Genomic DNA, 137729 nt, shown 5'->3' with positions numbered 1-137729 from the left:
ATTTCTGCAGCAACACATTTGGATATAAACTGTGCCATAAAGCATACATTTTGCTCAAAATTTATATTCTTTCTTTCTCTCTCTTCCCCCCCTCTAGAGTGGTAGGTTGTGAACAGTTAGGCCCTAATGGTATAGCTGAGAACAAGTAGGTTCCTGTAACTCTTATTTATGTGACTAGTTCACTGATTTTGATATTCTTCCTCCTCTTGTAAGTGCTGCACAAATCTCAGTAGGTTAGGAAATGGTACAGAAAAGAAAGCTGTGTTAGGACCTGTGAAACACAAAGACAGATGGTAGAAGGGGAACGGCATTTTATCTTGGCATAACTCTGCGACAGACAAAAAGGTGGTTTATTAATAGGGGTTTGGCAGACATACTATACCAACACTTAATGACTGCAAGAAGAAGACCAAAGCAGGTGTCTAGTTTCCTGCTGGTAGTATGTGCCTAATGGGTGACAGGTTAGTGCAGCAGGAGAGGCAATGGTCAAGTTTCCTGACTGCTTTCTTGGCGGTTCTGGGCAGCTGGGTAGGAGAGGGAGGTTTCTTCGATGGTTGAAGCACTATGAAAATGTTCTGGACTAAGTATTAACCCAGTGCTTACTGCACGACCCAGATATTTAGCTTTTGTATGGGCTGGAAACTTTTCCTGTAGCCTATAAGTGGGAAAGGACTATTAGTGGGACAGCCTGCGGGGATGGAGCTGGGTTTGGAAGAAAGGCTGGGCAGAGTTGGGAGGTTAAAGGCGAGAGTGAATCGGAGTCAGGGGGTGAGGGAGGACAGATCCAAAGGGATGGGGGCACTGGCTGGTGGGGAAAAGGTTTCTATTCCACAGAGCACCCATATCAGATGTATGCAAGAGCTGGGCTGCATCCAGCCCAGCAATGCTCTTCCTTAGCTTCTGGCAGGAGCTGGAGGGAGCCTTCAGCCTCCACTGAGGAGGGCCGCCGAAGGCCAGAGGCATCAGCCTTTAACCCTTCCTCACATGGCATCTGGGGAAGGAGCCTCAATCCCAGCCACTCCTGGAATTCCCACAGGTTCCCTGGGGCTTCCCCCTCCTGCTTTCCCATGGACTCATTTCATCTCCACCCACATCAGAGGGAACAAAATAGGATGCTCCAGGTTTTTTTGCCGCATTTGTGTTCAGTGGAAGGAGAGGGATGTCCCTACAGAAGGGCTCGTTTCCCCAACTAAAAACAACAATCGTGTTGGAGTAAATCAATCTGTGAAATCGTCTCTACCTCTCCACTGCCTACAGAGGGAACTGTAAGCTTGGTTAGGCTTCGGCTAAGGATAGGGAAGATGCTACTCACCGGGGATATGCACGACATTTCCACATGGGAGAGGCAGTTCCTCACTTAAACTGGCTTCTGCCAGTTTACAGCTATTGAAGAAAGGTGGCCTTATTTGCTTCGTAATGCCCGTGGTTTATTTTCTGCTTTGTAAAAGGCCTTTATAAATCCCCAGACAGGCATCCCTGAAACCAGGACATTGGGAGGGATGGAGCAGACGTACCTCCTGACTGCTCGCCGGCCTCGCAGCGGCCGGGCAGCACATTCCTCACCCTGCCATACACATCAGCTCATCCTATTCTGCCCACATCAATGATATCTTGCTCCTTATTATAATAATAAAGCTGGTGACAAGCAGCAGCCAGTGAACGACTGACCAGACTTTTGAATGTTAACATTTGGAAATCCTTCACTTTCTTAAATTAGGGAGGATTGAACGAAAGAGAGATCCTGGCACAACCTTTTTGTTTTGTCCCTGTACAGTGTGTGGCAAAGCGGGCCACAATTAAAGCTTCTAAGCACTGCTAGAGGCCAGCAAACAGGAGTATAATATGTGAGTCAGTGCACATTCTCTTCCTCTGTAAACCCTGGGATAATTTAATACTGATAAAAATGAAGCTCTTTTGACTGCTGTACTGATTTTCAGAATGTATTTGCATTTTTTTCACTTTTCCACTGCCCACGAGAGCTTTGCTGAAGAAAAGTTGACTATGTTTCATGGAACTGCAACCCCTGATGGAATGGTATGCTTTAGGCAAGGTACAAAAGCAGATCTATCCTGTGGGGAAAAGCGTGAAAAATGTAAAGGAAAAAGAATAGCGGGCTGTTACAGAAATGGTCTTCCCCAGACAGGCCAGAGGTCCGTTTACAGAAAACAGGCTATATTTGAGTGGTCCGTGTTGTGCCATCTTAAGGCAAGTCAGATGGATCATGCTCTAGCAATGCTACACTTCCTGTTGATTAGGAAGGGAATCCGGACGTAACCATCTTCATTATGGATGCCTAAGGTAAGAGGGGCAGCCCCAGGATCTGATCCCACTTAAGAAAGGTGGCCTTGAAGTCAGGGGGACTATTCTCAGTCCTTAAAGTCAGATAGGTGCATCTGGGCTGAATATAGGAGGGTTCTTACGTTAAAAATCTTTGCATTGTATACCATGGGGACTCCAAATCTAATGCTATCTGACTAAAACTAACTGACTAAAACCAACCCAGAGGCAGGAAATCTTTCTACTCAACTGATGCCACATAATGAAAACTGTGGCCTGGGTAAGAAAGGCTCTGAAAAGGCAGAGTCATGTGTTGCCACCTCAAGCAAAACAAGAACGGCTGGACCTGTGTGCTTGCTGTCTGCAGGAATCCCTTCACATAGGAATAATTACATTATGGGCATTGCATAATGAAGAGAAAACAAGTAAATATGCTGGAACCTGCTACAGTGAACAGATTCTCTCTTGTTGTCACTATCTCAGTTTTTGCTGACTTCCTAATCTGTGAAGTCAATTTAAAAATGGAGACTGCTAGCCTGGAGTATCAGGAGGTATTCAACTTTCACAGAGCAGTTAATAATCCTTCATCCATCTGAATGCAGGAGTACCTTTAAAATCCAACATACTCCATAAAAATGATTCTCAAAATGGAGCTTTGAATTCCTTGATTTCACTTCTGGGGAAAACCAGCCCTGTGTAGGTAACAGAAATACGGGTCAGGATCCTCCACTGACAGAGGTGGATCTCTGATTTCCTCGGCCATGTCACTGGACTCTGGGAGAGGTTTGTGGCACAGGCCTTGAGACCTGTCTGTCCGTATTGTTCTTAAGCTACAAATCCAGAAAACAGAGAGCTCCAAGGCATTCCTGAGGGCAGCTGGTTGTTGCTGCATCAATCCAGCACTGCTTCATCACCAGCCTAGCAGCAATGGCATCTTCAGGAGCGTAAAATAGACACTTGTAGTTAATGTTAGGACCTGTTGCTCTATTCTGGGGTCAGCCAGCCCCGTGTGGAGCATCTGCTGGTGATGTAAACTGCATTCTCTACAGCCAGGGATCTGTAAAGCTTCACCCATAGCATTGCACTGCCTGGAGAAAAACTATACAACATTTAACAAAAGAGAGTGATAGATGCCAGGCCACTGAGCCTGGTTTAGGCAAAATACTGAGGGAAGTAGGAGGAGAGGCAGGGAACCTCTAAAAGTGTGATATTGTTACATGGTGGAACAATTTCAAAGCCAATCCAATTATTTTAGTATTAATTAAAGCCCAGTTAAGCCCAAGGGATTATTAACTTGTTCTAAAATATTTCTAAAGACTTTTAAAGCTTTTTATATGAACAAATACTAAACTTGCTCCGCAGGAATAATATGCTCCTCCACACTGAGGAGATGTTTCTCCCCAAGAATTTGAGTTAAAAACTTCCTCTTGTTCTGCACGTGCTGTTTATCTACTAGTCAGCAAAGTTGTAGCGTATTTCGATTGTTTTTTATGACCACCTCCTTCTTCCTAGAAATAGTCCTGAACAGCGTGTAGCGTTAGTGAGAAAAATAAATCACATGCAACGAAAGGCACACTTAGGTTTCCCCTCCTCCTTATTTTCTGATGTCCTGGATAAAATCCAGCAGGGAACTGCTTCCAAAGTCTATTTATGAACTGGTGTTTACTTTTACGTATACGCAGTCTTTACTACATGTGAACCCTATGTACTGACCCAAGGAACTCAGAACCTTTGTGAACATTGAGAAATTCAGTTTCATAACAGTAGTCTGAGGTTGATACTGTTTTTTTCTAGCTTATATTTAAAAAACCGAAGCTGGGTTGTGCAGCAGAGCACAGAAAGCCTGCGATAGTGCCAGCCGCAATGCAAGTTTCCAAACTTCCTGACCCACCCCTCAGATGTAGGATTGTTTTTCCTCTCCTGTTGTTTCCACTTCAGAAATATGATCTTGGGACAGAAGTTCTGTCCTCTCCATATTACAAACATACCCATGTTCCACAAAATGACCTAAACTTACTCCCTAAAAGGCTGTAGCTAGCAAATCCCTTTAAAAAAAAAAGAAGACTACATGTAAGACAATGATACATTTTTCTGCGGTTAATAATGTGCATGTGAGGCTTTAAGATTTGACTGCATGAAAGGTTTGAAAGAATCATAGCAAACCTATCTGTATTTTTTTTCCCAGACAGACAGAGAAAAGTGAAAAAACCCCCATGTATATTTTAATTCACTTGCACTTTAATGCAGGCTTGTTATCACTCTTTCAAACCTGTCATGAAGCCTTATCTTGAAATCTGATGTGCACATTACTCTGTTAGTGCACTTGCTGACTCTGGATGCTAACTTATACATAAGTACTTAGATATCAGTACTGACTTGAAGCAACTTCAGTCTGTGGCAAAATTTAATCTGCTCTGAATAAATTGCATTCTGATGGGAGGCTTACCACAAATCAATGGGCAGGGGGATGGGAAGCATCACCTGCAGTCTAAAATAGCTATGATACCCACAGGGGAGACCTCTGAGTAAAAGTCTACAAGCAAACAAAGCGAGTAAACAGAGAGAATAAAAAGCCCAGCTGATTTTTAAAGGTCAGCCCCAGATGTGGCCATCACCTCCCACTTGCTGCCGTGACATTTATGCCACGCTAAAGAGGCAGCTGCCTTAGACAAATGGAAAAGGGTTCAATTCACAACATGAAAGGCTCGTACAGCTTTTCAGCGTGCAGCACCCAGTTTTGTGCCTGTCATCTTCCTAACCCCAACCCCACTCCCAAAACTCATGCCCAGACTTACACAGAAAACAAATGGGATCAGAGAAATGCTCCTTTCCGAAAGCTCCCCACAAGCTTCTATAAGGTATTTGTATGTGACCTATGGCAAAATTTACTAGGAAGTGAAAACACACACAAACTGTGCCCAGTGTTATTTAAAGAGCAGGCAGCAGCCCAGCAGTTATAGCTGGTTTTATTCCTGCGTACTGCTGGGTGCTGCAGAGCCCGGGGATCCAGCGTGTGTCACAAACCCAGCTTCTCAAGCTTGTAAACAGGACTGCTCCGGGTTTAGCTCCGCTGCCATACCTGTTTGACCGGAATATGTCTGAACTAAGCCAAGAGCTTCTTAATAGCTCCTGCCTTTTTTCATTCCTGAGGGTCCTCTGTGCCCATGACTAAGCATGTATCTGGTGTCTGAGTATGAAAACCAATGGGGCAGGCATCAGCTTGGTCTGTTCTCTATTTATCACGCAAAACTCAAAGTTTCCAGATTCTTCATGGGTGCAAATCCGATATTCTGCCAGATCTATCTCTGAACTCCTCTGCCTTGTACTTAATAGAGAGGGTCCGGACGACCCAAAGCTTGCCACAAGTCTAAGCCCAACATGCAAGGGCATGTGTGGTGCAGATACCACAGCCGTGCAGCTCCACTACCCACCAGCTTTCTGCCCCTAACTGTGAGGAGGGGACAGTCATTTTAACCCTTCTCTGGCGAAAGGCGCGTATGGCCTTCCTCGGTGGTCCGGTGGAGAGCTGCAGCCAGCAGCCCCCATTTCCAGGTGTGAAGGTGAGGCTGCCCTGTAAAGGAGAGGGCTGGGAGGCCCCCGGGTCTGGAAAGGCCAAAGCCACGAGGGAGGGTGTGATGATCGGGTGATGCGGAAACATCACCTCATGAAACACCTTTTGGTAGCCCGGGGTAGTTCCTAAGAGGAACACTCCCAGGTGCCGTGTTAACTGCAGTCATTAAAACATCCGCCAAAAGCAAGCAGCAGGCGTGGTGGTGGGGCCACCGCGGCAGCCAATGGAGGCGGCGGTCAAACACGCTCCTCGAGCTGAATGGTTTGGTGGAGATGAGGAAACGGCCTTTATCAGCCGTCAATAGATGTGTCATAAGATTTTAGATAAACAGCTGATAATTTTCACCGTGACTAACATGGGGTTAAGAAATGGGAGGAGCTCAGCAGAAAGAATTCAGACCTGGCCTAAGGCACCTGGACGGGTGTATTTCAAAGACCTATGCTGGAGTCTCATGCGTTAACCCAGTGCTGAGACGTACTCAGCGAGGTGCCTAGCTAAATAATTTAACTGCTGTGTAGTGTTCCTCCTACCTTTGCTCACTTTCAAATGTGGTTAGCAAACCACCATGCCTGGGCTCTGCTGCAGATTGCAGCAGTCCAACAGTTCCTCTTCTCCCACTGAAGCTTAGCAAGAAGATTGGAGCTCCAGGACAGAAATGCTATGGATGCTGGATTATTAAAAAGCATTCATCATAGGTCTAGATTTTAAAATGATTTAGGAACTTGAGGTACTGCAAAATGCAGCTTTCCGTATTTTCAGCAGTGACGGGGCAGGGAGAACATCGTGCTTGTGCTGCAGGAGCTGCCCTGGCTCCCATGCTGTCCCTGGAGCAATGCAGGCTGTGAAGGCTGGGCAAGTAAGGAGGCTCCAAGCTGCTTGGGATCTTCCCACCCTGTACCTGTGCCTCTCTCTCCATGTGATGCCTTGGGACCCTGGAGCTACCAAAATGCTTGAGCATAATGGCTCCTTTGACTTGAAAGCAATGATGCAGGCCAAGTTTGCGTGAGGTGATAAAGCAGAACTGGTTTCTTGTTGGGCCTCCTCCACTTCATATGGTAAAGCTTGGCTATGGTTTTCATGTTGCAAAGTACTTAAACCGTGCTGTGCTGATCTCCATGTGCTTTAGCCTCCCATGTGGCCTCCTACAGACCAGCAGCTATATTTTGGTAGCTTTCTGGTAGAAGGTAAATGTAGACAGCAATTCTTTGGCTTGGTGGGCTGAGACGTCAAGCCATTTGACTAGGAACTCACTACTGCAGTTTTGGACAGAGCTGTCTGTAGTTACATTTCTTTGACATTATTCTCTGATGTCCCAAGCTTCACCTGACTCTAGCTACACCTCTCCAGGAAAATTTAATGTTGTCAGTCAAACCTGACTATTCTAGATACTAGGAAATGGTTTTCTTTCTTTAGGTCATTTAGAAAGGTAATTTGGTCATGTGCTGAATCTAGGATTGTCATCTTATCTTAAAAGAAGGTGGCCCTCCTTCCTCTTTGTTGCTTAAAAGATGGTCTGTAGTAGAGATAGCATCCTCTCATCAAAGGAACTGGCTCTGGGTCTCTGTGAAAGAACAGATCAGCTGCTCTGCACTAGGCACCCACACTCCAGAGAAAATGTAAGTCACCTCTGGGCATCAGAGGTGGGTCTTATAATTCTTTTTAAAAATCAGATGCTCCTCAAGGGAAAAAATAGGATGTTTCTATCTGGTATTAGCAGCAACGAAGCACATATACATTAAGAGGCATGATTACTGTAGGAACCAGATTTAAATTACCTGAGTAATTCACAAATGAGTAACTTTGTTTACAACATCTGTTGCATCAGTGTGATGAGTTAAACACCAGTCAGGTGATGTTGTGAGACTGAGTTGGAAGTTTGAGACAGAAGAGGTCACCCAGCCCATCCCTTGGCTACTCTGCTATGCTTCCCTGCAGCTTGTTTCTGCACTATTTTCTTAGTCAGATTCAAAACATTTTCATATAACAGGGTTTTCACCACCAGTTTCTGGATTTTTTCCACTGTGAGATTTCATTGCTAGGAAAGAGCTCATGAAAACGCAGCCTCATCCTGCCATGTCACTTTATCACAGAATAATAGAATACAAGGCTGGAAGAGACTCAGAGATCATCTGGTCCATTTCTATGCCTACAAGCGAATTCAACTACAATTAAAATATTTCTGACAAATGCATGTTCAGCCTGCTCTGAAAGATCGCAGCCTCTTCCGGCAAGCCATACCAGAGCTTGCCTACTCCTGGTATTATAAAGTTTTCCTAATGCCTAAACATTTCCTGTTGCATTTTGAGCTCACTGCATTTCCATATCTCTCCCAAGGAGACATGGATTACAGTAACCACCTTTTCATTTTTTCCTTGCAATATTTTTATATAGGACATATTTTTCACTCTAGTGAGAGTATGAAGCATAGACTAATCTGTTCTCCTGCAGATATCATGCCATAATATCTGTTATCTCTGAATCTTTTCTTGTTTTACTCCATCTTCTATCAGCTATAAGAAATCTCTTATTCTTAAATGCTTCATATTTAGCTGGGAAAAGCTTGGTTTAATGCTGCCAGACTGGGTCATAGGGTCATAAAGCCTCTCTTTAGGGGCTAAAAGGCAAATTGTGCTTTGCACGACAAGTTACGGTTGTCTTACGAATATTAATGAATTTACCCTGACAACTTAGGAGGATATTATTCCTGTTAGACATCAGGAGAACGGAGCAACAGGGCTTGTGATATGTTCACAGTCCTGGAAGGAAGAAAGCTCAGGTAGCTCCAGAGGAGATCTGGATCTCTTGGCTACACTGGTGCTAGTGAACTAAACAGTGACAGTGCCCATCCTCCGGCTTTGATGCTACCTGGCGTGATCTAGTCACCTCCATGCTATTAAGTTCCTTCAACCCTCAAAACCAGTTGGCCCCATTCTGATGCCTGTTGGAAATGCTCTGTGCTCATTCCCAAGCTGGGAGTTGCTATCTGGCCGGGGCTGCAGCTGTGCCAAGCGCTGTTCTTCCAGCGTCAGGGCACAGACTAGAGTGTCCCAGTGCTTCCGCCAGTGCCTTGACTCTGTTTAGTTTTCTTGTACAGGAATAGCCCTTGTGTCTTATTTCACCAGGTTAAGTGCAAGGTCATCGTTTCCCTACGTTAGCTTTGTTCTCTAAGGTCAGCAGGGTGACTACGGAGACTGGCACAGCTGAAGAAAAGATTTCACGCATTGTGTCTGCTTTAAAATCATTTTTACTCATGCCAGTTTGCATTTTCAAGCCTACTAAATAGGAAAGGCAGACAGTTGATTTAAAACAGTCACTCTAAGCAATGGACAAAATATCATTCAATAAATACTAAATTTTTCCATTAATTGCAGGACTGAATGAAAGCTCCTTAGGGTTGTTTTTCAGATGCGAGCAGGAGCAGAGATTAGACAACTCTAAAGATCAAATACTTAACTGCAACATTAACTGTACTTTTAAACTGCTGGCAGAGATCCTGGAGAGTCGCGTGGTTGTTACACCAGTACACAAAGAATGTTTTACAGGACTGTCTCTGATCACTGTTTTTCAGAGGAACTGAATGCACAGGCAGCATCACTATTGTACAATTACCAACTCTTTTGCAACACACTGTTGACTTTTCTGCTAATGAAACGTACTGTTTTCCTGTGGCAGTTCCTATTATTGTGTTTCTGAGATTTATTTATTTAATCACGGATGTGATTTATCAGGAACTTTGATTGTTTTTAAGAAAGAAAGAAAAGGAAAGAGAAAGGGAGAGAAAGAGGGAACAAAAGTGAGGGAAAGAGAGAGAGAGGAAGAAGGAGGAAGAAAGAGAATGAAAAAGAAAGAATGAGAGGGTCAGTCTAATCCTTTCATGACTACAGATATTTGAAAATAAATCTACTCGTATGAGCTGTTTTCTAGCTGGATGGGCTCCGGAACAGACTGCAAAGGTTGGGGAAAGAGGAAGAAGGGATTAATTAATACAGAAAATCCTTGATCCACTCTGCCAACATGTCCCTGATGTTTGGAGTAAGAAGGTGGCACGTCCTAGTGTACTGCCTGCCTTCACAGCCGCTCCTTCCAGCCCATCCCCAAAGCAGCTATTCTGGACCCAGCTGTGTGCATGGGTGGCAGATTGGTACCCTAACTGGTTCTTGTTTTGCACAGATGATTTTCTTTCCGGAGGCTACAGCCAAACTGTGGGGTGGGCATTTTCTGGGGAATTAACCCAGTTGTTCCCCAAACACTGCATCCAGCCAGCACATCTGGGTTTCCTTCTTACATGGTCAAGACATGGAGGGGGCTGGCACCTCTCCCTGGGAGGTGAAAGTGCTCTTAGAATTCAAAAAGTGACAAAGGCTAAAGATATACACTGAGACCCACACCTCATTCTGTGTAAAATGGGATGAAACTTGCCCTAGCAAAATACAGAACACATATACAATATGTATTTTATATGCACCAGAAATACAAACATCAAGTATATAAACACTTACTGTGAATTTGATCTGAAATTTCGTGTTCTAAATATTTAATGTTATCCTTGAGCAGTCAACTGCTATGATATCTTCAAGCCACCATCTTGGTCAGCAAAGCAGCAAGATGCATCTTAAACCCAAACAGGCACATACAACAGGAAAATGTAATTATAAACCCAGCATTTGCATACAACACACATCTATATTTCAATTAATAACTTATCCTGCAAGAGTATTTCTGTTCATCTAATTAGCAGTGCAATAATGCCAGTATTTTTGTCCTCCTTCTGAGAATAGAAAGAGTAGACTTGTTAAAACAATGGGCCATACGGAAAGAGATCTGTTTCTAATTCTGATGCCACACTTCCTTTGTAACACAGAGTAAGTCATTTAATCAGGGTGTATCTCAGTTTCTTCATTTGGAAAATTGAATTAATAATACCTCCTGGCCCATAAGGTTATTGAGAGACTTGGTAAATTGTGTTTGAATAGTGTGGTGCAATCCCTAATGGAATGCTCAAGTGCAAGGTATTATCATGAACAGAGAAGGGCTACGTGCCAGACCTCTACTGTCTCCTCCTGATGGTGCCACCCCAAACTTACTTTTCACGTCACCCACACAAAATGTTATCCTAATTACATATATAACAGAGTGTGTGAGTGAATGTAATGAACATTAATTGAACTCTTAAGAACTGCACCTACCAGAACTGCGTGAATTTATTTCTGTAATGCTTGTTTTTCTATTTCTGATTCCTCCTCATTTGTTTCATTAGCTGTATTTAAATGAGAGAGGGTTCAGAAAAGGGATCATTTCATGCTTTTTCTATTTGCTCAGTAAGATTCCACAGAGTATTCTGGGTGTCATACAACTTGAGAATGATAAAGAGCAGAATGAGTTTGTTGTTTTCTGGTGAGCATTTGTGCTTGAAAAATTTTGAGATTTGAATATGAGGGAATATGAATGTTTTCAGAACACACACCACCAGCAAACCTGGCCATATCTGAATATTAATTTTTCTACACACCAAAGGGAAATCTTTCAAACGATTTGTTCATATAATCATATTCATCAGTCCTGTGGAATTAGTCCTTTCAGTGTAAAATTTCACTATGGAATAAAAATTAGTATAAAATGCAGTACAGAATTTCTCTTCAATAATTTTCCTTTTATTTTAAACATGAATCCCATCATCTCCAGCAACACTGGAAGCTTACCCTTTTTACTAGGTATTAATTTATTTCAACGTGTCTTGCAACTGTGGTTTCTTTAAAAATGAAGTCACCATTCACTCCTACTTCTACGTATTCAGAAAGAGGTTGTCACTGTAACTGTGTGCCGGTTGTCACTGTAACTGTGTGCCACCTCAGCTTTGGGGCTCTGACTCTGAAAGTACAGCCACTCTCTTGAGGCTCCTGTGCCGCTTGTCAGGAGGGGACTACTCAGGGAATAAAGTCCTGGGTCGGCTATGCAACCCGTGCACTCCAGGTTGCTTCAAAGGGGCTGAAATATGCTCTTCTTGACCTACAGAATTCCTTTTCCTGTCCTACTGGGTATTAGAGGTCTTCCTGTACCACAAACAGATCTAGGGATGCTGCCATATAAAAAGATCTTTTCCCTAGGCAGCAGGGTGGGATTACAGCTCTGCCCTTTGCATTGGGCATCCCCACCCTGCAAAAGAATAAACAGAGCTCATTGTGGTCCGTGCTTCTTCAGAGCTCACAGGGATCCCCTGCTTCCCAGCTCTCTCTGGCTGATGGTACAGATCCTACTAGCAGAGGATTAAATCCTTCTGCAAAAACTCTGAAAACTGAGATGGCAGAAAGAGAGAATCAAGCACATCTCTCAGTACAGATAAAAAGTGAGGATGACACAAGGGCAATGTGGCTTACAAAGGAATCACAGGAGAGGTATTCATTAGAGCAGCTGGGCTTCGAGGACCATAACTGAGACCTGGATACATTAACTTCTGTGCATCGTTAATTAACTGTATTATTCCTCATTATTCTTTGTTTCTTTCAGATTCCATTGATGAAAGATCCTGGTTGGATTCGAAACGTCTGGACTCGCAATCTAAATGTAGGAATTTAATTGTTCATTTGCTTTTTAACTCCAGTGCCTTAGGGCAGGCCTAGCTTGAAGCCTGGTGGGTCTTTGGAAAAACAGGATAAGGCAGTGGTTAACTCTTGTCCACCTTCGGATACACAGTGCAGCATGTCCAAGTGTCACTCTTTGGACACTGTGTTACTATATGTCCACTGTGGTATTATTATTGCTGTGAAAGGTTGGGTGGCTCTGTAGAACTGGTGGCCCTCAGATGTGGCTGATACTAGCAGGATAAGGATGGAAACAGCAGAAAAACTTGGAAATTTGGACTTGACCTGGGCAATAAGCACAGAATCAGCAAACCTGTGGCAAATGTGAGATGCAAGACACGTCCCAAGCCAAGGAAAACATGCCCAGACACCGCTGCTGCTGCTCTTCTGGAAGGCAGGGAGCACATCTGTGAGGTGGTGCTCTTGGGACACAGCCATGAACTGGACAGAAGAACCCCTCAGGAGAAGTAATGAAAGAGGGAGAACGGCACTTCCCACCCCAGTTATAGAACTGCCACTGCTGAATGCTTGGTGAAGGAGGGAAAAGAGGCAGATCCAGGAAACAACCTGCTGATTTCCTAAGTGACTCTGGACTGTATTCCTCAGAGTGACCTACTTTTATGGTGATGGTGGGGCAGATTATTTAGAGGCTGACGTGTTTGAAATCACAGGTAGGACCACAGCATTTCTACCCAGCACCAAGCAGCGCCATGTAGACACATCTGCTTAGCTGAACTATTGGAGTCACTGTACAGCTCTGCGTAGGTTTCACAGGAGACGTATTAGCCTGGGTGGAGTTAATGTTAGCATAGATATACTGCTATCTCACATAGATCCCACTCAGATGTTTCCATACAACCTACACAGTGCAGTGTAGGATATACTCTATGGTTTATGGAGGAACCTTCCTGATCCAGGAGTCTATGGCGACTTGCATGTAGCTCCTCAGTGTGCTAGCTGGTTGGTAGAGCCTGGCAGCTTTTCAGTTTGGGTCTGGCAGATGTAGGTCAAGATTTCCATGAAGGTATGTCTACTTTTACAAACTGAGAATCTAACCTTTACGATGAGTTTGATATTAGCAATGTCATGTAAACTGGACAGGTGGATAAGTTGAACAGGCAGTCTGAAATGAGGCTGAGGTTGGTTGCTGTTGGCAGGGGTTGGGTTTGGACATCCAATCCAGTAGCTGAGCTATGCAGACAGAAAGATACCTGGGAATTCAAAATGCCAGTAAAATAAACAGAGAAGGAGCTTCAATTAGTAAAGGACAGCATAAAATCTCAAAATTAAATGCGTATAAAGCAATACTACGGATGTGATCTTTCCTTTCCAAACTTAGGGAACATCTGGATCTGCATTCAGGTGAGATTCTGAACTTTACAAAAACATCTCCTGGGTAACCAAAATATGTCATGTGAACTTGTACTGTAACTTTGAAAGAACTGAGGATAATGCATTCTTGCAGTAAGATTATACTTTAAGAAGAATTACTCATAGATTACTCATAACATAGTACAGAAATACATGAAGAGGAGGAGGAAGAATTTTGTAACGTGGATGTGTTATATTTAAAACGTGCTACACAGAAGGGAGGTCATGGGAAATTAGCAAACCACTAACAATAAAAGTCCCAAAGATTTTACAGACAAAAGACGTGTTTGTACTAAGCTGTGCCTATGTCTGTACAGACACGTTAGCAGTATGAAACAGAAAGTGAGAAAACTGTATCAAACTGAATCTGCCACAGGAAGCAGAATTACACAGGATAAATTACATCTGACCTGGACAAGGTAGATGAGCAATAAGCATGATCCCAACCCCATGCAAGCCACAAGCACAACATGCAGGGTGAAAGAGCTGGGCTGTCACCTAGGGCTGCAGGGGAGGGGCATCTGATATCACTGGGATGACTGCACAGGGAGGCTTTTTTGTTTGTGCCCAGATTGCAGTGTGGGGGTGGGCATGGGTTAAAACAGGGTGTCTGAAGAGTTCAGATCAGAAGCAGACATGTACCTTGACATGACTCTGAGCTACCTGTGGGTATGACTTTGGTTTTTATTCTATTAAATAGAATTATTTTCTGTATTTTCTGAGCAGACCTTTGTCTCTTCTTGTACTATGGCAGAGCTTGATACAAAGCACTATCTGCTTGCCTGTTCCTAGTCTTGCTTTTTAAAAAAAAGTTTCCACCTGTTTGAAACAATGAGCAAGACCCTTTGCTTGTGTAATACAAAGTTCACTGGCTTGAATGGGATTATGTTGCTTTGTGTGAACTGAGCATCAGGCCTGATACTTTTCAGGCTCTAAACTCACTGGGATGGGAATTCTTTTTGCGCATGATATGCTGAACACAATGTTGCTGACATGCAAATAATAGTAAAACAAGCTTATGTTGCTTTTGTGGGCAGAAGCTGCTAGGTTTGTAGCTGCTCATGGTATGTAGATTTGTCTGCAGTAGATAAACTGTACAGTAAACTGTGACAAGGGTAGCAGGAATGGGGCAAAGTCTCTGATGAATTCTCAGATTTGCATAACGGAATATGTAAAGCATACAGCCTGCCAGAACAAAGGCTTTCTACCCCAGAACATGCTAGATCTAACTAAATGGATTCCACTAATTTCACTGAAGTAAATGATTTCCATAGACTTATGCAAAATGCTTGTTTTAAGAAACACCTCCGCCAAATTTATGGAACAAGGATAAATGATTTTCACAGCATGATAATTCTTGAGTGCCGCCATTTTCTTGAAATAACTCAAATATAATTTTAAAAAAAAGTTCTTGTATGTATGTGCAAGTGCTTGTAAGCTTTTTTCAAATTGTGAACAGAAATACATGGACACAGAGTTGACCCTCATCGGCTTTTATGTAAGGGTAGGATCTAGACAATGATAAGTAGAGCAGGCAGAGTTAATTACACATTCATTTACAGTATTTTAATACTGGACTAACTAAAATTGTTTCAACTTTCTCAGTTCAACATTGAATTAGATTTCCTTATAATGGATTATTGCCTCCTGAGAGCCATTCAAATACATCATACTTTCTGGGCAGATTACATATCCGTAATAGCCCCCCTTTAAAACAGGTGTTTCACTTGCAAAAACATTTGTGCATTTTATACTTCAAGACTTCTTTCTATTTCAGAGTCTTTGTTCAAATATTAATATCCAAATACTGAAATTTCCCATTTGGGTAAAATTCCAATTTTTGCTCCACTTTCAACACAACAGCAAAAATCAGAAAAAGGAAATACTTCCTTTCAACTCACAGGGATGTATTTCCTCCATTAAATAGTTCATTTTCCAAATCTGAATTGGCTGATATATTCTTTATCACAACAAACCTAAGTTTAGTTTTCCAAATAATTATTTTTAAACTGATGGAGATGAAATGCTGTTTAATGGCAGTTCTAAAAAACCCATTCATTACCATGTTCAGGGATTGTAGCGCTGTAACACTTCTGGAGAGACTACACTCATTTCACATCAAGAGTATTTTGAAGGAAGGATTTACTACTGGGACACTTCTCTAACTCATAGAAATTTGAACATGAAACTGAAATTAAAAAAACAATGTACTATTTTCATGATTTTGCAAAGCCAATCACATCTATTAACTATATAAGTATTCAGATGCAGAAATCATAAAAATGAAGCCAGTTCCTCAAATAAGGTCACATAGATAGGCATGTTCTTACAGAAGACATAAAGAAAGATAGCAGGTGCAAAACTGAAATAAATGACAATGTTCCTGCTTTGACATACCTGACTTAGAGGCACCAGTGAGAGTTTTATATAAGTCCTCAGCATAAACCAGGAGACTGAACTGCTTAGGTAAGAGAAAGACTGCAGTAAACAATGTTATTTACTGAGAAATTCCTCAGACTTGATGCAAGTAACTACAGAGAATTTATTGTCCTGCGACTGCATGCACAGGATTTAATTCTGTGCCTCAACTTGTTTCTAGGATTTCAGTACAATCTTGATCATTATATCTTTATCAGTAACAATATATTTATGAGAACAAATCATCCTGGAAGCAGTAAGATTAAGACAGCTCTGACAGCAAGCAAGACTGAAAACATCATTCATTTAAGCCAAATATATTTTTAAACATTATCATTGTTCCACGCAGCTCAAATTTTGCCTGAAGAAATTACTATCACAAGCATTCAAAGGATGACTGTACTTTAAATCCAGAACAAGCACAGTCCTTGGCATAAACCGTAATCACTGCAATCCCCAAGAATGGAATTGCAAAGAAAATGCCTCTAAGACAGGTTATCCCAAAACAGAATCTCACCTCTCCCCTCGAATCACCTGATACTGAGTCTAAGAGGTTAAAGATCAGAGAGATCTGAAATCTGTGGTGCCAGGTTAAGGTGCCCTCACAGCTCAGCACACGAGAAGGAATGAGAAGACAGTGTGGAAAGACCTCAGAGCCAAAGCTCTTGAACAGACTTGCACCCTCGCGCCAGCCTCGCTCTTACAGAAAGCCTTGCAGAAGGAAAGCGGGTGCCCTTCAGCTGGAGGCACAGGATCCACACCAGCTGCACAGGCTAAGTTGGAAAAAGTGGAGAAAAGTGCCCTTTTAAATGATATACACAGTCGTTTAAAAAAATACCCTAATCTGGTTACATTCTACCGCTTCAAATATTCAAGAAAGTTGAGTCTTAGTGAGACCAAAAAAAAAAAAAAAATAGTAGCAAGGGGTTGGATTATCTCACTTGTTTTCAGCAAAATTCATAAGATAGGGCTGAAGAGGGGAACTTTTGGGCAAAGCTTGCAGAGGCCTCTCCCATCAGTTCACTGACACGGGAGAAAGCAGCCAGGGTCTGCCTCTCCTCCTGACAGCCTGCTCACCATCCTCCATCTGCCTCTGCTTGAGGGGAGATTAAAGCCCTTTTCATCCAGTTTATATGACAGCCTGAACTAATGACAGTACCTGAGATGATAGTGCAGAATTTTCTGACTTCAAAGCCAAGTAAACCTGCTTCTCGTAGCTACAAGCAAGGGACAGAGTGCCCCTTCATTCACCAGGAGCCACACACAGAACAACCACTTTTAGACCCTAGTCTGCACAGAAGTGAATTTTTCTGTCACAGTGAGAAGCACCAAACTTTGTTCCTTTTATTATAAACCTGATTTTGGACACTTTACTCTCTCAGTGGAGTTACAGAATGAACTTCAAGCTGAGCTCTATTAGCACTTAATGCTTAGCGTACCATAAGAAAAAGCTTTATACAAAATATCTCTTTATCTTCCTATTATCTTAAGTCAGCTATAGCTGTTACCTCTTCGCTAGCTACAGGAAAGAGGGACTAGTTTGCATACTAAGGAGGTAATGATACAGTGAACTTATCAAGATGTGCTACCTTACAACCCCTGAGCAGTAACTTTCAGAACCTGTTTGTGAGGATAATTCAATATTGGTAGGCAGTCTGATGTAGAAATTGCAGACATGAGGCTGAGAGGAAAGCAACAATCTTCTCAACAGAAGGAGCTGGTTTCCAAATATCTTTTTCTCTTCAGGATTAAGTTGCTATTTTAGTTTGCAAGAGATGCAGGAACATAAAGGAAGAAAAGATTATACCCTGGGAAGTAAAGCAGCTTTGTTTGAAGTTCTCAAAGCGTGTTTTGTACTATTTTGTTCTAAACAAATAATACTGATCATCTTGCTCTTGATTTGCTGTGCTTTGAAAACAGTATTCTGGGCAAAAGCTTTGCTAGTCATGCATAGATTTACTGGACTGATGAAAAGCTAGCTTTTGGGCTGGAAAGCATTTCAGTCCAAAACAGGACGGAGCAGTTTTCCATGGAGTTGTGTATGATCTCTCCTTCCTTGTATGTGTGTGCGTTTAAACATCAGAATGTATTTTGCCTGAGCAGAGTACAGGTCTGTGTTTGAACACGCCTATGCAGGAATTCTGGGCTTTGGCTGAAGAAAGAACATGTTGATGATTTCACTGTTATATCCTTAATCTCACACACTGTGATTGCTTTGCTTTATCAGGACTGAAGATTTTCTAGGCTTTCTAAGAGTATATTTAGAGAGCTCAAGCTTGGTTATTTACCGATTTGGAGCTAAATTACTTTCTGATGAGATTGGACTGGTACAAGTGGACCTCCAGCAAGGGTTGATATAGTTAGCCTCTCTTGTTCCTAATTGAAATATTCCTACACTCTTTTGCTTTGGCCATGGTTGGATCACAGGAGTCAATAGATGCCTCTGTTTCTCAGTAGCCAAGTATTTTGTAGCAGAGAACTAAGTTTTGACTGTGGAAAGAGCTCCTAGGATATAAAGGAAGCATTGAGGTTTTCATGGTTTTGCAAGGCTGGATGTCGATCTAGAGGAAAAAGAAAGGCTCTTTTGAGAACTTTTATCATCAAGAGTTATTATATTCTGAGAAGGAGAAAAAAGCTTGTCTGGCAGTTCGTCAGCTACAGATCCGCTTTTTGGGACTATATTTTCAGTGAGGGGGAAAAAACAGTGTACCTGACACAAAACTAAGTCTGAAAGTACTTGGTTCAAAATCAAGTTTGGTTATGCAACGCAAGCCCTGATGGCATGAGAGCTGATAAGCGTGTTATCGTTACAGATGAGCATTTTGGTACGTGACCAGTGCCTCCTGCCCTGCCTCTAATTTCAGCTGCAACAGTTCCTGGAAAATTACAGTCCCTCATTTGAACATTTGACAAAATAATCCTCAATTTCCCTTTTCACCTATCACCCCCCTGCCTCATTAATGACTTAAAATTTAGTGTTTCCAATGACATCACAGTCCTCCTGAGGATGATGTCATCTCCTCACCTCTTAACAGTGAGGCTGAAGCAGGAAGATAAGAAACGATGTCAGAAGTGTATTGGCGAGCATGTGTGACTGTCAGCAGACAATCACAATACTCGGGAACTGTGACCATACGGAAAGCAAAATCCAGAAGCTAAAGTTGGCAAAGCACAAGGAGCTCAGGCGGGGCAGCCTTGATGGCTGGTGCAGGCCAGAAGCATCTGCCTAAATGTGACACGTTGAACAGACTGCCAAAAGCAAGATGGTTTCACATGGAATACAGGATAAAGTCTGTCCTGTATGGCTTTATGTTGAGCAAGGATGGCATTCTTTCTATTTTCAAAGTTGTTTACTACTCAGATCTTCAAGCACCTGATACTGGAACAGCGGGAACACTCAATCCCAGGAACAGAGACAAAGCAAAACCAGCAGGACAGACAAAACTGGCAATAAATTGAAGTCAAGGGGGCCAAACGTTTTAGAAATCTCTGCAACTAAATAACCTCTACTTACTCTTTTAAAAAAAAGTTCTCAAATAAATCAAGCACTAAGAGGCAGATTAAATGCCAGGATTTACACACTACAATAACCAGCACTACTGTGCTTTCAAATGAAGGACAAAATGAAGTACTAGATAATTGGACTTGAAGGGAAAAGAAGAAGAAAGGGAAAAAATAATGCGAACCAGACATTCAGTAGATTATCACAGGTAACTGTAGGTACTGTATAAAAATACCTGCTTATGTTAGGAGAACTATTCCTTTGTCAAGATGGTGGGACGTTTAATTAGGTTATTACAGAATCAGAGTCCAACTACTTCCTGATGTTTACATTGGAATAAAACTAGATCAACTCTTAATTTATATTGCCTGAGCTACTCTGAGTTTAATACTAATACAGAGAGCGTCAGCACCAGACTCGAGCCATCTTTGCTTATGAGTTCATTATAAACTAAAAGGTAAAAGCTCAACTTTTCTATTTACTGAATAATTTTTACATGTACAGTGTGCATGCATTAACAGTGGCAGTCATTCATAACCCAGGTACTCTGTGCCTGAATATGAACTCCAGTTTTGGTGGAGGAAATGCCAGACATTACTGATAATGCATTAAATAATTAAATTTTTGGGTTTGAGTGGTTATTTTGCTCACTGGCAACATACTTGCCAGGAAAATCTAGTGTCCCAAGCTAGAATTGAAGGCCTTTTCTTTTTTCCCCTGCATGAACTTAGGTAATGCTCTCTAGGAATCTGTTCTTGAGTTTTATTAAACTCTTCTGTGCTTGTAGACTTTTTTTTTTAATCCAGTTTTATTAATTTACAGAAGACTACACAGCTCAACTTTCTTCTTACTTGTATTTTCGTAGTGACTATGAGCCCAAATCATAGGCTAGAACTCCACTGTGCCAGAACTGTACAAACACAGTGAATAAGTAAACTATAAGCTCTTTGGCACAGGAGTCAAGAGTTAGGTAATAATGGATGGATATAAAGAGACCAGCAAAGGAGTGGAAAGAAAAACTTTAATGAGCAGGTCCTTTGAAAGTTTGTGGAAAGTTTTAACTCAAACCTTGGGAAACAAAGTTGTGTTGCCCAACACAACGCCTCCAGAAAGAAACCTGTCAAGGGGGAAATGTTACAGGAAGAAAACGGTAATAGTTCAGGACTTCATCATTCCTGAGTGTGTTTTGGAAATGACACCGCCAGGGACTGTTCTCTTGCAAGGGCAGAGCATGCCTCCTGACCGTACTCCCTCAGCCATCTAGTTTTGTGGGTTACTCCAGATTACTTTTTAGGAACCGTCCCTGGCCCTACTGTCCTCCAAACTCTGCACTGGGCTGAGCCAAAACCACAGACATGACCATGCTAAGGCTTGGATGGTATGGAAGATTATGTACCAGTGCTTGGTCCTCTATATAGATGTAACAGGTGAGAAGAGTTACGAGCTGAAGTGCAGCCCAAGACAAGTAAGGATTTCAGAATCAGTTGGCAGAGGTTGTTCCAGAGAAGTAATCTGAGGAACACCACCCTGCACTGCGGTCACACCGGCAGTAAGAACAGAGTAAAAAAGCACAGAAGGATGAAGATGGTGCCCTGCTGTTAACGGAAGCTTACTGTAGCTGTGCAAGCATTTGGCACTTTCCACAGCATCTTATGTGTATCGTGGCTATATTTACACTGCTCCGTAGGAAGAGAAAACATGACCTCACACATGGAACCATTAAAAATGTACAGCATTATTCTGTGGGTTATTTTACGTCAAGCAGCAGATGGCTGGACATGATAAATAACTAAACACAATACAGTACTTCCAAAGCTGAGGCTCTAGCTTCTGGATTTCTGAAAGAAGCAGAGAGGGGTGGGTGTTGTTGCGGCTGTGGAAAAACAATGGGTTTGATTCAGTGTGTTACGATCATGTTTTTATTTTAGTATAGTAGTGAAAGACCATAGTGGAACAATATGTTAGAGCAGTCCTGGACAGTGATGGCTGGAGGATACCACCCCCTCGGAGGGAACACAATACGGGATGGTATTCCACACGAATGTGGTGGGCAGAGCACTGGTCAGGATCCACAGCCGGCACAGACACAGCTTCTTCTGTTTACATCAGGGACGGAATTATTTACCAGCACATCTCACTGCCTACTGACTGCCCACTGACAAGGGATTAGATACGATATGCCTGGGAAACGAACTGCAGGTATTTCTGGGCTCAGCTGCATATTGTTTTCTCTTTGGAATCAAACAAACACCCTTGTTTGTTGTGCCTGGGCAGAAATTGTCTCCACTGACTTTTTTGTTCCAAAACCAAGATGAACTCATTAGTGTAGCTGTGTCACTGGGAACGGAGAACAAGAAGCAGGGATTCGAGTCTGTGAGCGTGCACCAGGCCCCGTCACCCAGCAGTTCTGTCGTAGTTGTGCACTGTACAAAGACTAGCCAACGTGGAGACGGAGCTAACAGAACTACAGGAGGAAGACGTGCCGGAGAAAAACAGTTTGAAGGATTACAATCGGATGATGACCTAGAGGAGATTGCACTGAGATTGTTTTACAGTATAACTGGAAAGTTAACAGAAAACGGAAAGCTTAAGCGCCAATTACTCGACAAGGAACTCTTCCCAGGCTTCAGCTGCGTGTACATTTTGGGGATAGAACATGAAATCCAGCTCCGAAAAACTTGTTTTCAAGCCTCAAATTAGCAGGCTCTTCTTCAACTAATGAACTTTGATCCTTTTTTTGTGCATATTCTTTGTCCTCTTTTTTCCATTCCGCTGTCTTCTGCTCATTTGTTTTGTGCTTAGCACTGCCCTCTTCTGCCTTCTGTGCACAGACTTGAAAAAGCCTGGAAGATTCCTCTATCGGTTAATTTTTATCACAGACATCCACTTCCCCTTTTAGTTGCGTAAGGCACTCAGTGTAAAAGGAGGTTACAACACGATTTTAGTGGAAGTGAACCACTATCTGGTGGAAAAACTTTATTTCATCGCATTTATTTACAACGATAAAGCATATGATACTGAAAGAAGTGCTTCCTGGGGCCGTGAGTGTTGTGCTCTGGGAACCCTACCTTCAACCGGTGCCTTTCAAGGACCTGCCCATCCAGTCTGGGCTGAACGATTCCCTTTTCCACTCTCTGGTTTTCCCATCTACAAACCTGAACAAAGACGCCTTCTTTTTCAAACATTTTTGACATTGACTGAAACGAGCTGGTAAAATAAGAGGGTATTTCTGTGATTATCATTTCAAGCTTGAAGTAGGGGTTTAAGTCAACCAACACCACTACCCCGAGCTGCCGAAGCTCGCCGCCGGCCAAGGCACAGCAGCGGGCGGCGAAATGCTCCCGCGGGTCTCCGGGGGGACCCGTGAGAGGCTCGGCGGCCCCGCGGGGCCGAGGGGGAGGGCGCCCGCCCGCCCCGGCCGCGGGATCACCTCAGCGCGCCGCCTCCCCGCGCTGACTCAGCGCCGCCCCGCCGCAAGGCCGCGGCGCCCAACCGCCGCCGCGCCAGGGCCCCAACCGCCGCTCCGCCGCCGGGGCCCGGCCCGGCGGCCGTTACGCGATCACCCGGCAGTCGGCCCCGGTGATGCGGGGGGCGGCGGCGCTGCCCGGCCCCGCCGGCGGTCGGTAGGCGGGGGCTGGCCTGCCCGCGGGCAGCTCCAGCGCCCCGCTCTGCCCGCGCTGCGGTTCGCCGCCGCCGTGACCCGGCGGGAGGCGGGCCAGGCAGGGCCGGCTCCAGCGGCTGCCCCGGCCGCCCTCTCCGCCCGCCCTCTGCCCCAGCCCCAGTTCCAGTCCCACTGCGCCTTCCCCGGGCGCTGCGGTCCCTCCCTCGGGGGCGGGACCCGTCCCCGTCCCTGTCCCCGTCTCCGCGGTGGGCGGCGCGCACAAAGGCGGCGGCGACGGCGAGCGGAGCCTGCGGCGGGCGGCGGGCAGCAGAGGTGGGTGCCGGGGCTTGGGGCGGCCGGTGCGCGGCGAGGAGGAGGAAGGGGAGCGCTGCTCCCCGGCGCTGAGCTGGGCGGGGAAGGCCGGGCTTGCCCCGCCGAGCGTTAGAGCTGCTGGAGGCAGCCGGTCCCTCCGGTCTGGGCATCCCGGCGGTCCTGGCGGGGCTCCGGGCGGCTGCCCACAGCACCTGCTTTTTCCTTGCCGGGGAGTCTGGCTTTTGTGAGCGACAGCAAGCAGTGGAGCTGTGGGGTTCATCTGGGGTTGACAGTACTTTGTGCATGGGGTTGGAGGGAGAGGGGACATCTGATGCTTTCCTGGTTTATCTTCAGAGGGAGGTACCCAGCGCTGGGCAGCTGCGGGGAGGTGTCGGTTTGGGGTCCCTGCTCCTGCCGAGCTGTGTGAGCTTGTGAAGTCCAGTGCCCCTCTACGCACTACTTCTCCTTTGACGTTAGAGATGATATTTTGCCTCCCTTTGGCTGGCAACTGCTGATGCAAATTGCTGCGTTAGTACCACTGCTTCACTAATACTTTTCCTGAGATGGAATAATGAAAGCAGTAACAGGCCAGAGGGATTTAATGGCATAGCAAAGCCTGGCTGGCAGTAATGCAATTGCTACATATGAAACTAAACTTTTAGATATTTTGGGTTTCTTTTATGTGATCCCCCCCGCCCCCAACAGCTGTTAGCTTTTCTATTGATTAGTGTATCTCCTCTACCTTCTAGAAGAGAAAGTAAAAGAGAATGTATCTTGTGGGGAGTGGAGAGGGAGACAAAACTGTACAATATTTTTGTTATCTCCCTCAAAAAGAGGAATTGTGTAGAGGCCTGTACTAATAACAGGATCTCAGCATTGATGTTGCAGACTAACTAGCAGATCGTTTTTCCTTTCACAAGTAAAGTCATTGACCTCGATAAATCTGTTGACCTCTGATTTGGTTTGTAGTCTGGAGGGTGTTTTGGCATGGTTTGTTTGTTTTATTTTCTGGGTGGCTTTATCTGTGTCTCTGCTGTCTTAGGAAACAAACACCGGAAAATGTTTAGTGCACATAGATAAGGTTTTGCTGTCATCAGTGTACCCAGTTAGAAGTCAGATGGATGTGCTCCTATTACAGTAAAATGAGCCTAATTCCATGAAGAGAACTGGAGAAAAAGTGGGGAGACAGGGTAGGAGATAGGGTGAGAAAGACTCAATTATGTTATGATTTTAGGCATAAAGCCATGAAAATAGCTTCTAATGGTTTTAGATACTTTCTGCTTTTCTGCTCCATTTCGCTAATTTGGAGTATAGACCACTTGATAATATCTACGTACCTGACTCAGCATGGTCTGTTTGTAAGGGAGTTGGGCAAGTTTTAGTCTTTGGCCTTTTTCCATACCTGTGGATGTGCAGGTGCACGCATTTGTTTATCTATGAACACACATACACTCAGCAATCATCAAAACTAGTTGAAATACAGTAAGAGCTTACTTTAAGCTCTGAAAATGCAGAAAATGTAGTTACAGCCTAATGAACAATTTTTTTTCAGTCCCGCTGAAAGAAAGGACACCAAGTCACATGAGGTATCAGCATAGAGGGGGGTACTGCTGTGCTTCCACTCTGATTTATGTTCCTCCTCTGACATCGGAACAGTAGCACAGGGCAGCACAGTACATGACCTACCATATATTCTCCAGTTATTTCAAAAGTTCTCGGTTTCAGGCATCAGTTTGTACTTTTCAATTTGTTGTAAAGTTTGATCCTATTTACGCAGCATCAGTCCAAAGGAGTGTCAGCTCTTGTGCGCGTTCCCTCAAAGTGTTTCTGTGTGGAGGGAAGCACTGTACAGTTGGGAGGCTGAAACAGAGAGATCAAGGGAAATGTGGAAGGTCTCCCAGGAGACCTCTGGGAAAGGAGGAAACAAGTCTTGAGGTATGATTTCAAGATTGCCTGAAATGCCAAAAGAGGTGTCCCTGGTACTACCCACAATTGACTCTTTCTCAGCTTCTCTGTTTAGTTGATACTAGCAATTGTATGGGTATGCGGTGAGTCAGATCACCCCCTTGATCCAACTGAAAATTATTTTTGTATGGTTTCAGTGGTGTTAGTTTTCAGTGCTGACACAAGGAGAAGATTTGGGAGAGTTGGGAATGTACGGTTGGGAGGTTGGTGTGGGGAGCATGGTTGTACACTTAAGCTGACCGTGAGATAGTTCTCTTGGACTCCTGAGTATCAGTCCGATACCCTGACTGTGGGACTATAGGCCAGTCCTTCCTTCGCTTCAACATGAGGATTCATTACAGGCAAATTTTGAGTCTTCAATTTGAATTTTTGATTTCAGCTACTCTCAAGAAAATATTCCGTCATTTACGGGAACTTTATCAAGTATTGGACCAAGTAATGTTTCAGATATTTCAAAGGTAGTGCAATACCAGAACCAAGTGAATAGTCATCTCGTAGTCAAAGTCTGTATCTGTGAGTGAGTGTGAGTGAGTGAGTGGGTTCTGGGAGGGACTGGCAGCTTGGAAGATAAAGTTTGACATTTGATCTATTTGGCTCTCTGGCCATTATAAGAAGTCACAGTTTTTGGCACTGGCCTTGGCTAACTTGGAATAGGAGTCAAATAGTTCCTAATAGAATTAAGCCCAGAATAATCCCAACTCTAAAATATTTCTGGAGATTTGGCTGGCAGGAAGCAAAATGCTCTTGCTCTGGTATAGAGCCAGCCACATGCTGCATGTTGCTTTCGGATTTGGGACGTACAAGTGAATTGCACCTGTCTCCCGACTGACCAGAAGTATTGTCAAATCACCTGCAGGAATGTGGTCTGTCCCATGCTGCTGTGACTAGGGGGAGGTCTGGAAAAAATGTGCACATAATCAGGTTTGGACAGAGTTTGCCCTCGTATTTACAGAACAAGCAGAGTCAGGCTGCTCAGCAGAGTACTCTGGAGTTCTCCCCCAACAACTTGTCCAAATTAGGGTCATGGCTGCTTATGGCTCCCTTTCAGCTCATGTGTCCAGGCTTCCTTTCCCAGGAAAAAAAAATATGCAAGGAGAGTGCTTGTCTCTGTCTCACTCTGACAAGCTTGGCATGGTGCAGTTGAGATACAGCCACAGTGATAGACCCTGCTTGAAACCAATGGGAGTTAAACACCCTCTAAGATCTAAGCCATAGTAACTTGTCCAAGACTGTGTGGGAATCTTGTAGGAAAGTAGGGACCTAAACTGAGGTCTCCTAAAGTAAATCCAGGCTCTGATTTTGCTCTGAGAAATGCACAACTTTGGGGTTCTGCTGGGAATTTACTCAAAAAAGTGGGGTGGGAATTCATGACAGTGACCCTGGGTTGGACTGATGTAGGAGCTAACAAATAGTTAAGAAAAAGGCTTTCAAAAATTCTTAATGATTTTCAGTTTCCAACCTGAAATGGGTGAAAATATTAAGAGGTTTGAACATGATGGTCACACAGCATTAGTGACTTTACAATGTGTTGACCATTTACTAATGAACAGAAGTATCTCTTTTAAAAACAATAGAATGATAGTTATTATGAGCTTTTGTAGTTAACAAGTCATTGTTACTGTGGTTGTGGTACAGACATGAAGGGCTAAGCTTAATTTTTAAAAAATCCATCTAGGGAATCTTCATCCAAAATATTTCCTTCTCTGCCCTACATTTTTATCATAAATCTTTTTAAAAATGTAACCTCTGATATTGTTTTTCATGGTAAAGAATATGCCAATAGCAGAATTCCATTAATTGCTGTGGAGGGAGTTGGTGTTCAATACTGCAAACAAAACTGAATTGCTTCAGAGTCAAGAAAACAAATGTTTGATACGTAATAAGAGTGGCAGTAAGCACTTACCTAGAAGTCTTTGAAATATTGTCGTTTACTTTTTTGTAATGAAGAATAATTCTCTTGAAGGGGCCACAGTCTGATTCCCAAATTTAGTCCGGTCTTTCTCAAGCTTTACACCTTCAAAACAGAAGCCAAGGGCAGATCAGGGGACCAAACGGATCAGGTTTGTAGAATAGTCATCGTTTCAGTGTCAGCAGCAGAGCTGCAGTGATTCATTTTAACTGAACACTGGCCCATCAATTTTTGGCTCCCTTTCACCATCTTGCAAGTTGTATGGAGGAGTTCTTAGGAAAGTTGATATGTTTTGTGCTTATGCCCATCACTTCAGCCGTGGAGCAGGGTCTCATTATGACATCAGGTATTAGAAGCGTAACCAAAAGATGTGTCTGTATGTGTTGTTTTTCTTTGTGCTAAGCATTTGGTTTGTGTTATGTTTACCATTGCTGCAAATCTTCCTCTCATGGCCTACATGACTAGTGCATGGTCATAACTGTAGAACCTGAGAAAAGGGGCTGAAAGGGACCTAAATGTTACATCCCTGCTAGTGGACGAAACGGTGCCATCTGTTCTTGATGGCCAGACCAGCTAGCACCATCTGTTCACATCTATTCTATAAAGCTCTCTTTACCTTTAAAAGAAGGTGACTGCATCTAAGCTGGCCATGGCAATAGTCCCCAGTCCATCTCACCACATTAGCTGTGCCTGGGAATTGTTGGGAGAGTGCTTGTGCCTGTGCCTAAAATGTACCAGAAGCAGATTTCCTAATTTAAATAGATTCAGTATAGATGACCAAACTGTAATGGTTGGGTCTGTGATGTGGTATGGTTTGGTTTACTGCTTTGGACACAGGCACAGTGACAATCTCTGTCCCAAAGATTACAATTGCTTGTTCCTAAACCAGTCCCAACAGATGTTAGTCCTGCTCTTCAAAATTTTCTGGTCTGGAGATTTCATATCGCCCAGAGGAAGTGTGTTCCAGTTTTTAATTACCCTTACAGCATGCTACCTGTATCATGGCTTTGGTTTTTTTTTGTTTGTTTTGTTTTTCTTTCAAAAACTGTCAGTCTTTAGAGCATGTTGAACAGCACTTATATCCCTAAGTAATTTGGACATGTGTGGATATCTAAGCTGTTATTCATTGTGTTGTGGCACCTGAGGAGACACTGGGTCTTGCAAAAGGAAAAGAGGCCTTTAGTTCCTGTATCTTTCAGTATTTTGTTTTATGAAATATGGTAAAGAAAGATGAAATGGTATGGGGAAGAGGTGGGCTGTAAAAAACAGGCCACGAAGGGTACAGTTACCAGCTTTTCCAGTGGAATTAGGACATAGTCTGGTGTACCTGTATGAAAGAAGGGAATTAGCTGGATGACAGTGCATTTGATCTTACTGTGGCATCCAGTAGAGCGGGACTTTAAAGAATTAACTTTGTTGGGTCAATCTTTGCTAAGTTAATAAATCAGTTAAGTAATAAGGTAACACCTAGCTATTTATTTTTCACTTATTTTTACACAAGATGATCAATTCTGAAAAATGCTGTGTTTAACAATCAAGAGTTGGGAATTTTCTGAGCCACCTGGCAGGTGATGCTAGTTAAATTGACATTAAAAATGATACTAGAAAATACTTTTAATTTCATAATAGATGCATAATGTAGGGCTGTGGGGTGTCTCCTGGCAAAGAACAAAACTCAAGCCATTTGAAAATCCTGACAGAAGCAGTACAGACTGTTCTCATTTGCTGTAAGCTTAGATCAAAAGGATTCTCAGTTTTCCCAGAGGCAAAAAATATTCTATGCAATGTCCACTAGCATGGTATGAGAACAAGAATTTTACTAAATTCAGTATAATTAACAGGCAGGCACTGGGGGTTTAACCCATGACGCAAACTCATGTTTACTGCTGAAGTTGCTGCTCTCTGGTTAGTAAGTGAAAGACTTCTTGGAGTGGCCAGAGTAAAATGTTGCTCCAAAACCACATGCAGTCTCTCTGGGGTTTGAGGAATGTTGGTTTCCTGGAGTACTGACATAGTATGGACTGACTTTAGTTTCAGAGTATAAGCTTACATACCTCTGACTCCAAACAATCTCAGCTTTGCTTGGCATGTATAAAAGTTAGGATAGAGGGCCTACATCCATCAGAGTCCAATTTCTGAACTCTCCCCCATTTTAACTACAGCATCTTTTGTTCCCTACATTTGAAATATAAACCCATTTTTGTCCGGTTTCCTGAGGAAGTGGGGTTTATGTGATTAGTCTGCCAGTCTGTCTTTTAATTCTGCAGTGATTTCGTTCCACAGGCCAGGTTCAGCTCAGCTTGAAAGGAGTGTCCATCACCAGCTGACAGTTTGAATGTGGCACTTTCTTTTTAGGGGATAAGAGATTTTCACTGTATGGAAGCAAGCTGTGCTGTCCCAGTTGGTCTCAGAGCTTGAGGATGGTGTCCAGCTTTTTTAATTCACGAGTATAAAAATAATCTCTGTGTCCTAAGACATGGCAGGCAGTGCGGCTAAGATTTGTTGTGAACAAGAATAGTTGCAAAATTCTCTGTTTAGGAGTTTAGGAGACCTGCTGGTGTAACTTGTTAAGAGGATGTGTGAGTCCTCACATATTTGGATTGTTTGCCCATAACTCTCCCAAACAGTGGGGTGTATATACTGTCCCAGCAACTCCTTCCTCACCAAGGAAGTTGTGGCTGTTTTGCACGTAGAAATTTTGTTGCTTAAGCAGACCAAGCATTAACTGTGGTGAACTACACCGTATAATTTGGAGTCTAATTGTAACCATCTTTAAATTTAATCTTAGCTCAATAAGAAATGTGTTTCTTATTGGGCTTTAGGTTAGAAAAACCCCAATAGAAACTGAAGTATTTTTCCAAAGCAAAGGGATAATTTTAAGAGTTTGCTTACATCTGTCACCCTGGAGGCTCACTTCTGAACTTAGGTCTTTGCCTGTGTGCCAGTTTTTTGAAGAGCTCAGCTGAAGATATTTAGGGGGCTAAGAGCTTATGGCTTAAAAGGAGAGGCTGGGAGAGCTAGTTTTGGTCAGTCTTCAGGGTATTCAGTTACCTGTTGGGAGGTATAGAGGAAACAGCGCCAGAATCGTAGAGGTGCACAGTGATAGGACAAGAGGCAATGGGCACAAGTTGCAACAAGGGAAATTCTGATTAGATATGGAGAAGAAAATTTTTGCTGTGAGGACAGTCAAACATGGGAACAGGAGCCCAGGGAGGCTAAGAAATCTCCATCCCTGAAGACACTGAGAACTCGACGGGACCAAGGTCATGGGCAACCTGGTTCAAGTTGGCCCTCCTTTGGGCAGACTTTTGGACCAGGTGGCCTCTAGAGGTCTGTTCCAACCTGTTGTTCTGCGACACAGCATAGGGTACAGCATGAGCTTAAAGTGCAGTTCCCTATGAAACAGTTTACCACTAGATTTGCATGCAGGAAGGCATGTTTCTAGTGTGTGATAGGAGCCCAGAAGTACTAATAGCAGTTGAATGCTGGAGAACTGAATATAGTTGCCCTTTCTGCCATGAAGTTTTCATGTGTTGTCTTTTCAGCAGGTGGCACTTTCTAGATGCCTGAATTAAGGGCTGTGCAGAAATGCTTCTCCAAACAGCATGTGGGGTTTGTTCTTTCATTAGTTAACATCTTGTATACTAATACTTCAAAAAGTCTGTTTGGTTTCCAAAGTTCATGCCTGGTTTAATCTTAATCTTTTTGTGATTCAGCTCCCCAGTTGTCAGATGGGGAGAGCATCGTTGCTTTTCAGGAGCAATGTAGTGATGACTATCATAAAGCCCAAAAGAACATAAATAATTCTTCCTTCAGAATATGGTCTGTGTCCTGATACCCATGTATTGCAATAGAAGCAGAGAAGAAAGCAAAGCTTCAGTCCATCCTATGTGGAGGGACTTTTGGAAAAAAACATAGGTGACCATTCGTTAATTAGAACAGCTATGCATGAAGAGACCAGCCTTAATTATAGCATGTCCTAACTTTCCTATTTTTTACTGTAATGCTTTCACTGTATTCTTTTAATAGTTTTTTGTTTCTAAGTATAAATCACAGTTAAAATTTGGAGCTATTTTTACAGCATTTCACACTTGCATCTTTTTGTTGTTTATGAAAGCACACAGCTGAAAGAGAGTCTCTGTTGTAGCAGATGATGCTGGTTAACACATGCTGCGCAGCTCAGCGCAGTGGCTGTCAGACTCAGCTCAGTTCTGTTCTCGTCACCATCAATGGGAGATTTACCGTTGTCTACCCTGCAAGTGTCTCTCTTATTGATGTCCAGGTGATGTAGTCCAGCCTAGCAAAGAACTTGTATGTGAGGCATATGCTTTATACTGAGTGCACAAAGACTTTCCTGAAATCAGTATCTTTGAATCTGTAAGAGGTGTCGGAAAAATAATGAAAACAATAGATATTGGAAGTCCTTAAAATCTCTACTGTTTGGGAAAGTGTCTGCTTAAATTCATTCATACTTTGAGAGCCCTTAAAAGACTTTTTGAATTTTTGACTATGTCTAAGTATGCATGCTGTCTTGTCTAGGGGACTGAATGTATTAATGGAGCATAAACAGAATGTGCATTATGAGAGTAGAAGCAGGAAACTAAATGCTAAATACTAAATAAATCCAGGAGCAGGGGAAATAAAGCCAAACACTTCAACCATCAACACATGCCAAATTTTTAATAAACCTGGTGATACTAAAAGGCTGTTTTAAAACAAGAATGGTAAAGTTGCATTAGGAAGCACTCTAAAGTTCAGACGCTATGGATTGAAGGTTGCTTGTCAAACATTAATGCATACCTATTGTGCATATGCATTATAATAACCTTTTAACAGGAGAAATCCCTGTAAAATGGGAAAATAGTCTTTGACTTCAGTATAGTGGAAAATTAAAACGATTAAACCATTAACCATTAAACCATTAAACCTGCTTAAAACCATTCACTTGCCCTGCCCTTAAAAGCCTGTAGAAATACATGAGAAAAGTATATTTGGTGTTGAGGGCACAATAAATGATAGGAGGAGATGTTATTTTGGAAGTAATGCTTTTCTCTTCAGAGATGATTGGAGGCATTTATGAGCTGCAGAGTCTAAAAGTCTGACAGTGGTTTTGAATGCAACTGATTTTACGAACTTTTGAAAGTTGTTACAATTCTTTGACTTAGAAGGTGTCTTTTGCTTTTGTCTTTTAATAGCTCTCTACAAACACACGTCAGCTGTAAATAAATTAGGTGGGAAATCGTGATTCTATGTGAAGTTGTGAATTTGTGAAACAGGAGAATACCCCACTGCTGGAATCCCAGTCTCAAATGTCTGTAAAATATAAAGCAGAGATCAAAATCTTATTTGTTCTATCTTTTGTCTTTCAGGTCCAAACCATGAATTACGTTGGACAGTTAGCAGGGCAAGTGTTTGTAACAGTGAAGGAGCTCTATAAAGGACTAAACCCAGCCACATTGTCAGGATGTATAGATATAATTGTTGTACGTCAGCCAGATGGAAATCTTCAGTGTTCTCCTTTCCATGTACGCTTTGGGAAAATGGGAGTCCTACGTTCTAGGGAGAAAGTGGTAAGAGAATTGATAATTTTGATATGTTTTGTCTGTGGCGTAATTCTAATGGCATGAAAGTTGCTGAATGTTCTGTGGTATGCTAGTTAAGGTTTTCTTTAGACACCCTTTACAAAGTGCCCAAATTGAGGCCAGTTTCAATTAAAATGGTTGTTACTGATTCTTGCATTTCAAAGCATAATTTGTAAGACATTGACTATAATAAAAACAAAACAAACTGTGAAATTTGTAACATTTTTTTTTCAATAGAGCAAAATTTTGAATGTGCTGATTTGGGCTTAGAATAGATTTCATTAGTGACTGTGTATTAAGACCCCTTTGTATAACATATTAATTGATAGTTACAAAAAGAGAGTTAATTATGAAGTAATATTTTCAGATAACAGAATGTTGAGGTTAATTGAAGCTAGAAAAAGCAGTGAGGACCTTTAGATTTATGTAACCAAGCTGAATGACCTGGCAATATGATATCAGATGCGAAGCTGCCAGTGAGTAATGCACTACGGAGTATTTTAGGAAATAATTTGTAACTACATATAGTCTAGGTTCTAATGTAGCTATAATTGTTCAGCAGAAAGATCCTAATGGCACCATGGACATAGTTCAATTCTTACATGAATCAGAAAAGAATACCAATATTTAGGATGGGTAAAAGTTGAAAATGTTACTGTGCTGATAGTGTACTGTGTCCTGACATATAACATAAATGTAGACTTGTCCAAGTCTCAAAAAAAACCCCAAAACCCCACCAGTGAAAATGGAGTTGGTGGTTATAGGCAGAGAAAGATCCTCCTGAAAAGAAATACAAGTAGTTGGGGCTGTATAGTGGTGAGATAAATGTGCGGAAGAAACAGAAGATTTTTCTTATTTGTGCTTCTCATAGTGTAAAGAGAAGTCTGTTTAATGAATTTGAAAGACAGTATATTAAGAATTTGCATTTGGAAGTACTTCTTGCACAATGAAGAATTAGTCTGTGAATTAAAAGAGCAAAAAATTTGTGTGGTGGCATTTAGAATTACATTTAAAAGATTCAGGACTTTATATAATGGCTATAAACCTTCTTGAGTAGAGGAGCAAGACAGCAATGAGCTGAATGAGTTAGAGAAACATTCTGACAATTGATGGCGTTGTGAAGGGCTGGGGAGAGAAACAGAGAAGTTCACAATTTTATGTTTATTACAGGGTTTCCTACACTTCCCTGAGAAGCATTTGCCCAGTGACAGTGGTAGGATAGCTGAACAGGAACTGTGTACCTGAAATAACTTTATTTTAATTTGAGAATATATTTAATTTCTTCCAGGTTGACATAGAAATTAATGGAGAGGCTGTAGATTTGCACATGAAACTAGGAGACAATGGAGAGGCCTTTTTTGTGCAGGAGATGGATAATGATCAGGTAAGAGTCAAAACTAATTTTAATTTATTAAAAATGCAATGCCTGCTCTTCAGAGTCAGTTTTGAGTTTAGGAATTTTGTTGAAACACACACCTTTACCCATTTTGTAGTTTTGAAAGTTTCTGGAAAATTTTCTGCTATGGAAATGTAATACTATGCAGTTACTTCATTTCTTGAGTTGCTGAGGTTGAAAAAATCTAAAGAAGGTAATCGCATAACTAAAAATAAATTAGAGTTTATGTGCACGCCAGTGTGTGAACAGAAATAACATGTACACAGTTCACGTGCTCCGAGGATGTGTACAACAGAGGTTAATATGTCCATGGGCCTGTTTTTTGCAGAAGTCTTTACTTTGAACACATGCACTCAGCAGACTGCCAGTAAAAGTGCACATGCCCTGTAAACATCTGTGCACACAGTAATTCTGGTACTTAGCAAAGATGTGATCTTGCAAGTATTATTCATGTGGAATTATATTTAAATGAGAATGCCTGCTGTTAAGCTGTGTGATTAAATACTAGTCTATGTCAGTTATGGTCACACTTGTTTTGAGTAGTCCACACGTCATGTAACATAAGAAGAGCTTTTTACAGGCACTTCTCGTCAGATATCCCCAATAATTTTTGTCACTGTCCAGAGTGGGATGAGTTTTCAAATTCTTCTATTGGGTACGATACTGCTAGTTTCAGGTGAGAGCTCTGTGCATGTGCAGTATTCATGTCAATATCTTTATATTTAAATCTTCTGATCTATATTAAAATCTTCTGTGTGGTAACAGTTATTTGGTGACAGAAAATTGCTAGAAATACTTCTGTGAATGTCTAGAGATGTAGATATATATGATTGAATAAGAGGGTGTTTGTGTGACCTAGTTATAAACCACTGACCTATCTGACTACTACCTGTCATCTGAGCTGTAGAGGAGAATTGGATTTTACAAAATGTTCAGGTTATAAACTAGTATTTTGTTTCTGCTCTGTATCTAGCATCAGGTGCATAGAGACTCATGCCATAACCTGGCCAATATTAGATGGTCAGAGGATCCTCTTTATTAAGAGTATTGTTCCTGGCTTGTCTAGGGAGATGGCAGCTATGGAACAATTTCCGTATGTTAGAGGATCATACTGAGCACCCAGATGTCTAATCTTGGTTACTTTTCTGGGGAATAAATGACTTAGATTTTGGCAATTGTGCATAGATTTTAGAACCAGATTTATGACTGGCAGAGGAACTAATATGTTGCATGGTTTGAATTTTTTCTTTCTCAGGAGGTAATTCCTTATCATCTCTCCACATCTCCCATTCTGTCTGAGGGAACTGCTTTAATGGAAGCTCAGCTGAAGAGGAACTCCACAGACAGGATAAGAAACCTGGACACCAGTGCATCCTCACAAGTACCACCCCAAGCTCATGGATCCCAGCCTTCCACTGAAACATCTCCAGTCTGTAACTCTGTGAAAAAAAGGAGGAAAAAGAGGAGGAAGTCCACCCATAAAATAGACAGCTTAAAAAGAGAAGACAATGGAGACACGTCAGAAGATGAAGACATGTTTCCTATAGAGATTAGCTCAGAGGAAGAAAAAGAACCACTGGACAATTCAAGGTATCACAGTGGAATTGAGATATATAATGGAAACCTAATGGTGGGTTAATGTTCCATTCCATACCTTCTAACAGTGATTTCTATCTAAGTCAGTACATATGTTGATGAACATGTTTCTTTAAGAAAACCCTTTAGGCTAGAAAGCTATTACTAACAAAAATAATGAAAATGACATTGAAAACATAAGAACAATCCTCCATCATGCTGTGAACTAAAAGGTGTGAATCAGATAACATTTCTCTATCTCTTTTTAGTTCAGGTTATACTAATTCTTCTCTACAGTAGGGGTTTTTCATTATCTGGAGTATATGACTGTTCCGTAATCAAGTATGGTCTTTAAATGTCACGTCTTTCCCTATACCTAGGATCCCTGTTCCAGATGTGTTTGTTGATGAAGTATCTGACATAAAGGCTCCTGCAGTTTCTATGTTTTCTCAGTCTGCATCTTACCCTCATTCAGATGGAGAATGGTCACCTCTTCAAAGGTACTTTTTCTGATAGTACAGTTCTAAATAACCTTCCTTTAATTTCTTATATAGTGCTATATGAAGTCTTACTAAAGATTTTGGTATCAAACATGGTCACTGTCAACTCCTAGATTAACGCTTTCTATATTTGAAATCATGTAGTGTACAAAAACTTTAGGTTAGCTTTTTCCTTGATTCAACAAATGCATGCATACAAATACAGGTCCACAAACTCTGAAGAATATTTATATCTGTTAATGTCATTGTTTGCATATAAATACTGTAGAGAGGATGAACATTTTGTGAAATCTGAATCTTTGCCTGATGCACACACCTTGTAAAGACTTCAGTGAATGCAGGTATATAAATCTTTAGTACTTTGGGTGTAATCCTTTTAAGAACTTGCAAGATTGAAGCTGATGTATAAAAATAAGTTTGGTGTTTTTTTTTTTTTTTTAATGAATAAGAATATGAGCTTTTTGTGTCCCTTTCAAAGCTAATCTGTTGAATTGCCCAGGTAGATAGACATGAAATATTTATTGTGTGAAAAGAACACATACAGTACTTCGCTTACTTTTTCCTGTATGTGTATTTGTGTGCATGTGTATACCTTTGATGTCAAAACAGATTAGTTTGGACCTCATTTCTTGTGTCTGTGGAACACTGTCAAAAAGGGACTTTTTTTGCTTGATGTGCATTGCATTATAATTCCAATGAAGTCTCTGTGTGTGTGTGTCTGTGCACAGGTGCTCCACATCCTCCATGCAGACTATTGGAGTGGGGCAGTATTCACAAGACCTTATCCTAAGAAGTCTAATCTCAATAGACTGCCTCAATAGACTCCCTCTCTGTAGTTGAGGGACAGAGGAAGGGAGGGCAAGGAGATGATTTCAGAGAAAGGGCTTAATTTGAACTGCATTCTGGAAGAAACTTTCTCCACTGACTGTAGAGCTTAATGCGGTTAGCTTCACCAGTCTGATGATAGCATGTGTCAATACCCTGCCCCTTCGGTGGCTTTTCAAATTGTATGTTCTGTTTGTTTCTTGATTGCCGTATTCTGGATTTTGAAAATTCTAGATGTAAATTCAGCATTCATGTAGCTAATGCACAAAGAGCTTGTGTTAATCAGCACTTGTGAATAATGACACCCTGTTTTTCTTTCTACCAACATGCTGTGCTGTCCAGTAAGCCTATAGATTGCACAGGGCAATCCTCTCTTCTCACTGTTCCAGCAGACGGAGGCCTATCTAACTCTTGTCCTCAACAATCTTCTCACTTTTCTCCTCCAGACAGGTAGAACAGTTGTCCTCCCTCTTTTCTGGGCTGCTCTTTAATCCCTTTAACACATTAATACACTTTTAACACATTAAAAGTATGTGAACTTTGTTGAACTTATAACTGCACTTACTGCTAACTCAGACACTTTGAAAGAAAGTGACATTGAAAACCACTTCCTCTGCTTACTTCTTTGTGGGCATTGACTGGAGGTAAGTTGCCTTGATGAATCATCTGTTGAATGAGGGTGGCTAGTATAAAATCAGGCCAATGAAAACCTGGGTTAAAACTGAAGTTGATTAAGGTGATAACAAAAAAAAGGAAGAACTTAGCTAGTGAAAACTTACATTCCTCTGAAGACTGACATTTCCATGTGGCTTTTTACAGTCAGTGTATATTTTAATGACATTTTTATCCCATCATTTTCCTGAGTTGTTTGCTTGTGCGTAGGTTGCAAAAGTAAAAGCAAAACAGAGGCCTCAGAGATTAAGTGAGCAATAAGGAGTGCAAAACTTGTAATGGGAGGAGCCCAGTACCAAAAGAGAACTTCTCTTCCCTTGCTCCCTGGTTTGGGGGAGGGAAAGACTTTCTGTATGTTGGATTGCAGTGGGTGAGCATCTTATAAAGATGACACAACAGATAAGGCATCTTGCCTAAGGTTTAGGAGACCCAGACTTAAGCCTTTGCTGTAGCGTAGGATTCCTCTGACTGTGGACTCTTTTCTACAGAGACGAAAGTGGATAGGGACACTTTTTATGATGTCTTAAATTCAAGACATCTCAAGATTCTGCAGCCAGGCCCTTTCTCTCCATTAAGTCAGTGGAGAGAAGTCACAGCAGCTCAGTTAAAAAACTTAAAGTAGATGTCTGAATATGACCTCTACAATTCTCTATAAATACTGGGGAAGCTTTGAGTAATAAATCAGGCTAAATTGCTCTTTGCCTATCTCAACATAGATGCCAAACTGTGCCTAAGGCACTAAGTGCCTAAGGCCTTATTGAAACTGATAATCCTGAGGCTTTCCCAGCTTCTAGGTCTACTCTCTTTAACCTGACCATGTTGCAGCACCAAGTCAAGGTGAGATCCTGGGACATTCAAGGCTGTTCTCTTCAGTGTTTTTCATGGGAAGGAAGGGCAGGCACACAGGTTGGGATGGAGCAGTGATGTGCTCTGGGTGGCTCCATGAACTTTGCTCTGGAGTTCACCTGTCCTGCAGTCTAGATATGCAGCTAAAGTGCTGTAGTATCTTGTCTGAGTAAGGCCGTCTCTGTGTCTGCAACTGTTTTCCTCTATGTGAAATAAGAAACTATTATGGCCACCTCAAAGGAGGTTCAGAGGCTCTCAGCTGTTGCTGTGACATGTACATGAGGTAGGTGTCTTTCCTTCTGACAATCTCTTCCCGGTTTATTTGGCCTCAGTTGAGGCAGGACTTCTCAGGTCACACTGCTGCTTTCTCAGGACTGTCTTTGCTTTCAGTGGGAAACACTGCGAAGATCAGCGTGGTTTGCTGTTGCAGAACTGCCAGCTACAGGCCAAGTTCCTTATTCTTTGACATTGGATTACTTAAGTGCAGTCATAGCTGTTAGGGAATACATCGGTCTGTGACACATAATTCAGCATTTATGGGATTCAGCATTTATGGGATGTTAATCAGATATGCTGATCTAGATGACTGAACTGAAGTTTCCCTTCCTTTTTGTACAGTGTTGACAGGATGGGTGGCTCTAGTTTGATCTGCAATATCTGCAGCAATCTGTGTGAGGCAAGTGAATTTCAGCTGGGCTGGGTCAGTGCCTAAATTAAGGACAGGGGAATTGCAAGGCATAGTTCAGCCCAAGACAAACAGCTTGGTGGTGTAAGGAATAAAGAACCCATTTTGAGTCTGATCCATGGATGCGCTTGCAGTGTACTATCGCTGGGTTACAAATCCTATGCAGTCTTGTTATTACGCCTTATTGACCCCTAGTGCAAGTGTAACATTAATCCAGGATTTAATTTGACCTAACTGAGCTAAAAAAATTTAAAGGAATGTGATTGTGAGCTTTATTAGTCTTCAGTCTCATTTTACTTTGGTAGCAATAGTATGAAGTGAATAGCAGCCAAAAGAGTCCTAGTGTGAGTAAAGGAGACGACATCTGGCATTACATATGGAAGCAGAACTATACAAACAGGAAGTATAAACAGGACTGTAGTAGGCATAATTGCCATCTGCATCCATAAACTACAGAGATTATTGTTGCTGTTCCAGAATGATATTAGTTGGAGAGAGTAGCTATTGAGTGCTAAACAGCAATATGGCATATGAAGAAAAAATGAAGGTATTTCTCTGTAATGGAAAACCAGGTCTCATCGGGAGGCCACCAACCCTATATTAATGTTTGTGGGTAGCACAGAAAATTCCAGCTTATGTTCCAGATGATATAAGGTACGAGAATGCTTTAGTATCCTTTTACACAAACAAAATAATTTACCAAACAAAATAATTTACCTCTTTGCCTTGTGGATGCATGTTTGCAGTCTGATTTTGTCTTGGGCCTTTTAAATTAAGATGGCATTGCAATGATAATACTGGTCTACCCTGAGCTTGTATTAGTATTTATACACTAATCTACAAGGATAAATCAACTGAAAAAGAATTCTGAAGATCTAACATTTTGTTACGACTAAATCCTTATACTTTATAGAAAAGTAGGTGTTTATAGAATGAGAACTAAGGTGTCTCCATTGTGCTTGTGTCAAAAGTTCAGTAGATAGTGTGTATTTTGTGTACTTTGTTTAGGGCGAGCGGGTAACATTTTGAGGGTTAGTTGCTCACCCTGTTCCTAACTTACCGTGGTTATACTTGTAGCTATATCTACTCTGAACCAATAACCCAGACACATGGATGGATCATCAGGCAGCCTTTCACAGCAAGAGCCTTCTCAGAGCCTTCTCAGCAAGAGTCAGAGCCTTCAAAGCAAGAGCCTTCTCAGCAAGAGCCTGTTTTAACATACACACATACGCAAGTGCCATATTTCTGGCACTTGCATGTGTGTGTCTAGGAATATACATCATGGTTCTCGGTGCTGAGTAACAGCCTGGGATTCTTCCCCACTCAGTTATGTGTACAAGGGAACTGTATTTTCAGGGAAAATTATGGAAAAGGCAAGGTCATCCCACCCTGTCCCCTGCCCGATCAGTGTTCTCACTGCAAAATGAGGAGGTTCTAGCCCAACCTGAAGCAATGCCTCTATTCTCTCAGGTTGTCTGGCTGGGTAAGTGAACCTGGGCTGAACATACCCCAAAGCCCAGACTGGAGATTTTTCTAAGTAAACAAGTAGGTATTTTGAAGGTTAGAATGTGTGTAGTGCACAGATTAACTCATGCAGTGACAACACTTCCTTAAATCTAGATGTTTTGGGCTTAAAGCAGCAGTAGAAGCATTATTGCCTGCTGAGATTTTCTGAAGTGCCCAGGCTCCTGATTTCCAAGGTTTCAATGGGCCCTAGATGCATGGAAAATACTGCAAATTCTACAAACTTGTCAGTGGGAGATGTAGAAGTTGCTGAAAATCCCACCATCCATTTCTTAAATCCTTAGAACTTGAAAATACTTTTTAATCACATTGTATTGATTCCTTCATCTGTCAAATGGTAGGTTATACCCTAAGGTCTGTAGCTAAAAAGTCATAGTGTTTGTCCATATTCAAAGTATATCCTACTGCAACATAGATGAAAACAAGGAATAATGTAGATAATTAGGTTGTTATTTTTTCAGATGTGAAATTCACAGATTTTTAAAATCTGCTTTGTGTTAGTGTGAAGTAATTATTTGCCTGTGACCAATGATTTCCCTGCCAGCTAGCTCTACAAAACTGCCTTACATTGAAAGAGCAAAACTGGTTTGGATATTCAGTTTATCCAGAAGAAGGTAAAGAATAAATCAAACATGAAGAAGTAATACTAAACGTAGGAAGCCTTTTGGTTTTGGGAGTGAAGGTAACTCAGTTTGGACCTTTGATTTAGGAATGTTGTGCATTCTTTTGTTGCTTGTAGTTTTAAAATCAGGATTGTGTGAGTATACCAAAGACATGCTGTGGCTCAGACAAAAAATAATGGGCTTTGTTCAGGTGGTTCTGGGTAAAATTCTATGACTTGCATTATGCAGAAAGGTGGAGTAGATAATCAGAATTTTCCCTTTTGTCCTTGAAATCAGTGAACCATTATTTATTAATGGCTGACTTGACATCACATTAGTGCCTTCACCACATTAAAAATATGCTACAAACTGATAATTTACTAATTAATTATTAAATATTTTATATTGAGTAGTCAGCAAAGCAAACAGTTAAATATTTTTGCAGTGGAAGGGCTCAAATTCTTTGTATGGTTCTCCTGCTGGTTTTCCTGTGAACATACATCCAAGGGTAGAACCGAACAAGTTAGTAGAAGGAAGTAATCAACTGGATTCCTTAGACTAATTTATTACTTACTAAGTATAAAGTGTCTTGTTGATGCGAGTGAGTCATTTCTGCACTTCATATCCATTATAACAATACTAACATCTATTCATCTACTGCTGCTGCTACCATCCCTGTTCTTTTTTCCACACAGAAACCCAAAAATCTTCCTGAAATGTTCAGGTCCAGTGCTCTTGTTCCATCTCTTTCAGCTTCTCAAATACTACTTCTTTGATGGCACTTATTAAAAAATGGATGAGACCTCTGAATGCCATTCTAAGAGGATCCCGAACTGTTTAAACTGTTTTTCCATGCTTTCAGACTTTCAATTGGCTGATAATTATTTAGATTTTCAATGTTTTTGGTTGGTGGATATCAGTTTGGAAAGTGTGTAGTGCATTGTGGTTACTTTTGTTTTTGTAATATTTTTGTAATAAGTAGTGTTTCTGTTTGTTTGTTTGTTTTTCTTCAGCCCGTCAGGTTCACGCCCTCCGACTCCTATAAGTGACTCAGAATTAGTCAGTAAACCTATGGACAGAAGTGGACTGAAGAATAATCCCCACATGCACTGGGCCTGGGGAGAGCTACCCCAGGCTGCAAAGGTATCCAAAGTAATTAGTTTAATTCCTGCTAGCATCTATTATGCTTTAATGGGCCAAATGTGCTTATTCTGTTGCATACTGCTGAAGAGGGAATGGATCCTGTTTTTACATAAAATTGCAATGTTTTATGTAAGAGAATTGCATCTTGCTCCTTAGGAGGTACAGGAAGGTGCCTTGTGCCGTGGATGTTCTCAACACTGATGATATACAGTTGAAAATAAGGAAGTACCCGAGACCTAGTCTTGTGAAAGTTAGAAGCTTAAATAACATGTAAAATCAAACCCAATGTCCTTTGGTAAATCACTGAAATTCATAAATGGCGTTAGATGGAAATTAGGTGCTTGGTGTTAACAGTGTGATTCACAAAAATTAAAATTGGTTGCTTGAGTACATAAGCATCCAGAAACACCTGCAGTTCCATATCTCTGCATGCCCAGACATGCTGTTCTCTTGGCTGAGCTGACTGGCTTGGTGCCTGTCTCTCGCCTGAAGCCATTTGGCCCAGGTAGATGGCACGATCTGTAGTGTGCCAGCAGCATTGTCTCCCATGCTGCGCAGTAGCCATGTGCAGCTGAGTACACTGCAGGTCGGTCAGGTGCTGGCCGGCTCCTTATGACAGCTGTGGAGTCAAGGCATTCGTACAGGAAGGGGGAGACTTAGGGCTTACACCTGCCTCAGGGTGAGAAGTAAAGGCCAGGTTCCAGTGGCATACTGCAACTATGGGGCAGGGACGGTGCAGGGTTTGGCCCCTTCTGCAGAAGGTTGGCTTCTCTGCTGAAAGGATTGCAGGAGTGATGGGGTCAGGAACAGTATAAAGAAACAAAATTCCTGCTTTGCAGGCCAGGGCAGTGGTTATCCTCCTCAGAAAGAAGCCTTCTGTGTTCTGGTGGTGGCACCAGAGTTATAATGGCGCTATTGTAATTTATCTTTAATTCACTGTTGGTAGCTAGTGACAAAAGCAGGGATGGGAATCCAGAATTCTTACTTCCTTCAGAAGAGCTCTGGGTTCTTCTTTAGTAGGCCAAAGATGAGCTGTCCCACCACCTCTGCATTATTTTCCTCCTCATGATTATTACAAGAAAATTGGGAGCTATTTTCTGTACATAGAGAACTGATTTAAGTGCACGGGTCCAGACAGGAGTCTCAAATTGGCATTTCCAGTCTAGAATTTAGAGTTTCCTGTTAGTAGATTTGGGTGTTTCATCTTTATCCCAGTCACACAGCCTGGTGCGTATTGCAAATCTTATTCCTGGAGGCTTTTCCCTCTGCAGTCTCTGTCTATGTCCCTAGCCAAGCTATTCAGAGTTGATCTGGCCATACCTGAACTGGAAGTTATGCTTTGGATACTGTTGATCTTTGGGTAAATTTGTTTGCTATGATGTGAAGGTTATAGCAGCTATACAGCTCCTGCTGCAGGAGTTCAGCTCCCCTCTGTAAGAACACTTCCTGTCCCACACTCAGAAAAGATCTAGAACTGTTCCTATAAAGTGATTTAAAATCTAAATCTGGGGTATAGATGAATGACAGTGTACCCCTGTCCTGGTCCCTGAGAGCATCCTGATTGTGTAAGGACTCCCGTGTGCACTCCCTTCTCATGTTTGTCGGGGTTACCTTCTGAAGAAAAGCTAGGATTTGCGCAGGAAGGGAGGAGGGCAGAGTGGGAGCTGTGATGTGCTCCAGGCAGGTGAGTGGGAAATGAAGACTGTAGAGCACATTGCAGAACAAATCTTTCCTGGCCCCAAGATACAGATGAATTTTGTGCAAGCAAACGCACAGCAGAGAGGTCTTTTGTACAAGCAAATGCACAGCAGAGAGGAGGGTGTACTCTTTGCTGGGTAAAAAACTGGCTGGATGGCCGAGCCCAGAGAGTTGTGGTGAATGGAGTTAAGTCCAGTTGGTGGCTGGTCACAAGTGGTGTTCCTCAGGGCTCAGTTTTGGGGCCGGTCTTGTTTAATATCTTTATCAATGATCTGGATGAAGGGATTGAGTGCACCCTCAGTAAGTTTGCAGATGACACCAAATTGGGCAGGAGTGTTGATCTGCTTGAGGGTAGGAAGGCTCTGCAGAGGGATCTGGACAGGCTGGATCAATGGGTCGAGGCCAATTGTGTGAGGTTCAACAAGGCCAAGTGCTGGGTCCTGCCCTTGGGTCACAACAACCCCGTGCAACACTACAGGCTTGGGGAAGAGTGGCTGGAAAGCTGCCTGGTGGAAAAGGACCTGGGGCTGTTGGTTGACAGCTGGTTGAATATGAGCCAGCAGTGTGCCCAGGTGGCCAGGAAAGCCAACAGCATCCTGGCTTGTATCAGGAATAGTGTGGCCAGCAGGACTAGGGAAGTGATTGTGCCCCTGTACTCGGCACTAGTGAGGCCGCACCTCGAATACTGTGTTCAGTCTTGGGCCCCTCACTGTAAGAAGGACATTGAGGTGCTGGAGCATGTCCAGAGAAGGGCAACGAAGCTGGTGAAGGGTCTGGAGAACAAGTCTTACGAGGAGCGGCTGAGGGAACTGGGGTTGTTTAGTCTGGAGAAGAGGAGGCTGAGGGGAGACCTTATTGCTTTCTACAACTACCTGAAAGGAGGTTGTATTGAGGTGAGTGTTGGTCTCTTCTCCCAAGTAACAAGTGATAGGGTGAGAGGAAATGGCCTCAAGTTGCACCAGGAGAGGTTTAGATTGGATATTAGGAAACATTTCTTTACTGAAAGGGTGATCAAGCATTGGAACAGGATGCCCAGAGACATGGTGGAGTCACCATCCCTGGAGGAGTTCAAAAAACGTGTAGATGTTGCACTTCAGGACATGGTTTAGTAGGCATGGAGATGTTGGGTTGAGGGTTGGACTCGATGATCTTAAAGGTCTTTTCTAACCTTACTGATTCTATGATTTGTACACTGTAGTCTCTACCTCAGTCAGTGGTGGCTTTCTGCTGTAGTTGGTTACCTTGAGAATCTGATCTCACTGGAGTGAACAGAACAGGTTAAACTCTGGCTGTTGCATTTTTTAAGAGCTTTTCTTTATAGCAATCTGTTTGTTTTTTCTCGCAGGCCAGTTCTCTGCTCAAAGCAAAGGAACCCAGCATAGTGGATGTAAATCCTTCTGAAAGCACTCACTTTCGGGTCATCCAAAGTTCTCCTATAGAGGAATTTAACACTGTGTCTCCTCTACCTGCCCTTGGACAAGCAGATGCAGCAACTGCTGATGAAAGTGAACCCTTACCAGCTGAGGCAAATAAGCCAGAGATAGAGTCTCCAGGAGCAGCTGTACCAACCTTGCCTGCCAATGAAGAAATAAAACAAGCCGCAGCTTGCTTAGCCCAACCAGCTGGCAAGACAGATTCCCCTTCCAGAAAGAAAGGTAAAGCTGTTGATTCTGCACTTTTATATGTATGATTTTGTCTCTGAATTTCATGGTGATAAAGCACCCCGTTGTCATATAAATTAATCTGTGCCCTGAAGGCACTTTCAAATCTGGAAAGGATAAGCTTTGGAAAGAACCTTCAAAATCTGAGCTGTGCAGCAGGCTTTTTGCAGGAGCCAAGTAGTAAGATAGAAGATTCTCCTTGCTCTGGGATTTTTGGCAGCTCTGTGTGTATAAGCAAGACTGCAAAACTTGCTCCAAATTCATCCATATTTGACAGATTCAGAGATTGCACTTTTTGGTACAAGCACACTGTAGATCTGCTGGTTCACCTGCTCTGACTACATTCTGAGTTGTTATGTGTCGCTGGTAATTGTGGAACCTCTCTGCTCTAGTACAAAGTTGTAGTGTGTCTTCTGCACAACCAACAGATTTGCTGTAAAATAAGGTGCTTTTGTTTCACACAAGCAATTTCAGTTCTGTGTGGTATGCGTCCTGTCCTGAATTTGTGAAATATAACTCTGTCTGCTTTTCTACTTCTTAAGTTCTGGGCTCTGTATCCATGGTATTTTATAATAAGTGTTACAATCTTCTCATGAAATTTATTTGCTTACCAATGTTATGTTTTAGAGCTCTGATTATTCTATAATTACGTAAGCCCTATATAAGCCTAGTTTGTGCAGCTGCTTTAATCAGTAAACATACAAGTTTCTTAGCCACTTCCCCATGCATTCCACTGTCTTTGAAGACAAAAATGACAGTGTTACTCTGCTTACAATTCAGTCTTTACATAACTTTTTTTTTCTGATTGTTTTTCTGATGTTTGATGTTGGAAATTGGGACAGTGAGAAGTCCATGGGTTTTAGAATGAATTCCAAATTAGATTTTGGCCTTACAGTGGTTACTTGTCTGGACGTACCAGAAACAACAGGACAGCGGTGACTCTGTGTGTTGGTACTAGTGCAAGACCTAGGAGGGTTGTCTTGTCCCCTGCAATGCATGTGCATACGCAACACATCAGTTGTATGTGCTAAACAGTGACTTATCTCCCTAACAAGCCGGTTACAGTGTATTAGTGACTATAGTGTAGTCTGTTGTGTTTTTGCAAGGGGGGATTGAAGATTAGTTCTCAGAGATTAAATGCTCCGATTGCCTTACTGTGATAATAGGCCTATGCAAATACTCAGAAAGTTTTCCTTTTACTGTTTTCCTACAGTGACCACTGACTTCTAATTCCCAGTGGTTTTGTCTGGGATAGGGAGGCTTTAGCATATCTCAAAACTGGTCCTCTGCTGTCCTATTTTGTGTATTTAAAGTCTGAAAAATGTATATGAGCAACTTGTTTTGAAATTTTTGGCAGTACCATTTTATACAAATACAGTTCACAGACTGTTGTAACTTGTCTGGTTTCTCAATCTTAAAATGAATAGTTGAACGCTAATAACAGTTCTGGCTTGTCATTCAGAAAATGCTCATTAATAGGCTTATTTGTGCCGTCCCTTACAGACAAACGAAGCCGGCATCTTGGTGCTGATGGTGTCTATTTAGATGACCTCACTGACATGGATCCAGAAGTTGCTGCACTTTATTTCCCCAAGAAGTATAAGTTCTTTGCTTATATTTTTACTATTTAAAGAGCTCTTGTCACCTTCCAGATTTAGATCAAACTCTTCATTGCCAACCAGATAAGACCTCTTTTTCAGAGTCCAAGCAGAGCTGAAGGCAGAAGGAAAATAAAACTCTGTAGAGAGGAATATTAGAGCTTTTGGAAGGCTCTGCATTTGGGCCTGAGAAGTGTGCTTTAAACTGATTTTCTATTTTGGTCAATTAAGCATCATACATTGATTGTGGGTTGTTATGTAATGTACACTGATGCTTGTGAGTGTTACTCACATGCCCTGGGAGAGCAATTGGCTTTGGGATATATTTATCCCCATGTCCTTGCTTATTACCGTGAGGAACATATCTTACTGTTAACAGTATTAGCACAAAATTATTGCTCTAATGTTGTTCTACTGTGGGTGATCACCTATAAATATGAATGTTAGAAAATAATTTTTGGAAGACACATGACAGATTTATTTATGAAAATATTCCACCCTGAACATACAATTTCCAGCTTGTTCCAATCTTAATTAGAGCCTCTTATAACATTTATAGTCCTCTTTCCACAGCATACTCTAGTTGTTGCTCAATGACTTTAGTCAAATGACTAACGTAGCTTGCATATTTTATTTTTCTTTCTTTCTTTCTTAAACTCAGCTGTTGTAATATTAGCATTTCAATAAAACTGAGAAAGATTAGTAATATCGAAAAAAAAAGTTGGATTGAAATTTCCTTTCTCAAATGCATTCATATATATCTGGAATAGAAAGCAGGGTTTGATGAGCCTGCACTTTGTAAAAATTATCTCATCTATACACAGATTTTAAGTGGGTATAATGATTTATTGTTTCTTAAAATTTTAATCCTAGTAGTTTATATGTAACATATTTTATTTGTATATACGTGACATATAAATATACAAACATACACATCCTTTATTTTGGGTTTAGCTATCAGTTTATATAATTAATATAAATTAAATAATAAACTAATATGTATATTCTTGTTCCTGTGTGGGAATAATTCTACTCGTATAAACTCTGCTTATAGTAGCATTATTTTGTCTGCTAAGATAGTACCATTTATTGTCTTATATTTCCTATCTCTTTTAAATAAGTAAAGCTATAATTATACATGCCTAGTTTAGGCAAGTAAGTAGAAGCAATCTAATATTTAAGGGTACATGAGGCCTATACTACTTTGTTTAAATTTTATGGCAAAACCAAGCAAATTTCTCTTTTCTCTTTCTCTCTCTTCCTTTCTCTCTCTTCCTTTCTCTCTCTTCCTTTCTCTCTCTTCCTTTCTCTCTCTCCCTTTCTCTCTCTCCCTTTCTCTCTCTCCCTTTCTCTCTCTCCCTTTCTCTTCTCCTAAGTGTGTGTCAGACGTAAACAATGCTTGTTGAAGGGAGCAAATTTGGGAATGAATATATGAAGACTGAATTCCTGATTTTTCTTTTCCAGCGGGGATAATGTCCAAAGCAAGAACACGAACGACACAGGGCTGCGGTCTGCCAGCCAGTCTCCGCAGTCTGTTGGGAGCTCAGGTGTTGACAGTGGAGTTGAAAGCACCTTGGATGGTATTCGAGATTTGCCCTCCATTGCCATTTCTCTCTGTGGAGGCCTTACCGACAACAAAGAAATAACCAAAGGTACAGAATGACTTTCTGAATTACAGATATGTGCTGTCAGCCAAGTTTTAGCATCCTAGACCGAGGAAGCAGTGCCCTCCTGTGGCTGTACTCAATAATGTGTTGAGAGGATAAATACTGTCCCTGTAATGATGTTTCCTAGAATTTTTCATACTTAGAATAGTAAACTTACATAGGACTTACGATTTTTAACATATTTTAATAATCCACTATATAATAAATTTTTTGAAAGTATCTTATTGGTATTTTTGTTTCCTGATAGTACTACATTTTCTATCACAATAGTGTTAATAGTACTTTTGCCCCTTGGTACAGTATATAGCTAGGAGGTGTCAGGAATGAAGAAGGTGGTCTGTAAATGGGGACGCTAGGAGGGGGAGTTAGAAACTTTAACCTGAGTTCCTGCTCTACCTCCAGTTTCTTGTGTGACTTTTGGATAAATTACTTACAATGCTCTGTGCCTTAAACTTCCAGCTGTGTAATGTGAAGATAAATGCGCTAAGACTTGCACTTTCTGGAGTAATGTGGCATCATAAAATCATATGAGCCTGATGCTACACTGATTGCTGTTCAGAAGCTAGTTATTAAAACATTTCAAACATACTGTGATTTACTGGAGTTGTATTGTTATCTGAATCACTTGTAAATTACATAGATTTTGTGAAAGGAGTCACAACTGGTGACTCCTTTCACAACCGGACTCACAACCGGAAAGGGTATTTATTCATAGACATTTTCACTTTGCTGTAGGCCTTACAAGTGATCATTAAGTTTCTGGCTCTGGGTTTACATATACGTTAAGCCTATCAGTTCCTGTTCCTAACTTGGACAGAGGATCAGTGAAAAGCATGACAAAGTACTTCCTTGCCTTGTTTAGAAGCCTGATTTTCGTCCCTCACAGTTCCATCCCTGAGCTTTCATTTAGCTTGTATTTTGAACAGGAAAGACACCCACCAGCTAACAAAGAAGCCCTCAGCATCTTCTGAGATTAGGAGTCTGTGAACACCTTGCTTCTGTATTACTGCTAATCTCAGCACCCTAGTAATGAAGGGCTGACCCTGAATGTGAAATCTATGTGTTTGAGAGATGCTAAGAGGTTTAGGTTGGCCCATCCCAGGCATCTAGAAATGCATGCTTTACATGTGTAATTTTTTCCCCCCACAGAAGAATTCTTAGAACATGCTGTAACGTATCAGCAGTTTGTGGACAATCCTGCTATCATTGATGACCCTAACCTTGTGGTTAAGATTGGAAATAAGTAAGTATATTTCAGGAAAAAAGTATTTTACTGTTGTAACAAAAACACTTCTGTGGCACTTCAGTGCATTAGATCGGTTTAACCATAGCTGAAAAATAGGTTTTGAATGTTCATAGCTTAGTTTCATCCAGAAAGAGTAAACTCTCTAGTGAATTCAGGCTCTTCTAGTTACCTTTCCTCCTTTAAATTGAAAGTAAAGAGCAGTTTCAGATGACCTGTTACAGCTAACTGACACAATTTGAATTTCAAGAAGCTAGTGTTAAATGCTAATAGTGTTCACACTCAATTGGCAGAGTAAAAATGGAATAGGATGTGAACTTGCTAAGGCTTGCCCTGAGCCAGTTTGAATAATTAATATTTACAGGGATATGGCAGTCTGCTTGCAAGTACTCTGTACCCAGAAGTTTGTCTGTATATACTGAATATTTTGCTAATATGTCTCTATGGAGGCATTGCTTTTCAAGACTTGTTAAATTTCACCCACCAAGTATGAGACTTGTATTTCTGCAAGAATAAGACCTTATTTCATATGTTTACATTGCTGGCAGCAGCGCAGCACTATGGTCTATGCCAGATGCAGCTTTTTGGAGGATGTTTTAACTTGAGAGCTCCTTGCACCTGGCATACAATGTTACAGAGTAGAGGAGAGATCACAGCATTGTACTGCACTTAGAGGTTAGGCTGCCCTTAGTCATAGACATCACTCATACAAATCTGGCATGCCTGGTGCATACTTATGTGATAGTTTGTATCGTGTATGTTACGGCCTCATACCTGACCCTCTCTGTGGTCTGAGGTGAATCACTTACTGCTTCCCTGCCATAGTTCTCTGAATTTGATGGTAACGTTTACCTGCCTACTGATATGTTGGGAAGAGAGGAGTACTTAGTGAGGATCTTACTGTCGTATTCTCTGGATGTCATGTGAGCTTCAGCTTCCCTAGACAGATGGATGATAACACTGTATTTGTCTTACTGGGTAACAAGAGTTGACCCATGTTCAGCACATAATAGCAAAAGCTTGACATCCTACAGACTATGGCCCCTAACTTTTATGACGCTCCTTGATGGAAAAACAGTGAAAACAGCTTGTAAAAAATGTAGCTTATGCTGTGATAATGAAGTATAGTAAGGACATGAGGAATGTACGACAAATACACTTTCTTCTTAAGGACCTAGCTTCCCTTGCATACCTTGAAAAGTATATGCTGTAAATACCTGTGAACATACTGTGGAATAAGGTGGGTCTGCTGTTACTGGTGCAGGCTAGAGTTTGACTTGTGCTAAAGAGGCTTCAGGGCTTTAACCTGCCAGATGATAAATACTAGGTAGATTGTGAATTGGAACCTCGGGATTACAAAATGCACTAATCGTCTCTCTTGCATGCCCAGGTACTACAACTGGACAACAGCTGGTCCCCTTCTGCTGGCAATGCAGGCATTCCAGAAACCTTTGCCAAAGGTGAGATTGAATATGAAGGTTGATCAGAGGAGGAGTTGTGACATTCTGCTGTTTATTAAGGCAGGGAAGAAGGTTGTTACAAGAGAATACTGCACGTCAGTAATATCTATCCACACATAACCATTCATCCAGCTTACACTAAGGGCTAAATAAGCAGGACTATATTTGATCTGTCAATAGCGTTTATTTGCTAAGCTAAGATCTTTACAAATATTTTGAAAAAGGAAAACTTCCTGTTTTCCTTCATTAATATGGATTGTAAACATAAATTATGTTGACCCATGTTAGAGTTTGCTGTAGCTGAATACTTGGTGACTGCTTTCTATTTTATATGTATACAGCATATATTATCAAATAAAAATAGAGACCAGGAATTTTAGCCTCAGTGAGTAAGCTTTAACTACTAGATAATGAAGACCTGTAGCTTGCTAGTTTTCTATTTCTCGGTTGGTTGTTCATAACCAACCCAGGTAGGTAGTAGCAGATAGCTACGACTATGTGACAGCTATATATGTTGGCTTATATTAAATGTATTGATGAATTTAGTCTAATTCCACGTGACCTGGTGCCACATAGATGCTCAGGAGAGAAATACACACTACTGTAAATGTATATAAAGAAGTAGTATCACCATTGGCACTATTTTGTATCCTGGTTAGCCATGGATTTAATACATTTTGGAACCTAAACTTTCCTTCTGCCATTTGCAGCACTTCACATGTCTTTGGGTTTAATCTATGTGAATTCAAATGCTATCTCTATTGCCATGAATGTGGAATAAAAATTTCTTCAAAGCCCAGAATACTCTCTACCACTGTGTTCTTTCTTAGTGCCACATTACCTATGTATGCAGTCATGCATAACTGCCTTGGTAGCATCCCAGTATAAAGTAAATTGATCCTAAAATTCCCAAACATCTGGTAAACCTGGCTTGAATTTCAAGGATGTCCCAGAGCCGGATGCTTTGTGCTTTACCGCAAATATTCTAGTAATCATCAAAGGTGGGATTCGTCCCATGGAACTCAAATGCCTACAGAAGTTGTATAGTTATCCTACTCTGTATTTGTTGGGCAATTCCACAGAGTGATTCAGACCTTGATAGGTGCCTATTGGGTCTTCAGTGGCAATAAAGATAATGCAAGGTAACTGCATTTTTAATTAAACACTTTGATACCTGAGCCAGATGTTTTGGGTTTTGCCTAGGATGGGTAAATGGAAAGAATTGGTATGAAATATTTTTGCTGTTAAGTTAAGGGAAATGGCAATTCTTTCAACAGTGTTATGGTTACGCCATTATTCATATAGGGTATCAGTTAAGAAAAGTCTTCTATGAGTGTGAAATTCAGTGTGTTCATTTTTTTTAATAGTTAACTTATATTCTGAACGCTGATAACTTTCTAGACAGTGCAATTAATTTAGTGGAGAAGCCAGTATATATAGTTGGAACAGTCTGTATGACTGGGAAGGTTTACTTGGCTGAACTGTACCTCTGAAACTAAAATTTCTCACTTATTCTACCAGTCATCCTACTGGTTTTCTTAATTAGCTATTAATTAGAGTTTTGATTTGCTGTAATAATGGAACTAAGGAATTGAAATACTAAGATACTTTAGCAAAACAGGCTTTATGAAGTGATTGAAAATTTGACTTTTTGCAAAAAGATCACTCATGCTCTGCAAAATACACTTAACCACGTCTAATTGTAAGCATGTGAATTATCTCACTAAAAGTCAATAGGACTTCTGCTCGATGTCCGTATGTTTGAGAACCTCCTTAAATTGTAGCCGTTGTTCTCAACAGTGGCATTCCATTCTCAGTAGCTCCATCTGCTCCTTGTTTTTCTTATTTTTGTTTAAAAAGTTCTCAGCTTATTTGCTCAACTTTATTCCTCTGTCATTTCTTTCTTTTCTTATATACTTTAGATAGTATAGTGAAGAGAACCTATGGAAAACTGAGAAAAGGGATGCATTGTCCCATACATTAGCTGAACTCAACCCTCTCTCTTAACTGCTAAGAGTTCTTGGAATCATTGATTATTTTTTTAAAAATCACTAATCAGCGTCACAGTTTTATTTTGGTGACTTTGCTTACAGTGGAGGCTATCATCTCAGAAGGCCAGTGGCTAAGCTATTCTAGGGCGTACCAAACATTGCGGCCACCTTTACTGTAATATTTTCCCCTTTCGTCTTTTGCTTGCTCTCTGAGTGAAAGAATTCAGCTCTCCTTGTTACAATGCATAAGGCTCCCGTCATTACGGGTATTGAAAGAAACTTTTCTCTACTGAGGTCTAGTATATATAACCAATGAAAAGTAGCCAGGGTTTAAAAAAACCAGTTCTAACATTGTCAGTCAAATTCATAGCATCATACTAAGCTCATAAAAACTAGTAACTTCTTTGCTTTTTTCCAAACTGGTGATTAAATATGAACTTTTAAAATGAGAATAACCATCTTGCATGTGGGTTTGTTACTGTTCTGCATGAGAGCTCCTTCAGGAAGTGATTTATTATTTTTTTTTAAATATAATTTGCACTAAGCAACTTAAAAACAGTAGGTCCTCCATTCTAGACATTATACTAATATCTATGCTTTTTTTTCTTCTTTGATTTTATGTCTTTTTCATTTTCCTTTTAAAAATACCATAAGTATTCATGCTTAAGTTACTTCAGAGCAGCTCTGGATACCATTAGATTTTGCTTTAGTAGAATTTATGGTCCACAGACAGTATGTTTACTTTTATTCTATTTATTATCAGTTAAAATTGTGTGTTTGGTACTTTCTTTCATTTACATATATCAGGTTGTCCTTTGTTTTGGGTTTTTTTTATGTTACCATCCATTTATCACAGGCTACTGTGGAATCTATAATGAGGGACAAGATGCCCAAAAAAGGCGGAAGGTGGTGGTTTTCATGGCGAGGGAGGAACAGCACTATTAAAGAGGTAAGTTTAAGAAGCAAGCAGAGTTTCCTTCTGGTTGCAGTGGGAAGGCTGGATACCTCCATATTCATCCCTCAGACCTTTGCTTCTAAGAGTAACTCAATATTCGGTTGACTGAGGGTATACATGTTAAAAGATGTTTAAACAGGGTCTAAAGTCTGACTTCTTTTGACTTCAGAAAGCTTTGGATCAAACCCTACCTGAAACATTTGCCTGCAGTGTTTTGGTTCTGCATTTATTTTCATTACACAAACCTGAGGCAGTATTATCTAATGGATTAAATTTGTGTTTGGGAACCTAGAATCGAAGAGCTGTGCCACTAATTCAGTGTTTTTGTGCAGATTACCTACCTTTCTGCAGCTTTCTTTTGATAGTTGAAGAACAGGCATATTTATGAGTAGTGTGAGCTGTAAAATTTAGCAAAACCTAAGATGGAAAACTGACTATATATTAGTTTTGAAGTCTTTTTTGAATTTACTTTCTGAGCATTAAAAGTTTGTGGTAACAGTCTTAAAGCCATGGATGAACATTAAAGAACAGTGAAAAAAGCAAAACTTTATATGAAATGTATTGATCTCCTGTCTAGACATATTTAATCTTCAAAGCTGGCTAATAAAACCTCTTCATATTAATTTATACTACTGAAGCATTAGCACTTGAGGGGAGAAAATGACTTCTAATACATTTTTATGGTTGTGCCTCAGTCGATGAACTTTTTAAGCCTTGTATGAAATAACCATTGTACTGATCTGTGGGTATGGCCTTCAGAGCACAAGATTTTAATTTTTACAGTTTGCTGAAGTTTTTAGAATTTCTCTCTGAGTGGAAGTATTTAGTTATCTCTTGAGCTGTGGTAGCTATAAATGGATAAGGGGAAGTGTTGTTGTTTGGGTGTCTCATAAAATTATTCACTATTTAAAAATCTTGTGGCATGAAATTGATGGAGCTTAGCATCTACTCAAGGTAAAAGCAGTTTAGAAAGTTTTATTGGATTAAAGATTTTAATGATTCTGTGAAAGTTAATTGTATTTTTTTTTCTTCTCTGAGTCATACTTTGCTTTTTCAGGTGAAATCTAGCTATTTGAGGTGCATGAACTGAGTAGTTATGGGATTGATCCCAGAACTTCAGCAGTACTAGATGTGAAATCTGGCATTTCTGTGCCTCTTCCATGCAAAACGAAATCTTAATTCTTCTTCTGAGTTTTATATTTGCAATTTTTAGTTCTTTGTTTAGCCTTTATTCTTTAAGAAAACCATGAAGTTTTACTTTGCCTACAAGCAAAGGAAACAAACATGCTGTTGACTTTTGCCAAGTCTGTACAAGATAGAATGTGGTTTTCAAATATTTTTCTAAAAACTTTTGCTCTCTGCCCAACAGATGCACAGCTTCTCATACTTGTATTTTTACAGGAAACAAAGCCAGAGCAAGGTATGAGTGGGAGTGGACTTACAGGAGAAGACTCCTCACAGATGAGCATGGCAAACAGGTACCCCAAAAATTATGTGTACCTGAAATGAGCAGGAGCTACCATTTAAAAATGAAAGCAAGCTACCTCTTATATTTGAACAAAGAAATACTGTATCAGTGAAATATGTTTAATTTGTTATTCATTGCACCAAATAAGTGCAGATAGAAAGGCCCTACCCATGGTAGGGTTGCAGACCTTGTGAGTGCACTGTGGCATTTCTGTGGTTTGGCTGACAGCTCCGTGACACACATTCTAGCTCCTTGAAAACAAACAATAATTGGAGCGGTTATACAAAGCTATACGTACCTCTCTAGAATTTTCAAGGGAACATTAGAGATGACCCTATGCTGTTGTCAGATCCCGTTTGCTAAAATTTCTGATTTACTTATATTTATGGCCTGACAACTTAATTTGTTCTTGTATATTTTGGGAAGTTCGAGGGCCTAAGACTTTCCAGAATTTTTTTCACAGTCAATAGTCATGGTTTTCTATTACTTCTTTCAAGAATTGCAGAAGTCTCTTCCTTCTTGTGCTCCAAACTAATCATACTGTGTGTCCGGAATCTCTCCTTCAGGAGGGTTCCGTATGATGAGCTTTAAGATGCTTTGCAGGGATGAGTTAGCCAGAGGCAGGTCTCCTACCCTGCCCCTGTGCTGTACATACAGATCTTAACGTAAAGACAGCCCGTCTGTGTGCTGTCTGCACTTAGAGCTGAAAAGGGCCAGATTCAAATATGCTTTATGCTCATTAAGTTCAAGGATCACATTTATGAAACAAAAAGGCATTAACTGTCATTCTTTCTGGAAGTCAGCAGTTGCAGTCCAGGAGAATGTGCTGGAAGGAGGAGTCCTCATTCTGTAGGAAACTAGCTGTTATCTCAGGTGCCTCTCTGAGAGTACCACAGAATAAATCGGAAAGGCTGATTTTTCCTTTTAAGGATGAGAAGTGACATTTAGGTCTGTTGTTTCTTACACGGTTGTTTAAAGATAAGCTTTAAAGTGCTAGTGCAGACTAGATTGGTGTTCTTTGTTTAAATTTTAACTGACCTTAGAAATCTGTCATTAAGAATTTATTGCTCGCAAGCAGAATGCGACAAGTGGGATGTTGAGTAAAGCTTTTGAGATCCGATGTTACAAAGGATAAGATAGGCTTTTAAATGTTGCTAGTCATGACATGCAGTATCTTGATATTGGGTCAAGACTTCCTAACATCAAACAACATCCAGGTGTGATTGACATAAGAGCTGCAATTCTGATGAGATTTGTAGGATCTGAAAGGATATTTTACCTTCCACCTAAGGTGACAGATTTGTTTACTGTTAGGAAAACTTTCTCTCTGAAGAAAAATATCCTTAACAAATTTCTGAAAAAATGGTTGTAGCAGAAAAAAAAATTACACTCGTGTATTTAAACAGAACTGTGTAAAGGAGCTCAGGTTTTATGACTTTTCATCATCATATCCTGAATGGGGTAATCCTGCAAATCCTGGAAAAGAATAATCCACTGATCTAAAGTTGCTCATTGAAAGAGAAGGAGGAGTTACTTTCTATAATACAATTTCCATCACCTGTATTTTTTCTATTAATTGATAAATTATTTGGGGGAGGGGGCAAAGGGGCAAAAAGAAAGCCAGTATAACAAACTGCTCTTCCTTCATCTGAGAACTAAGCAATTTTTGTAGTTACAGTATCTAATGGGTTGGTTTTTTTTTTTACCACTATGAGATTTTTGAGTCAACATGGCACATTAATTTACATCCATTAAATTTAAGTAATGAAAACTAGCTTATAGACAAGTGAATGGCTAGAACAATCCAAGTATGAATAATGGGGAACATGCGTGAATGAAAATTCAGCACTTCATTGATATATTTAAAGCCATGATGTGAGTGACCTCCTGTGAGACAGTACTTAGGAGCAGAGAATCAATGACTTCTTTGGTGACTCACTGTTAATGCATTTTTAATGGATACTGAGATGCATTTACTGACATGATAGCATCATTTTCGGTGTGTGCAATGTTCCAGAATAAAAGATGAATCTTCTTCAAGTGATGAAGACCCTAGAGCTGCCAAACAAAACCTCGGGTCATTACAAGCCAACTCAAGTCATCTCTCATTATTGTCTGGAATCAGTTACAAAAAAACACTTCGGCTCACTTCTGACCAGCTTGTGAGTTAATTTTACATCCTTGTCCTGAAATGTCATTTCTAATACAACATGAACAATACTGTTATTCAGGCTTGCAAAGCTTAATTATCTCCTACATCTTGCATTTAATTCTCTCTTTTACTATATTTTAAAAAAAAATCTTTTCCCTTATCTTTTCGGTATTAAGCATGAATGTTGTACCTTGCAGCAAGTGCTGGGGTTTAGAGATTGGGAGACATGGGATGCCATTTAGAAAAATATAAAAATTAAATTCCAAAGTATGTATTTGTAACCTGAATAAGTATACTGGAACCACGTCCTTTTTGTAATATGTATAATGTGTATATGTCAACCCACAGGCTCTCTCTTGTTTTGTTTTGTGGTGGGTTTGTGTTTTTTTTTTAATTCTCTCCTTTCCTTTCCCCTCATTCATAGGCAGACAGTCACACTTTACATAAATACAGTTTCCTGTTAGTAACTTCTGAAAGAGCTGCTTGTGAATTTACTGTGAGGCCAGGCTATTAATTTGTTGGGAGCCAGTTCTCTTCCTCTGTGACAGAGGTGTTTTGACTAATGGTGACAAAACTTTTACAGTTTTGTGTTCTCCATATTCCAATTTGATCTGGAAAAATGGACTACTCTAGGGAAATACTTTTTGTCATCTTATCTACAGCCAATTAGTTTTCTGAAGGAAACCCACGCAAGGCGTAAAGCATTAAACAGCCCATCACTCACTGCCTGAATAGTTTGTAAGAAATGTAGAATTTTTCCCAAGAGACAGGTGGGATGTGTTGGTAATTTTGTATAGCAAACAGAAAGTAAGGGTTACACTAATATACTGTTACTTTTCAGATTCAGAAACCTTGCAGAAATTAGCTGAAGCTAAAACTACTTTTAGATTGGTTTCTTGATGAAACAGTGGGTGAGGCTCATCAGTTGTTCTGCATTCCCACCTCCTTTTTGCTTTTTAACTAATTGAAAAATTGCAGTGAAATATAACTAAGAAAAAGAGACACTTAAAGTATTAAACTCCTGCAGATTTTGTGAAAATGAATGGTTAGGTCCACAAACAAAATCAAACCAGTAGTCTCTTGCCCAGCGTGTCGCTAAGTGACACAGGAGACAGTGGGAGGGAAGTGGAAGAGTTAAGGAAATTTGGTGGAGACTGAAGAGTAAGAGGTCATATGGTATGAGAGGTGAGTTATTATAGGAAAGATGTGTAATACCACGGAACACAAATCCCCGTATAAACACTCTTAAGGAATTCCATGAACTCTAGTTACCCACATTTCTCTCTGCATATGTATCTATATCTCAGAATGGAAAACCACCATAGAATAGTCCTTATTCTATAATTTGCTATTGTTTATGTGAACTTTTGGGGATTTTTTTTTTTTGTTTATATCCCTGACTGTGAAACATGAATTTGTTTGTTTGTTTTGTTCTGCTCTGTAAATCAATGCCTAATGTACACCACACAGGGCAAACCTCCGCTATCATTGTTTAGACAATAGCTCTGCTGAAAGCAGTAAGATTCAGTGTGACCAACACCGTGATCATCTGTGGCTTTGTTTGCACTGTGTCCATTTCCCATGCTCAGTTAGTTGATTATCTTGCTGATAATGTCTTGCAGAAAAGCTTAAAGCTCAAGAATGGCCCCAATGATGTGACCTTTAGTGTAACAACACAGTATCAAGGCACTTGCCGCTGTGAAGGCACCATTTACCTATGGAATTGGGATGATAAAGTTGTTATTTCTGACATTGATGGAACAATCACACGGTGAGTTCATGAACAGGGAGAGGCTTTATCTGCAAGGACAAGTTGTCCTTTAGACTAAAGGGAAAAAGTAATTAACAGGGAATTTTGAATCACAGAATCGTCATATTGTAGTGTTTGGGGGGGTGTGTGGGGGGTGTTTTTTCTAGTGTGTGGGTTTTTTTTTTTAATTTGGCTTTCAAACAATGCAAGAAGCATTAGCTGAATTCTTAATTTCATAAAGACACATGCCGTATGTTCCCATTATTTGTCACCTATTGGTGTTTCATGATAGCATGTACAATAATATTGGAGGACCTTCTGCAAAATCATAACCTTTTTGCTGCATCACACTTATGAAGTACACTGGCTACATTAAAAAGAAGAAACACATGAATTCTGTTCTAAAAGGCATTACTGAGGCATTCCAGTGAGAGGCATTATTATTTAGAAGACAAGACCCCAAAATCAATGTCAGAATTAGAATTTGATGGAAAGTTTCAGATTAGTACTTTGGGTAAAATCCACAATTTTGGAGTGACCAAAACGATTTGGTCACTGATTTTTATTCATTTATTTAACACTGGGGAAAACAATTGTATGTGGAACAGGGAAACAAATAATAAAAATATGAGCATTTTCTTTTGACCTTTTAAAATGGAATGCTTAGATTTGTTTCAAAATCAATTTCCTTCAAAATAAAACTTAGCTATATCTAATTAGAAAAAAGAACAAGGAAAAATAATTTCCAAGAGCAATTTGAGGTGAATTAAAATACTTAAACTGAAACTCTTTTCTTCCTTGTGATTTATCCATTGTAGGGCAAACTTTCTTTTTGCTGCCAACATACATTAATATTCCCCCGCTTTGTTTTTTCAAGCTTCAATAAAGTGAATGGGATCTACTCTTCTCTCTGCTGTTGAGCTGACCAGAGAGTTACTGAATCACTTCACCTTATAATACCACTGCAAATCCATCCTAAGCCACTGCCCAATGTTTTCTCTCTAAGATGCAAGATATTCAGGGTGTGGATTTCTTGCTGTGTATCTGTATAATGCTTAGTCAAGTGAGGTGCTCATTTGTTTGAATTTCTAGATGTTATTATGGTGTAAATAATTTTCTCTCATGTAAAGCGGGAAATACATTGAAAGCAGTGTAACTATTTCATAATACTTTATATGTGGCCAACTGCTGGCTTTATGTGGAGAAAGTATTTTGAAGTAAGCTAGAATGTCACTTCTCATGCTTGTAATTTCCCATAAACTTCCCTTATGGGTCGATTTGGTTTATTTAGAAAACACTCAATGTAAACCTCAAAGTATGCTTAGTACTGGCTGGCCTACTACACGGGTCTGATTGATAGCCTATATGCTGTAACTTCCATGTTACCTTATGGGTCACGAGCTTATCCATGAAGACAAGTGCTGGGGCACAAGAGTAATTAAAACAACGTGGCCAAGGATGGGCATGTCAGCCTATCTCAAAAGAAAGGGGAATAAAATCATCCTCTTCTGATCACAATCAGTACCTTACAGAAAACCTTATTTTCATTTGCCGCTAGCCAAATAAGTTAGTGGGGTTTGTATTAGCCTCATCTGTTTAAGTATTGGGGTTTTTTTCAGTTCAATTGTATTGTTTTTCCTTTATTCAGGTCAGATACTTTAGGTCATATTTTGCCAACTCTTGGCAAAGACTGGACACACCAAGGGATTGCAAAGTTGTACCATAAAGTGAGCCAGTGAGTATTCAGTAATTCTGTTCATGCATCTGTGGCTTGTTTGTGTTTATTCATTTGCACATAAAAATTAAAATTTCTCTAGGCTTCTCTTAACCTATAAGGGTGACAATTTTATCACTATCTTGCCACTTCAGTGATGCTTACACAGTGTAAACATCTGCTGTATGATATCCAGAGCAAAATCTGCTTTGTGATATCAAAAGCAAAAGCCCCCTGTCAGCTACCAGTTGTAGGGGTAGTGAGTTGTAGGAGTAGTGATTGCTCTTCCAACCATCCCAAACAGATAGCTACAGTTAATTCCAAAAACTGTAGTAATTTGAATGAGTTGTGCAGTTGCAGCAAGTGGAACTTTTTGCAGACTGGGAGTTGGAGCAGCATGAATTCATAAGATGCTGATACACTTTCCTTTCTCTCCTTGTTGAGGAGACTGTGAAATGCATAAGGACTGTTTAGCTTAGGGTGTTCGCTGTAGGTGGAGTTCTTCTTTGCCAAACTTGACTCACCTGGAGTCAGGCAGGGATGAAATCTAAAACACATGGCATGAAGCTGTTTGGGGGAGTTCCTTCTCTTTCCAGTGAGTAGAAAGGGAGTTTAGTGAAACAGCTTAGACTTGAGCTGTCTAAACATTAGGCTTCTAGTCAAGCAAGATAAATATCTCCCTTAAAGCACAGCATGATGTCTTATCTTGAGTAGAAACTGACCCATTTCAGATACTCACTGCTAATATTCTTGTTGCTTTATTTGTTCTATAAGTAATGATGACCTTCAAAGACATTGATGATCTTTACTACTGATTATTATACAATTAATTTTGTTATTTCTGTATATATTTGTTATTCCATTATTAAATTGCAAAGGAAGGATCAATCTTAAAATATTTTTGTGTCATTGGGTAATTTTGAGAGTAGATGATAAGTAAACATTGCTTAAAGTGCTATTTAAAGGCATTGAAAGTCAGTAAGACATATGCTGTGAAGAACCTGAGGAACTGGCTTTTACCTGTCAACGCCAGTGTGAGCTGCTATATTATAGCTCAGTAGTTGATCTACACTAGTGCCTGTTGGTCCACAGTAATAAGTATCTCCTGTGCCACTGTGGGGGGAAGGACCTGGTTTTGTCATGTTTACTTGTGGCTTGTACTCTGTGTAATCCATGGAGAAAGACAAGCGTCTTCAAAACGTAGCTCAGTATACCTGAGATCTAATGATGTTTTGAAAAAACTATTTTTTTTTCCTTTAGCTATTGAAGAAATATTGGACAACAGTAGATCAGCTGTGCTTTAGGTCAGTTAATGTCATTAACAGGGAGAGTATCCTGGTATGACCTAGAACAATATATTCCAAAGAACTGGGGATATTTCCTCTGATGAGTATGAACAGGAGAAAAACAATCAGACCGTACCAGCTCACATGGGGTGATGTCCGGGAATGCTTCTAGGTGAGCAAGGCTAGTGCAAGAGTACAGGTGTACTGTTGGTTCCCTGGATACATTCTGCAATGTAGTCAAGCCATTGTGTACCCCGAAGAATCAAAGGCTGAGAGTATGGTGAGTTTTGTGATTAGCAATTGAGAGAAAAAAGGAAATGAGGAGAAAAATTAATTGATGTCTGAATGGGATCAGATGAAGTATCTGATATATTCTGATGTTATGCATTCAGATTTTAAGTCTTACAAGGAGGATTACTGATTGCTATCTGTTCAGGTTGACATTTCTGCTTTACGCAGAAAATAAAATTGGTTTTCTTTTATTACATTAAATTCAACTGTTCTTATATATTCAAATTACTGTAAATGTTTGAAGAGCCTCTAGTACACATCACAACTGTCCTCTTGGTTAATATGATTTGTTCTGTGTACTAGGGTTATGCTAAGGTTCATTTATTGCTTTTTGTTTTACACGGATGATGAATTATAAATTATGGATGATAGAATCTAAATTATGCCAGACACACTTGTCTGTGCTTTTCTTCTGTATAGACATACGTGATCACAGAAAAGACAGGACAGCCTGGGAATTCACATGCTGAGCAGAATTTAGTTCTGTGTATAACCTTGGCATTACATTTGGTGAAAACCTTAATTAATTTTTTTAATTGCAGTTGTTATTTCTATGCCTGCCAGCATTGTCAATTGTTAGGGCTTTGGTGGTCATAAACATAGAGGAAAAAATAGATTTGAGTCATGTTGTTTTTCAAATTACCAAGTTAATTATGTAGGGGCTAGATATTACAGCTGAACACCATATAAATGTTCAATAGTTAGATTTAATGACCATGCGTGCAATGAATACAGTTTTCTTTATTTTATGAACAATAATTTCTTTATAGGACTTGCAAAGTAAATTTCTGTTAAGTGGAACTAACATCATTGGACTCTGTTCTATCATGAACAGGACCAAGAGTAACCTGTGACTTCTGTCGAAATTTTTATTTCAGTGTCAAGTCAAAGATTACTCCTCATACTGTGTTTTGAAGTTCAAATTTGCTCCGACTTGAAGGAATATGTTACTGCTGCACATAGACTGGTCTTTTTTTGCAGAGGCCAAGAGGCAGGAGTACAACACTGTTAATAACACTACTGTCTGCTTTATGCCAAGTGTTTTCCTCTTAGCAGATGTCATTTCAGTTAATTCTAGGGAGTATGGTTCCACTGTGCAGGGGCGGATAGAAAACCATAAGAAGTCATAAGCCATGAGAAGACCAGAGATAAATGAGCCCTCTTTACGTGTAAATCACTAACTGCAGTGGAGCTAGATGGACTGTAATTATCCAAGTTTCTGGCATAAATGTTTTTATTCCTTTTAAATAAGTCTAGGTTAAACATAAGTCTGTTTAACAGTCATGATTTGATTAATGTAAGAATAAACCCACAAAAATTTTTAATGTCAAAATACCTGCTTTATTTTTACAGTAATTTCTTCTTTTATTTCTGTTCACAGAAATGGATATAAATTTTTGTATTGCTCAGCACGTGCTATTGGAATGGCAGACATGACCAGAGGATACTTGCATTGGGTCAACGAACGAGGAACTGTGCTGCCTCAAGGGCCAGTATTGCTGAGTCCAAGCAGCTTATTCTCAGCTTTTCACAGGTACTGCAGTGTCACTTTTATGCAGAAAGAAACTCAGAGGTTGGTGGAGGCTGAATTCTCGCCTTTTTTATGGGAGTGCTTGAAATCATTCATAATGTCTTTTCTTACATATTGGTGCAAAATTTAATTAAGAAGAAATTTTGTTAGAGAAAGGCCAAAATGCGATAGTCACACTGCTTAGTTGATCTCTTAGACATGCCTTAATATTCATCTGTGTTCACTGTTTACCGATAGGTACTGCCTGTTGACTTCATGTGTTTAACATGGTGTGTTAATATTTAGCTATGGGAAAAATGTTCACGTATTAATAACAGTCAGTCTTGTCTTGTCTTATAAGGTGTTCCAATTGCATAAATATTTATTTGTGGAAGAATATTACTTGGTGGGTTTTGAAGAAATTCATATGAAAATGAAATGAACTTTTTATACTCCTGACTGCACTGTGGTATTCTGTGTGGACAATTTTGTTCCTTCTAGGTGTTGAACTGTAATAAGTGAATAATAATAGCACAGATTATGAATATTGTACCTTCTTCCTAATTCAGTGAAGCATGTCAAGTGATTACTGAAAATATTTTAAGCTGTTAAAAGCTGCTGTGACAGGATATATTTCATTAGAATTTTTAATGGAAGGTTGTTCAGATGTTCTCCTGATTGAGTGACATGCTACAGGCTGTCTTACCAGTAATGTTCTAAATATAAGAGACCATGGAGGTATTACAATGCACTTCTTAGCCTGATTAAATAATAAAAGCAGTGAAAGGGTAGTTACTGTTATGTTCCTCATGTCTAGAAATATATTTAAAGTGGTATTCTTTTTGGTATCTTGTTTAGACTAAAGAATGCCTATCTTTCAGTGTACGCTATTGTAACTGCTGTGATGTGTGGGTAATAAATTACTTCATTGTCATCCATAGATGTAATTATTGTGGTTTTGAGGCCTCTGAGATCAGGTGTGTGCAAGACTGAGGAAAGATGGTTTTATTCCTCTTTTGCACATTCTCAAACTTTGATTTATACATGGAGCTGCTGTTTCAAAGGGCTGTGTTACTCCTATGAAGCTTCTGTACTATTCACATCTTCCTTGACATATGTGTTGGTGCTAGGATGTGGAATTCTGAGCTTCTTAAGCGTTTTTGTGTCATGCTGGCGTCTTCCTATGTTATGGGAACTCCAGACTCTGCCACCTGTTCAGCCTCCTTGCCAAGAGAAGCTGTTGTGAAAGGGCTTTTGCCCAGAGATGAGAGAACTCCTCTGTTCATTAATGAATTCTATATTCTGTAAGGAGCAACTGAAGAGAAATAGATGATTCCTTTATTCCTTAACTTCTACTAATTAGCAGTGATGGAGGACCCTGACTGCAGAAGTATCTTAACAGGCTGAGGTGCTTCTAGCACATATGGTGATTGCAATCCTTTAAAAAAAAAAAAAAAAGCTGTACACAGTGAAGGCTAATACAATCTATGAATCATTCTGCAGTTCTCAGGAAGCAGTTTACTTGATGACAATTTATGTCTCATAAGTCTTTATTTAGCAGCTACTCCCTGTAATCAACCATCCTTGCTCAGTACCATCTTTATAACATAGGTTTCAATAGAAGCTCCCTTGTTTCAGAGGATTTATTTACTGTGCCCATTATGTAAGCTTGGGAATGCTATTTTGTCTTCATGGGCACTGTGATTTCCAAATGAAGATTTATTGGAGAAGGATGGGGGCTCTGTAGGAGTATCCAGCCAGGTGAAAATGTTGAATAAAGAAAATAAAATGGTTTGTGCTGTATTTCATATGTACTTATTCAGCTTCCCTTTTCTATCATTTTAGGGAGGTGATAGAAAAGAAGCCGGAAAAATTTAAAGTTCAATGTTTGACAGACATCAAAAATTTGTTTTATCCTAACACAGAACCCTTTTATGCTGCATTTGGAAACAGACCTGCTGTAAGTAACAGCTGAATTTATTTCTACTTCAGAGAACAGAAACATTGCTGTTATTTCATGGTTCTGTTACATTAGAACCTCGAACCTTTAAATGGGAGTTAAGAATATTTTATTAGGCCCTGTACAAAGGAAAATACAAAGGTTCTTCCTCAAAGTTCTCACAATGTAGGATGCAAACAGAGATGGAAGAGCAGCAAAGTAACTATGTTGTATCTGCATAAGTTAGCATAACAGTAAATACTGGTTGAAATCCTAACTGAAAAATCCTTAAGCTTGTGTGAAAACACTGATCTCATTTTACTCCACACTGATACAGTGTCAGTGAGATACCTGTGGACAGACAGAAAATTTTTCAGATGAATATTGGTGGGACTTACTCTTCAAGCTCGAAGTACATTCAGAAGAACTTGGATGTCCCACTGAAATCAGAAGGTTCTACTTTGCATGGAAAGTGATATGTTGTTTGACACAGAGAGGGGAAGACAGATCTCTGTCACCCATTTGAAGGCTGTATAATTGGGCTATAGGCTTTTCTTACTCCTGTCCTAGCCCAAAGAATACTTTTATGCATCCAGAAAAGGAAACACTCTCAGGGGCTAGGGCAGAGGCAGGGACCCTGGCATGTGATTATCCCTTCTTTTAAACTGTTAATGTGATCCAAGAGATGGTTTTGGCACAGGCAGCTAGTAGTCTTCCAGGTAATTTTTGGATATGATTGCTGTGTTAGCTTGGGGCATGGGCTCTTCCCAGTGGGAATCTGATATAGCCATATTGAGGAGTGTGTCTATGTGGGGATGTGGAGAGGTTGGGTGTTTTTTGTGGTTGGTTGGTTGGTTTGGTTTTTTTGAGGGGAAGGGGTATAGAGAGTTTAATAATTCTGACACAATGTCAAGAGACTTCCAAGTCTGAGAATGGGCACTCACACTCTTTGGTTTACTAGTGTAGATAACATTATAGGTGCCTTTGAAATCTTTGAAAGCATCCTGCTCTCAGAAGGGTACATATAGAAGACCTACTTTAGATGTTTATACTTTCACTGGGTACATAAATTTAAATGCTAACTAAAATAGGCAGATGGGCCCCTTGTTTGTGCCCAGGAGCCCCACGGAGCATTTGGTACTTCCTCCAGCTCTGTATTGTCAGGTAGTAGTTGCTGTAGAAACTAATGTGTAGTATAGTAATGTGTAACAAGTAACCTGGTGACACCAGTGGGGGGTTTATGGCTAAGGACCGTTGGCATGCAGGTTGGGTGTGTCCACCCTGTTTTGGAAGCTGAACCCACTTAATTGTATGCCTGTATCCTGGCCATGCCATTTGGTCTTAAGAGAATGGTCCTTGACCCTTCATATTTCCTAGGATGATTAGCAAGAGAACACTTCAGTTGGTTACCTCTTTCTTTAGTTGGTAGAGAGAAATGGGACATGTGTGGAAGTAAGTAATTCAGGTGCTATCTTTTTCTACTGACTCCACGAGAGCTAAAGGCTTCTCACTGAAGCGCCTGAGGACCATGGATTCCAGCCCTAGCTGCTCAGCGCTGTAAGAGCTGAGATACATTCATTAGCAGAAACATTGATAGCTTCGAGAAATTATCGGTATAAATGTGGACACTGGCCATTGCCAGTGTGAATATGAACATTCAGAGACTGGGCAGTTTAGTTGCCCAAATGTTGGGCAGAGGTGCCTGGCAAGATATTTCGGCACTAAAACCATGGATGTTGTAGCTACATTTGAGAGGATTCAGCATGCCTTTCTGATGGGACTTTGTTTCTACATTTGTCTCATATTTTTGTTAGGGTTGCTGACATTTATTAGCAGCAACTTTTTCAGCTTAATCTTCTAGCAAATTACATTTTTTAAAAGCATTATGTCAGGAAGTACAAGAGATCCTTACTGTCCAGTTGCTATATTAAGCTGTGTATGATATAACAACTTAATTTCCATTGTCAAGGTACCTTTAGACATATGGTTCTGAAATAACTTTTTAGACACTTTTGTGGTTTTGTATTATGGATGTTGTCTACCTCTAGTTCCATTTTTTTTGAACCTCAGGGAAATAAAATCATTATTTTCATGCATTCTTCAATCAAATTTCAAGTAAAGCAGTAAGTTAGTGTTTCTAAAGGAATTACTGGTAGCTCACTCCTCTGATTGCTGTTGGAGTGCAGTCTTCATGAGATGTGCCACTGGCTTTGTGAAGATCAGGATCATTGCTTTCTCAATTTTCTGCCCTGCTTGTTTTGTTTTGGTTTGTTGTTTTGTTTTGGTTTTTCCCCTGGAATAAACTCAGTGAAATTTCAGTACTCATGGATGTTACAGGTGTAGATAGTGCAGGGACTACCAGGATGCTGAATTATTGCAGTGACTGCTGTTCACTTTTGTTCAGTTACTTAATTTTTTTGAAACAGTCTTTACAATATAGAGATAAAAATAATCTCTATATCTTCATTAACATTCCAGTCTTTCACCACCTTGGCTTTTAAAACCATATCTAATGATTTACATTAGCAAAATGGAAGCTTGTTTTTGCTCTGATCTTCTGGGAGTTATTTTCATCTTTGCCTTTGTCAAGCTTTTCTTCAGAACAGATCAAAACTTATTAATTGCTTTCCTTAACAATTTGAATTTTTTAGAAGACATTCTTAATTCTTACTTCTAATTGTACTTCCCACAGTTGCATCTGCATTACCTGCTGGGACTCTCTGCTGCTATTTTGGCATATATTCCTTTCTTTCCCTTCTTTGTCCCTTGCTCTGACATGGAGTCAATATATGGGTACGGCACAAATCTGAACTTGGGAGCTAAGAGATGTTTCCAGGGGTTTTGATGTAGACACAGTTGTTATGACTTCCTTTTGTGACCTTGTCCTTGCAAGATAATCACTATTTTATGTGTCAGTTATGTTTTAACCTCTGTACACTGTTGCAAGATGCTCAGTACAAGACACTCAGGAAATGAAATGTTCTCTGAAAGAAAAATGAAAGTGCAAATGCTTTTACACCAAATATAATTAGTTTTTTATTAAATGTATTTCTGTGTCAAGGGAAATTGCTGAAAAAACCGAACATGATTTTGATCAATAGTTTAACCTGAAGTTAAACTCCTTACCTAGCTGTAAATTGTCTGCTTCAGGAGCATTTTGTTAGCCTCACCTCATTTGTAACGTACTAGAGAATTTCAGATACACAATAACTAGGTAAATTTAGTACCAATACTGTGCAAATATGTTCTTCTGTGTAATATATTCCAGCAAGAATAAACATTATTGTGCAAAGGCACAATCATGATTTTTTTTCCTTACTTTTTTTCTCTCTTCTGTTTAGGATGTTTATTCATACAAACAGGTGGGAGTTTCTTTAAACAGAATATTTACAGTTAACCCCAAAGGAGAACTTATACAAGAGCATGCAAAGACAAACATCTCATCGTAAGTAGTCTCTTATCCCTAACACCTTACAGACTAAATTTAATTTGCTGTTCTAATTTGTGACTCAAGTTGCCCAAAGATGCATTTGATTCCTTAAAGTATTTCAAACAAAACGTAAAAAATTTAGAATAAAATATGGACTTTCCACTTCAGTTCAACTGACAGAAAGGAATTGTTTAGTATTTAGTTTAATATATTACCTGATTAAAGTAGACAGAAAGGAATTATCAGTGTACTATTTAGTCAGCATAAAAATGAGATTAGCTAGTTTCCTGAAGCCATCTGCCTTTTCATGGCCTTTTCAAAATTTCCCTTTCCTGGAGCTCCTATCTAGAAGAGCCAGAAAACAAAATCAGAAGACAGAGCTGAGGGCTTCCAGCAAGATACTTAGGCACTGTAGCACCTAACACTGAATGGACATGGCCTTTAGTAATGTTAAGAGTGCCATGAATAATCAATTGAGCAAGGAGCTGCTTGAGCCAAGCTGGACAGAAATGGAGAAGCAAAGTAGGGGGCTTGAATATTTTAGCAGGTAATCTGGGTGGAAAATGACATCTGTTTCTTGCTAGGTAAGTATCGTTGCTTAGAATGAATTGATTTCTTATCTAAACTGTGAATCTGGAAGCTAAGCACCAAAATTGAGTTTAGTTTTATTCATTTAAGGAGGATGATTGTCTGTGTAAAAGTAGCCATGCCTTAGTGGTTCGGGACTTATAAAAATTCAAGGTAAGAAGATCTGAAATGGTTCAGCATTCTTTTTTTGTTTATTTTCCAGCTATGTCAGACTATGTGAAGTGGTAGATCACATTTTCCCTTTGCTGAAAAGAAGCCATTCTTCAGACTTCCCTTGTTCTGATACCTACAGCCAGTTCACCTACTGGAGAGAACCTCTACCGCCTTTCGAAACTCAGGATGTACATCCAGCCTCATCTTAACTGCATCTCCAAACTGTTGGCCTCAGCTCAAAGAATGAGTTAGCTTGTATTGAAAGAACAGCACTTGGCTTTTGCTGTTGACAGTTCAGCTGGAATCTGTGATGTTGTGAGCATTGTATTCTTTTGCTGTGAGCAAATTTAAAATGCTTTTTCATACTTAGTCACGTTTCCAGATGACAAGGAGTCTTACTAGGAATAGGAGTTGTGTTTCTAGCTCTTCACCCAGCTCCTCAAATTGGGCCATACAGTTTCATTATTTAAGGTCAAATAAAAGTGATGTTGGAGTTGCAGTTAAACATGCCATAAGGTTGTAAAGTGGTACTGTATCTTTTCTGCATCACTGAAGTCATCTTTCATCTCATCAGAACCCCCTGCAAGTAAGGGAGCTGAAGGTGCTCACCAGTCCTGACACCATCTGGTGACACGGACAGGGGTTGCAATTCATATGTCAAAATTCCTTTCTCTGAAGGAGCAAAGGATTCTTCCTCTTTCCCCTTGCTTGACCAATGACTTGTTTGTTTAAGTGTTAATTACTGGTCTAGCTGCTGTAAATCAGTGTAGCTATCAAAGCCAATTGAACGGTGTTGATTTATTCCAGCCTGTTGTTTTGACATGGTAACGCTTTTCTGAGGAAACAAATGATGTGTAATCTAAATAGAAAGCAAATTAAATAAGATGGCCAGATTCTGGTCGTCTTTCTCAATCTGAGAAGTACCATGCTTCGAGAATAGCTATTCGGATTAAGGTAAGTGTGCAAGTGGAACATACAGGCCACTGTGCATAGTGCCCATCTTACTGAAGTCAGTGACTTTCAGTAAAGATGTCTTATCCACTGAATGTGCTGAGTTGCAAGATTGCTACTGAGCCAAGAACACTAAGGATTTTGTCAAAATGTAGTAGTTTTATTTGAAACATTATTTTGGCTAAAATGTGAACTTTGATGCTGGTGAATGATGCATCTCAGGTTTTTAGCGTATGGAATTTTTTTTTGGTTTTGTATCCTAAAGAATGGATGCTTTTAGTGCAATTTACCCTCCTCCAAGATAATGAAATCTCCTCTTTCATCTTTTTTTCCCGTATTTGTCCAGACACAAGCTGTAGATACTGTTTTTGCTACCTGCTTTTGACTGCCTTAAGACTTAACTGTGCGTGCTAAAAGCAATACTGCAGATCAGTTGATAATGTTTTCCAAATGGTCTGCCTTTACACAACGTGGTACTTTACTTAAAATGTAGGCATCAAGTGACCATATGCCAAATGATCCTCAAATGTGCTTGTAGCTAGGAACGAAACTTTTTTTTTTCCTTTTAAAATGTATTTAAAAGTCTAGTTGTTCTCTGAAACACAGGAAATGGCATAATGGGATTCCATGTATATTATGTTTCAATATGGCTAAAACAGTGGTTTACAAGCTGTGGTCTCTGCCAGCTTGTGATCTGTGAGGCTATGATACATGTTTTGCAGCTGCTTTGTAGTGTTTTCAGTTAAGAGTTTAATAATAGGAAGGCAGAGTGGTCCAGGAGAAATTTTAATATGTGATTGTGGTCAGTTAGCACCCAGAAGTTTGGGAACAGCTGCTCTGTCTCACATTTGTTCTGTTTCAACAAATTCTGGTTTTGCGTATCACTGATAGCAACGTAGGTAGGATGGTAACCCTGTGGTAGGGGTTTTCTAACTTTTAGTGCTGCAGACTTTGTGGGATGTCAGGGGGCCAATTTATGATTTCCCTGTGCCTTCAATGGTAATGAATATAAGTGCAATCCTTTATACAGCTGCACTGTGCTGTGGTGAGCCCTCCCTAAGTCTTCCTTTTCACATGAACATTGGCTGCTTTGGGCAAGGTGCATGCCCATTTTGGAGATACCAGGATTAGACAAACACAAAGAGGAAGAAATGCATGTTTAACAACCCAGACAGATTATGCTCTCTAAAAGTTTAAACAAAATGCAAATATCTTTTTACTTATAGATGGAAGCAATTCTGGTATGGATTTTTGGAAAGACAATCAGTGGGGATTGCAGGCTGCCAAACTGAGATGCTTGCATCTCTAAATATAGCCACACTTTCCTTTAAGTATCTATTAATACTTGTCATTAGTGATTGAATTAATGGATGAATATACTAACTGCATCCTATTTTAATTCAGTTTTGGTAAAAGCCTATTTCAATCCATTTATTATGCAAAATAAAACCAAACCGACCTTTCCCTGCAGTAAGAGGCTGTCAGTTTTGTGGTTTTTATCCTTCCTGGTAGTTAAGATCTATTTTCCTAAGGTACCGCACAAAGTAGCTTCCACCAGAAAAGATGTTCCCTGAAAGTTCTCCACAATTAAAGCCTGTGATGTATTTATTTATAACTTAATAAATAGTTAATCCAGGGTTGTTTGTTGCCATTAGTATTTCAAACCAAATGATAGTGTGAATGAGTGGTCATTTTAATTCTGTCAGATTTTTAGGCGTAGTCCAGCACTGGTACAGGTAACCCAGAGATGCTGCGGAATCTCTCCTGGAGTTTTTCAAGACAGTTAAACAGAGTTATGGCTGACTTGAAGCAGATGATTGCCAACACTAGATCAAGCGTGAAGTTGGACTAGATGACCTCCAGGGGTCCCTTCTGACCAACATTTCTGTATTCTGTGAAGTTAAACGCCTTACTTCTGACATACTCTATACCCCTTTGTATCTGAAAGTTCAAGTGTAGCCGAACAGTGAAATGAATGTGTGTTTATATAACTAATGTTTATCAAATTTGCTCACAGAAAAGACACTTATGAAAATCAAAGTTTTGACCTGCTAGAAATATCACCATACTTTTTCAGAGAGTATAAGACATTTTGATTTGGTAGCTGAGCAATTTTGTGCATAATATTTAAACTGCTTTGTTAATTCATGTAGAAGAAAAAGGGATGGCTTAACAAATTCCTACTCTTTCTGTGAAAGAAAAAAATTCAACCTTGCTTGCAGTGTAATGCTGGTTTCTGTTAACAGAAAGAATATTTGGCTAACATAAATATGCAGACACATTAAATCACAGTATATTCTATTTATACAATACACATAAACTAGAACATGCAGCAGTGAGGAGTGACTAATGTTTATTTTCTTGAAGCTGATGACCATACTGCTCCAGCTGTGTCATGTGAGGGAAAGAATACCATACTTGTTGCATTAGTTATGTTGAAGATAAAATGTTACTGCTGTAATTTGGGGAGGGAGGAGAAAGAGGGTATTGGGCATTTTTTATTTGTAGATATGGATTATTGTTTCAAAGCCTATTTATATACAGTATTTACTCTGTATATGTATGTGCTACTGCAATGATGAATATCATTTTAACACCTCATTTTGATCTGCTGAATGCAACAAGGGTAGAAATATATATTGTAATAAAGGCAAATAAACATTTTTTTTTTCCCTGACTTTTCTGTTTTTGTGTATGCTTTGGTAGTGGCAGAGTGCTTTTGCAGAACTGCTGAAACTGTAAAGCTTGACTTTTGTAGCTCCAGTCTCAATTGCCTGTCTCTTATCAGGGCTGTCTGGTGTAACTTCCAGCACTTGCAAAATTTTTGCTGTTCAGCTACAACGTTTGACCCCAGAGCCTTTTCAAATGGAAAGAGTTCATTGAGGCAGACGGGGCTCTGGCCATTTTAGGGTATGGGAACAGCACCTTGGAGCCAAGGGCAACCAGATGGGAACTGGAGCAAACTGGACCAGTCAGGAATCCTACCCCACCCCAGAATTGTTTTTGAATCTTCCTTTTCTCTTAATTCATAGTGTGACCTAAGGAAAAACTAGCCATCTCTTTTGAATGGAAGTGTTGTCATTCATGGCAATGAGACCAGATAGCCTTTTTTTTTTTTTTCCCTTTTTTTTCCCTCTCTCCTCTTCTTTGACATTGGCCGTTCTGCTAGTGAGAAGCATGCAGCCTTTCCTCCTGTCCGTGAGAACACAGCGCTGCCTTTTGCTCTCTGTTGGGTTTGCTGAGCAAACTAACTGCAGCCGTAGTGATACTGCCAGGCTTGTGTTAGTTGGTATGAAAACAAAAATGTTTGGGGTTGATAAGGCTCTGCAACAGCTCGAGTTCTCTGTTAAAAATACAAGAGCAGCCGTATTTGGGCAGCCTGCAGTCACTGCTGCTTCAATCTTCTCTATTTTCTCTATGTCTCTGGCTTGTATAAACATTTACACTGGAGCTCTGGAGACAGGCTTTGAAATGAAGGTGCCTTTTTAATTAAAAGTCAGAGAAACGGTGCTTTTGCATCAGCAAACCAAACTTTATAAGGACATATTCATTGCTCCTGGAATATCCTGTTAACACTAGAGGCAGAAAAGTCTGAGGGAGCAAACCTTCTGAGAAGCAAAGACCATAAAGCTGGGGGTTTTTCTTCATGCCATGGGGAAGGTAGGGAATATTCCCAGACTACTACATTATTTTTTTCCCTATAAATAAATAGTCTTAATTCAATATGTGTTGCAGATGCCATCAAGTACCTCAGGATAGATCATTGCAAGAGGCAGAAGACTGTTGGTATTAAGAGCTAGTGCCTAAAAATGTAACTAATATAACTTTCAACTCTTCCATGAATATATAAAAAGGTGAAGCCTGGAGGTTGTTCTTGGTGTGGCTTTTTTTTGGGTTGGTGTTTTTTTTTTTTTTCTTTTCATAAAAGTCCAGCAAAATATGGTGGTGAAGGGAGTACGCTCACAGTGCCACAACCTCGGGTAGTCCTAGCTCTTTTGCTTGCAGTAAAATCCAGCCCCTGATTTTGTTCTGTAGCATGTTGGAGATATGCAAGGAATGGGCTAGTTGTAAATGAGAGACGAGAGACTGGCTCTGAAGAAAACCCAGCAGTGGTGCAGAGGAATTACAGTTGCTGGATGCTTTGGGGAAGAGATCCTCATCAAGACCTTTCCAGATATTGGGATGTGAGGGAGAAAAATGAAGGCAAAATGAGAAATGAGTCTTCTTCTAGGAGGAACTAAAGAAAGGGAACAAAAACAGAGCAAGTGGCCAAAAAGCAGCTTCTTGTTTCCATCCCTGTGCTGAACTGAGGTGGTACCAAGTCCAGCGCTGAGCTCTGCCTTTTGCCTCTTAAGCGGTCTTGCCTGAAATCCTGCCTGTCTGCATTGCACAGAAGAGGTGAGAAGGCCATTTTGGCTTCATTTGCCAAATGGGAGAGAATAACTGACCAAAAGGAAATCTATACTTAAGTGTCCAAGGGGTACTGCTAACAGCAAAACAAAGTTGCAATTACAGCTAAATTTTAAGCTTAGGTAAGGACTAGGGCTTTATTTTTTCATGAACTTGGGAAACAAAGCTTTCGCCTGCAGTATATACACTGCTGTAGTATCATGCGTGCATCCTTTTAATAAGGCTTGCTTTGGAAAATACATACAGACGTAATTTATCAGCCTATTTAAGCATGTGCTTAAATAGTTAGCCCTCCCTGCACTGAAATTTATGCGTATTCTTAAGCACTTTGCTGGATTAAGCCAACTAATGCCAAGAAAACTGTGTACTGGGGAGATACAGTTTCCAAGCTGAAGAATTGATCTGGCTTTTCTAAAGGCTACTCTTGGACCGGTTTGTAGCCTCCAGCACTGTCAGGTGTTCTGCCTGCTGCCAGCAATCTATTTATTGATACAGGAAATCCATTTTGCCTTGCCTTGCTTTTAATGAGTTTTGCAAGCAAGTGGCCCCTTCCTGTGACTCATTCTGTGTTTTCTGAGCGAGAGATTGTGGTTTTAAGTTTCACGTTGGAAAGTAACTGCTGTGTCTGCTTTCCTTGTCTGCTGGAATCTCAACAAGAGGAATACATTTTGGAACAAAGAAATGTAAATGGAGTAGAACAGTTCATGTTTCTTTGCAAAATTTTATAAACATCCTTCTTTTTCAGGACAGTTAAAAAGACTAGTGCAAAGTGAAAAGAGGTCATGTTTTAAAATAACAGCTTTATCTTAGAACATTGCTGTTAACACAGGCAAAAAAGACATTTTCCCTGATATCTCAATACATGTTGGCCCTTTGATTTACAGCCAATAAACATCCAAAAATGAAACAGTGGAGGCCTTTCTCTGATCTTACTGACACAGGAGCAGCTCCATTAGCATCTGGATGGCTGCTCAGATACACAGGCTACGACTGCAATCTGAAGTGTGAATAGCGAGTGCCACAGATTTCCATCCAATTCCCAATCTCTCTCATCCCTTTAGGATACTGGAGGCAAAGAGGTAGGAGATGTGGATGGATCTGTTTCTGACTTTTGCCAAAAATATGGTGGCGGAAGGAGAGAATCCTCTGCAAGCTTGGACCGTTAGCACTGAAAACTTAGATTTACGTTAAAAGCAGCCATAAATACATCAAAACCAATGACCGGGACAGTTTCCATTCCCCATTGCTAGATAAAACTATTTATATTTCAGGCTCAGTGGCTATGTCTGTACAGATAAATCGCTGCCCAGCACAGGACAGGGACCGTTCTTTGGCCCCCGTGCCAACTGGCACTCTTTGGCGAGTGTCCAGCTGCCTGCCTGCCAAGTCGGGGTAATCGCTGGCCTCTGCTGACCCCCAGACTGTGCCCAGGCGTTGCTTGGAGGAGCATGGGCATGCCTGGCTGAGGTCATGCTGGAGACCATGCTGGCAGCACACTGGGTAGGCGATTGCGTGCCAGAGCCTGGGCTTGCGCCCTGCCTGTTTGCTGACACGTCCCCGCTGTGCCTGGGAAGAGCCGGGTCTGGGTCCCAGGTCTGGGCTGTAGCTCCTTTCCCCATGTGCGCTCCAGCTGGCCGGATAATGAGATATTGGGACCTCTCCTTCCAGAGGGTCTGGGATGAGCTGGGCTCTTCCTATGGGCTTGAGGAGGTGCTTTGGTTCTTCTGTAGTTCAGTTTGGTCTCAAGAGGAGGCACTATCTGGTCCTGAACTGCTTTCACCTCTGTCTAAGTGCAAGCCTGGGCAATATTAAAGCATGTCAGGGAGGCTGAGATCATCCCTGCAGTTCTGAAAAAGGCCAGAAAAATCTAAAAGCTCTGCTAGCACAGGCTTCTCAGAGACAAAGTGTGGATGGGGATGTACATAAAATCATACTTGAGAGCAAATAAACACGTTGGGAAAGCAGGAATTCAACAGATCATGTTAAAAATGTGACCTTTCAGTTACCCATCTCAACTGTCAAGTTCAAGCTGTCAGAGACAACAAATGGAAGGAAAAATTGTGAGGCTCAGAAACTGAAGCAGCTTTATTGGGAAAGTACTGAGAGGAAAGAAAGAGGGAGACCCAATATTGTCATACTCACTTTCCTGTAGGCATCCAGGCATCATGTAGAAATGCAATGCCCTGTATCGTGGACTTCATTTCTGATCCATGTACTGTGTGAATGGAAATAACATGAGAAATGTCTTTATTTCTCAAAGTATGATGGGGTGGGGTGGTTTTTGGGGGGAGTTGTTTGTATGTTTTGTGTCAGATTGTATTGAGATATGGTGACATAGGGAGCGGTTCAGCTGTTCACACCCACGTTGCTTTCTAATGCACTCTCTGTACAACCTGAGAGCCCGCATAAGTATTACACCTCCCTGCAAGGCTCGTTTCTTCTCTCGCTCTGAACTGCTCCTCTGCACATATCATTGAGGCGGAATCACTTCCATTTTCTTTTGACCTAGTAAATTCTTGTAAACCAAGGCTGTGGTTTCATGGGCGGCTGATCTGATCTACCGATCTGTTACTGCCTACAGGAAAAAGTCACTCTCCCTGTCTCCTCCTTTGCTCCTCCTTATTCTCCACCCCACTCCCTTGCTGTACTCCCGGGATAGTTTTGTTTTGCGTTAGTGAGTTAAATGGACTCAGGGGAAAGCAGGACCTTATGCTTCTGCCTATGTCCCATGAAACTGCAACCTAAACGGTCCATCTCCATCCTACACCTGACCTCTTCATTCTTACAGTAATCGTCATATAATTGCGGGCAGACCTTATAAAGTGACATGCCTGGTGTCTATCAGTGAACTTGAGTGAACCACGTCCAGATGAGACCATGAGTGGTGACATACCACAATTAAAGAAATTGCAGGATCAAAACCATCTGCCCAGGACAGAAGGACTGATTGGGAAGCAAAACCCTGGTCCCAAGTCAGGAACAGGATCCAGCCTGTGCCCTGACACAGACATCTTGTGTTGGCTGAAGTGAATCCTTCAATGCGCTTTGTGTCTCAGTTACCCGTGCACAAGATGGGGATGATGGCAGTTCCTCTGTCCCAGGCATGCTCTGAGGACAAGCCATTAACGCCTATGAGATGCTGTGATATGAAACTGAGGTGTTAAGCAAGGAAGATATTTGAACCACCATCAGTGGCTCAGCTTCTGAACACCCAGCAGTCAAGTTTTGTCCTCACTGACCTATGGGAGGGGGAAAAATACTGTGTCCATTTAACAACAGGAAACAAAAGGTCTTGGTAGCCTCAGTAACTTCAACTTCAGTTTCCTGAGTCTGATGTCAGGGTCCCAGGTACTGTGTCAGCCTTTGGTCTGTTCAGAAGAAGGATTGAGAAGAAGCAGGGAGCTCAGGGCAGACCCTAATTTGTCAAGTAAAAAGCTTCTGGTCTTCAAACTTTCAAAGTGGCACTGCTTTGCTAATGGCCTCTAGTACTGTGGTGGCCTCTAGGATGTCTCATCATGGTCCCTGCAGTAAAAGACCCAGAGAGGACCACCTACCAGAAGAATGCAGAAAATTGAAATTCATGGAATCATAGAATGCTTTGGGTTGGAAGGGACCTTAAAGATCGTCTAGTTCCAACCCCCCTGCCACAGGCAGGGACACCTTCCACTAGACCACATTGCTAAAAGCCTCATCCAATCTGGCCTTGAACACTTCCAGGGATGGAGCATCCACAGCTTCTCTGGGCAACCTGTTCCAGTGCCTCACCACCCTCATAGTGAAGAATTTCTTCCTTATAGCTAATCTAAATCTACCCTCTTTCAGTTTAAAGCCATTACCCCTTGTCCTATCACTACGTGCCCTTGTAAAAAGTCCCTCTCCAGCTTTATTGTAGGCTCCCTTCAGGTACTGAAAGGCTGCTATAAGGTCTCCTCACAGCCTTCTCTTCTCCAGGCTGAACAACCCCAGCTCTCTCAGCCTGTCTTCATAGGAGAGGTGCTCCAGCCCTCTGACCATTTTTGTGGCCCTCCTCTGGACCCACTCCAACAGGTCCATGTCTTTCCTGTGCTGAGGACTCCAGAGCTGGACGCAGTACTCCAGGTGGGGTCTCACCAGAGCAGAGCAGAGGGGCAGAATCACCTCCCTCGACCTGCTGGCCACGCTGCTTTTGATGCAGCCCAGGATATGGCTGGCTTTCTGGGCTGTGAGCGCACATTGCCGGCTCATGTTGAGCTTCTCATCAACCAACACCCCCAAGTCCTTCTCCTCAGGGCTGCTCTCAATCCATTCTCTGCCCAGCCTGTATTTGTGCTTGGGATTTCCCCGACCCATGTGCAGGACCTTGCACTTGGCCTTGTTGAATTTCATGAGGTTCGCACAGGCCCACCTCTTAAGCCTATCAAGGTCCCTCTGGATGGCATCCCTTCCCTCCAGCGTGTCGACTGCACCACACAGTTTGGTGGTGTTGGCAAACTTGCTGAGGGTGCACTCAATCCCACTGTCCATGTCGCTGACAAAGATGTTAAACAGCGCCTGTCCCAATACCGACACCTGAGGAATGCCACTCGTCACTGGTCTCCACTTGGACATCGAGCCGTCGACCACAACTCTTTGAGTGTGATCATCCAGCCAATTCCTTATCCACTGGGTGGTCCATCCATCAAATCCATGTGTCTCCAATTTAAAGACCAGGATGTCGTGTGGGACAGTGTCAAATGCTTTGCACAAGTCCAGGTACATGATGTCAGTTGCTCTTCCCTTATCCACCAATGTTGTAACCCCGTCATAGAAGGCCACCAAATTTGTCAGGCAGAATTTGCCCTTAGCGAAGCCATGTTGGCTGTGACCGATCACCTCCTTATTTTCCATGTGCCTTAGCATAGCTTCCAGGAGGATCTGCTCCATAGTCTTGCTGGGCACAGAGGTGAGGCTGACTGGCCTGTAGTTCCCCTGGTCTTCCTTTTTTCCCTTTTTAAAAATGGGGGTTATGTTTCCCCTTTTCCAGTCAGTGAGAACTTCACCAGACTGCCATGACTTCTCAAATATGATGGACAGGGGCTTAGCAACTTCATCTGCCGTTTCCCTCAGGACCCATGGATGCATCTCATCAGGTCCTATGGAGTTGTGCACCTTCAGGTTCCTTAGATGGTCTCAAACCTGATCTTCTCCTACAGTGGGTAGGAGAAGATCTTCATTCTCCCAGTCCCTGCCTTTGCATTCTGCAACTTGGGCGGTGCGGCTTGAGGACTTCTCAGTGAAGACTGAGGCAAAAAAGTTGTTGAATACCTCAGCCTTCTCCATATCCTGGGTAACGAGGTCTCCCATTTCCTTCTGGAAAGGGCCCACATTTTCCCTAGTCTTCCTTTTATCACTGATGTACCTGTAGAAGCTTTTCTTGTTGCCCTTGACGTCCCTGGCCAGATTTAATTCTATCAGAGCTTTAGCTTTCCTAACCTGTTCCCTGGCTGCTCAGACAATTTCTCTGTATTCCTCCCAGGCTACCTGTCCTTGCTTCCACCCTCTGTAGGCTTCCTTTTTGTGCTTGAGTTTGTCCAGGAGCTCTTTGTTCAAATTGCGTGTGTAAGGCTATTTGCATTCTCTGGAAATGGGCAGACAGTTAAGGTGGTGCGTAGAAACACCAAATTAGTGTTTGTTGTGGTTTAGCCCCAGCCGGGAACTAAGCCCCACACAGCCACTCGCTCACTCCCCCCCGGTGGGATGGGGGAGAGAACTGGAAGAGCAAAAGTGAGAAAACTCGTGGGTTGAGATAAAGACAGTTTAATAGGTAAAGCAAAAGCCGCGCACACAAGCAAAGCAAAACAAGGAATTCATTCACTGCTTCCCACGGGCAGGCAGGTGTTCAGCCATCTCCAGGAAAGCAGGGCTCCATCACGTGTAATGGTTACTTGGGAAGACAAACACCATCACTCTGAACGTCCCCCCTTCCTTCTTCTTCCCCAGCTTTCTATGCTGAGCATGATGTCATATGGTATGGGATATCCCTTGGGTCAGTTGGGGTCAGCTGTCCCAGCTGTGTCCCCTCCCAACCTCTTGTGCACCCCCAGCCTACTCGCTGGTGGGGTGGGTGAGGAGCAGAAAAGGCCTTGACTCTGTGTGAGCACTGCTCAGCAGTAACAAAAATATCCCTGTGTTATCATCAACACCGTTTTCAGCACAAATCCAAAACATAGCCTCATACTGGCTACTGTGAAGAAAATTAACTCTAGCCCAGCCAAAACCAGCACATTCTCCACCCCTTATTCCATACCATTTACGTCATGCTCAGGTCCCACACTACCCAATACATTCTCATTACCCAGCACCCCCCTTCCCATCCTTTGATATAATACACAGGTATCATCCCCTTAGTCTATGGACCACCCTTGTAAAATGTCTGTAAATAAACATACTGGGGGGAGTGAGCGAGCAGCTGGGTGCTGCTTAGTTGTCGGCTGGGGTTAAACCACGACAGTGTTAGTCACCGTGACAGAAAGTAGTATAGCCAGGGCAGCCTGGTTTTTGTGGGCTAAGTCCAAAGGCTAGGAGATTTGCTCTTGGGGTCACTGTAATAATGTTTGCTTGCTTGCTGGTTATGTCCCAGCTAATTTTGCAATGTGAGTTTAAATCCTTCAACTGCGCATCCAATTTGTAATTTAAGCCTGCATAATTTTATCTCTGCTTGCTTACACTCACTGTCTCTTGGTTTACACAGGCCATTGCTGGTTTCTGTAAGAATTGCTGCATTGATTGATATGCGAAACAGGAAGGTAGGATGTTTTAATGTGGAACGGTATTTAGAGAGATGCAGCATCTGTGTCTAAAGTGAGAGATAGTTACAGGGTTAGACAAGTAGGCCATCAATTACAGGAGACTGAGGTTAGGACCATCTGGCTGTTTGAAACAACACCAGGTGTTAGCAGAAGCAAATTTCCTGTGTTGCAACATAGGAGGAGAGCGGCAGGCAAGAAGCAGCCCTCCAGAGCGAATCTCAGCCATGAAGGAGGCCGCTTCTCATTTCCTTTTTTAGTGCTGTCTTGTGGGAAAAATATCACTCGAAGAGCCTGACACACCTGTGTCTCCTGCTCGGTGCCTCCCGGGGCTGCTCGGGGGGAAGTTCTCAGCCGGGGATGGGGACCCCCTCCTGCGAGGAGGGCTGAGCAGTTCTTACACCCACGCGGCCAGCTCAGCCAGCTCGTGGCTTTCGGTCCCAGCTGCATCCTGACCCTTGCTGATGGACCTGAGCACCAACGTCCTGGTTCGTATACCCAGCACTCATGGTCCTTTCGAGGCCCTCCCGACCCACGGTACAGGGTGTCTCCAGCCACATGCAGCCCTGCCTCAGTTTCCCTCCCCACCCTGAACTGTCTCTGCCGGCCAAGGGAGAGGCAGCCAAGGGTGCGCTGGTTGCTGGTGGAGAGGGTCAAGAGGTGCAGAGAGCTGACCATCACCCACAATCTGCTCAGCAGAGGTGTGCTGATAGCCATTTTCAACCATTCAGAGCTACTGGCCCATGTTTTGAAATAGTCACTGGCTTGGTTTATGCAAAAAATATTCCTGCATTACCCATATGTGTATTGTTAAATTTGAACAAGCCTCCTCTGAGCTTATGCTGCTTCAAATTTTCTCATGTATACTTGATAATACTTTATTATGATTATTTACATTAAAAAGGGGGATAAGGGCCATAATGCTGAAATTTGTCCACCCTAAAAGTTACGCTGATATAAATAAATCAGGAAACAATCACGTCTTCCACTAAAGTTGCCCTTACTGTACTAAACTATACGTGTAGCTAAGACTTGACAGAGGCTCTGGCAAGAGGCAATTTCCAAGGCAGTTGTTCCCGGTGAGCCCCCCAGCTCAGCAGTGTCCTTTCACAACAAGCAGGCAAGACATTAAAAATAAGGTAGATGCAATCTCAGTAACTGACAGCAGAACCTTAGATCGGTTTTTCCTAGTTTCTATTTCTACCAGTGAGAAACAGCCCTCACAGGTTTATTTTAAACTTTAATTATTATACTTTAATTATCTGGTGACAGAGGGAAAAGTCTTTGATTTGGTTATAAATGCTGAACTTACATGAATTCCTCAATAAAACACTTCATTTAGGGAACACAGCAAAGGTTGCTAAGTGACAGTGATGCAGTTCTCTATCAGAGCACTTCCAAACCCCCATTGCCAAGAGGAAAATGAAATAGCTGGGGGCACCGGCATGTAGGCAGGGTGGGGAGGTTAAAGGGCTATGGCTCTAAGCAAGCCTGTGCCTATGTATTTTTAGCTACCTGTTAAATGCAGGTTGGTTTTCAGAAGCTCTGAGCACTTACAACATGCACTGAATAATGGCAACGGTGCGGTGTCCGGGCCACTGCTATCCAGGTACTCTTGTGAAAGGGGATAATATGGTGTTAGCTCCAGCTGGTTTTGAAGACATTGGCTATTATGCAAATTGGAAGGGCTCACAGCATTCATTAAAATGCAGCAACATGAGAACTGACCCAGGGATAACATTTCCAAAATGTACCAGTGACAAACACAGAGGCAGAGTTTTGGCTAATCTGAATTTCTAAACACTGCCTTTGCAGAGAGAGCGTTCGGTGGAGAATACTGCAGATAACAGCAATAACCATTCCTGACAATAATGCTGTGATAGTAATTCTTAATTATAAAAATGGGAAATTCCAGATATGTACTCAAATCAGGTACCTACTGATTGACCTGTGAAACTGATTGATATGTATTAGTAATAACCACATGCACAGCCTTCCATAGTAATAAGCAAACACTTATTAAATTCAAGAGGTGTAAGCATGTAAGTCAGATAAAACCATTGGCTATTTTCCAGAGTGGGATAATAATGTTTATGTTCCTTTTTTGCAAAATATTTTGTCTTATGTGAATAGTTCCTGTTTTGTGCTTAGGGATGAAAAAGTAGTATTTATTTGAATGAAGGACTATACAAATGCTTTTTAAGGTTTTTATTTGACAATTTGTCAGGTATGGGCTTGGTTTTTTTATCTGGAATTATTTTACATTAAAAGAAAGTCTTATTTGCAAAGCAAATGAAACTCCAGCTTCTAAAACTAGGTAAAAATGAGACGGAGGGTTGGTTTGACTGTTAAATGAATATATAAAACTAACACATAACCACAGAATTCTAAGATTGGTCTAGAAAGAAAATATCCAGAAAACTGCATTAACTGCATCTATCCAGGACATTTGCTTTGGTGTTTTGGATGGATTATTGCCTATTACATATTTCTCTCTTCTTTTGCATTTGCTTCTCCCTCCTTCTTTTTTGGAGACTTGTGCTTGCATTTCAGATTGTGCTCTCGTCCTAGATGTTTTATTCTTACCTTCCTTAAGAGCTGCCTGTTTTGTGTGCCAGTGTTAGGATCTATTTCTGTTTCAGATGGACTGTGAGATGGGGTTGCATTGGGCCTCATCCTGCCTATATGCTCATCTGCTTCTCTGTTGTCAGGAGGCTCGGCTGTAGGGTTGTGGCAGGAACAAAATGATAGCTGCTGGCACCAAGGCTGTCTGCAAAGATTTCACAAGGGCTTACTTTATTTATTAACCTCTTGAAAACTGTGAGAGCTACCACACCTAAATCAACCTTCAGCCTGCCCAGTCCAGCAACCAATGTTACCTAGCAGTAATGATGCAATGGGTTTGTGCAGAAAAGCTGTATAGCATCACTTACAAAAATGCTTACAAAAATACTTATAAAGTGACCTTTATGAGGCGCTCATATAGGAGCCAGATGACTGGCTCCATTTGCAGCTCTAGCCTGGCTTTGCACATACTTTCAAACCCGTGTAAGAGTGTTCAGGAAACTTGGCCCCAGACAGCAAGAATGTTGTGGTGGGGGAAGTAGAGCTCAGTGCAACTTAGGCTCAGTTTGGGGCTTATCTAAGCCACAGAGTGATGGATCTGGCACAGACCTGCTGCACTGGATGAAATGTGGTCCTGCTTGGGCAACCACCGTTGCTTTGGCTTTTCTGCTTCAGAGCCCAGCGCCAGGGCCTGCGGATCATGCAAAGCTGAAACTTTTGAATTTGAAAAAGCCAGACCCATCTGCAAATGGCTCCTCTGCTTGATCACGTCCATGCAAGCATGCAGTAGCTTGGCTGGCAGCGGTTAGCTCCATGGTAGAACAAGCCTGGCCAGCAGGAACACAATGCTGGCACATCCTGAATGAGTCTGCTCCTACAGCCAAACTATTGGTACTCCAGTAAGAACCCTGGGATATTTAAATACCCCAGGCTGAGGGTGGTGCGGAGGATGATTTTGGCCCCTCGACTGTCGAGTCAATTCCTGTGGCTTATGGGCCAGGGGATTTTTTCAGGTACAGCCTTGGGTAAATGCCTAAACAACCACTCTGCAAGCAGTCCTAGGAGACACCGTGCATCCACACGCTTCCTCCTGCCTTTTTGCTCTGAAGGACAGGATAGAAAACCTGATGCTGGGATCTGCGATACAACCTCCTTCCCTTTGGCTTGGTAGGAGAAACCAAAAGAAACAGAGAAAGAAATAACACCACAATTGTCTTTGATCTGACTGAGAAATGCATTCTCAAGAATAATATGAGAGAAAGGCATCAGAATATTTGCCTGCTTAAAATTTCCCATTGTCTTCTAAGGAGCAAATGCTTTGGTGTATATTTTGTTTAGCTGGATTCTTTTGCTATGATGGTCTGTCTACACTGACTAAATTCTTGTACTAATGGCTCCATGATGCTGCATTTAAAGATTATAATACATTTATAGCCCACTAATAAAAAAAAAAAAGCTGTACAAAAGCCAGGTATTAGCTATTATTAAATAAAAATAATTTACAGCTTACCACAGTCACAATGAATGAGACTGACTCACTCATGGGCTTTAGGACATTTTTTCTAGTTTTTGTTTTATGAGACTGTACATGAAGGATGTTAGCTCAGTTGGAGATTTTCTCTTTTACTCTATGCCAAGGTTTTCAGAAGTGACTAATGACTTTGGGTGCCTAACTGGAAACATTGTAATAACGCCTGAATTTCAGAATGGCTGAGCACCCATCATCTGAAATTTAAGTCCTTTTATGGTCGTTTAAATTCAGCTCTCAGGACCGAGATCCTCTAATTCATCAGTAACTCTTGAAAAGCTTGGAAGTTACAGAAATATATTAAAAAATTTAATATGCAATTTCCTCCTTAAAAGCCTCCCCATACCAAATTTTCCATGTCCCAACATGTGTGGAATTAGAAAAAAAAGAAATTGGCAATTATTGAATGCAATATGCTTTGATTTTATGATAAAGAAAACATTGTGTTCATTTCCTTACTACAGTGTGGTAGCCCTGCTTTTCTGATAAATAGTAATATCCATAACCTTGTTTTTAAAGAGCATTATGCCAGTTTTCTAGATCCTCAGCATAAATCAGTGAAGTGGTTGTGGGAATTCAGCCTGCGTTTTGGAAAGGTAGACACAACTCTGTTGTCATTATATAGGGAGGAATGATTCACGGGACGTAGCAAGCACAAAAGGCTTGGGATACGTGGGGATGAAAGTCCCATGCAAGCTGACAATACTCTGACAGTATTTCACAGACTTTCTGGTGCCGTGCTGCCACAACCCACAGTTATGCAGTGGACAGGTATTACCTTTCACTAACATTATCTTTGCAGATACCAAGTCAGATCTTTCTTTGATATCCACTGGTGCAAACTACCACCAGTTAAATTATGCCATTTGACTCCAGGTGGGCTTAGTATTTCATTGCTCACTGGGAGGTGAAGCCTTCCCTTAGATCACTGGAGAGCTCTGGCTGATTATCTCATAAAAATCAGCTATTGCATCAGGCACAGAATAGGAGGAAGTTAGTCTCTTAAATGAATTGTAGCTGGAAGCTTTTACTCTGTCTGGCCAGGCTGTTACCCACAGCTTAGATTAGATCTGATCTTTTTATGCTTCCCTACAGGTTTGCTTTGATTGTCTCCCCATTTGCCAATAAACACTGTAAGAGACCACTGGGCAATTACCGAGGAAGTCCCTGGGAACTGTTCCCAGCAAGTCTGATCTGAGGCATGCAGGGTATAAGGCACTTGCCCGGGATCACATGTTCCCAGATACACGGGACACGCGGATGGCTGTTCCCAGAAGTGGATGCCAAGAAGCAAGCTAGCGAGGGGCATGGGAACAGCCCGGTGACCGCAGCCAACGGCAGCGGTGGGAGACTGAGGGCTGTAGCGGGACTGTGAGAAATGAAGCAGCGTGTTTGGTTTTGAAGTGAGAAACCCAAATGCTTGTCTAAAGCACACTGGGCATCACTGAGCACCCAGTTTTAGAGTGACAGTGCTACACAGAGGTGTTGTGAATCCTTTATCTCTGACTGACTGACCGTTTCATCACCTGGATGGCCCTGAAAATTTAGCTGCAGGCAAGGACAGAAGAGTAAGTTTATCTTGGCATCTTCTACTCTCTTTTTATTAAAGGGTTGTAGCATCTGTTATTTCCTCCAACTGTTTCTCTGAGTCTTACCTCTCTGAGCCTGGACCATAATCCTACACTCAATCCTGTACTGGCTCCTTACCTTCCCAGTCTCTGTCTTTGCATCACCTGACCGTGTCGTCTGCCTGACTTTGGCCGGGTGACCCACTGGCTCTGTGGAGGGCACAGCAGAGCCAGCAGCCCCTTGCACCTTTTATTGGAACTGTTTATTTTATTTCTTCTTGTTCAGATGAGCATATTCCAGTCTTCAGTATTGAAATCCAGCAAGACACATGGGAATCCCCCAGTGTGCAACCCCAGCCACGGCCAGGATCTCCAGGACCTTGCTACCTACATCCATCCATCCTGTTGGACAGGATTCACTCCTCTCCTCCTGGCTGTGAGGCTGCTGAGCCCCAGGTCTACTCGGGCACAAAGTCCAGCCAAGAGCAGCCAGACCTGTTGTGCAGTGAGGGCTGCACCATCCGTATTTGCAGCATGACAGCCTCTTTTCTGCTGTCCTGCATCCTCTGAATTGCCAGCCTGGCAGCCAAACTCCTCAGCAAGGCAGACACCATGGTGCTGAGGCAGCCTAACACCACTTGCCCCTGCATTACTCCTTCTTCTCCATCTCCCTTTGCACGATGTGATGTGCTGGAAGGGTTGCAGGAAAGGAAATGGAAGAGGAGGGGGGGAAACCTCCTGGCTGCCTGGCCACCCTTCAGCTGATGGTGAGCAGCTTGTCCTCCTAGACTTACCTAGCTACCTACACTCTTCTGTTCATGGTACGTATGGCATTGTCCTTCAGCTAAAATGTGTGACTTCTGTTTTAATAAGAGCAGAATAGGAAGACATGTATGTCAGACGTCAAAGAGCCTGGGACTTATGAGTTTTGCAGGTATAAAATGGAGCAGATTTTTTTTTTTTTTAATGAGTCTAAGAGTTTGAACAACAGCATTGCACTGGGGAGAATAAAATCCACTCTACTTGTGCTCAGGCAAATGTACATTATACTGAGTTAGTGTCCGGACTGGATAGAAAAGGGAGAGCAACGGACTCCACAGAGAGGGTTTGAGAGATGACACTGGAGGCATAACCACACCAGCAATCTGTTGCCTGGCTTATCACCAGGGAATGAAGTTTACCCCACTTATAAGGAAATGAACAGGGCCCTGGAGGTGTTTCTGAAGAATGAGACACTGTCATCTGCACTAAGCATGGCTCGATATGACCTCTAAACCTCCAAGGCCACATCTTCTGCTTGTAAGGAAGCAGAGCCTGCCCTGGCAGGGCGGTGCCTGTAAACGCCACGCTGCTACAGCCCCACTGGCAGCACCCAGGGCAGCAAAGTGCCCCAGCAGAGGCGCAGCTGAAGGGTAAATGCCTGCCACCCCAACCATGTCCCCTCCGGTAGCACTTCTGCTGGCAGAAAGATTTTGGTAGCATTTCTGAATTTTCCTGTTCCTAGCAGACTCAGCTCTGGGAGCTGAACTTCTTGGTGTAGACTGAGGCTCACAGAAGATGTTTTCATATTTACTTGGCTACTCATTTTACATGAGTGCCTGTATCTCTCAATGCTGTGTACAGCGTTGCTTGTGTCTTTATGGCATAGGGCCACCCTAAGGGTTTTCCTACAATAAAAATTCAGGGAAATTTCAGTCTCCCTACCTGTCACTTCCCTGTGCCTTCAGCAGTCTTTTCCATCCGTGTGAAAAGCTGGTGAAGTAGCTGCTTGCCAAGCTGGCTACTCGGCTGGGTGCTCTTCCTCCTCTCGCTGCCTTCCCCGCAGCCCTGCGGAATGTCGCAGCTCCGGATTTTCTCCTTTCCCGACAGGTGACTATGAGCAGGGAGCAGGACGTGTCTGTGGGCTTGTGGGGACTGGGGTTTTTCTCAGGTGATGCCGCAGTGGTGGGGACACAGCTCTGCGCAGCTCTGGAAGCAGAAATAAAGCGTGGCATAGCCAAAACAGCCTAAAGAGCCTAATGGATACGTCAATGGGAAATGGTGTCCTAATGCCTCTCATTTCTCTTATAAATTTCAGTGTCAGTCATCAGATATGCCTGTATCTAGTATATAAGCCTCATTTTTTTTTTCCTCCATAAAACGCACCTAAAATTGAAGTGTGTTTTACTCTGAAATTTTTTAGGAAGGTGTAACTGATATCAGGTCCTGGTGGCCTAAGGAGATACCAGCTTACTGCTGCCAGCACCACAACTACCACAGCAGCAGCAAGGGCAGCAAATCTGGAGGTGGTGGATCGAATTGACCCTCCTTTGGGCCAACAAATACACAGATGTATCTTCGTCCCTGGACAATATGGAAAGCCCAGCGAAGGTAAGAAATGTACTTTGTTCTCTGTGTAATACACTCTTTTTTCCTTCTCCGTCTGTCCAGCGGTGGCTGCGCTGTGCCGATGAGCAGCACAAGGGTGTCTGCCGACCACCCTGCAGATATGACTTTTTTAAGAGGTCTCCCCCAGCTCCATCCTGTCCCAGCACAGCACTACCCCCTCCCTTCCAACACTGCTCTCGGGCACTCAGGCGCCTGTGCCTAATTGAGGCAGCAGCTGGTTTTAATATGAGGTCTGAACACTGTTTTGGTTTTTTTGGTTTTGGTTTTTTTTTTAGATCCTAAATTGCTTTCAAAGGGATGGTGCATCATGCTCCCCTCCAGCCCAGGAGCGGCGGGGACAGTCTTTGCAGCCTCCAGAAGATGGTGCCCTGCTGTTAGGAAACAATGCTGCGAGCAGCAGTCATTCCAGTTCACTGGCACAATGTCACACAAAACGCTTTGTGTCTGTCAGCACATTCCTGGAAGGTCACAGTGAATGATGAATGCTCCTGTGTAGGAGCTGAAGAGTTTTTTTTTTTCCCTTCTTCTTTTTTTTTCCCCTTTTTTTTTTTCCATGAATTGCATCACTTGGCGGCCTCTTGGCTTCATTCATTTGACTCCTGTGGTTACAAACCTTTCCCAATTGTTGTGAGCCTGCTTCCTCCACAACCCCTCTGTGGCCAAAGCCGGATATTCATGACTGACTGGCCTGGGGAAGCTGGATAACTTCCAGCTACTTTCCACAGCAGAGTTGCTCACTTCCCTCCCCCCGAGGTCTGAAATATCCTGTGGTTCTGGTTAGCTTTCTCTCCGGATGCACATCAGCTAAAGCATATGCATCATCATGCGATACCCAAGGTTGTTTCAGCGCAGCTAATTGTGACAGAGGCTTTATTTAGATGTCGTGTATAAAAAGATGAGTAAAGCACTCCAATATGAAGTCAGAAAGATATTTGACTTGATCCTGAATGAAAAGCTGATTTTCACTGGCATGTAGCACTAGAGTTCTCCACTGAGCTTTGCACATATGTCTAAGATGTTTAAATAATTCCAATAAACTATGATGTCATCTTTGCAGCTCTGTTGCCATTTCCTATGATTTGGTTCATGATTTCTTTCCCCTCTGAGTTCCTAATTGCTCATGAAGCTTGTGCAATTGAATGGGGCTCTTCTATTTTTTCACGCTCCCTTCCCCCCATACAGAAAGCTCAGACCTGCTAGTTGTAACTGGGGAAAAACACCTACAGCCAAATTCAGTCTTACTTCTCAGTGGGAATTTACCAGCACCTGAGTAGCAGTATCACTCGGCACAACCCAGCCAGCCACACTGAAGGGTATTTTGTTGGCGTGGGGAGTGTCTGGATGGTGAGGAGGGTTCAGGAAAATCCGTGACCAGAATGAAATTGAAAGAACACCTGCATTTGCAAAGTGTTCATGGGCCTGTTCAGAGGCTCGTGTGGGCACACGTCCTTCCCAAGGATGGAGACACATTCAATGGTCAGGGCAGGCTGACAGTCTCCAGTACGTCTGCTTTTGTTTGCACAAATGCAGCAGGGCAGAGGTTCTGAGAAGGGGCTGCTGGGACCCTGAGAGTACATCTGTTGAGGTCTCATTCTCTGTCCCTGAAGCCATCTGGCTATGCCTGTACTGTTAAAGTCTCTTTGCCTTCAAAACAGGGTGGCTGCGTCTAACTTGGCTAGTGAACAGTCCCTGGTCTAGTCCAGTCCCTGCACTGTGCAACCTCCCTAGCTGTGCCCAGGAACCGGTTGAAGGGTGCTGGCTGGCCCAGGTCAGAATGGTGGTGGCACTGCTGTGACCTTTCTCTGGTTCAGATGATGGGGATCTGTGCTTGTGTCCTGGCTTTACTTAACTTGCTAGTATGGATGTGGCTGAACAGACTCCTGTGGGCTATACAGGGTTCACCTGCAGGACTGGGAATCTTCATTTTGCATAGAAGAAAAACATCCTTTGGCTGGAGAAACTGGATGGGAAACTGGTGAGAGGTGGAAGATGGAAAGTAAATTCTGAGTGAGAAAAAGAACAGTGTCTGGACTTCAGTAAAAGACTAAATAAAGCCAGAGAGAAATAAATTCAGAGGCCAAATGAGTCCTTAGGAGTCAAAGTCTGTGAACTAGAGTAGGAGATATTTTCCAGAAAGCTGCAAAGAAACACATGTTGCTGCCAGTTCATTGGCACATAGGAAGAAACTACTGAAACTTCAAGGGGGTTTTTCAGCAGCAACAGATAACAACATTTTGCAAAAGCTTTGGTGAAGACAAGCAAATTGCAAACTGCTATCCAATAATGGCTATATGTTGCAAAATGTGGGACGAAAGGAAAAGATCTGTGAAATTTGAGGACATTTCACGCTTTATACGTTTCCAGAGAATTCATCAGATCTTTCAAATTGTCGCAGAAATGTCAGGAAGTGGAAAACCAGAGGTTTTGCACAACTTATGGGTAACTTTTTAAAAAAGTACTCAAGTCAGAGAAAGTAATTAAAACTGTTTTGGTTTTATTTTGATTTCATGAAGTCCCTCGGTGTTATTATTTCCCAGGTCTGCATTTACAGGCTCAGGTTTCTTTGCCACTTCCCTTTGTACAGACCAAGAGCTGTTCCATATACAGGCACGCAAATAGCATCAAAAACCTTCTTTGAGCAAAGGTCACTTCAGATCAAGTGAGCTCTGTCAGCATCACTAACAGCTTGGTAACAATATGAGGAAGCAGGTTTGCCAAGAGACCTAACAGGACTGAAGCTGCCTTTTTCTTTCCACTTCAGCATTTCTTGGTGTCACTAAAAGGAGTTGCTAGCAGGACCCCTATCCTGTGTATTGCTGTATCCATCCACAGTGGGTTGCCCTGTGTGCCACTTGTGAAAAACACAAGGAAGTACTGACATCTGCAAGGTTTTGGATGAAGAGCTGGAGGCACGGTGTAGTGTGAAGCTAGGCCTGCCGCGCATTGCAGAGGTGTGACAGATCCATGCAGACATGCCGTAACCAGCTAGAACAGCCCAGCTGTGGCCATGCAGGCTTCACCAGAGGCTGTACATGCTCATGAAGGATGCTGGGTTTGCAGTCGGTGGCTATAAGTCCACTGTGTCTGCTTTTCATGGGTTGCTTATAGCTCTCTCCGTTGTGTCTACCTGAGGATAGGAGACCTTCAGATCTCCTTGCCACATAGGCACCATACTCCCAGTACCTCTCGGGAGGAGCTGCCACAAGTACAAAGACCAGTAAGAAGGACAATGGTGCTGTCTGCACCTGTCTCCAAGGGCTTTCAGAGAGATGTTTGTATAATTACTCAGTGATAAGGACTAGAGCTCATCCGACTGCATGGGAGAAGAAAGCCTCCCAAATCTCCCTTTAATGTCTGTCCAAGAGCAAGCCTCAGTGTGCCCTGCTGCAGCCAGAACAGCCTGTAACAGAGAAGATAAGGAAAAGCAGCCTCCTATCATTCTCAGTGCAACACAGCTTGAGTACTCATGAGTCACAGTTTGCTCTCAGCCCTGACTGAAGGAAAATGCCTGCTGACATGTCAAAGGAACTTCAGAAAAGTAACTAAGAGCTCTAAGGATCTTCTCAAGGTATTCTGACATGCACACCACACCATCTGAACCTGAAGAACAGCAAAACTGCTACCCAGCATCAGTAGAGTGACACCAGTATGTACTCATCATTGGGATGGAGGGAAGGAAGGGATTTAGCACATGCACACACATATGAGGAAAAAGAATTAGAACTTCCGAAGTTCTTCAAAGAAGGTGATTTGCTGTGCACTCTGAGGTTTGACCCATGCAAATAAAAACCTCCTGCATATTTTGTCCTCTGCAAACGGCAGTTACATACCAAGGTGCTGAGCACTTACAGTTATTTGAGAGTGAGACCTCAGCTCCCGTAGCAGTTCAGCTGGAGTTTCCCTGGCTGTCATGATCCACAGCGGCAGCAGAGCTACCTTGGAAAGACAGCATGGCTTTCTCTGCCACGGCGCATAACTGGCGCTGGCAGAGGAAGGCAGCACCATGGCTGTGTCCTCGGCTTCTCGCCCTGCTGTGCCGGCGGAGATGGAGGAGGGCGAGGATGAACCTCCTCCACACGTGAGATGGCTTGCTCCTGGGTGGTGCAGGACTCCTGTGTCCTGGCTCCCTCATGTGTGTGCCACAGACTTTATTTCAATTTTGTTCTTCTGGGGCCCCTGAGAGGGAAAGGCCAGGATACTGTGGGACGGATGTGACAACTATCAAAGACGATTCTCAATTACCAGTACCACAAGTCTAGGCAAATTCAGCACTGAAGTCAACAGGGGTCTTTTTAATGGCTTCAGCTGGGCTTGGATTCTTACTCTAATTGCGTGCCTAGGCAGGGTTTGAAGATTGGGATTCATCCACCTAAATGTAGGCATTTGATGAAGGTGGCTCAGGTAGATCAGTACAAAGAGACAGATGTAGTCAGGCAGCAGGTCAGACTATGTAACTGAGCCCATCCTACACCATTAACGGTTAAGAGTCATTAGAGAGATTAATCTTGTAACTTGGTGCCTTGAATAGTGCCCAAACTTAGTGGGAAGAACAGGTTGAAGCACCTAAGTGGGACTATTATTGCATGTTTCCTTACTTATGCAATACTAAGATTAGGGTGGAAATGTGCACATGTTGCTGGGTCTGATTGAGGGGTGAAGAAAGAATATAATAAATTAGAAAATGAAAATTAAAATAAACTTTTATTTTTATGCTTTATCCTAATGTAGCTAGAATGTTAAGAATTTATCACCTGAGATATAAGACTTAATCATTACTAAACCCTTTGGCAATTGTTTTAATAACATTAATCAAGATGAGCTCATTTAGTGCTAATGGGGGTGTTTTAAGTACTTTTATAGGATTTTCACTGAAATTCAGAATTAAATAATTGGGCCATTATTCTAAAGTGTTTTCGTCATCCCTCAGGGAAGTCCCAGTTTCTTGGTTTTCATCTGCTTGGTTTTATTTCCTCTCAAGCATTAATTCTGATTGCCCTTGACAATTTTGGAGCACCCCCTCCCAGTTATTAATTTGACCCTCTTCTGGGCAGTCTGAGGTTGGTTGCCCCTGCTAATCTATTTTGTCAATGCAGTCATGGACAGGAAAGATTTAAAATATCACTAAATGTGATGTGGTGAGGGACGACGAGACAGGAAGGATGGTGATTGCCATTGGCTAAAGGCTCTAGTGAGTTAAGTTCTTTCCAACACCCAGACTGGATGAGCAGTTGGTTAATTAATTGCCCGATGCTGCATATAATATTACCTTAAGCATCCTTAGTTCTTATTAGGGGCTGTGGTCTTTGCAATCTGGAATGCATTAGCACTTGCTGCAGGTGTTACGGAAGGAAGGCAAGCGGTTATGGACTTAAATCAGTTGCCTGAGTTTATGTTCTCAATGCCAGCTGATATGCCAAAATGTGTCTGAAACATCCCCGTAACTATGGCAGGTGTAATGCAGGACATACAGTAGACCTTTGCCTCTCTTGAAAAGCAGTTACATGCCATGAGTGGTGCCCTGGGTATCTGAAATGACACTAAATGTTTTGGGCAGCTGTATTGAGCCCTATGGCTGGGAATCCATTTGAGATTAAGACACCACATGCCCATGTATACCCATCTACACATAAGTTAGGTATCTAGTCTCCCGTTATAGTCAGTGGAGATCTAGTTAATGCAGTCACTGAAACCCAGCGAGTGATTTGGCTGCTTAGCCACTATCTGTCTACAATCGGACAAGTTGAATCACCCTCCAGAGTTGGGTGACTGTATTGAGTAGATCTCTGCTAATACAGTGCAAACTTGGATGCCTCAGGCTCAATTCAGCTGACTAAACTTTGATGTCTAGTGCCATGGTAGATGCTCCAGAGTCTCCTGGCTGGCCTCCAGCTGCATCTTCAGAAGAAGCAGGTAATCTCTGCCAGTCCAATGCAGATGTCTCAGACATCCTATGACACCTAAAAAAATTTCAAGAAGGCTACATGTGGGCACCAAAGCACTGCCTTTTGTCACAGATCATAGGATACAATACATTAAGTCACTTCAATACAAATGCTAAAATTCTCTGAATCATTCATATAATGATATGTCCATTTAGATGATAGTCGTATTAGAAGGTTTCATTTAATCTGGTAGGAAAGCCTGTATCAGTCATTCCCAGTTTTGATAATCACAGGAGACATTGCCATTTTAAACTCACCCCAGTGAATTGTCAGGTCATATTCTACCAGCATGCTTGGTAATTCACATGCCTAAGCCTGAAGAATGACAGCAAAAGTTAACTGTAATACATTTAAATATGAAATAATGCATATTTTTTTATATTCAGCCAACTTTATGACTGCTGTTTTCTATTTTTTTCTCAGAATAACTGGAAGCTTCTAATCTCTTACTCCATTATGGTGATTCAAAATAGTACAGGCTGGTAGATATATAAGTATGAGGGGAAAAAAGGAGGAAGAATGTATTTTCACTTTATATCTTGTCTGGAAAATAAGCTCTGAAAATTTATTTGAAAAGATTATCCTCAGTGCAAAGATCTTTACTCAGATCATTGTATCAAGCACAATGAACAATGTACATTACATACAGTAAAACTTCAGCTTCATAAATGCCATTTTCCAAGGCTTTATGTGATAATGAAGATCACATTTTGTAACCAAAGTGTGCATATCTTGCAGCTTGTATGTTTTGTTTGGTTTCAACTGTTGGCAAATTCCTCAACATCTCAGGTAGATAGATGTAACAATTCCTATTTTTTTATTCACAGAAGGAAGTTGAACTATTACACTGAGCAACTAATATGACTGAGAATAGTTATTTTCAGGATAGCTTAATCATTGGGTAGGATTGTTAGGATGTCATATTTTTACTGTGTGATGGAAGCATCTCTATTTTTGTGTGCTTTGTGTTCCCACGGATGGGTCTCAGGTTTTGCAGCACGCATTGAACATGGCTTATGGCCATGCCAAATATATAATGAGTGCAGGATCCAAGTAAAAATATATGACATGTATCCTGTTTACACTTACACAATTATAATAATTCAATCCTCTACACAAGAATGATGCAACAGGGTTTCCATTTTAGGAGGTTAAACTCTGCCCACGTGTGACATATGACCTTTGTTATTATTGAGCATCCTACAGTTGCAGGCTGTGGCTGACAGACACTTACATACCTCCACTACAGCTGTATGTTACCAGTCCAACAACACTTACTGCATCCAGTCCCTAAAATTCCAAACGTCTAACTCGATTTGAGCTTCAGCTAAGCCAGAACTGAGTGAGAATTTCGAGATTCCAGTTACGGCAGGTAACTGATGCAAAAAATGAAGCTGAAAGATTGACACCTCTTGTGACTTTAAATCATGGCAGTATTGCACTAAACAACAGTCAAAATAGCCATAAAGAACCGTGTCTTGAGAGGCCAATTTTTCATGACTAACCCTGTGGGTTAGAGCAGAGGAAAAGCAGCTTGATTAATTGTAACATTTGTTTTCATCTAATAGATTCATAGATTTCAAGGCCAAAAGGGAGCACTCTGATTATCTAGTCTGACCTCATGCAGAACAGAGGCCATGGAGCTTCACCCCGTGATTCCTGCACAGACTGAGTGGTTCTTCCCCGGTCCATAAGGAAACTCTCCAGCCAGCTATATGGGTGAGCATTACCTCATGCAATATACTGGGCTGTATCCTGAGCTCATTTTACCAGCTTGTAAATCCTGAGGAGTTTCACTTGGCAGCTCAGGGTTTACATGGATGAAAGTGAAATCAGAATTTGGCTCACCTTTCCTCACAATATGGTAGCCAGCAAAAAGTTTTCTTTACTCCCCTGTATAAAAAAGTGTAAGATACGTATTTATGTATTTGCGGTACATTGCTTTATCCTGAAGTGTAGTGTTTAGACTGAATTGGTGAAGTTGAGGTAACTGGCCTCTTTGGTCCAATCATGAACTTTGGATTTGGTTAGCTGACAAGGAAGACTTTTCAATACTTTTATTGTAGTTTATGGGTGTGTTTGACCTTCTGCTTTGTACACATCAGATTTCATCCCTAGTATCTGCACTGGATCCAACATTTCTCATGTCATCAGAGCAAATCCTCCAAAAGATTTAATTTAAGAATCCAGCATAGCATTAAGCAGCTCTTTTCAAGCACTTTCAGAAGCTATGTGCCTACCTCCAGAGAGGAAAAAAGTGAAAAGAATGACATTACAGACTGAAAATCCCCAAGTGTAGTCAAATTACATATTTATCCTTATTGTTAAAAGCAAAACCAGCATATTTTAAACACAGCTCAATCTAATGTGACAAGAAATGAAACAATTCAAGTACAGTCACTATTTAAGGTAATATTCTGCTGCTCAGAAATATTCTGCATCTGTGCATCTAATTATAGGTAAACAGCAGACAAATACTGTTATATTATAGTCAATGGAGAAAAAAGGGGCTAGGACAGCTATGTGTGTCAATCAGGTTACTAGGTTTTCTGGGTTTCTGCCAGCCAAACTTTTCAAGGCCTATATTTGGCTGAGACTGCCTGGTTTCTCTGAGATGCACAATTTTTTGCACCCATGATCTGTATGTTCTGCATTGTGTCACAGTCTTTTTCAGAAGACAAGGACATAGTTCCTTTAAGCCCTAAGTGTAAAGTGAGTATATGAAAATGATCCATGATGCTATTATACTAACCACACTTCCCAAGTGATACTTTCTAATATCAGAAAAATTTGTTGCCATGGTGACTGGCCTGACCTGAAACAGTTCAGCTGATGCTGAGCTTCCTTTCCCTTCCCCAAAAATGGAACGAAATATAATCTTTCGGAAAGGCAATTCTTCTTTTGATTAGGTAACGGCAATCTCTCATGACCTGTTGTTGATGCCGTATCGGCTTATTAACTCTCCATTCTCAGTTAGCAGAAATGGAGAGTTTAAAGAAAAGTGGGCTTGAAAGTGGGCTCCAATTTTAACTGAAAATTATCCTTGTGAAAGGATGCTGTGACCACCCATCTCAGGACACCATCTAATTTAGCGTCTTCTGAATGGAAGTGGAGAGTTCAAATGTGCCATTAAAAATGCAAGAATTCCACCAGTGGGTGAATATAGCATTACCTGCCCACAGATAAGGTGGACAGTGGCATATTAAAACTTCCTTTGTTCCTTAGCAACTTAGTTAATTGGCCTCATCATTAACATGTATCTTACTTTAATTCTCTATTGGATTAACAGGTGATCTCATGATCCTGAAGAGATGAATTTTTTTATTGAAAATTTTCTGTTCTTTGAAAGGGATGCTGAGAAGAAGGAAATGTCAAAGAGTGACATCCCTCTGCAGCTCCAGCTGCATGCTGGGACATGTTGCATTAATGATTAAACAAGGGCTGAAATCCACAAAAGGTCACAGTCTCCTAAGAAAGGACTCAGATGGCTTATCAGTGTTTAAAGACCAAGAAAGCAAATCACAAGGCCCATACTCAGCATGAACTATGCCTTCACTGGTTAAGTTTTCTAGGCATCTAAGGAAAGGCTCCAACTGTTTTGTGTGATCCAGCTTGCCTAAGGTGCATGCCTGGGTTTCCTAAGGGCAGTAAATTGAAGAAGCTTATGTACATAACCTGGAGGTGAGGGCAGCCTGTCTTTAAAAAGTAGACCAGACTTCTTCCCAGATACCTCAGACTTCCTGTATTTCTCAGAATTTTTTTTAATAACCTCAGTTTAGAGGTGTGGGCTGTAGTCCAGGAGTGGAGTTTGGGAGAAGGAGTTTGGGACCCTCCTTGTCAGCCCCTCCAGAATGAAGCAGCCTTGGCCATTTTAAATCAACAAGGATATTGAACCCTTTTCCCTTACCCCTCCAGTAATAAGTCATCCTTCCCATACTAGCATCCTCTTCCTCCTGGCTGAGTGCTTTCACCACCATGCTCCAGACTTAGACTTCCCCTTGCTTCTTTTTATTTTGGGCCCAGGGCTTTTGCAGGTCTTCTGCACTTAAGGTTCAAATGATGTTTTTACTTTCTGACTGGGTTTCAGGCTGTGAATCTTGGTCTTGCACAGGGGACCTGTGCTTTGGAGACAGACATACTGGCATTTGCTGGTGTGCCTTTTATGCAACAATTCATCCAGTGTGTGGACCTCCAGGTATGAACAGGGAAACAAGGGACTGAATGCAGCATAGTGAGCTCAAAGAGACGTGGGGAAGTGTCCCCACGTCTCTTTGTGGGATATGGGGGATACTAATGGCAGGAGAAGCAACTAACTTGCTCTGCATTCTTGGCATGTCATCTCATCTTTCTAAGGTCTCCTTTCACCAACAATGAGAGGAGAGGATTCATTAAGAGCTTCTCAGAATATTTCCACTGAAACAATGCCTGAGTAGAAAATCAGATTATTAGCTAGTCGACCAAAGAAATTGATTAAGAACTTCCATATTGCTCTAATTTTTCCCCCTTTTGGTTGGAAAAAATATAAAGTAGAATTGTTTGGCTTTCAGCCATATTTAGCTTACAAGATCTTTGCTTTGCTAGCTCTTTTTTCAGGAAAAGATCATTCTGGGCACCAATATTTATAAAAGACATTTCAGCAACTAGTGAGGAAAGATGATCTTGAAGTGCAACAAGCAGTGGTGTTATAACTGGGGACACCAGCAAGGCAAGATTTGTAGGGAGAATAACGTCTTTCACTATATCAACTTATATAACTGGGGGAAAAAAATGAGCATGCAAGCCCTTCCTCTTAAGCCCTTCACTAACTTGACTTCCAGAAAGGCCCTCGCTAGTAATAAAGGACAAAGAAATATGTCCTCAGCTTCTCCAGAATTGGTCTCCAGAGTCTGTAATTTCTCTCTTTCACACACACATACACACACAAACAAGTTTAAAAACCACTTATCTTGCACAGCTCTGCATCTGCCAAATACCATGTTCTCTGAAAGTTTACAAAGAAACATGGGATTCCTCTTACTTCAACAAACTAACTGACTTTGACAGCTAAATTTCCCCTTAAATATGTTTAGAACTTCCTTTATATAGAAGTGTGAGTCATTCTGACAGGCTTAATTTGTACTGAAAAATGAATGTGTTAAACTTATTAGCCATTCAGGATAGAAAGACTGTAAACAGTAGATTGATGACATTTGCACTTCGTGTACTATACACTATGTACCTACAAAGAGAAAATATAAGAGTTGGTGAAAGGCATGCTGAAGATTTGATAGAAGTTGTATCCTAATCCCTTTCTGCTCTTGACTTGATCTTCCCTTGTTACTTCATTTTCTATAATGAGGAGAATATGTATGAAAAGATGGCCCTTTTTTAACTGCATCGTATTTATGGCAAGGTATGCATATTTCCAGCAGAACTAAACAGCTAAGAACAAGTATTGCAGTTTGCTAGAGTTAATAAAACACTGCATGATAGACCAAAAAATCTGTTTGAATTGAAGACCCATGAATTGATACTTAAGATGTTGAAGTTCATATCTTTGTTTAGCAGCCTTGAGGATATCTGGGTCTGAACTTCTCTGCCTTGGTTTCTGTGCTAAAAGCATGCCTGACTTGTAAATAAGAGTGAGTGGAAGGGAGGGGGCAGTCACAAAGTCGTGTGATTTACTTGGGAAATCTCTCAACCTCTCTTTCTTCTCAGTAGTAAGAAAAGCTTTCCGGAAGGTGATTCAGAGGTGAAGCCTGACTAAGATGCTCTTAAGCCACCTTTAGTATTGTCAGATGACCTCAGGGTGCGAGCTGACATCTGAGCCCAATCTGCACATGCCTCTGTGTCGACTTGTTTGGGGAGAGCTGGCAGGTTATCCAGGCAGAGAAACTCAGGCAGGAGAGTTCACAAGCTTTCTCCAAGCTCTGAGCCTACTGTCCATACAGTTGCATCAGGCCTGTGGGTCTCAAGAATTGCTAGGAAGGGTCATACAGGTCTCATCTCAGAGTATGTAAGTCAGCTTTTTCCTTTGAATGGTATTCTGGATGAATGCCTCTCCCTCTGTAGGAATACATAAAACTGGCAAGTTACATTAGGATGAATAATGGTAGGAATAACTCCTCTGTCCCCTTCATAATCGAAGAGTGGACAAAATCATACAGTGTGAGAACACTCACTTGCTTATTGTGCTATGATCTTGGCTTTCTTTATGAACTGGCTAATGGGACTTTGGATCCAAATCAGCCTCTGTCTCAGTATGTCAGGCACAGGGTGGGAGCCCTTAGCTAAAGTTGAGGCTGATCTTGTCAGTATAGTGCTTTCCCTTTCTCCAATTCTTCAGCAACTAGCAGTTCAAGAGGCTTCAAGAAGCCTAGCCATATCACGTAGGGCACAGTGTTTCAATGTCCTTCACATTTATTTTATGGAGAATTTTCTATAGCCAAGTACTTCAAGAATCAACAGTAGTATGGGGAGACAGTCTCTAAATTAGAGACATTTTAAGGGTTTGCTTAGAAATCATAACCTTGTCACTGATACTTGAAAAATCTTTGTAGCTCATCAAATCCAGTGAGTATATCTGTAGTCAGGAAGGAAATGTCTGCTGAGGTTACTTTCTCTTGCTATCCAGACACTCTGCATCTCTCTGGAGTGTATCATGAGTGTGGAAGAGAAGATAATGAGAATGCAGAATCCCTGTCAAATAATAACCCAGGAGAACAAAAGAGGATTAGAGGTGTATGAAACTGAACACTCATCTGATCTGAATGTGCCAGTTCTATGAAACCTTGCACAGCTGACAGCTTTGGTGTGAGGTACTCTGCAGAGAACTTTGTTTTTCTTCCTTTGCAAAGAAATTTTCTGCTGGGAATCTATTGCATTATTATCTTCCACAGCAAATGTTTGCAGCCCAATGTAATGGATAATGAAAACATGCGACTCATTTGGGGCATTTTAACCAGTGTATGTGTCTGTCTGTGTGTGTTTGTGTATGCTTTGCATAATAAACATACCCTGTTTTGAATGTTTGTAGCATCAGAACTGTTCCATGGGTTATGTATCACATTCGCCACCAGATCAGACTGCAGATCTCCAAAGTCCTCAAGGATTAGGACTCCTGTAAAAGAACACATCAGAAAAAGATGCAATTATATACACAGAGCCAGGACAAGGAATGCAAGTATGTATAAAAGTACAAATTGAAGATAATCTGGGTCGTTTGGGTACCTTTTTGTTTGGATATCTTTTTGGATAGGACTGCAGTAAATTAGTAGTTTCAGATTTTTGACTATAGTGAATCCAAAAAGATAAATCCAAGTTAATCTCTGTGGTCTTGTTGCCCTGGGATTATAAAGCCAATTCTATGTGGCGCAGTCTAAGCTAGGTACTAGAAAACAAAATGAAACAAAAAACTCCCACCCAACAGCTTACAACTCTTAAAAGAACATTTCCAGGGTTGCAGATGCAAAGATTTAGAAATTATCAAAATACCAGATTAATGTTGTCTGTGATTTTTCATTCACTTTCTTAGGTTACAGTTTTGAATTAAATAATCGCATATGATTTCTCCCACTCTGCCAGGGGGATGAATCAGAATTGTGCTGTGAAGGCATCTGTTGTCTGTTAAGTCCCCTGACTCATTTGTTGCACAAGTTGGAAGATGTGACATGAATGAGGCGGGGGACAGCAGGGAGAAAGCGGTTTGCCTGGTGGCTGAGGTAGATGAATGTCACTCAAGAGAACTGGATTTAATCCCTGCCTCTGACACAAAGATCATATGAGGAGCTGTGCAAATAATTTAAACCAGGTTTGTTATTTCCAGTCATGAACAAGTGGAAATTACACTCTGATCTTCCTATTGCCCAGGTATGTATTTCAATTCCTTCATGGATCTTCCTGTTACAACCAAATGCTTTCTGGCCCTCCTGCTTTGTCCTTGCTCTGGCAAGCCCATGAGGGAGCTGGGTCCCCTCATCCGGTGGGGACTGTGTCGGGACCTTGGCAATTACCTTGCAGGCTCTGTGGCACTACCAGAGCTCTTGGGGCCTGAAAATAACTCAGGACAGGGCAGAAGTGTCCTAGGAGAGGTGGGGGTACAGGCCGTGCACTGCAGCCAATGGAGGACCATCTAGCTCACTAATCTCATGATGTTTTCCTCAGTTTTGAGAACCAAATAATATCAGATTTTGTTCACATTAAGCATGTCGGAGCCGACCTCCTCTCGCTAGAAATTTCCTTGTGCTGTTCCACACAGATACCTCACTGCTCGTCAGCAGTACTGCAGCTAGCAGAGCTGGCTGCTTGGTGTAAGAGGGATGCCGCAGATCTCGCACATGTACACTAGCAGGGCATGGGACACATAGTCAGGGAAAGGACTGAGCTGAAAGATTTTGGGCTTAGTTTGCAGCTCTGAGGAGGGTTACGTTCAGCTTTTCTGGCCCTTAAGCAGAACTCTTGGGCTGCGTGTTCTTGTTCCAGTCTTGTTCAGTCTTGTTCCAGTCCCATCCCAGTCCCATGCCCATCTCTTCGCTAACCACCACAGAAATCTCAGAAAGTCCAGGTATGCCCCATTTAGCGATTCTTATTCCATTCTCCCTCTTTTCCTTTCCCAAAATTCCTTTTCCCTCACCAAATCTTCAGTCAGTCTTGGTCAGCCCTCAAACTTCTTCCTGTCAGCGTTATTCCTCTGCACTAGCACTCAGTCTCTGCCCATGGGGTCCTTGTCCCATCCATTGTGTGCTCCTGAGCACCATTTCTTTGCAGCACACAGTCCCACCTCTTGCCTCAGCATGGCCTTGCCCACTGCTTGGGCCTATGGCACACCTTGCTGTTCCCAGGATCTACTCCCTATTCCTCTTCCAGGTTTCCTAGTTTGCTGGGTCTTCCCTCTGTTTTAGTCCCAGTTTCTATTCTTTGAAGACATCTAGACCGAGTCTTCTCCTTCATAAAAATCCACCTTTTTCTACATAATTCCTTTTCCTCACCATCTTTGATCTACCTCTTCTCCTTGTCCAACAGGAGGTAGGTAGCTCCCTTCCCTGCGATGCTCAGTTTCAGCAGCGGATGGTCCGTGTGCAGGAGGGACCAGCTCTCTGGTGCCACATCCAGTGTCCAGGAACGCTCCAGCTCAGAGAATGTGGGAACAGCCATTACAGAGGAAAACTGATTTTATTTCTATAGCCCTATGCTGCAGAATACTTTTTAAAAAACTTTTGTTTTCCAGTGGCTGTGAAGCACGTACAATTCAGCCACATACAGAGCTTGTAAGGAGCAGGGACATGCTCAGTGAAGACAGACGGCTTGGGGATTTCAGCTATTGAACTCTGGCAAGTCTTTAGGAAGCATGTGTAAACTACTGCTTTTCAAAGACTTGTACATTTTTAGGGTGTGGATGTATTTTGCAGGGAATAAAAATGAATAAATGAGGTTTATCCTTAACAAAAGCCCTGCTCTTCCTCCACACAGAGTTCCAAAGCTTTGCAACTACATTTTTTTAAACATTGTGTAGCAGTTGTTTTTATTTTTTCTTCTGCTTTTTGCTTTTGAAAAGGTCTTAGCAATTTTTAAAAAATAAGGTAGCATGAGAGATGACAAGTGTGAAATCTCAGAAAGTTTCTCCAAGCTGCAAATGAAAACATGGTTATACAATAAGAAATGTCAGGCAGCCTTAGCTGGGATGAAAGGATAAACACCAAGTTGAAGCACAAATGGACCTGTTAGGTATATCCATATCCACACGTTATTTAGCCAAAAATTTTCTTAGAAGTGAATTAGATTATCTCTAGTCCTGGTACTCAAGTACCCCAACTAGGATGATATAGGCATGTAGATACAAAACAAATACTTTTCCCCATCCTTCAGTGTCTTTTTTAGGAGTCAGATCCAGATTCCCTTGTTCACTGAGGAGTAAACCACCTTAAAAGGAATGGAAAAAGTGAATATATGGGATCCTGCTGGATTCACCACACTGCAGTGGTGGTTCGGAGCCTCTCAATGGCAACGCCTGGCTTTGTGCAAACTCATGGAGGAGTGGGCCTGCCTCTCCAGCACGTGCGGCTGAGTGCCGGGAAGCCACAAAAGGGGCCGTTCTCATCTGTCTGGCTGTGAAGCTCGTCTGAGAGCAGGAGGAGAGGAAGATCTCATAGCTCTACAGCTAAGTAATTTTTGTTATGGAAACTTATTTTTAATTTGTTCCATATGAATCTTGGGAAAATGAACCATTTGAGAAGTTTATAATAATTCTAGTCTAGATAAACAGCTCAATAAAGAATGGAAAATATGTATTTTGTCAGAAGGCACCACTAAAAAATGTTCACATATGGCAATGATTTCCTCAGTATTCAACAAAGGATTGGCTCAGGAGTCTTCTCCTGTAGATACAGATCAGATTTATCACTGTGGTAATGTCACCTGACTTGTACGATGTTTAAGCTGTGAGTCAGCAGGGCAGAGAGATGTAGTTCTCCAGCATGTAGAGTATTTATCCTGTTCTTTTCCACTCGCTGGCGCTGATTTTGTTTTTAACATTACTGAGGAGTGATTCTTCATAGTTAAGGTTACAAATGAGTTTGTCTTAGAAGTTTGTTTTGGCTTCTCCCTACGACCTACCCCGCCACGCTGCTGCAGCAGGACCTCGGAGCCGGTAATCTGAGCCGAGAACAAGATAATGCGTCTACAAAATGTGAAGCAAGTGGAAGGTTTGCTGGATTACGGCTCTCAGAAAATGAAAGTGCTCCCACCGAGAAAAAGAAGTCCTCTCTGTTTTGCTGCTTTGTCCACCTTCTTCAAAAAATTAGCAGAGAAATGCATTACTTCTCTGTGGGACATTCTAGGTGTTTCCCCATCATCCTAGAAAGAGAGCTCCTGTTTTACTCATCACAATTTAAGGACAGACAGTGGTTAGAATAAGAAAAAAATAATAAAGGATATATCTGTTAGCGTTAGCTCTTCGTAATGAGCTGAACAGACTGCGGATTTGAGTGCTTAATGTCTGTGGGGCAGTGATGTAGATTTAGATTCACAATTTTTAAGATCTAAGTGAAGATGATGAGCCTAAATAAAAAAATGTGACCCAACTAAATAAGACGTGTCAACCTGAGGCCACTGAAGTTGCAGACCCCTCTGTTCAGCCAGTGTGGCCCTGTGCGAGTTGTGCAGCTCCATGCCCAGCACAGTCCCTGCTCGGCGCAGCCAGGAGCTGGCAGGGGAACCGGGCAGAGCAGCACCCCCGTGGGGCCCGCTGCTGCCGATCGGGGACCCCTAATGCCCTGTCAGCACCTGTCTTCTCCTGCAACATGCTCATGACAGCACTGCTATGCCCTTTCCAATAAACTACACTGTCATGGGTGAGGACGGCATACTGCCCTCCTCTACCCCATCCTTCTTCCCACACGGAGAGGAAAAGCTGCTTCTGTCTGAGACCTTGAGCTGCCTCAGCGCTGAGGAAGGTCTGGAGTTTAAAAGGGTTTAAATCTCTCTCTCTTTTTCCTTTTTTTTTTTTTTTTTTTAATTTCCTTTCACCTAGCACTGCCTCTTAACAGGCAGTTTGGGAGGGCAGTTCTTTTGTGATGTACCAGTTTTTATATAAAAACTTGGTAGGAATTGTGGGAGCCTAATGCAAGGACATAAATTCCATCCTGCATGTCATGTACATAGAAATTGGGTGTTGTGGTACATGACATATAGGTAGCTTTTTACTGTATTTCTCTACCCAAGCAACAACGCAGAGCATCAAAATTCAGTTCAATGTTTAAATGCTTTTGGTTTAGTTTCGTATATTATTGTTACTAGCTGCAGCAATCTCAGTCTAGGCTTGCAAAGAGTAGGGTTCTCATATCCAAGGGTTGCTCAGTCAGCACAACCCTTGCATCACCCACAACACTTGCTCTGTTAGTCCAACTTACCTGGGACATGTCCCACTTACTAGGTGTTCAGTTCACAGACAGCCTGTGCATAAAATCATAGAGAAGTAGGGCTGAAAGGATCTCAGGAAATTGTATATTCCAGCTCCCCAGCCCTCAATCACCAATGTCTGTTTGACTCTTGCAAGTTATTAGGGTAGCCTGCTCCTAAAGATGCCTCACAGCATTCCAAGGCAATCTATTACACCAGGTTCACCCTTTCTTTCTTTCTGCTTCTTTGCACTGTCATTATTTAAGCTCATTATGCTTTTTTTCTTTTCTACCCCTAGACACAGAGAAAAGAATACTCCTTTCCTCTTTGCAGCTGCTTTTCTGTATCTGAACACTGTTGTTCTGCGGGTACTCATCCTTCTTTCCAGTCTATACAACTCCTTTTCTTTCATTCTTTCCTGGTAAGCCATATAGACTAGGTCAGACACATCCAATCTGCTGAAGGTAGTAGATCTGAAGTAGGTCTGATGGAAAGCTTTGGAAGCCAGTCAAAAAGAAAATAACATGGCAACACCATTGCGATGGGATCAGCTGGACATTACTTAAACAGAAACCAACTTTGGTTGGTTAAATTTAACAGATTAATTGATTTCAAATGAGGCAGCACTACAGATTTTTAGCCCAGAAAATGCCACAGTCGGAGGGTTTCCTTTGCAGATGTGGGAAGTGGATACTAACATCAACATTAGAGCTGAAACCAGTATAGCTGAAATGTTGTAACGAGACAGGCCATCTGAAGGCATGTGACTGGCTTAAAATAGTGAGCTTTAGAAATGAGGAAACATTATTAACTACCTTTACTTGCCTTTGGTTTATGAGCCTGTAGGGGTAACATATTATAACATTTCCAAGTTTTCTCCTGGAAGCCTCTGGGAAAGAGACTGAAAACAGAGATACTTGGCTAATCACTTGGCTCTAGAAATAGAGGCTTTGGGAGAACACCAAATGTTGTAATTACATTACTAGAATAGGTGTCATAACATTTTGTTTCTTTCTGTGTGGAAAATGAGAGGACTGCAGTTGTTGACGAGTTCTTGGATAGGAAAAAGGTGATTCACACAGGAGCCCATACAGCCCTTTCTCAAACATCAAGCTTCATTATCCCTGCTCATCACTGTGAGAGATTTCAGATTGTTGTGACAATCGTTTGACATGAAGAGAATTCAGATAGAGTCACATTGCAACTCCCTGTGCCATACATAGGGGGCCCAGGGGCACCTTAAAGATTTGCCTGGATATCAGGTCAGCAGAATCCAAGCTTAGCTGACACATCAGGTGGAAATGAATCGTCTGAAGAATGTTCAGGCTTATCATTAACTTTTACTAAGTTCACTGTGAGATGTGGGAACCATCAATAGTTAATACGCAAAATATCAGATAATCCTTAGGGAGAATTTATGGGCATATACACTGACATATCAGATTGCTGCAGCACTAACTCTAAAAGATGTTTTGATTTCTATTGATTAGAATTTGGAGGCGGGAGAAATATTTAAACTCAAGATAGAGCTACAATTATGTGTGATGGATCTCGAAGTAGTTCAAATATTTACTTAATACATGATAATTTAAATGAATTAGACATTAGTTTACAATTGCAATCAAAATGTGTTTTCCCTAAGACTTTAGCTGTTCTAATGATTCTTTAAGTGTAAAGAAAAGCCTGCTGCTTGATTGAAACATGTCCAAAAGGCATCACAGCTGACAGGAACTTGAATTGGTCTTCTGCATTCATTTCTGATAGCAGAGGCAACATAATCTGACAGCAGATGTTAAGCAGGCAACATTTCTCTTTTGCTCCTAAGAGCAGCTGACAAGGATCTGTAGCCTAACTTAAAACAAACAAACAAAACCACCACCAACAAAGTTGTCCAATTAAAATTGGATTACTTCTTTGGACAGAAACACCATTTAAAGAACAGTAGGGGCAATTAAAAGGTCCTGATTATTTGTAGAAGTGAGTACTTAACATATTTTTCATCGCTTGCCTGATTTTAATGTTTCTGAGAGCGCCGTTCTAATTTTCTTGTTTGACCATTCCGTTTAACTGTGGCAGACTGATCTACATTTCCTGAAAGTAAGGAACTCTGACAATTTTTTTGCCTTTTAGGCAGGAATATATGATCCTTATTTGCCTCAAGAGCGTCCTGAACTGCTCTTTGAACTTGAGTACAGATCTCTTACTTATCTCTCAATTGTACAATGATTTCTTATTTACCCTCTGTAAAATGTGCCAGCTTCTAAAGGGGGGATTAAAACCTCTTACCCCGATACTGATTTACCCAATAATCAGAGCAGCCGATGGCCTAATTGTTAGAGCTTTCAACTGTAAGCAGAGGATTTACCTTCATCTTAAGATATCTAAGTGTCTACACTGAGGTGTCTACTTGTGCTGGAAGTATCTAAACTCCAATGATAGTCAATGTAAAGGCAGTGTAGCCAGAGTAGCCTAAAGAGGAATTTAGATGACCAGCTACTAACTACCTCCTGTAGGGTGCATTGAATCACTCTACTGGATGTACTAAGTAACTCTCTGGTGACTACAAAGGGAGCTTGGACACCTCCAGCAGACATCTACCTTTATTTAGGTGTCCTACCCTTGAGTAGAATCCCACCTGGAAGGTTCCAGTCTGTCTTTCAACCGAAGACACCCCCCGCCACAGGAGATACTCTAGGATATGCACAACATCCATATGGGTTTAGCAGATATGATGCAGACCCTAGGAGAGAACTCCATCTTTTTGCAGAAGCAGCAGCAGCAGTGGAGGAGACCAGGTAGATAGCGCTATATGTCTATGCTTGGGCAAATGAACTGAGCATGGAGGCTAGGATTTAGTTGCCAAGATGCAGGTGCTCACTGCTTTTTGAGACACCCCTTGCCATTCCAGGAATCTTCAGGGATCAGAGATGCAATGAAGGACTTGTGGGAGCCCTGCATCATTCTGGAGTGGCAGCTATGGCTTTAAGATACTCTCAAACAGCTAAAATGTCACTAGATGCCTATGTTCAGGCAATCAAGTCCTAGTTTGAGAGCTAGATTAGGCAGCTGAGTCCCAGTGTAATCTCCACATGAAGAGAGAACTGTAGCCAGGTTTCCCAGGTCCCAGCCCAGAACATAGAACCTCAGCCCTAGGAAGAAGGCTTTAATACACATCCTTCTCAGCATGTCCTACAGAAAGGACATGTTTGTGGAGGCTCCCATCAAGAGATAGCTTTTTGTAGAGCCTTTTCTTAAACATGATCTCTCTTCATCCGCTGTGTAGAGCACAGAGGAATCTGAACACTGGGCCCTTCCATGCTGAGAGTTAAGAAAAGTAAGGGATTGATTTATTTATTTATCTATTTATTTATTCATTTATTGCTTTGGATGTAGCTTTATCTTTCTGGTGTCCCAAGCACTGGCACAGAATCTGCTGGAAGATCCCACATAGGAAATTACTTTCAGGTCTATGTGCAGAGAACCCCACTGTTAATTAATAGGAATTGGAGCAAACATAGTATGTGAGCCATAATGAGCTTGCATATGAAACAGAACATACTTCTAGGAACAGAAGAGAGTTCAAAACCAGTTTTTGAGTCCATATGTGCATTAGTGCTGATTTCATTTACAGTGGATTAAACACCTCACTTTGGTTAATGTTTCATTATTAGAAAGACCTGTTCGTGGGACCCTGGGTATCTTTTGATAGCTGCAGAGTATTAATTAGCAATTAGTTCATTAGTCAAGACCAGATTAAGTAACGATGACTGCAGGGTACAGAAATTTTGTCTTATACTTTTCTCAACTGTGAGGGCACAGGCAGAGCCTTTGCCTCTGTACCTGTGACATTGTCCCTTCATTCTTAGGCCTGGTTCAACACTTTCAGAGTATAAGTTTTCTCCTGCAGCTGAAATCAACCTTCTCCTCACCTAAAAATATTTGAAAGAATGCAATTGTTTTTTGATTGTAACTGCAACAAAACATTTTTATTTAGGAAAAATAAAACATTATAAATGATCCAAACCAGATTTCTCCCAAATTTTCACTTCACTTTAAATTAAAAAAACAACTGGTACATATTTTAAAATCTTGAAATCATTTATACTCTTCCTCCAGGTCCTAAGGAAAAGAAAAATCAAACTTTGTCCTAGCTCTACCTGCACCTTTTCAAGATGTCTGCACTTCCTCTTCCCTTCAGCTGCAATAAATGACTACCCAAGTCTCTGAGCAGCACTGAACCAGGGCCAGGGTCCTTAATGACACTGCCCTTGCTAGAAATCTCCTTCCTTTGTGTGGATACAATAGTGACAGAGCACAGAGTAGCCGGGGGAATACACGCTGCAGTTTGCAAAATCCTTCAGTTATGGGTTTGTGCTTCTGTCCTCCGTGATGCCTTTAGGCACATCGCCCTTACGAGTTCCTGCAGGAACACTGGACCATTACTTTTTCTCTCAGCCGAGCCTGTGCCTTAGAGCCACAATTTACAGTCCATAATGCCTGCACTTTGGTAATGGAATGACCTAGACTTGTTAAATATTATTACTATTACTGCAGAGTACCTGACCATATGAATGAACTCAAAAAACACCCTCTTCATTTTACAGTGACAGATCATGCATTTTGGGTGATTTCTACATCCTAAAATCATTGTCTCTATAAAAATTTTGATGGCCCTGATGATCAATAGCCATACAGTGAGCTATTCATTAAAATGCTTTGCTTCATTGCTCTACTACATACCTTCATGTAATTCCACTTAAAAAAACCCCAAACAAACCCCTAAACAAGGGTTGCACCCAAACCAGCAAAGCCTGTTTAATATCTATGGCTCACAGTACATCCTCAGAGCAATTTCTGGATGGTATTCATGCTTCATTTAGCTCTGCATTTTGTTCTCCACGAGCTTCTAATGAAGATACTCAGGATTTAACAGTTTCCTTTCCAAAAAGGAGCAATTTCAAGAAAAGAAAATGTTATCCTTCACAAAAACAATCAGCCAAACCACCCCCAGGCTGGCCTTTTATTTTCTTTTTAAGTAGAAAGCCTGAGGTTGTTTTCTTGACAATATCGCTGTTCTTGAAGTAAAGGGATCAATCTGCAGTATTTAGACTTTGTAAGATGGATAAAAATATCTTTTTTCCGCAAATTTGTTTGGCTCTAGGATATCAGCACATGTCATCACAATTGTAAGTTGTAATTATGAAATTCTGATTAATAGTCTGGTCTGAAAAAGCAGGGTTTTTCCATTGTTCTACATCCCTTTCTTTGCCTGTAGAGACTGTACTGACCCATGATTTACTTCACTAAGCCTATCAGCTGAGATGTTGTTTAGAAATTACAAAGTTGCATGCATTTTAGTCTAGCACACTGTGCACACACAAAAATTAAAATATTTTCCAATACCTATAATAGTCAGCATCGTTCATCAAATTAGCAGTGAGTGTTGTCAACCCTCATTCACTTGCAATGTCCTCACAAACCAGACAGAAAATCACCTATTTTAAGGGTGAATTACCTTGGTCAAATAAATGTGTACACATGTATGTAAACAAGTAATCCACTCCTTTTGATATTAACCACATAAAGAAAGTGTTTAGGATCATTATGAACAAAAAAAAATATTTCTGCTCCTTTAACTATCATCAGGGGCTTTTTATGGAGAAGCCTAATTCAGTGCTTTCAGGAAAGAATCTATTTGTGTCTGCTAAATGAATAAAACCAACATCCCTCCCTCCCCCCGCCCTTTTCTTCTTCAAATGTTTCTTCTAGAAACCTCTGTGGCTAGATCTTCAAATGAATTTTGAGTAAGAATACAGCCAAAACCTCTGAAAAGAATACCAATAGCTCTTCAGTGTCTTTATTCAGATTAACTCACTTAGTGGAAATCTGGTTTAGGGCATATCAGACCACTGTAAGGATACATGAGAGTTGTGGGGAAAGAAACAGTAATTAAAAGCCTGATTTAAGCAACATTCTTAAACTAAATGTCAATAGTAAGAATTCTGAGCCTAAGGTTACACATATGTTCATGCGTCTGGTTGAATCAGGACTTTGGGTTTATATTTATAGGATTGAACTTTTTTCCCCTTTTTTTTTTCTGTACAGAAATAAATAGCCACTCAAACTGATATTCTCTCCAGTCTCCCTACAAATGCCAAAATATGTTTATTGCAGACTACAGAGAACTCATGGATATTAAGAAGTTACCCAACTCCTAAACAATACACAAACCAAATGCCAGTGAAACTACTAGCGGTCAGGCACCTAATTGCATTTGTTGTTATGGTCCATACAGTCTGCCTTTGTGGCATATCACTTACATGCATGGTTTTCTAAGAACTAATCTCTGTGTACCCAAAATGAGATGACCATCTGATACTAATTACTGTTCATCTTAGGTAAGGTGATCTTACATGCTCCCATTCCATCGCCGCACAAGCACAGATGATAATACTCAAAAACAGTGCAGACAGTGACAGAGAATAATTTTCAAAATGTTCTCCTTTGGCAAGGCAAACACATTTTTGGTTTTATTTTTTATTCTCTTCACATCTATCATCTCAGTAGAGAAGATGCAGCCAAAGAAATATTCCTTTTAATTTAATTTCTGTGGTCTAATATTTGACCATGACTCCTTGGCTAATTCCTGTAGCAAGGAATTCCCAGCTAGTTTCTCAGTGAAGCACAAAACTATTTAGTTGTGATGAGACCAGACTGGGTGTGTTCTATCTGGCATAGTCATAGGTAAACTAATATGAAGGGCAAGAGAATAATAACTAAGATTTGGAAACCAAAAAAACACATGAACTCTTGGACAGTCAAAATAGTCAGGATTCCATGATTCAGCACATTTGTAACCATGCTCGGGCCTTTGTGCTACTGCAGGACACTTTTCCCAATGTAAATTTTACTTGAATATGTTTCTGACCTGATCCTGCAGCAGATCATCTACTGGATTAAGTACGCTCCTAGTTTTCTCAGTGGTCCAATCATTTGGATTTTTTAATCTCTGGAAAATCCCACCTGCAGAAAATCACTAACTTCATCTTGATTTTTGCACCATTTCCCACCTCCAGTTCTCCAACTGGATGGATTTTTTAAGAACTTAAGTCTTTTAATGGTTTGAAAGATTCTCCTAATTTCTAGTTTAGGTGTACTCCCAGCTGGTATATACATGCTGTTAACCTGTTGCCTGAGAAGGGTAACTTCCAGTAGTAACATAATACAGAGACAAAGCATCAAAGGTGTAAAAGGATGTCAGAAGTTGGGACCTATGCTACTTTGCAATGCTGTAGCTCCTTTGAAGATAGCATATGACTTGCACCAACTTCAGAAGTGCCACCCAGTACATGGATCATCACGACCCAGGAAAAACAGAATGGTTTTATGTCCTGGCTGAAGTCCAAATTACTTGTGAACAAAGCCTCACAAAATGGCATGGCTCACTGAGATCTCAGAAAAACCTATTCACATCACAAACACTATCCCAGTAAAAGTGGCACTCTTGCTGGCAGAGGCGCAAAGGACTGGATGGACATATGCTTGAATTATTCCTTGTTAATACGGGATAGCCAAGCAATAAGGCCTTCTTTTATTAGACTACCAGGAGTCAGGAGAGACTAAGATCATCAGGGCATCCCTGTCTCTTCCTCTGATAAATTCCATCTTTCAATAAAACTGTGCAGCCAAGAAAAACAGCTACTGGTTCAAAATGTCACTCTACCAAAATGAGGGAAATGTTCCTTTCATGCAGAATAGCTTGAAATAGTGCAGCTTGGTTTGCTGACTGACAGCAGGAATCCTCTTCAAAGCCCTCTCTGGGAGAGCCCTTTCTGCCAGGGGCTCGCAGCCTCCCACAGCACCTCCAGCCTGCAGTCTCAGGGCACAGTCAGTGTGGGCCGCCCAGCTCTTCTCCCCCAGAAATGAGGCTTTTCTGCAGTGGCTGCCTCATCGAGGAGAGACTGGAATGATCACAAACACATCAAATTCAGAACATAATTTTAACTCTACTTATTTGATCTAGCTTCCTGGCCATAATTTGACAGAAACAATTTTTAAAAGAACAAGACTCCAACAGCAACCAACCAATAGAACCAGATCTTTGCAGAATGGGGGATGAAGGGAGGAAGGGCTGGGGAAGGGGAGATTCTGACAATAAAAGAGAGATTCTCCCTTTAATTATTTTCTAAAGCTCCGATTTTCTAAAGCTACTTTGTGAAGTGACGGGCATCATTTCATACTTCAAAAATAGAGAATAAACCATGTAGGCAGTTTAGTAGATGATCAGAAGTGTGGTATGAGGGAGAGATGATAGGGAGAAATGTACTGATCATGATGCATCTTTCTTGTTGATAGAAGCTGGCTATTGATACTAAGTAGACATATCTCTGGATAAACGGTTAGCAACAACATATTTCACTAGTATTAAATTGACATATCATTATCTGGATTTCTTTTTATATTTCTGTCTCTGCTGTTAGGGATAGGTCCTCTTGGAAAAAAATGCTATTTTTCTTGGTGCTACTTTTTAGAGTAGGGGAAAGACGAGTCATTTGGCACCTTAATCTTTTCCAAATACATGAACAGCTCAGCCTTCCCATTCAACCAGGGAGTTAGAGGAGGAGCAGGAGAAGGGAAAGTTATAAGGCAGAAAGTGGAAAGTTGGTAAGGGGTGGAAAAAATGACTTAGCTTAGCTGATGTGGTAGAAAAGAGAAAGAGAAGCATTTCTCTAAGAAAAGGGAGAAAGCAAAAGGTTTGAAATAATCCGATGTTAGAGTTTTCTATTATAATTTTGGTAAGGTATTCAGATACCATGGTGATGAGCACAGCTGAAATATCTAAGCACTCTGGGATAAAATATATTCAAACAAAAAAGATAATTAAAATAGTGCATATTTAGATGAGGGATAATGTCTCAGTTCCTATGCAAATGAGTATAGTTAAAGGTTCACTTGCCTTTTTATGAAAATGAATATTGAAAGTTTGATGAGAAACTCGGGAGAGAAACATTCTGGAAGTCAAAGCAAATGCAATCTCTATATGCAAATGAAATCAATTAATTTTAGCAGCCATGTATGAGTGTAAATGAGAAAATCAATGATTTTCAAAATCTAGTAATTTGATAGCCATTAGTCTCATTAGACTTTCTTTTTAAAGCTTAATTATTCAAAAATACAACCCCATTGAAGTGTGGTTTAGAAAGGACACATTCTTAAATTAATTACAGTAGTGATTTTCCCTGTAGCATGAAGATACAGTGCCAGTACAAGGCTTTGTAGATAGAAATATGACTTTTTGCTGGACTTGGGAATTTATTTTGGTAAAGAGTCCACCAAACCTCTGCCGATCACCTAAATGCCTATGTAGAGGCATGTGGGTAGTCCCCCTGAAGCCCATGGAGGATGTATTATTTGTATCTCACATAGATACAAATAATATCCATGTGAGATATTGATTTTTAGGGACATGCATAGACTGAAGAGTCTTGATGAAGAGTCCAAGCTGAGCAGAGAGGTGAGCCTGTGCAGAGAGCCAGTCAAACGGCATGCCACCCCTGGGGCTGTGACCCCTCAGCACTGGCTTGCGGAGGGCTCACCTTTTCCTCAGCTGTCTCTGGGGGAGGAATTTCTGCCCATCGTCTTCAAAATAGCCACCTGTCTGCAGCACTGAGATTTGTGTTCTTTGTCAATCTGGAAGAGATTTAAACAGATTACGACTGTAAATTTGATTTTTTTGAGAATTGTCTGTGAACTTGGTGAGCTATAAAGACATCTCCAGTCCTAAAAAGCACAGTATCCATTCAAGATGGGATTTACTATTTGCATCACTTACATCTATAAACAGAATGGCACCAGGGCCTTTTTTCTGAGCATGAGGTCCTGCTCTGGCTTAGCTGAGTTCATCCTGTTGAACTAAGTTACCATCTGAAACAGGTGGCTGCATCCAGACTGCCTGGAGGGGATGGGTCCTGGCCTTTGCTAACTCCAGAACTGTGCCAGTTCCCAACTGGGAATTGTTTGGATGAATTCTGCCAAACTCGGGACAAAATTGGGCCAAGGGCCTTTCTTAAAATTTATCAGCATAGACAATGATGTTTATATCCTCTGGACACACTATGGCACTGTTTCATTTACTAGTGTTGACGAACTCTACTAAATACATTATTCCAAAACATTTTTAATCCATTTCTTGTAGGAAGAAGTGCAATTACCTGGATTCTTAGCTACATTTCTTCACCCTGTTTGAGGATCTGCCCTATAACATTTCCGAGGAGCGCGTTGCAATAACTCACTCTACTGCTGCAACACTTGCCTATTGCCACTCCTCTGTCCTCCTCTTCCACTCCTCGCAGATCTCCCCCTCACTTCTCTCCTCCCCTCTCACCTCCTATTCAAAATAATCAAGATATAAGGAAGATGTACTTTCAGAGGGCAAATTAAACACAGCAGGACATCAGCTGAGATGAGGAGCTGCAGTGAGTGAATTTAAATCAAGCTGCAGTTTCTGAGAGATGATCTCTGTACCATCACTGCAATATTTGTTAGCGGTGGCAAGGGCTTCAGGTGGATCTGCACATCACCAGGGGAAGCTATGCCTTACTCGGCCTTACATGTGAGCCGGAAGTGTGAGGAAAAAAAAAGAAAAAAAGGTTAAGTTATTGCTTGTGAATCACAAACATGGTTACAATATTTTATACTAAACTCTTCCAGGTGTCAGGCAAATGAGGAGCAAAAGAGAAAGAGGCACAGTTGGGTAAATCACAATATTAGCATACATTTATATAACACATGATTGCAACAGCTCAGGATTGCAGAGGATTTAAAAAATAATTCTCTTTTATGTAAGGCGGGTACTTTTCAGTAGTGGCATTATCATCTCATGTCTGTACTCTCTGCTTGGCAGAGACATTTTTCAGACAGTACTCCACTGGAGTAGAGCCGCTTAAAAAAGGGAGGAATCAGTGCAACCCAATGGATTTTAGACTGGCCACAATTTTGAAGATAACCGAAAATTTCAGCCCTTGCTGTGGACTATCTCCCCCAGCCACACTTTCTCATTCTTCCACTGCAAAGTCCTTGATCTCCCGTGGCGTAAGCCAGCCTCGGCCCCCTCGGCAGATGGCAAGGGCTATGCAACCGTGTGCGTGCCATGCCGCTACCGGCTACGCTGCCTCTGACCCAGCGCCCGATCCCCTGCTGCTGCGTGGCTGCTGGCCAAAGATCCTGCTCTCATCTGCCCGCGGCGTTTGGGGTGAAAGCAGCAGCTGTGTGGCAGCGCACGGCAGCGCTGTAGGACGGTTTAGATAGGAAGTAAATAATTCATCCAGCTGTCTCTGCAGCATGAAGCTAGGAAATAAAAGGTCTTATTTTTCCAAATAGCATCAGGTCAGCTAGCCAGGTGAAAGCCCTTCAAGGTTGTTCATGATGCCTTCTGGCATTGAAAGCAGCGGGAATTTTGCTTTCATCTTCTGTGCCAGCAAGCTGAGAGATAGGGCAGACACGGGATTCTCCGAGTTAGTATCTCAGGTTGCAGTTTGCTTGACTCTGTCCCGTGGTGAAGGATGTCACGTGTTGCATGTCCTGGATTGCCCATATAGCAAAACATTTGCTACGTGCTACAGCTGAGACGATGGCTTTCTCAGACAAGCAAGAGAAAATGAAATTGGAGTGAAATCTCTTTTGCTGTCTCCTGTGATGCTTGCAGGGGTAATGGCACTGGAATATATTTCCAGAGCATGGAGTGTCCCAGAGCTCCATGTATACGTGCCACCGGGAGACTCTGCCAATGCAGGAGAAGAGTCACAGCAGGACTTCTTTAATCAGCCACAGCAGAGCAACAGAGCACTTTGCAAAATGTCCTAAAGACTGAGCATGTGTCCCTGCTAGTGCCCTACCTAGCAGCAACAGCAGCAGCAGGATTTCAAGGCTCAGCCTCTTTCCACAACTGTGCCCTTAATAAATGATTAAACTCTGCACTTAATAGTAAGTGTCGGTGGAATTTAAATGGGTTGCAGTGCCCAAGCTTGACTTCTCTTCTTCTCCCTTTTGGAAGCAGGGCTTAAGACGGGTTTATAAATCCTGAAGAAAGGCAGCTGTGACTAATTCTTGGCTGCAGTTGGGGGCAAGAGAGAGGGGAGACATAAAGGGCAAAAAGGGTTTTCTTGAGTGCTCAGGCTGGCCCAGCCTCTGTCTGCTTAGCCTGTTGAGACTAGACAAAGTGACTGCATGGCCCATTCCAGCTAGGTCTATGGAGAACCCCAGGTACGTGGCCTGATAGTTATATAAACTAATAATATAAATCATAAAATTAAATAGTATGATTTCATTCTGCAAATGATTTGGGGACATAGTTTACAGGAAAGACACAATACAAAGGAAAATTGTATTGCATGGTATAATGCTTTATGATTTTTTTGTACTTTAATATGATATAAAATTCATATTAATAGGTGCCATTTTTATGGAGAAATTTATAGCCAAAATACGGCAACTTCTTTGCTGCAAGAGCTACATAGAGAAAATTAAATTTAACCATTGCTCTCTTTTTTATTTGTATGGATATTTTGGTGTGAAGCAGTGAATTGTTTAAACTTGAGAGCTTTTATATTATATGCTTTTTTATTAGCCACTTTGTTCACGATCAGCTTTTCTGTGGCATCAGTAAAAAAATATGGGATCTGTCCATGGGCAGACATCTGTACTTTTTCACTTGCATCAGCTGAAGAATGTGTAGCCTAGAGACACAATTAATGCTAGGCTGGCCTCTTCCCCAAATTAGTGGTCTCCTATGCACAGGTTTATATGCCATATGTGAAGGGCCAAATTAGTCCCACTTGGGTCACACTTTCCTTGATCACTTCAGGAACTAACTCCACAACAGTGGCTGTTTGTATAGATGTAATTTTCCATGGCTGAAGTGGTATTTACCTGTAAAGGGATTTTTCCATTAAACATTCTGTGTGAGATGTTGGAACATAAAACACACCAAGATATATTTATTAATGAAGATCTATCAAGGTTAAATGCCTCTTCTGAGACAAAAAAGTCTAGGTGTAAAGGCTGCTGCTATTTTCCTTCTTTGACTGGTGCTGTGAAAAAGTACCCTAAACTGTATCTGCATGCAGATGTGGGAAGTCGCCTGCTTTATTCACTGTGGCTTCAGCATGGTTCCTCAAGGACAAAACCACAGGTCTGTTACCTGACCTACAGGGCCAGTGCCAGGACATAATATCCAAATGCAGTTAGGCATACAGACATTTCTGGGGATGTGGCAAATATTGATGTCTGTCTGGGTAAGGGATTATTTCCACTCCTGGCATCGCCACCCTTGGCAACCCTGCTATGGGCTGAGAATTGGAAAGTAAGGGAATGTATTGGGCTATTAGGTAAGGCTACAAACACATGAGCGTGTTCCTTTATATGAGCAAAACAGAAAAAAGATGATAAGGATATAGAGGAAAGTGGGAGTTAGGAGTTTCCTAACTTGTGCAATACAACTTAATTTGTGTAATCCTTCTCCTCCACTTTGCCTCTGAGCCAGAATTCATGGCCACCTGTGATGTGCTTTGGTTGGAAGGCACTGGGGACATAATACTAGAAAGAACTGATACTTACGTTTGGGTTGTGTGCTTTTGCATGTGTGTTAGGATGCACAGGCTTTCCCGCTGTTCCCATAAGAAGGCCAGTACAATGCTTTGATGAAACCCTTAGGTGATCAAAATTTTGATCACATATTTTGGAAGACAATTTAGAAAACATTCAGAAAAAAATACAAAAGGGGCAAGAAATGTTTGCATTTTTATCTTCTGCATTTTAAACCAAGTAACCTAGATTATTTATTATACATGGTATTAAGTTATTACAGTTGTACTGGAGAAGAAAAATATTTTAAAAAATTTGAATCTATCTTTGAAATGGTTTAAAGAAGGACTATAAATAGGAAAAATCCTATATAATAATTATTTCTTTGTTTATTACAGGGTGCAGCTGGATAGCAAGGGTATTCTTTAGTGCCTTTACTATAAAATTTCATGCCTTAAAGTCTGGATTGTTTTCCAGAAGAACTTTGCTTCTGACTTCCTGATTTTTGACTACTCAACTATGGGATAATCGCAACATAGGAGGAACACTTTTTACCCTAAGTGACTGATACGTATGTAGTCTTAAGGTAGTTTTTTGCTTGGTAATATGTGTGTGTTTATAAACTCACATTTCTTCAGGTTGTTATCAAAATGTTATTATAAAGGAACAATAATTTGAAGACCACTGTCATGAGCCAAAATTCCATAATTTTCTTAAGGTCTTCAAAGCACTGCACACTAGTGGAGCATGGCACTAGCTCTGGGCCACTAACTGATATCCTCATAAGATGCAACTAGAAATCTGTTTTGAAATAAAACCAAGAAGATGGTAGAAAATGAGAAATAGTGAGAGGAATAGCAAAAACATGGAAATGAAGGTTATTCCTTTTAGGTCCGTCATCTAGAGCAGGTCTTGTAATGGTAGAGAGAAAACAACAAAAAACTTCCCTCCAAAATTCATAGGAAGACATATGAACATTTTTGTCATTCTGTAACATCCATGTCCTTAGCCATTAAAATTAAATAGCTTTGTCTCTAGGGGGAGAAAGGTAGTTATATGATCAAATCACTGCCTTATGCTCTTGTTTTTTTCTATGATCAGCTCAATCATGTATTTATTCACCAATCTCATTAGAATTGCAGTGGTAATCAGAAAGAGGAAATGGTCTCCATCAATCATCCCGTTTCTAACAAGAAGAGGTAACAGACCATTTTAGTTACAGTGCATTAATGCTCATTACTGCCCTAATGAAGATTTGTGTTGCTTTTCCAAGAACCTCCAAGCTAATCTTCAATTTCCTCCTGGCTTTCAAAGAAACACCGGTTTTCACATGACTTCAGCCCATCGGAGCAAACAAAGAGGTATTAGTCTGACCATTCTAAAACATAGTTTCATAAGGGAAATTAATATGAAAAACACGAGGTAACATCTAGTTATTTCATTACTGTGGCTAAATTCTGTGAGTTTGGCAAACACTGACTGACTTTTGTGCCCAGACTTTTCTCCTAGCAGCTGAATCTTTACTGCTTAGCACATGGCTAGTATTAAACTATTACCTATTAAACTATTATCACATATTCAAGTATATTTGATTGTGATAAATTATAGTAGCCAAATGACCACTGCACAGCTTGTCTAATCTAGATTTCTACATAACTGGTATCAGTATCATTTCAAGTACCTACATTCTTACAGTGAAATGCTCAGGCTGCAATGGGAAATCCCACATGCTCTTGGCTGATGACGGTTCTTGATGTGTCACAGGCCATTACAAAAACCCCAACCAAACACGTCTCACAGTGAATACTGCTTGGGAACTGGCTCTCCTTTGGGCAGTGTTTGCTGTGTTTATCCTGTCCAGGTGAGATTAAGCTCCAAAGGAGAGCTGCATGCAGGGCCTATTGCACGTCCAGAAAGAAAGACATGCCACAAAACCTGCTTTTCTGGTGCTCCATGTCAGTGCTCTCTTGAGGCTGGACATAGTTAACAAGCAGACAAGTGACTGAACTTTCCCTTACTAATGCGAGCATTAGCACACGTGTCCCCTGTAAACTGTGGATTCAGGTTTTCACTCTGTTTTTGCATCCAGCAGAATTGCGTGTTTGTTCAAACTGAACACCTGTTTAAATACCTTGCTGTATTAGACAGCCTGAAATGTCTGAAGCTCCCAACACATAAGGAGTTACTTCCCTGAGCTTTGTATTAAGCATCTGTTGGAACACGTTCTTCCTTAGTAATCACTTGACATTTGGACACAAAGAATTCTAAAGAAAGGAAGTACCTTAGTGAACTTAGGAACGTTTAAATGCATCCTAAGGAAAGACCAACTTGAGTGTTGTTTGAAGAGTTTTAATTTTGTTGGCAGGGCTACTGGGAACTAAGAAGGCCCTTTACACTTGGAAACAAGCTTGCCAAACCATTTCCTTTGCGTATCTTGTTCTGCAGAAGTAACAGAATATTCCATTCCTGCATATTTTAATAATGCCAAGGGAAAAGGTGTATGTAGAGTCAAGGAAAGCAGCTTTCTGACCAGGCTGTTGCTGCCTGTTCCCATGGTTTATGCCTAACAGTGGTGACATGCAATTCCTCCTTCCTGTGGAAAGGATATCTGTCACATAGAGAAGATCTGCTGCTCTCTGAAAGGCTGACCTTTTTTACTGGTAGTGGCTTGGCAGGTGTTTGTTTTAGTTTTTAGATATGTAACTTGCAAAAATTAAAATGGGCTCTAGGGATTTGACTATCGTTCTATTTTACATCTGCTTTCATCAGCACAGCTCCAGTGCCTTGATTCATGTTGGTGAGAACAAGAGAATTAGTCTCTGAGTTTCCATTTTTTACTATGCAGGAAAACTAACATTATTATAAAGAGAAGCAGTTTAAGGATACTGTGGAGTATGTCTATATGGAGATATAGATCACTGACTTGGATTATATATGGCAGTCAATTCTGTGCCCAGTAGTAGGTATTTGAAGAATAAAGAACTTAATTGTGAACAGCTGTTTCCACATACTTAATAAAGTGTGCATGGCCAGTTCAAGCTCTATAAAGTGTTAAACGTAGTTTTATATAACACATACTGGGGCCATGCACATTTTTCAAAGAGTGCATCAGCCATTCTGACTGTTAAGTCCTGTCTATCTTTTGATTTCAGAGAAAGATCTCTGAAAATATTTTTCTTGTTTTTCATAGTGTAACTGAGACTTGGATGACTCCCTAATATTTGTAAAAAACATGGTCATTCTTACGCAAAAGGAGCACTAAGTTATTGTTATAGGTATCTTTCCACCTCAACTATACTGTTTTGTGATGTTAAAAGGAGGAAAGTATAGTGGCTTTCAGGCTGGTTTTATTCCAGCTTGGCTTATGGCTTCAGAACTATCAATCAGGAATGTCAGTATCCCAGGGGACCTGGTAGAGATTAGAAATTAATAGTATCTAGTTAATCTGCAATGTATGAGTGGGAACTTAGAGTCCTGGACTCTAGAAATAACCCACAGCTGTTATTCATCCAGCTGTCAATCTCACGGTTTTCTTTTCACAAATGATGATTAAGAAATACTAAGGTGTGTGGCCAGCCAGGGAGGTTTGAAAGGTCCTTTGGGGCCTGAGCAACTAACATGTTTTCATTCCTGTTTTGAATGCAGGAGTCACAGGGTTAACAAAGGTCCATTTCTACCAGTGTATCTGCACTGGTATTGCGTGTCTGCCTTCAGTAGATACCAGCTCTGGTCCTGCAGAGTGGCCACATAGACTTCTTGGTTTCCAGATTAGTCCCTCTGATGCAGTAGGTCAAAACTGCAAGCCAATACACATTTTTGAATCACTTCTTGGTTCCAAGGAGCAGGAATTATTCTTCACCTTCCTTCAGAGGTCTGAATTTAAGCTGGCTCAGGGAAGGAGTGGAGAAACTCTTCAATGGGTTAAGCAGTCGTGGTAAGACAGCTGGGTGAGAGGAGGAAGCTTTAAGGAACAGGCTGTGTTACAAGTTTTAAAGGCATTTTGAGAATTGCTGTGATTTAGCAGAGGTTTGACTGAATTAGACTAAACCAAATCTCATAAATAGGTTTCATACCAGGAGTTTGCACCTGTTGAAATAAACCCTGTGCAGAGAGGACCTTCCTTAAAGTTTCCACATCACTACCTGAAATGCATAAACATTAGTTTCAAAAGTATGTATTTCTCTGTTTTACATAAATGCACAGTATTCTGCCAGTTAGCACCAAGTTTGTACAAGTAAAGCTAAATCCAAATAAAAAATCAACAAAGCAGCATAGCCAAAATGAAGATCAAAGGAGCTTTAAACAGCCTATAAATCTTTTCCCTCCACTGCCCAGTTTCCATGCTCCTGTTTCTTCAGTTGGCCTTTAAGCCCAGAAGAAGAATAAACTTGCACATCCAATATAAATAAATGAATAAACAAAGTGGGAATTTTTTCCTTTATTATTATTTGAGCCCCTCTCTCGCACACATCTTGTTCAATGTCTACGCAAATAATGCTAAATGAACATGAATATTAGCAAGCACAAAGTCAACCAAGGTCAACAACATTGAATGACAATTACCTGTTGACATTTTCTTAAGTGGTCATGTGAATGGCTCTTTGTGTTCAATTATCTTTTACTTTAGACATTTTGATGTATTTTACTATGTTTATTTTTTATAATGGGGGAAAAAAGATCTCCCAGTTTCCTCCTCTTGATCCCTTTATGCAGATTATCAAGAAGCTTGCCCTCTTCAGGCCTGCTTCCTAGTGCGGCCAAAGGGCTCACAGCTGTCGCACATCTCCTAAGTGGATCTGGCACTAGAGGGCGATGGAGACATACACTTTTGCCAGTGTGTCTCAACAATTTGTTAGAAAGCAAAAGCAGAGGAATAAGACATTAATTAGCAAGTTCTTGAAAGAAGATTGTGCTACTGCTCTACCATCCCAGTTACCTTCTGTTCTCATACCTTCTCTCTGGCTTCTGCTTATTAAATTGCGGGCCCCTAACTCCTGTGGTAGTTCTCCACATTCCTTCCTTCCTGTTATTACCACCTTCTGCCCTTCAGAGTTGATGCTCTGCCCTTTTGCATGTGATCTGAAACCCGTCTCCAACTCCGGATCAACTGTATTCTCCTCAGGAGTCTACTTTCTCTTTTCCCATCCTTGCTTTTGTCTCTGCCCTTTCCCTGATCTTATTCATTCTCCATCCATCTTTCTGTCTGCTCTGCCCCTTCCTCGAGGAATCACTCCCATCCTGCATCCTGTCCCTGGCCTGCACTCAAAAAATGCAAAAGCCATGAGAATAGGAAAGTAAGAGGTAAGAAGGTGCTTCATCATCTCTGCTAGTGGTTAGGGCATTGAAAAAAAGAGGCCTGGGTCCTGGTCTTTGTGCCTAAAGTGTCCATTCATGGACACTTTACAGAAATAATTCATAAATAGGTACCACTAGCTAGGCTTTCCCGTAACCTAGCTAAGTGTTGTAAACACTAGACTTCAGTGTTAGGCAGCATAGCCTCTTCAGGAGGAGTGGAGGGTGTCTTTGGTTCAATGATGGTCTAAGGAGCGGGTAAAAGCAGCTTGACCTGTGGCTGAGGAAGGCTGAAGCTCAGACCATTCACTGCATAACTGGGTGCTCAGGTTGCCGCATGAAATTGGATGGGGTCCCAGCAGACTATGGATGAGACTGTCAGCTCCTGGACTGGCAGTGAGCTGAGGTCCTGAACTCCAGAGAAGACATCAGGATACCTCGCATGGGACCTTCCCTATCCATTAGCTCAAGGCTGCTCTGCCTTTACACCGACAGTAGCGTTCGCCATGGTGTGTCAGAGGCAGACAGAGGAAACTGTCTTCTCTGCTGTGTGCCGGCTGCTGCAAGAAGTGCACTTATGGTTAGGCAGCAGGAGTGGTTTGTGCCTGTGACTGGGGGTGGGAAGCTGCACCCCTGGCTCTGCCGGGCATGCTCTGCTGCTAGCAGGTTTCTCACTTTGAGGTTGCCAGCTTTTCTCCTTTTGTAAGCACCACATCCCATCAGAAATGTTGTGAACTGTGCTGATGAGCTGATTAGGCTGTGTGGGACTAGCCATGGGTTAAGCTGCTCTCAAGGAAAATATCTTGAGATGCATATAGGCAGAAGATAGCTGTCACTCAGAATTGCCATCCATACGGTTTTTATTGTTCTCCCATTGCTTCTCAAACCTAGGACTTCAAAGACTTGGAAATACATCTGGGATTTGTTACTTGATCACCTTTTTCTCTTCACAGCAGACTCAGGATTATTCCAGGGAACAGGCAGTCTGTCCATAGATCTGTCATCCCACCTGCAATATTCTTTTTCTAGTAGCAAATATGCCATACATCCCCCACAGGTGACTGCAGGCCAGACATTGTCTTTATGCTCATAACTTCATAAAGCCACTTGAGAGAATGTGTGAGGGAAAAAATAGAATAATGAATGGGGTGGGGAAAGAGTTCACTCCAAGCCACTGTAATTTTTTAAGAAAAGCATGCTGAAAATTGCAGCAATGGACAACACTGGGTCCTGCAAATGGATGATTCATCTTGTATTTGCTTTTCATGGCTGCATACCATACAGTGTCACTTCACTCACTTGTGTCATGTTCCCCTCTGTGAGCCTGATGGGCACATTCTCAGTTGCCATGAAGATGAAACTCACCAGGCAAATGGCACAATGCTTCCGAGCTGAAAGAAACTGTGATGCGGGCAGTTCTCGAATGCATCAATTTTTAAGTTATTAAGGTGACAAATATTTCCTCCTCCTCCTCCAGAAAAAGCAATCTCTCGCCTCATCACTGCAAGATGTGATTCGAACTGTATTTCCCTGGAAATGACATGATGACAGGAGGGTATGTGATTGAGAATGAGAAAGTATTATACAGACTTGCATTCAAATTCATTATCAGGCAGTGAGACTGATGACTCAGAGTTAGAAAAAAATGAAACAACCAAAGATCGTGTCTCAGTCAGTGCTCATAACAAACTTGAATTCCCATTTGCACAGCTCATATACATGGGAATTACATCGCACGCTTAGAATCAATTTGCATATGCTGTTTCTACTCAGTCACACAACAAATAATGTATTAGGAGTGAGTGTTAATGCACTATATTATCATACAGCTTGAAATGCTGTCTTCTGTTAATGTGCTTTTCAAAGAGTGTGTTCATGCATGTGTGTATGTTCTCACTTGCTCATTCCCTCACTGTTTCTGTTAGAGTAAGGAGATCGTCTACCTGAGGGACCAGATTAAAAAGAGGTCAATTTGGGAATCTAGTAGTTTGGTAAAAGTAGCAGAGAGATAGGCGTACTTTAAACTGAAGGTTTAAATTCCTTCTTTGGCACTGGAGAATTATCTAATATGCAAGCAGATTTCAGAATCTGGGCCAGAGTCCCTGCCAAGGCAGGCTCACGTGGTCTCCATCTGGCCCCATCATCCAACGAGATCAGGCCCTTCATTAACTGCAGAACTATGATCTCAGAGTCAATCAACCCGAGTGGACCTGCTTTGACAATGCAGTGCTTTTGCTGTGATGATTCACTAGTTCTGCAGCTTGCTAAGTACCAAAGAATCCCAGAATGTGCTGCATCATTAGCTGATTTTTTGGATCACTGATAGTAAAAACAAAAACTGACAAAAATATCTTCACTATGTTTTCAGTGATTGGAAAAGTAAAAAAACAACCCCCCATAACCCCATAACTAAACATCAATTCAATACATTAAGCCAAACAAAACTACATTTTGAATTTCAGCCTTTCTCTTGCCATATTGTTTGGTGGAAAATCAGGGTGTCATGGAGGGGGAGAAGATCAACACCTTTACCTTCCTTCCTATTCAGCTATTTTCAGTAGCCATTTTTTCTTTCTTTCCTGCAGAGTGCTTGGAACAAATATTGGCTGATGTGCCTGAAGAGAGGCTGTGAATGCTGCATGGGCCTTTTGAGCTGTGAGAAGCGAAATAAATGGTGGAGGTCTCTCTCATTGCCTTTCTGTGCAAGTGCTTCTGATGCTACCCCTTCAGTGATGGCCTCCCCAGGACTGTGCTGCTATCTTATTCCCTTCGCTCTCCTGCCCTTCCTGGGGATGGCAGATGAATTTACACAGACGCTCACACATCATGTCTTGCACTGTATTCTCTTTTTATTGCTGTGTGTCAGGCTTTCCAGGTGGCTCACAGGTAAATTAAAGTAAACTGAAATTCATATATGCAAACTAAACAATGCCAGGACCTGTTTTCTAGCCTGAAGGCCAACGGGTTTGTTCTGACCACATCCATGCTATTTAAATGTCTTCATGTATGAAACAAGATGTGCCATATGCAGCTATCCATTGAGAAGGATGCCTGGCCCATGCTAACTCCTGAACTCTACCTGGCCGACCTGAGCCAAAAATCATGCCAGGGAACATGCTTGTGGGCAGTTAAATGCTCTTTGATGCTCTTTAAATTTACTAGGCATAGACTGAGGATCAATTTTTGATTCATTCACTGCTACTTTTCATTTGGTTTTCATTAACACCGTTAGGTTATGCAGAGAAAAATGATGGCCAGAAGTGGTCTGCTGATTTTGCTCTCCACACATGCCTAAGCAGTCTGCAGGCTTCAGCTAGACCTGTGTTTCAGCCTCCTTTTTCTAGGTCTGACTGGCAGTTCATTTGACCAGTTTGGAGCTTGAAAATATGTTCTTCATCGCTGGCTGTTAAATAACATTGGTCTGGGTATGGATCCTACAATTTATTCTGTCATCCATGAATTAGTAATGATCAAAAGTGACGTGCTAAAAGAAGTGATAGGTTCCATTAAGATTGTATTATACTAGTGTTTACAAGACACAAACTTGAGATACTTGTCTCTCTTATTGGCTTTGTTTGAAAAGTTTTGAAGACTTTAACTGTTTTTAGACATTTCAGGAATGCTTGAAAAAAAGCAAAGAGGGCCACATCAAGGAAGAAGAGAAAAACTTGGTTGTTCTGAAGATCACAATAGACATTGGTATCTTTGAATAGCTAGCAGGCACTTTAAAAAAGCACCTGACTGTGGTCATTTAAATAATAGTATTTTATTGTACCTTCTACAATCTGTAAATCAAGAACAGGCTTGCAAAGCAAACACCATGTGGTTTTACTGAGAACATGGATGTCACAGTTTAAATCCTCAAATGTTCTTTTGCATAGTATTTAAATAATTTATATTAGCCTGGGCACTCCTAAGGCATACAGGGAATACTAGCTATCCTAGACGCACTAGAATTACAACCTCATTGTAAAATCTGTCTGCAGTTAAGGTCTCACTTACTGAAAGACAACTAAGAGTCCTGAACTTCTGTTACTTAAGGACATAACTTCTTAAAATGGTAATTCATCATTAAGTGACTTGAACAGAGCACAGTCTACTTACTGTGTATGTCAACCAGTTCCTTACTGCAATGCCATCTCACTGCTTATATTGTTTCCATAGGAAGTGTGTTAAGTTATCTCTACATTTCATAATGCTTGATGCTGGAACAATAAGGAATTAGCCTTAAACATTATTCCAGAGGTAAAGAATTGCAGAATTAAGTTACATCATCTGCTACTTGCTTATACTAAATTCCACCATATACAATAGCAGAATAACCTTCAGAAGGAGGGCACGCTTGGATAGCACTTCAAAATATCAAATGACATACGCTGACTGTAGAGTCCATGTTCTCCTCATTTCCTCCTGTTGTACTGGTTGCTATTTATGTGGAATTTTCATATCATAGTGGCACATACTGCCCCTGACTTTTAGGGAATAAATAAATAAATAAATTTAAAATATGGTTGCAGGATTTGCTTGAATAAGTCAGGAATGATGAATATTAAATCTCATTGGAAAATCCGTCTTAATGTATTGAAGAAAAACTTACACAAGAAATAGCCTGTTGATTGCGTATATAATATTTTCTTTCCCACAGACTGAAGCATATGGGGTTTAACAGCTACACTAGGAACAACACATCCATACTGCACATATGGCACAATGATGTGAGCAACACAGAGCTAGGACACCATCAAGGAAGATGAAGAGTGGTTTCATTTAAACATGAACACATAGAGACGTGAACAGCAGTGCTGAAATATAAGATGTTTGGATAGAAACTTCTGTGGGAAGGCAGCATCTTTGCTGGCCCTCGCTCACTGCTTTAAATAGAAGATGAGGAGCAAGAACACTGGTGGGCTTTGTGTTGATGCTGACCAGGACAGCTCCTGCTCCTGACTGACTGGAGAAAAAAGTACCAAAGAGGATGCAAAGCAAGACCAACTCTGAATATCACTGCAATTACTGCTTTAACGAGATGCTGAATTCAGGCCTGCAATTCTGGCAACAGTGCTATGGGCAATTTGTTTCCCCACAGCAACATCTGCAAGCAAGAGGGCGTGATGGCCTTTAATTGATGGGACACCAGCTTTGGGCGAATGAATGTTTCTGAATGGGAAGTAGGGAAGAAAATTCCCCTACAGAAATGAGTCAGAAAAAAGTAAGATAGACCTTTCTGCAGAAACAGAAAAGTACTTTGCAGAAAGAAAGCACCTAATCTTCAGACCTGCTGCTAATCTGTTGAATAAGCTTAGAGAAGTCATGTAGGGTGGAATTTCATCTACCTCTGCTCTCTTGTCCCATGCAAGAACAGGGCCATCAAATGAAGCCATGCAAAGACAGGTTCAGAAGGAACAAAAAGCGCTGGTTTGTTATGCAGCAGATATTTGAGAAAGTTCTGGATGTTTAAAATGTGCATAGGTATAAGGGAGGTGTCATGTCCTTCCGGGGGGGAGAGAGGAGAAGAATCATGATGCCAAATATGTCACGTGAAGGGCATGAGTCTGGCGGGTGGCTAATGGAAAAGAGGTGGCCTTCCCATTGCGTCACGAGGTTCAGAAAGGACCCCTTGCTTTCTAAACTCCCTTCTCAGAGAGGAGTCTAGGTGTGGCTGGATCCAGTCTTAGTCTCAGACTTGGTCAATAGTTTATGTCTAAGGGTTATGAGGACGATAAGTGTAGCCACATGGCAGAGTCAGCATTTGCCTGCCAGGTCCCTCTGCACCCCAGCTGGGAGTGACTTAGATTTGCAAATTCCCTCGGACTAAATTAAGGTGAAACGACACCAAATGATCAATTAGGCACTTTATTTGTGGTGGGAACAACTTGAATATGGAACACATCAACTTGGAAAGCTGAGAAAGCATAAAGGGGTTGGCAACACTGGAATCTTATTGGAATATTTATAAGAAGGGAAGGGAAGGGAAGGGAAGGGAAGGGAAGGGAAGGGAAGGGAAGGGAAGGGAAGGGAAGGGAAGGGAAGGGAAGGGAAGGGAAGGGAAGGGAAGGGAAGGGAAGGGAAGGGAAGGGAAGGGAAGGGAAGGGAAGGGAAGGGAAGGGAAGGGAAGGGAAGGGAAAGGAAGGGAAGGGAAAGGAAGGGAAGGGAAGGGAGAGAGAGAAATATCACCAGCCTTGGAGCCCGCGATGGTGATGACAGGCGTGGCAATCCTCCGGTGATGGGTGTGCACCTGGTTCTCTGGGGGTGTGTCTTTTATACTCTAGTCCCCGCCTCCGGTAACACCCTTTCAGGACTTACATGGTTCTTGTTCTAGAAAGTTCTCGATCTGTGCAGGCGCTGGGCGGGAGGTGGTCGCGAGGGGTCTCTCGGGTGGCTGTAAGCCCCTACCTCAGAAAAACTCTGTGTGACCTCTGGCCATATACGTGGTAAGTCGTTATGTAAGGTACATCAGAACCCAGAACTGCGTGTCCTCCGACACGCTCTCCACCTCCCATGCTAGCCAGCCCCTGCCGTCGCCATGCAAACTGTGCCTTGCCACAACGTCTCTTCTGAACAAATTAACAGAAGAGAAATGACTTCAAAATGCTTATAAATGCTCATGCTGAAGATGTTTATTGAAAGAAAACATGAGACTGGTTTTGCACTTGCATGAGCAACAGGAAGACATTGTCAGATGTGTCTGGAGAGGAGGAGAGGGGAAGAGATGAGGCAAAGAGGACTGTCGTGCCCCCGGGAGGGCTTGGGAAACCAAAGCCCTATGTTTGAGGGAGCGCAAGGGTCCTCACTGACACCTCCACAGTTTGTGGAACTGATTGGTTGCAAAGAGGGCTGAAGCATGGCCTCAAGAGTGGGCCAGTGCATGCAACCATCCTCCACATCTCTCATGCACTTCTCCTTGAATTTGTATGGTTTTAACCGATACTTCTTTGGGAATTCTGCTGAATTTGTCAATGGGCCATATAAAGCAGAAATAGATTACACGTCTGCTGTAGAATTCACATAATGGGTAAGTCTTATGAATGCTTCAGATGCCTGATTTTGAGTGGGACTGTGATTCTGCCTCCCTTTCTTAGGCTATAATTCCACAAACTTAATTTCACATCCACCGTTTTTAAGAAGTGAATGCACTAAGACAGCTGTACATTGTATTTTTGAGCCTATATATTTGATTGCAAGAAGACAAATTTGGGGACCAAATGGTAGATTTTTCAAAAATGCAATTTCATATTAACTGAAACTATTAATTAATTTGAACTAAGTAAAAACTGTGGCTGCTCTGTCTCTTTTTTAATGCAAAAAAGTGAAATACTAGGAATATCCAGCTGTTTTATTTTAACACTTAAAAAAAACCAGCCAAAAAACCCAAGCCAACCAAAAACCTTTTGACTCTTCCTTTAAAAAATGAAATAAAGTAACACATCTTTTTCCCAAAAAACTCATTCTGCCAATATCTCCTTTGCACCTACGCAGCTGATGGAATGTAATGTGCTGAATATCCTTAAACAGTGTTAAGTATCCAAGTGACATGAAAAGTACCTGTAATTTTAATTTTTTTTTCCTTCCCCAGCCATACATGCGTAAAGGAAAAGAATTTGATTTATTTAATCTGGCCCAGAAAATTTCTTGGAAGACTGATACCTTTTAACGGAAAGCTCAAGATCTCTCAGATTTCACCTCACAAACTGTGGATTGTCAGTATAAAGGTAGTTAAGGTCAGTGCTTACGGACCATACTGATTCATCACCAAATACTTGTTTACCTGTCCTTAGAAGAAGGAGATTACGTCTGTTGTTTTTGGCAAGTCGTGCCACTTTAACACAGTTTTTACTTTCCTCCTAGAAATTTACCCCACCCCGTAATAAGCTACTAATCAGAAATCCTTGGACTAATATAAGTCTGTGGGAGATGAGATGAAGATCTGTGGAGACACCTTTCATCCCATTTTACTCCTTTTATGGGGCCTCAGCTTCTTTTATAACAGTTCACTATTTAATAGCCACTGTCACTTTAGCCTGGAAGTTCAAAAGACCTATAAATTGCTTGACACAGCTTATCTGTCATGGAGCAGGAGTGCTACAATAAAACATGATAATAAATTAATAATCAATAATAGCTGACAAGCTTCCTTCTTGCTCTCCCCTGTGAGGCAGCCTGAGCAGTTGGGCCATGGGAGGGTTTGTGTCTAACATCAGAGGACTGTGAGGCAGAGCTGGAGTTTTTGGGTTCTCTCCTGAACTGTTACTGCAAAGACATTTTTCATAGCTCAGGCTGTTATTTCATGGCCTTCACTTCTCTGTAGTTAGATTCAAATGAGAAGACCTAGAAAGGTGAGAACTTCTCTCTGTTTTACAATGGGCTGTTAACTTTGGAACCTGGTTACAACTGCTTGAACACCAAAGCTATTATTACTTTAATTGACATGACTTTTAGCCAATCTGCAGACAATAACTTTTTTATATGTGATGGGGTATTTTTCCTAAAGAGGAAATAAAAAAACATCTCAGCACATTCTCTTTTAATCTCCCCCAGATGTGGAATAGGTTAGCGATTTCTCATTACTGTCCTGCTTACAACTACTTTCCATTTTGTGTCTGAATATAGAAAGTGTCCACTCCTGATTGTGGTCTCAGGATTGAATGATGCTATTGAAGTGAATCAAGGGCTTTTTCTGTGTGCACAAGAAGCAACAGCTTGGATTACTTTGTGCCTACCCCTTCCTATCCCAGGGCTGTCTCAAGGTCAGCAGAAGGGTTGGCAGTCTAATACACCAGAAACAGAATGGATGCCCAACACTTCTTTGGATATGTGAGTTAGAATCAATCTGTCTTTATCACTGAAGCATCTAGCACTGTATTAAGTAGTGTGACAAATATCTGTCACCTAGACTTCATTTCCTCTCTGTTTGATTTGTTTTGCACTCATCAGTGCCTAAACTTTACAAACTAAACAGACTCAGGAGATTTCCTATTCTACATTCTTTTCTCAAAGAGCTATAGACGTGCTGGATACTGCCTGCCTGCCTGCCAGGGCTGCCACCATCATCCCTCTGAATGACAAATACTGCTGTTTCCCAGCAGGTATAGGGGCAGAACTGTGAGTCTTAAGGGGTGGGACAAAGAGTTATGAAGCATCGACCAGCTAACAGAGATCTGCAGCACTGTCTCTGCCTCTTTCAAGCTCCCATAGCTGCCTTATGCTAAAGAAGTGGCATAAGACTTTTCCTTGTCTTTAGTGTTGTGTTTCACAAGGTCTGAGTGATTCCCACAGCTGAATTCAAGCATATCACAGGAAGAACTGGATCACACAATGGGTCTGTGGAAATATTTTACTGCAAGATTTGAAATATCTTATTTACTGCCTTACAAACAGGGATTAACAATATTCTTCTTTAATGAAAATTTGTCTGAATGACGAAGTGGTCACTGAGCAATGTCATCTGGATATTTCCTTCA

At 41.4% G+C, this 137729-nt stretch overlaps 1 protein-coding gene and 1 long non-coding RNA gene across 5 annotated transcripts; both read left to right on the top strand.

The window, feature by feature from the left end:
* Nucleotides 1-23536: 23536 nt before the first annotated feature.
* On the top strand, nucleotides 23537-75020 carry LPIN1 (lipin 1). Of its 4 annotated transcripts, none has more exons than XM_072858574.1 (21): nucleotides 23537-23651; nucleotides 32874-33074; nucleotides 34375-34470; nucleotides 35738-36072; nucleotides 36438-36557; nucleotides 37725-37832; nucleotides 42725-42854; nucleotides 45898-46207; nucleotides 47717-47810; nucleotides 49276-49463; nucleotides 50628-50721; nucleotides 52112-52181; nucleotides 55029-55121; nucleotides 56529-56605; nucleotides 58613-58757; nucleotides 60370-60518; nucleotides 62146-62232; nucleotides 65170-65322; nucleotides 67144-67258; nucleotides 70579-70682; nucleotides 71458-75020. In XM_072858574.1, exons 2-21 carry the CDS (start codon nucleotides 32883-32885, stop codon nucleotides 71615-71617), a joined length of 2820 nt encoding a protein of 939 aa, XP_072714675.1. In that variant the 5' UTR covers nucleotides 23537-23651; nucleotides 32874-32882; the 3' UTR covers nucleotides 71618-75020. The 4 variants fall into 4 exon arrangements, with proteins under 4 accessions (XP_072714675.1, XP_072714674.1, XP_072714677.1 ...); XM_072858573.1 differs by having other exon boundaries at nucleotides 65170-65361; XM_072858576.1 differs by lacking the exon at nucleotides 37725-37832.
* Nucleotides 75021-88691: 13671 nt separating this feature from the next.
* On the top strand, nucleotides 88692-134208 carry LOC140650371 (uncharacterized). Its single transcript, XR_012041957.1, has 11 exons — nucleotides 88692-89194; nucleotides 89481-90015; nucleotides 91377-91564; nucleotides 99093-99243; nucleotides 104540-104686; nucleotides 105088-105372; nucleotides 107380-107658; nucleotides 123378-124340; nucleotides 129749-129826; nucleotides 130857-131157; nucleotides 132917-134208. It is a non-coding gene; the product is annotated as an uncharacterized lncRNA (long non-coding RNA).
* The last annotated feature ends 3521 nt before the right edge of the window (nucleotides 134209-137729 follow it).

Source organism: Ciconia boyciana, chromosome 3 (assembly GCF_034638445.1).
Source record: "Ciconia boyciana chromosome 3, ASM3463844v1, whole genome shotgun sequence".
In the NCBI taxonomy this organism is placed as follows: domain Eukaryota; kingdom Metazoa; phylum Chordata; class Aves; order Ciconiiformes; family Ciconiidae; genus Ciconia; species Ciconia boyciana.
Note: the sequence above shows the minus strand (reverse complement) of the source record. Positions and strands in the feature narration are given on the sequence as shown.

Bases quoted from the DNA above. Each gene is read 5' to 3' on its own strand.
- LPIN1 (XM_072858573.1), top strand. From the start codon at position 32,883: ATGAATTACGTTGGACAGTTAGCAGGGCAAGTGTTTGTAACAGTGAAG. The intron at 36,073-36,437 runs GTATCACAGTGG...CCCTATACCTAG, and splicing joins GAACCACTGGACAATTCAAG to GATCCCTGTTCCAGATGTGT. The intron at 58,758-60,369 runs GTGAGTTAATTT...AATGTCTTGCAG, and splicing joins GGCTCACTTCTGACCAGCTT to AAAAGCTTAAAGCTCAAGAA.